The sequence below is a fragment of the Carica papaya genome, chromosome 2 (genome assembly GCF_054855325.1).
Source record: "Carica papaya isolate Zhongbai chromosome 2, ASM5485532v1, whole genome shotgun sequence".
Classification (NCBI taxonomy): Eukaryota; Viridiplantae; Streptophyta; class Magnoliopsida; order Brassicales; family Caricaceae; genus Carica; species Carica papaya.
Genome location: NC_142310.1, coordinates 14,761,051 through 14,905,229, shown reverse-complemented (window position 1 = coordinate 14,905,229; position 144,179 = coordinate 14,761,051). Strand labels below are relative to the sequence as shown.

Sequence of the window (144,179 nt, the reverse complement as noted above, 5' to 3'; positions counted from 1 at the left end):
GAGATCATAAGATCACAAACTTGATTAGTTTTTCAATTTCATTGTTTGAGTGATTGAAGGTCTCTATAGATATTTTTTCTTTTGACAATATTTCGATTGTTAATACGATATATAAGGATGGCTACTACAAATAGTACTACACCCTTGATTGTGAAATATCGATTACTTGTTAAACCTTGTGATTTGCATAAAAGTAGGATACTCCAAATTCGAGGGTCCAAGAGTTTAATAAAACGTTCTTGGGGAAAAAAATGTGAATGAAAGATCCTATTGAATTGAATTGGGTCAACGAATCTAAAAAATAATGAGAATTCTTTATCTTTTTTAATATTTCTCTTAATTCGAAAATTCAGGATTTGAATTGATGCCTTTTCATTAATTCCTACTAAATTGCATTGATTTATCCTAAAGATTTCATTTCAATTGGAATTTAGTTATTGACCATGTATATATGTATAACTTCATGTTATTTAGTAACAATAATTTTCTCTTATTCTTAGTGTTTTTTTTCCTCTAAACTTGAGATTCGTTTGTTGTAAAAGCCGAACCTAGGATCCCTTAAATTATTTATTAAATTTGAAAAAAAATTAAAATTTAAAATAAATTAGGAAGGAATTTAAAATGTTAAAATATGTTGAATAAAATTAAAATTATTTAGGAAGTAATAGAATTCGTAAAATAATAAAACTAGACTATTAGTTAAATTATAAAATTATTCATGAATTAATAAGAATTAAATTATTAAGAAAATTAGGAAATTGGAAAATTAATTTTAAAAGAAAAGGGAATTAAATAAAATATTGTAAAATTAATTTGAAAACAAAATAAAAATAATTTTTAAAACCATAAATAAATTAAATTGGTGTTTAGGGACTTAAACACAAAAAATCAGAATTTTTAGGGGACTTTTTAGGCTTAAAAACAGGCCTAGGGACCTAATTGTAGAGAAATTCAGGAACCAGGGGCTTTATGTAAATTCAAAAAAAATTTCCATGTCACCATGTGACATGGCCATATGCTACGTGGCAGACACACAAGCCACGCTTGTGTGTGTGGTGATCCACATGTGAGGAGGATCGGATGGTATGCATGCAATGATGCAGAACGTATAGTCGTGTGGTATTATCGCGTGAATTGCGATCCAACAATGGGAAATCCTTCCCGCCTCAAATTTAAACGGATGACCAAGATCACATCTGGCCGAGCCAATCCAACGACCATCATGCATTCCCATTTCACGCGTGATCTGAAGGCCACGGGTATTTTTCACCAAGGTGTTGGTCCAATGGAGGGAAATCCTTCCCACCTCATACTCAATACGGTCAGGATCACAAGTGGTCGAGCCGATTCAATAGCCATCACGTGTTCCCACTTCATGCAAGATTCGACGGCCACGAGTGTTTCTCATCTAAGTCGATCCAACGGTTGAGAGGCCATCTCGTGCGGATCACGATCTAACGGCGTTCATGCGTATAGGCGTACAGGCGTGATGATGTTGATCTAACAATCTACGTGCAAGACGTCGATTGCACGACCATGATCATTTCCTACATGATCTAGTCAGACGGTCCAGATTTCATCTTGTTCAAACTTCCAAAAACCGATCATATTTGCATCCCACTTTCACCGATCGAACGACTTGGATCACAGATCGGGTAAAATGCCTAGATCGAGCATAGATCTAATCCAATCGTCGATATTATAGAAGAACATATTATTAAGTGCTTTAACTTAACTGTTTTCTCTAGCTACGCAAACCTAAGAAAGAAATTTGTATTAGAAAGATTCTGGTAGTCCGAGACTTTCTGGATGATTCCCAGATGAACTACTAGGACTGCTAGTGGACAGAGAAGTTGAATTCACCATAGATCTTCAACCAGGCTCCTAGCCTATTTCAGTTTTTTCTTACTGCATGAGTCGTTTTCAGATGGAGGAGTTGAGAAAATATATCAATGAATTGCAGGATAGTAGATTCATTCAACATAGTGTGTCCCCTTGGGGTGCTGGAGTCAATTTGTAAGGAAGGAGAATGAGATGTTAAAGTTATATATTGACTACAAAGGACTGAACAAGGTCACGATCAAGAACAAGTACCCCCTCCCAAGGATCAATGACCTTTTTGATCAGTTGCAAGGTGCCCAGGTCTTCTCCAAAATAGACTTGCATTTAAGTTACCATCAGTAAAGATCAAGGCAGAAGATATTCCCAAAACAGCTTTTCGAACCATGTACGGACACTATGAGTTCTTGGTCATGCCATTTGGACTAACCAACACACCAGTCATCTTCATAGATTTGATGAACAGGGTTTCAGACAATTCCTGGATCAGTTCGTCATTGTATTTATCGATGATATACCGGTCTATTCAAAAAGCAGAGAGGAACACGCTCACATTCTGACTCAGGTTTTACAGGTTCTTAGAGAAAAGAAGTTGTATACAAGTTGAGTAACTGTGGGTTCTAGCTTGAGCAGACTACTTTTCTAGGGTACATCATATCAAGGGATGGAGTGTTAGTAAACTCTGAAAAAGTTGAGGCAGTGCTCGGCTGGGAAAAATTAATCTCGATCAAGGAGATTCATAGCTTCCTGGGGATGGCAAGTTATTACCGCAGGTTTATAGAAGGATTTTCTAGTCTAGCTGCTCCTTTGACTCGACTCACATAGAAAAACGTCAAATTTGAGTGGAACGAGGACTATGAAATGAGTTTTTCAAAACTAAAGAAGCAGTTGACTACTGCACCTGTGTTGGCCTTACCAAGCAAAACAGGTGGATATATAGTTAATAGTGATGTCTCCTACCTGGAGTTGGGTTGTGTTTTGATGCAGCATGGGAAGGTCATAGCCTATGGGTCTAGGTAGTTGAAGAGTCATAAAAAAAACTACCCCACCCATGACTTAAAACTCACTGCGATTATCCATGCCTTGAAGACTTGACGCCATTACTTGTATGGGGAGACCTTTCAGGTCTATACTATTCATAAGAGCTTGAAACACATATTCACTCAAAAAGATCTCAACATGCATCAGAGAAGATGAATAAAACTCCTCAAGGACTACGACTGTAACATCTTGTATCACCCGGACAAGGGCAACGTGGTAGCCGACACACTCAGCAGAAAAAGTATAGGTATATTAGCTCACCTAATGGTTTCAGAATACAAGGCAATAGGGGCTGCACAACAGGTACAACTTCAGGACCTAAAGAGGGTCCTAGCCCGCCTGATTGTTCAGCCTAAGTTGATCCAGAGGATAAAGGAGGCCCAATCCGCCAATTCCACCCTAGCAACCCTTAAGAAAGATGCAGAACTGGGAGTTAATCTAGAATTTTGAGTCTCTGCTGATGGGCTACTTAGATTTTAGGATGTGGTGTGTATTCCATGTGACAATAAGTTGAAAAGGGACATCATGACTGAGGCCCATAGCTCAAAGTGCATCTCGGAAGCACTAAGATGTATTAAAGCATGCGACCCCAATTTTGGTGGAACGGGATAAAAAGAGTGGTCGATTTTATTTTCAAGTGTTTGGTATGTCAGCAAGACAAAGTAAAGTATCAACGCCCAAGCGGGCTACTTCAGCCATTACTAATTCTGGAGTGGAACTGGGAATACATCACAATGGATTTCGTGACATGATTGCCTAGGGCACACTCGGGACATGATGTCATTTGGGTAATTGTTGACTGGCTCACCAAATCTTCCTACTTCTTGGCCATCAAGATGACCGACCCTTTGGACAAACTAGTAAGAATATATATCCGGGAGATAGTCAAGTTAATAGAGTGTCAGTGATAGTAGTGTCCGACAGGGATCCCAGGTTCACTTCTCAATTTTGGTCTAGTTTTCAGTAAATCATGGGAACAAAACTGTCCCTTAGTACTACATTCCACCCTCATACCGACAGACAATCAGAAAGGACGATCTGCAAACTGGAGGATATGCTCCGAGCTTATGTTCTTGATTTCGGGGGCCGTTGGGACGATCATTTATTCTTAATAGAGTTCGCCTACAATAACAGCTACCAAGCAAGTATTGGCATGGCTCCGTACGAGGCGTTATATGGTCGCCCATGCAGATCGCCGATCTGTTAGAAAGAGGTGGGTCATAAAAAATTGTTCTGTCCAAATCTTGTGGAGGAGACTATAACTAAAATAGTTAAGATCAGGAAGAATATCCAGACGGCTTAGAGTAGGCAGAAGAGTTATACGGACACTCGAAAGAGAGATTTGGAATTTGAGAAAGGTGATCAGGTGTTCCTTAATGTCACTCCTTTCAAGACAATCAGTAGGTTTGGCAAGAGAGACAAACTAAATACCCAGTTTATTGGGCCATTTGAAATCTTAGACAGAATTGGCACCGCTGCCTACAAACAGGTACTACCTCCAGAACTATCCAGGAACCATAATGTGTTTCATGTGTCCATGCTATGCAAGTACAACCCAAACCCCTCTCAAGTCTTGGCCCACGAGCCCCTTTGAATCTGTCATACGAGGAGGTACCAGTGGGTATTGTGAACTGAAAGAGCAGAGTACTCCGCAATCAGAAAATTTCTTTCGTTAAAGTCATATGGCAGAATCACACAGAGAGAGATGCCACATGGGAGCTAGAATCGGACTTCAAAGCCCAATATCCCAAACTGTTTGATTGAGTGAGAAAGAGATAAATTTGAGGGACCAAATTTCTTTTAAGGGGGGAGAGTTGTAATACTTGGGCCCAAAATTTAGCCCGAGATTAATCTTAAAAAGATAAAAATAAATACATATAAATATAATTTTTATATTTATAAATTTTTATTTAATGTAAAAATTAGGAAAAAATAGATGGATGATGAAATTGAAAATAATTTTGGGAAAAAGTATGAAAATTTGGGTTCGGATGGTATTTTTGAAAGAAAAATAAAAAACTGGGGGTCAAAATATAATTTAAGAAAAATATATCACATAAGACCACCCAGTCAGTAGCCCCAACGAACTGGAGCCCACTGCGTGGCAAGGCATACTGACTCAATGCCACGTGGGAGGCCACGCTGGTAATCCACGTGACAGCGATCGGACGGTTAAGATTTGTTCTCGCATGCATGGACAAAGAGGATCCATTCCCTCTTCATGCGCAATCGGACGGTCGCGATTAAATGCAAAGAATGATCCAGATTCGTTCTCTCTTTAAATGCGATCGTACTATATAGATCAAATCGCAATGAACAGTCAATATTCATTTTCTCTTTAAACGCGATCGGACGGTCGAGATCAAACACGATAAACAGCCCAGATTAAAGGGAGACATGTATAAATATCTCACTTCACACAAACACTAACCCTAGTCGCCAAGCCCCCATCGGAGAAGAGATCTAACCGCCGCCGCACCGGAGCCACCTCCGACTGCCAAAAAATGTACAAATTTTTCCATTCGCTCGAAATTTAATTTTGAACACCCCCATGGCCAAATCAGAGTAAAAAGACAGACGGATGAGTCAGAAACTACAAGTAAAGCCCAGTGGCGCCATCGCGGGAAAAATCAAAAACTATCTCCGATGAGCTCCTTCCCGATTCTCGTTTCGTACAATTTTTTCACCATTGTATTCACCATTCTGTTTTCCATAGGTTGACCGAAGAAAAATACCTAACCACGAGGGTGAGTCGGCAGAGCCGCCGCACTGAAAAACCCCGCCGCTAGTAAGTTTCTATTTATTGACTTTTTTCGGTCAATCGAGGCCCCTTAACGTGTTTTCTCACAAGGATGAGTATGAAATTAGTCGAAGTTGGCAAAAAACTTGCTAAAAATTGCCAGTCTGGGGCAAACCGCCGTCGTGCCAGAATTCAGAAATTGGCCAGAAAAGAGTTTTAACACCAATTTTGGATTTTTGGGGTATTTTTATATACGTTAAGCATGTTTCAATTGCCGTAAGAAAATTTAGAAAACTCGAGGATCGCCAGTAGGTATAGTTGAAAGCTTAGTGTTTCAAACATCGATTCGGATAAGAATCCCTCACCTTATTCCCTGTTATGGAATTGAAGTTTAATTATAAATAATACAGCATTTTGTGTAATTTAGAAAATCTCGATAATTAATTACAGGTTACTAATGGAGCTGGAACCGGTTATTTATCACTGTGTACCCTGTTTTAACTGATTGATTAATTTTATAGTTTTAAATATATGATAATACGCTAGAGTTGGTTAGATGATTCAATTGTGTTTCCTTGATGCATGTATTGCTTGTTTTGCATGATTTACAGTTAAATTGTGAAACTGAAAATTAAAGGTAAATGAGGAATTACTTAATTAAGTGAATGAATGAATGGTAGCCTTATTAGATATCCTTGGAGATGGTGGACAGAACGGGTACATAAGAAACCCTACCGTAAACATTGCCTCATACCGGATGGGGTATCGGGATTGATATTTTGGTGCTCATACCGGATGGGATATGGGAACGGTCCGTTTCACCCTCATACCGGACGGGGTATTGAGGGATGGTATTTTTGGCACTCATACCGGACGGGGTATGGGGACGACCGGTTAGTTGACAATGTTGAATAAGGGTTCACGCATAGTTGGGACAGCCATATGCACCCCCATGAACACCAGTAGGTAAATAAAAAAGAAAAGTTATTGTTCTAGTTAATTGAATATGAGATTATGATGTTGTTTGTGTTATTACCTCTACAGGTCGGTTTTGGAAATCTCAATATAGTAAGTATGCAATAAATGATTCTATTTATGATAAATGAATTTACTTAAATTAAGAGCTCCATTAGTTATTTTTATAATTTTTACCAACCTTCATTTTTGTATCGGTGAGAAGTGTGATATTCTTACTAGGCTAGTGTAGCTCACTCTTTCATTAACCATTTCATATCAAAAGGACTAAGATCCAGATCCCGATCCACAAAAGGGTTGTGAATAGGATGCTCAGTTGTTTACTTTCTATTTGTTTCTTTGATTTTTTCATTTGTTCTTTTAGAATGATCATTCTCGTATCCCTATTGGGTATTCTATATTATTGTGTAAGGAATGTAAACCCTAACTCTATTATTTCGCTTCTGCATTTAATTTATGATTCTATTTCTTTTTAAGTTCCGGGTCGTTGCATAATGTCCCACACTTTAATGGAGTTGTGGACATCGAGACATATAATTTCATAGATAATTTGTAATTTAATTCACAATGATGCAGATGAATAATTACATCATCTCAATCCCTTGAAATTATACAAAATATTATTATACAAAATATATGAGTCCTTGACTTCACAAAATAAATTTTATAATATAATAAGGTTTTTAAGGTTCAATTAACTTTATAGTAGAGTCTCCAAATATCCAAAACAATACTTCTTCACTGCCCCTTACTAGTCCTGGGCTTGCTCTTAATTATCTTGATCTGAAATTGAGATATGAATTGGGGGTGAGTTGTGAATAGGTCACCAACGTCCAAAAAGATGATAAAGGTAACTTAATTACATTACAACAGAAATTTACATCCCATAAAAATATACTGGTAACACCCCTGAACCTATATGGATGACTATACTAAAATTTTAATTTTATTTCTGAATGATTTTTATACATAAATGATTTTTTAAAATTTTATTTTGATTCAAGGAATTTTAAAAAAATGTGAACAAAAAAGGAGTAGAAAAAAAAAGCAGGAACTAAGGCAAATGCTCACGGGCAACCTGCAAGACTGCCTCATGGGCACTTGACACGTGGCAATTGGGCAGAAGTTGCCCATCAAACCAGTCAGTCACAAGGCTGACCAACGGTTGAGGAAGCTTGCAAGTGATCTAACGGATCACATGTATCGCTCTTCGCCTATAAAATGCGATCAAATCCCCCTCTCTCTCATTTTCTTCTTATTCCTTCGTCTTCTTCATTCGCGAGAGAGAGAGAGAGAGGCTTCGATAGAGAGGGAGAGTGATACCATAAGGAAATCACCAAAGGATCGTGCACTCCATCCGTCCTCACCGTGCAAAATCGATTAAGCTTGATCGCATGGTGAGTTTGCTTCCCTTTTTCCAAGTTCTGTTCTTCTTTTCATAGTGTTAAACCACACACCTGAGATTTCTTCTTTTTCTTTTCTTATTCTCTTCCCCTGTCTCTATCATCTGTAGATTTTTTCTACAACTCAAGAGCATTTCTGCAACACGTTGCCGCAGCGAGCTCTCCTCTTTGAAGCACCGCATGTGACTTTCTTTTTTGAAATTTGAGGACTCTACACCGAAGGTAAGGGACCTAGTATTTCTTTGCATGCTTCAATTACTTATTTCTATGATTTTAAAACCACAAAAATGGATAGAATTGTATTTGCATGTGATTTTAGAATACATGGCCTTTGTTTGATGATTGTTTCAGTTTAAATGCAAATGGAGTATGAAATTAGTATGCATGATGTTTCTGTAATGATGGTTAATGATTTTGATTGAAAATGAGACAGAACACATGGTAAAATTTACAATAATGGGTTCGGATTTAGTGAAGGCAAGACTGTACCGAGGTGTGTAAGTGTTAGTATGCACACGAGGATCCATGCATCTGCATGTGCACGCATGCATAGCCCTGTAAAGCATCCCAGCATGCCAAGAGGCCCACACGCGTGCGATTGTACTACATGACCAAGTGTCCGCATGCACTGTGCGTAGGAAAGACTTGTCCCAATAAGCCGAATTACCAAGACAACTTCCCCATGGCATGTTGTGTGTGCAAGATGCCATATAACTGGGCCTGCTTGGCACACCCACGTGTGCGGCAACCTAATTGGGCTTGGGTTTGGGCCCTCAGCCTCGCCCACAAAGTGATAGCCAATAGGGTTTTCCCAATGGGCCTCGGTCCATAAAAGAAACTCGGTGGCCCGGGTGTCTAAGGACCCTAACGGTCTGGGTTTTGAGCCTTGGTGGGCTAAAAGCCTTTTAGGAATCCTAACAGATCTGTGTTTGATTTGGGTTAGGCCTCTATGGGCTGGGTTTTTTAAATGGACCTTAACCAATCTAGGTAAGTTAAATAGGCCCTCAATTTAGGCTAGGTTAGTAAACGGGTTGGGTCGGTCAATGGATCCCGAACGGGTTCGAGTCTGGTTGAGGTAAACATATCCATTTTAGATCCAGGTTCAAGTCAAAGGTTTCTCATCATACCCAATTTAGGTTAAATGATCTCTTTTAGGTTCGGGTTTTGTCAAACTGGTCCTCTCTAGATTCAGGTCGATTTAAGAGCCCTTAATGGCTGAGATAATTCGAAAGATCCCTTTCAGGTCCGATTACTTTTAATGGGCCCTTGGTGGGTTGGTTTTGTCTAAAAGGCATTTTTTAGTCTGGGTTTAGGTAAAGAGTTCCATGAAGTCTGAATTGGTTAAAAATCTAATTGTTTTGAAATCTATTATTGAACTAAAATCCTACGTTCTGTCTAAAAATAAATAAATGACTGAAATCCATTAACCGATATCACTGAAGGTTATCTGATCTAACCATTACTGAATGTTGGTGAATCACTCCCTATAAATGGTATTAGTATCCCCTTTGACAAAAGCAAATTACAATTGATTATAGGGGCCATAATGGCGCTGTAATGCCCTGGTCATAGAATATGGATCGATTGATCGTATTGTATTGCACTATTTCCAAGTATAGTGGTAGTCAGGGATCCCCTCTACCTTAGTTGATATAGGCCCTAACGGCTTCGCACGAAGATATGTAAAATTGAACAAAAAGAAACGATTGATCTATTAGGTCTAGGATTTTTGTCGATGTTTATTGCTTATTTACAGTTTTTCTTCTTGTTGACACATGTTTCTCATTGTTCTGTCATTATACCTATGATTTTGGGTATGTATTTTAAATAATCTTCGTAACTAAATCAAAAGGTTTTTATGAAATTCCTAAACAGGTGATGTCTGACGATCTCTAAATGTAAGGTTAATTTGATTATAGTGGTACGAGGTAGTTTACTTTTAAAAATAAAACCAACTCTTAAAACATTAATAATGTGGTTTAAATATTGTCTCCCTTACTGAGTTTTATGGAACTCACCCATAATCTATTTTTCCTAGATGATGTTGATAATGAATACCTGCCTCTCCATTTGCCTCTAGATGCTTGCTTGGATCCCTTTGCAGACTAGTAGACAACGAGTGCTTCTTATTTTATTGTACTATGATAGAATCGTTCTTGTATTTGTAGAATTAACTTAACCTTATTTTGTAAAGTGCATAACTAAGTCCTTAACCTCAGTGATGTACATTTGGTATATGTAAGCGATGATTTACTTCCGCTGATGTATATGTTATTTCTTGTACTCGTATATGTTCTATTATCGACACCAATGCCTTACCAAGTACTAGGACATCATAGGTGGTATAAGAGCATGATTCCCGGACATCCCTTATACTGAGATTTAGAATTTGAGCTTAAAAGTCTATACTACTATCTTAGAACAATGATCTTCCTTTAGACCTTAGTGAACTGAGTCTTTGTTAAATCATTGTCTCCCTTTTGTAGGATGATATGACCAAGGGGAGACCATCAGTAAAAAAATTCAAAACCAAGGATGCTCCAAGTAGGGCATAATATATTGAATTATTCTGAGCTATCCAGGGTTTGACCGCTACCCTGGGTCACAATAAAGCTCATAATATCGGCCACCCTCCTCCTATAAACAATCACCACCCCAAGATCATGGGATTTCCCACAACATCTTGGAGTTTTGAAAGTTGAACCCTCCCTAGTTTGATGGCAAACCAAACCCCATGGTAGCTAAGGCATGGATCATGCAGATCGAGAAGCTCTTCTTAGTTTTGGAGCTTACGAAAGTAGAAGGTCCCTTTGGCCGCTTTTCTGTTCACTGTGGAGGTCAAACACGGGTGGCATCTTAAGAAGGATACTCTACTAATATCAACCACTTAGGACCAGTTTTTGGATGCCTTTCTGAAGAATTTCTTTCCAGTATATATCTGCAAGAAAAAAGAGGAAGAATTTCAGGACTTGCATCAAGGTAACCTATCAGTGAATCATTATGCTATGACATTCGTCCAGTTGTCCAGATTTAACCCAGAGCCCATTGCCACCAAAGCCAAGAAGGCTAAAAAATTCTTAAAGGGTCTTAGGGCCGATATCTTTGACAGGGTAGCCACGATGAAGCCGACCACCTATGGAGAGGCCCTAGAGAATGTTAAGTAAGTCGAGGAACCCCTCGCTACATGCTACCGACACATGCAGATTATGAGTGCCTAGCATCAATAGAAAAGGAAGTAGATATAATAAGATCGTACTGAGAAATGGCCCAGGACAGCTCCCATTATAATTATTACATCACCTCAACCTCTAGGGAATCCCTCCCAGCCTACTCAAGTTTACTCCTATTGTGGTAAGAACCATGGCAACTGCCGTTGTTACAAGCTAGGAAATGTTTGTTACAAGTGCAAAAATACCTAGCATTTCATGAGGGACTATCCCCAGAAGCCTAGAGACGTTGCCAGACTCATTGCTAGAAGAAGGATCTTTTATCTTGATAAACTAGGTGTCGTAGTGACTCTAGTTATCATTTAGGATATACTCTTTATCCATAACTCTATTGTTTGTGCTTTGATTGATATTCATGCTACCCATTCCTTTATGTCTCATGATTTTGCAAAATAATTAGCAGTAGAATCCGAACCATTAAAACAACCCTTAACTACAGAAACACCATCTAGAGGACCTCTAGAGGCTCGTGTAGTGTACAAAGCTTGTAGGGTTGGGGTTGTTAATAAGGAAAAATGACCATAGCTCTTATACTCTTGGATTTTTCTACTTTTGATATGACTTTGGGATATGGATTGGCGGAAGCTTGTCATGCCGTTATTGATTGTCATGATAAAACTGTAACTCTTCGTTCTTCTGGTAATGAAAATATTTCTTAATTTTATATAAAATCCCATTTGTTGTTATTTAAATGTTTTGACTCTTACATATATAAAAGGTATTCAACTGAAATTTTTGCATAAATTATTTGTCTATTTCCTAACCTTTGTTGCCTAGGCAAATGATTTCTGAAAGTGAGATACAATCAATTTTGGTTGTACGTGACTACTTGAACATATTTCCTGAAAAACTCCTAGGTCTACTGGCTTGATGAGAAATTGAGTTCTCCATCGAACTAGTTCCAAGGACACAACCTATCTTGAAGGCCACCTACCGTATGGGCCATGTGGAACTACATGAATTAAATCGCTAATTGATTGCACTGCGATAGAAAATGTTTATTCAACCTAGAAATTCTCCATGGGGAGCCCCAATTTTGTAAACCAAGAAGAAGGTTGGAACCCTTCGATTGTGCATTGATTACAGGGAACGCAATGGGGTGATAATCAAGAGCAAGTACCCATGCCCCATATTGATGACTTGTTCGACCAATTATAGGATGCGTCAGTCTTCTCCAAGATTAACTACAGGTCAAGTTATCATCAATTGAGGGTTAAAATCGAAGATGTTCCTAAAACGACATTTTGTTATCGGTATGGCCATTTCGAGTTTTGAGTCATGTCGTTTGGGCTAATTAATGCCCCAACTATCTTCATGGATCTTATGAACAGGATTTTCAAGCATGTTTTAGGTGATTTTGTCATTGTTTTTATTGATGACATTCTCATGTACTCCAAAAACCGAGATGATCATGTTATCCATCTATCTTATATTTTGAGAACTCTCTGATAGCAAAAGTTGTATGTCAAATTCAATAAGTGCTATTTTGGTTGGTCCGACGATGGCGTTTTTATTGACCCCTATAAGGTTGAGGTAGTGATCAATTGGAATTAGTTGATTAATGTCACCGAGGTCCAAAGCTTCTTGGCATTGGCAAGATACTACCAACACTTTATCGAAGGCTTTTCTTACATCTCTGCTCTTTTGACCTGCCTTATTAGGAAGGGTGTTCAATTCTATTAGGATCTCAGTTGCAATGAGAGTTTTGTTGAACTCAAGCACTGGTTAACTACTACCCCGGTCTTGATTCTGCTAGATAATGCTAGTGGATTTAAGGTATATTGTGATGAATCCCACATTAGCCTAGGTTGCGTGCTCATACAACATGGTTGGGTAGTAGCCTATGGTTTCCAGCAGTTGAAACACATAAACATAACTACTCCACTCACGACCCTGAGTTGGGGGTCATTATATTTGCTCTCAAAATATGGCGACACTATTTGTACGAACAAACTTTTGATATTTGTACAGATCATAAAAGTTTGAAGTACTTTTTTTCTTAGCGAGAACTCAACATGAGATAGAGACGTTGGATTGATCGATTGAAAAATTATGACTGCAAAATCTTATACCATCAAGGTAAAGGAAATGTTGTTACAAATGCCTTGAGTAGGAATAAGGTTGCCATGTTGGCCACAATCTTGACCTCCTGTTTGAAACTGCTCGAGGTAGTTCAGGAACTTTGGTTGAGTTATCATGGTGAAGGTGTTTACTTTGCTCAAATTCTAGCCCAGCCCACTATCATCTAGAGAATTTAGAAAGCCCAGTCTATGGATCCTGATGTGCAGAAATAGAAAGAGAAGTTAAATCCTGTAGTTTAGTCCGATTTCAGAATATCTGATAATGACATCATTGCATTCCAAGAACAATTGTGTGTGCCCAACGACTCCGAGCTCAGATTGGACATTCTCAAGGAGGCTCACGCCACTAAGCTGGCTATCCATCCTCGTAGCACAAAAATGTATCAAGATCTGAAACATCACTTTTAGTACCAAGTATTAAGTGTGACATTGTTGACTTTATCTCCAGATGTCTTACATGCAAACAGCTTAAGGTGAAACATCAAAGGCCTAGTGGCTTACTTCAGGGTCTTCCTATTCCAGAATGGAAGTGGGAATACATGACTATGGACTTCGTCACTGGATTGCTAGGAACGGGATTAACACTTAATGCACTTTGGGTCATAGTCGATAGATTGATCAAATCGGCTCATTTCTTTTTCATGAAAACCACGGATTCAGTTAGTAAGCTGGTTGGATTGTATGATCAGGAGATAGTCAAACTCTGTGGTGTTCTAATTTTTATAATATCCGACAGGGACCCCCCTTTCACAACCCAATTTTATACCTATTTCCAGAAAGCTCTAAGCACCAGTGTATCCTTCAGCATAGCCTACCATCCACAAACCGAATATTAATCCAAAAGAAGCATTCAGGCACTAGAGGACATGTCACACGTTTGCAACTCGACTTTGGTGGTAGATGGGATTGCCACCTACCCTTGATCGAGTTTTCCAACAACAATAGCTACCACTCCAGTATTAGCATAACTCCTTATGAAGCACTTAATGGTCAGCCTTGTCAATCTCTTACTTGCTGGAGCGAAGTTAGAAATGGACGATGTCTGAAGACCGACCTTATCCAAAAAATAGCAAGTAAGATCATTCTCATTCGCAAGCATCTTGTTCTCTGCTCAAACTCGAAAAGAGTTATGCCAAAAACTGCATAAAGGATTCAACGTTCGAAGTGGGTCACGGTATTCTCCTCAAGGTTTACCCATACAAGGAAAGCATGCATTTTGACAAGTGAGGAAAACTAAGTCCTCGTTTTATTTTACCTTTCAAGGTTTTGGAGTGTATTGGTCCAATGGCTTAACGTATTGCCTTGCCACCGGAATTCATGGGTTTACATGATGTCTTCCATGTCTCAATGCTTATGAAGTATCACATGATCCTCCTCATGTCATTCTATAACAACGACTTCTCTTTTGCTCGAACATGTCTTATCTAGAATACCCTGTCAAAATCATCGACCGACAAGAGAAGGTCTTGAAAAAAAAGGCCATTCTTATGGTCAAGGTTGTGTGGGAGAATCACTCTTCTGATGAGGCCACTTGGGAACTAGAAGACGAGATGTGGAAGAAGCATCCTAAGATTTTTTGAATTTTCAAATTTAGAGGACCAAATTTTTTATAGAAGGGGAGGATGTAACACGCCCGAACCTATATGGATGACTAGACTAAAATTTTCATTTTGTTTTACCATTTTATTTCCGAATGATTTTTATATGTAAATTATGTTTTTGAGTTTTATTTTGTTTCATGAAATTGTAAAAAAATGTTAAGGAAAAATATGACATCCCAAGTGCTGATTAAGGCAAATGGGTGTGAGATACAGATTCAAAATAATGAATGCGTGATACTATTTATGCAGTGGAATAAAATTATTACAAATCCCTTACAAATACATATGAGTTCCAATACAGAAATATACTAAGACCAGAAGTTGCTACAAAATACAAAACAAAACATAAGGGTTACTTCTTTCACTATGCTATTGGACTCATCAGAGTGCGGAAAAAATCATGCACTAAGACTTGTGGATCCACGGGATCCTCATAGACTTCCAAGGGTATATCAGCCTGTGATTCCTCATTTTCTTCCTAATCTGCGAGGGAGGGGGCATGGAAAGAGTGAATTTCATATGCTTAGTAAGGAAAACAATATTAAATTAAAATTATAAGATTTTAAAAGTTAATTATTTTAACTTACCATTTAACCTCCTCGTTTACGTATCTCAAATTATGAAAAACCATTTATTTGTTAAGAAAATAATATGTTAATAAGGACAACCAAACATACATCATGCCAGATAATAGAAAAAATCAAATAAATCATGAAATGCTCAAATTTTTGTATCATGCTTCATGAAGTCATTACAACTTCCATCTCTGATGGCAGATATAGATTTTCAACTACCCAAGTGGAATGACCATATCAGATATAGATACGACAATTTGTTCAGCCATATTTTCAGCTAACCAAACCATGGTACAATCTATGACCGCGGTCGTACTAGTCATAGTGGCCCTAAAAGATATATGTAGTCGCGATATTACTTAACCACAGGTGACACCTACAGATAGTGCGATACCACTCTCGTCAGAGGGTACGCTGTCATTCACTGGGAGCGATCCTTTTATGTCTTTTCAGACAAGATAGGGGAGGAAAAAATAGATACCCCAAAGGCCAAGAGAAACAGATACTCCTCAGAGATAAAAAGGCTAACAAGACTCTTGATGCAATATGCATGTCAATACATATACACTTTGGACCATACAGGCTCATTCCACTTTTCTCTTTTTTTTTTATTTTATAGTTTTTACTGTTACCGATTTACATATTATATTTATTACATGCAAATTCATCAAGTGTCTGCAATTCACATAGCATACTTGAAAACAAGAATAATTCGACTTAATTGAACACAGAGACATACAAAACAAGTAAAACAACAATAATATTAATTTAGTTTATCTAAAAATACTCATTAAGACATCAAAAAAATACTAGATTCCTTACCAAAACTTTGATCTTTTTCAACTTCACCATTCTCCTTTCTTTCTCTTCTTCTCTCACTAGGCTACTATCTCTCCCTCTCTCTCTATAAATCTTTGAAAAATGGAAGAATGGAAGTGTGAAGAAGAAGGGAAGGGGAAGGGCAATTTATAGAGTTTTAAAACTGTTAGATTCACGCCAAGTGGCAAAATCTGGTGAAGAGAGAAGAGAAAAAGATGTGTGACACGAAAAATGAGGGAGGAGGGCCTCCTCCACTGGTGACCGAGGTGTGCCGCCTAAGGCAGAAGCGGTGCACTGCCCAAGGTGGCAGTGCCCCGGTCGAGGTGCTACAGGCTAGCCTGTAGACGCACAGAGTAGTGTGCACGCGTGTAGGCCCAGGCGCACAGGGCTTATCCATGCAAGCCTGCTGCGTGGATGACGCGTGCAAAGTGTGCGGCGCCTATCCATGCGCGTAGGTCTTGACCCCATACCGTACGTACGGACGTGGGCGTGTGCGTGCGGATAGGACATGCGCCCTATGCACATGTCCCGTGGCTACTATGCACGCATACGCGCGCATAAGGTGCCCAACACCCGCGCCGGTAACTTAACTCATTGTGGGATGTTTCCCAGGGATTTTCTTTTTGATTCACTATTTTCTGATTTTTTTCTCAATTTTTATATTTAATTTAAATGAGTTAGACTTAAAATTAAATAAAATAAATTAAAATAAGATTAATTAAAATAAAATTAAATAAATAAAAATAAACTAAAACTACAAAATACGATAAATATTAAGTAGTCTAAATTAATTTAGTTTAACGTGGTCAAAAACCCGAATAAATAAGATTTCCAAATTATTTAAGAACAGTGATGGGCGGGGTGTTTCATCCCCCCATTTTAAACAAAATTTTTCCCTAAATTTGTCTCGAATAAGTCTAGATACTTTTTCCTTATTTCGTCCTCCAACTACCACATCGCTTCTTCCGAGGCATGATAATGCGATCATACCTTCACCATGGGAATTGTCTTGTTACGCAAGCCCTTATCGGTCTACCCAATAATCTCTACAGGAACCTCCTCATAAGTCAAGTCAGCTTGTACCTACATCTCATCGCGATGAATAATATGAAAAGGATCAAGGTGGTAACTCTTGAGCATCAAGACATGAAATACATCATGTAGACCAGCGAACACTCGGGATAGAGTGAGGCGATATGCCATGGGTCTAATGCGCTCGATGATCGAAAAAGGTCCCACATAACGAGGGCTCAACTTTCCCCTCTTCCCAAACCGCATCTTGCCTTTGTAAGGGTAGACTTTTAGGAAAATTTGGTCTCCTACGGTAAACTCCAGGGGTCACTTACATTTGTCAGTGTAACTTTTTTGGCAGCTCTGGGCAACTGCCAAATTCTTACAAATGGTTGCGACATTCTCAATGGTCTCTTGAATGAAGTCTGGTCCTAAGTGCTGCTGGTTCTCGACTTTACTCTAGTAAGTAGGCGAATGGCATGGCCTTGCATACAAAGCTTCATACGGGGCCATACCGATACTGGAATGATAACTGTTATTATAAGTGAATTAACAAAGAGGAAGATACTCATACCAGTTATCACCAAAGTTGAGAACACAGGCACACAATATATCTTCCAATATCTAGATCGTACATTCTAACTGACCATCCATCTGGGGATGATAAGCGGTGCTGAAGTACAACCCATATCCCAGAGCTTCTTGAAAGTTGTCCCAAAATTGAGAAGTGAACCAGAGATCACGATCAGACACAATGGATGAGGGAACTTCATGAAGTCGAATAATCTCATCAACATATAGGTGGGCTAACTTACTGGTGGAGTCTGTGGTTCGAATAGGCACAAAATAGGCAATCTTGGTCAGCCTATCCACGATGGCCCAGATGGCATTTTAACTAGAACAAGTCCTGGGCAATCTGGTGACAAAGTCCATAGCCACATGCTCCTATTTCTATTCAGGAATTAGAAGAGCCTATAGCAAGCCACCAAGTCGTTGATGTTCTGCATTTATCCGTTGACAAGTAAGGCATCGGGAGACGTAGTCAACTATATCCTTCTTCATTCCTAGCCACCAATATTGTCATTTCAAGTCTCGGTACATTTTGGCACTCCCGAGATGAATTAATAACATGGAAGTATGGGCGGTCTTGAGTACATTCGTACGTATAGCAATGGGGACACAAATTATGTTCTGGAATCTGAACAGTCCATCATCAGATATCCTAGAATCCGTTGATTTGTTAGAAGTGAACTTACCTACAGTCTTGGTGAGTTCTGGGTTTATGGCTTGTGCTTCCTAGATCCTCATAAAGAGATTCAGTATGGCTCATATCTGGGCAAGATAGGTGCCCTTGTCGTGTAGCTAAGGCAGAGCAATTGTATAGTGTCCATTATCTTCCAACTGGAGGCCATGGTTTGAGCCAACACGACAAGCTCCTTTTGGCTTAGTGCATCGATGACTACATTCCCTCTCCCAGGATGATAAATGATCTGACAATCGTAATTCTTCAGAAGATCCATCCAACGCCTTTGCCTCATATTTAACTCCCATTGAGAAAAGATGTACTTGAGACTCTTATGGTCAGTGAAGATTTAAAAAGTCTGACCATACAGTTAATGTCGCCATACCTTTAGGGCAAAGATAATGGCTGCAAACTTCAGGTCGTGGGTATGGTAGTTCTGCTCATGAATTTTGAGTTGTCAAGATCAAAAGGCGACTACTCTGTCATGCTGCATCAGGACACACCCCAAACAAATATGAGATGCACTACAGTAAACTTGGAATCTCCCAACATCGTCAGGGAGGATTAACATAGGAATAGAGCTGAGATGGCGCTTCAGTTCCATGAACCTTTCACTGCACTCATAATTTCAGACGAAGGGTACCCGCTTTCGGATGAGTCAGGTCATAAGGGCAGCAATCTTGGCAAACCTATCAATGAATCGTCTGTAATAGCTTGCTAATCCAAAAAAACTACATACCTCAACTACATTAGTGGGCGGAACTCCAGCTGACCACCAATTCCACCTTGGATGGGTCTATAAAGATTCCTTCACTTGAGATTACATGACCGAGAAAAGAAACTCGATCCAACCAAAAGAAGCACTTGTTTAGTTTTGCATATAGTCAGTTTTGGTAAAGAGTCTCCAACACTTTAGCTAAATGTACAGTGTGTTCCTTACAGCTTTTGGAATACACTAGAATGTCAATAATAAAAATGATGACGTACTGATCTAGTGCATGCTAGAAAACTCAGTTCATTAGATCCATGAAGGCTATTGGTTATTGATCAATTCGAACGGCATCACCTTGAACTTGTATAAACCATACCCGCATCGGAAGGCAATTTTTGGAATATCTTCTTCTTTAACTCTCAGCTGGTAATACCCAGTCCTTAGATCGATCTTAGAGAAGACCGTAGCTCCTTGCGTTGATCGAAGAGATCGTTAATTCGGGGTAAGGGGTATTTGCTTTTAATGGTCAGTCAGTTGAGTTCCATGTAATCTATACAGAGTCAGAGGGAACCATCTTTTTTCTTTACGAACAACACCGGAGCGCCCCAAGGGAAATGGCTAGGGCAAATGAATTTCCAAGTGATAAGGTCAAAAAACTGATGTTCCAGCTCTATTAGCTCAACGTGACTCATGCGATAGCAGGCTTCGAGATCGACTGGGTTCTAAGCAATAATTCAATCAATAACTCAACCCCATGTGGGGAGGTAGACCAGGAAGTTCAATGGGAAAGACATCCGAAAAAATTACTTACAATTGGTATGGAACATAAAGCAGGATTAGCGCCCATATTTCTATTCATTCAATTATTAGGAAAATGATAACAATAACTTTTATTTCATTTTCGAGGATCGTAAGGTTACAACTTTAATTTCACAGTCTACTATAGCTCTTACTTTCCCAACCAGTCCATTCCTAATGTTACATCAAATCCTACAAAATATAATAGTATCAGGTTTATACATACCTCTATCCCTGAAGTTTTATTCTACAGTCCTTATATAAATAATGAGCCTCTAGTAGTCCTTCAGAGGAAGTTTCCTCTACTAGTGTTTTCCCTAAAGATTCTGGTCTCAACTTTATATTACAAGCAAATGCACATGAAATAAAAGAGTGAGTTGGACCTGTATCAATCAAAGCTTTGGTAGAAGTATTATGAATAAAAAGCATACCCTAAATGAGGATAGGAGCAGGAAGGGCACCAGATTTGTCTAAGTGGTACACTCGATCTTGTGCTACGGGTCAGGCTACATCCTTTGGTCGTTGGGGACAGTCTTTTATAAGGTGTTGGGTGCTTCCACACTGATAGCAGGCATTATTAATACACCGATAGGGCAAGTCACCACGCGAGCAACCACAATGCTAATAGGGTTGGTTAGCTTGGATACGTGGAGCTGTAAGTGGGGGCAAGGCAGGAGGAAGGGCAACTCAGGTTCGTTTGTGTAGAGGGTTTCTTACTAGGTCAGGCAATCTCCTTCCAAGTTGTTGGAGTTATTGTTGGGTACGGACTTGGGCAATGCATTGGTGTTTGGTCGAGATAAGGTCTTCGACCAACTGGGCATGTTCGAGCACCTCTGCATACGAGCTAGGCCTCAGCATTATGACTCCGTCATAAATGTTGACATAAAAGCCCTTGAGAAACTTTCTACCTTTTCGGCTTTTAGGGGTGACCATCAAAGGGGCAAACCTAAACAGTTGAATAAAACGAACTACATATTGGGCTACAGACAGACTTCTTTGGTGGAAGTTTTGGAATTCCTCCTCTTTCTTCTCCCGAGCATAGGCAGGGAAGAAGCTATCAAAGAAAGCATCCATGAAAACTTCCCAAGTAATAGGGGTATGCAGGACTTCTTTCTTAAGTCGCCACTAGTGTTTTGCTTCTCCATTTAACATGAAAGTTGTTAGAGTGTACGCCATCATCCACTAGAAGCGGTCCTCCTACATCTTTCGAGACAAAATAGGGGAGAGAAAAACAGATACCCCGAAGGACAAGGGGAACAGATACTCCTAAGAGATAAAAAGCCTAATGAGACACTTGATGCAATATGCATGTCAATACAGATACACTTCGGACCATACACACTACATTCCACTTTTCTCTTTTTCTTTTCTGTTATACTTTTTACTGTTATCGATTTACATATTATATTTATCACATGTAAATTCATCAAGTGTCTGTAATTCATAAAAATTACTTGAAAACAAGAACAATTCAACTTAATTGAACACAGAGCCACACAAAACAACAATCATATTAATTTAGCTTATCTAAAAATACTTCTAAAGACATTAAAAGAAATACTAGATTCTTTACTGAAACCTTAATATTTATCTCCTTCACCGTTCTCTTTTTTTCTCTTTTTCTCTCACTAGGCTACTATCTCTCTCTCTCTCTCCCTCTAGATCTTTGAAAAATAAAAGATGGAAGTGTAGAGAGGAAGGAAAGGGGAAGAGAAATTTATAGAGTTTTGAAACCATCGGATTCATGCCAAGTGGAAAAATCCAGTGAAGAGAGAGTTGAAAAAGATGCTCGGTGTAAAAAATAAGGAATGAGGGCCTCCTCCACTGGAGGCGGCAGTGCGCCGCCTGAGGCAGCGGCGGTGCATTGCTTGAGGTGGCAGTGCCCCGGCTTATACATTGCAGGCTAGCCTGCAGGTGCACAAGCCTCCTAATACGCGCGTAGGCCTATGCGCGTTGGCCCCCACGCAGAGGCCCCGGGCACACAGGGCCTATCCCTGCACGGACGGTGCGCGTAAAGTGTGCGGTGCTTATATGCGCACAAGGTGACGCGCAAACGGCCCGCCTGCACGTCACAGAACGCACGCAGGTCCTGACCCTACGCTATGCACGTGACAAGACGCATACAGGTCCTTACCCCGCACCATGCGTGCGAATGGGACATGTACGCTGTGAATATGTGCGCGCGGATGGGACATGCGTGCAAATGGGTCGAGCGAGCTGTGCGCACGTCCCATGGCTACTGTGCACGCATGCTCGCACACACAATGCTCAACACCCTTGTGGGCAACTTCACTCCACGCAGGAGTTTTCCCCCGGCAATTTCTTCCCGATTCGCCGTTTTAAAATTTTTTCTCAATTTTTACGTAACACCCAAAAATTTTTTATTTTTTATTTTTATTTTTGTTATTATTATTGGAATTATTATAATTTATTTTTATTTTAATTTTTTCTTTTATTTATTTATTTAAGTAATAATATAAATGTTTTAATTTAGTTTAATTTAATTTAATGGGAAATAAAAATAATAATAATAATAATAATGGGTAAAATTATTTTGGGGTTTATTTGAAAATAATTTTGGAAAAAATGGGTAAAAATTCAGATTCTAAGGGTATTTTTGAAAAAAAAATCAGAAACTGGGGATCAAAATATAATTTAGAAAAATTGCACCACGTCAGCAGCCCGGTCAGCAGCTCCGGTCAACCAGGACACGCCGCGTGGCAGAGACGCTGACGCGGGAAGGCCACGTGGAATGGGCCATGTGGGCGATTCGCGTGCGCGAGAACGGACGGCTGAGATTCGTTCCCGCGCGCACGGACGGCCCAGAACAAACGCGTGCATGGACAGTCCAAATTGCACGCGTGCGGATGACCCAGATTGAATCACGCACGGACAGGCCAGATCGCGTCGCGATGGACGGTCCAGATTCATTTCCAATTTAATCACGATTGAACAGCCCAGATTAAATCGTGATGGATGACTCAGATTAAAAGGGGAGGGTTATAAATAATCTCATCCACACCCAACCCCAAACCCTAGCCGCCAGAGCCCTCGCCGGAGAAGACATCCCAGCCAACGGAGGAACTGACCGCCCCCACCTGCCACCACACCGGGAAACTTTTCGGCCGCCAAACGAGGTAAAATTTCTCTTTTTGGCTCGTTTTTCGATGCTGAACCCACCTGTGGTTAAATTGGAGCCAAACCAACAGTCAATTGACCGGAAAACACCACTGAAGCCCAGCGGCACCGCCGCAGGTTTCCTCAGTTTTTGCCACCAATGAGGCCCTTCCCGATTCCCGTTCAATGTAATTTTTATACCACTGTGACCATAGTCCTCTCCTCTATAGGTTGACCGGAGCAAAACACCAAACCGCGACTCGCATTGGAGGAGTCGTCACACCCGATACCTCCGTCGCTGGTAAGTCTTGGTTTTTTAGATTTTTTTGGCCCACCAAGGGCCCTAGGGGTGTTTTATCACAGGAACCAATGCAAGTTTGGCCGAATTCGGTCGAAAATGGTCGAAAACGGTCAACCCGAGGCGAATCACTGCCGCAAGCGGCAGCACCATCGCCGAAGCACAGCGAAGCCGCCGTGCCAAAATTCTGAAATTGGCCGAATAGGCCCTAGGTCTGATTTGGGGTTTTTGAGGACATGTGCAGGTACCGGAAGTGTGTTTCAGTCTTCGGAAAAAAATTAAGGGAATCTAGGGACTGCCTATAGGCGCAGTGAGAGCCCGATTTCAGACTCCGAAACAAGTAAGGATTCCTCACCCTATTTTCTGTCACGGCATTAAAGCTTAATAAATGATAAAACGGTATTTTATGAATTAATATATATGTATAATTAATTAAGATTGCTAATGGGGCCCGAACCTGATGTATTTGTCTGTCTGTTCCTGTTTGATGTATTTTACAGTCTAAATGCACTATAGTATTTGATTGTTTATTCTGTAGTTTCGTATGCATGAATCACCGTTTAATCTATTATGATTTGAATTATTGTGAACCCGATGTTGTGTTGCCTTGTTTAGCGTGCGTTACTGGTTTACGTATTCATGTTGATTGGGTAATTGAGACTAAGAAAAATAAAAAGGGTATGTGAATTTATAAATGGATAAGTCGACAGCCTCACTAGATATCATGAGAGATGGTGAACGGACCGGGTCCATAGGGAACCCTACCAGGAACGTGGTCTCTCATATTGGAAGGGGTATGGAGACTTTAAATGTTTTGGCGCTCATACCAGACGGGGTATGCGGACGACCCTAGAATTAAGGTGAATGATTCACGTGTAGTGGGGACCCCTATGGATCCCCATGGATACTAGTAGGCTGATGAAAGAGGAAATTTGTTGCCTGATGTTTGAAATACAAAAGTATGATATGTGTTATGTTACAGAGTGTGCATGATCTTATGATGTTTATAATGTTATTGTTTTTATAAGTTGTTTTCATGAATCTCACCGAGGTAAGTGGACAGTAAAGAGTTTTATTATTGATAAATGAATTTGTTATGAATTATGCTCCATTGGTCGTTTTTATTTTCTACTAACCTTTACTACTGTGACAGTGAGATAGTGTAACATCTTTACTGGGCTAGTGTAGCTCATTCCTTACTTAACCATTTCAGATCAAGAGGACTTGGTTCCCAAGCCCGTTCCATAGGAAGACGGCGAGTAGAAGCCCAAGAATTTATTAGCTTTCCTTATAGTATTCATTCATAGTATTTTCTTTTGTTAGTTTATTCTTTCATATCTTTAATATGTTTTGATTATTGTGTAAGGGATGTTAATTATAATCTATTTTATTTCGCTTCCGCACTTAGAATAAATATATACATTTCTTTTTAATTTCTGGGGCCGTTACATTTGGTATAAAAGCTGCGTTTCTCGGACTCGTCCCTTACATACTAATATTTAGAGAAATACCAACCGATTAATCGTTAATCAACCCTTCATTGTGAAATGCAGGTGCATAGAGATGAAGAGGAAGACCCCTACTAAACCGAGTAGCCCGGGATGATTCGCTTCGGGAAGATGTGGACAGAATATTTGAGATGCTAGAAAGGATCATTGCTGCCCAGCAAGGCCGAGAGGAGAGAAGGGAGTTACTCGACCATCCCTCACTACCACAGGTTGAGCCACCGCTACAACGAGCGGATCCCGAGCCACCCCGGCACGAGTCTGCTCCTCCGCAGTACCTCCCGGCACCACCGCCGCAGTATAATCTGGTGCCCCAGCCACAGTACTGCCCGACACCGCCATAGTACAATCCAGTGCCCCCATTATATCATCAGGTGCCACCACAGGGCCCCTTAGTTTATCCTCAGCCCGGCCCAGTCCCTCTTCTACGGGACCCAGTTCCTTTCTTGATTGACCCGGGCTACGTAGAGAGGTACAGGAGACTGAACCCTTCCACTTTTGCAGGGGAGTCCTCTTTCGAAGATGCCCAGTACTGGTTGGCGGAGACAGAGAAGGCCTTCAAGACATTAGGAGTGGTTCCCGAACAGAGGGTTACCCTTGCTTCATACACGTTGGTGGGAGAAGCAGGTCGTTGGTGGGAGCTCAAGAAGACCACCCTACCTACACCAGTCACTTGGGAGCAGTTCTTAGGAGCCTTTCATGCGGAGTACCTCCCAAGCACATCCGACGTCTAAAGGAGATGGAGTTTGTCCAGCTAGTTCAGGGAAACATGACGGTATCGAAATATGCTCGTAAGTTCCTAGAGCTAGGCCGATACTCCCCTGAGACATTGATAGATGAGGGCAGGAAGGCTAGGAGGTTCCAGTGGGGCCTCTGCCCAGAGATCAAGCAGCACTTATTGGTACTAGAGCTCAAGACATATTCAGCCGTTCTAGCAAAGGCGCAGATTGTGGAGAGGAGTTTCAACACCCTTTCTCAGTCAGTAGGGAGTCACAGACCCTCAGCTCCACCCCGCAGACCAGCACCTACTGCGCTTGTTCAATAAAATAAGAGGCCCAAACCGGCGATCCAGGCTCCCCCTCAGGCTTCAGGGGCAGCACATGACAAGATCTGTCAGCACTGCGGCAGGGATCACGGGGACCGACCATGCTATCGCCTCAACAACACATGTTGCATATGTGGTAGTGCCCAGCACTATGCGAGAGAGTGCCCGAAGAACCAGAACCAAGGAATACCTCCTTTTAAGGGCAGGGTTTACAACCTCACACACCAGGATGCCGATGCCGACCCGGACGCGATACAAGGTATGTACACTATCTGTGACCATATTGCTCATGTTTTATTTGACACTAGTGCATCGCATTCATTTATTTCACATATTTTTGCATCCAAACTTAATGTATCACTTGATAAACTTGATTCAATGTTGTTTGTATCTACTGCTGGAGGTGAAACACTGTTAAGGGAAATTGTCTACAGGGCTTATGCCGTGGAGATAGCAAATAGGAAACTGAGTGTAGACCTAATAGGGTTAGACATGGGGGATTTTGATGTAATTTTAGGGATGGATTAGCTAGCGGCCTATCTCGCCACCATAGATTGCTTTAATAAGAAGGTTGTATTTAATCCTCCTAATGAGGAGCCATTTACAAATTAATAAATCATTTGGTACTTATTCCTTGATGGCAAATTTTCTTAATTTTTAAGTACTTTAACCTTACTATTTTCTCTAACTAGGCAAGCCCAAGAAGGAAATTTGTATCCAAGAGATTTCGGTAGTCCGAGACTTTCCAAATGTGTTTCCAGACGAACTACCTGGATTGCCAGTGGACGGGGAAGTTGAGTTCACTATAAACCTGCAACCAAGCACCCAGCCCATTTTGGTTGCTCCTTGCCGCATGAGCCGCGTTGAGATGGAAGAGCTAAGGAAACAGATCACTGAATTGCAAGACATTGGTTTTATTAGACACAGTGTGTCTCCTTGGGGTGCCGGAGTCACTTTTGCGAGAAAATGAGATGGAACATTGAGACTGTGTATTGATTACAGAGGATTGAACAAGGTCACAATCAAGAACAAATATCCCCTTCCCAGAATTGATGACCTCTTCGATCAGCTGCAGGGTGCGTAGGTCTTCTCCAAAATAGACCTGCGATCAGGTTATCATCATGTGAAAATAAGAACAGAAGACATCCCCAAAACGGCCTTTCGAACTAGGTACGGACACTATAAGCTCCTGGTCATGCTATTTGGGTTAACTAATGCCCCGGCCATTTTTATGGATCTGATGAATAGGGTCTTCAGAGAATTATTGGACCAATTTGTTATTGTGTTCATCGATGACATCTTGGTCTACTCAAAAAGCAGAGAAGAGCATGCTCACCATCTAGCCCAAGTTTTGCAGGTCCTCAGAAAAAAGAAGCTATATGCAAAGTTGAGTAAATGTAGATTCTGGCTTGAGCAGACCGCCTTCCTAGGACACATCATATCGAAGGAAGGAGTATCAGTGAATCCCGAAAAGGTTGAAGCGGTACTTGGTTGGGAGAAGTTGACATCAGTTAAGGAGATCCGTAGCTTCCTGATAATGGCAGGTTATTCCCGCAGGTTCGTCGAAGGATTCTCTAGTCTAATGGCTCCCCTAACCTGACTCACAAAGAAGAATGCCAAGTTTGAGTGGAATGAGGACTGTAAGAGAAGTTTTTTAGAATTAAAGGAGCGGCTAACCACTGCACCCGTACTGGATTTACCGAGTGGATCGGGAGGATATACAGTTTATAGTGATGCCTCCTATTTAGGCCTGGGTTGTGTCCTGATGCAGCATCGGAAGGTCATAGCCTATGGGTCCAGACAGTTAAAGAATCATGAGAAGAATTACCCCACCCATGGCTTGGAACTTGTCACAATCATACACGCCTTGAAAACCTGGTGCCATTATTTATACGGAGAGACCTTTCAAATCTATACTGATCATAAGAGTTTGAAACACATATTCACTCAAAAGGATCTCAACATGCGTCAGAGTAGGTGGATGGAACTCCTTAAAGACTATGATTGTGATATCTTGTATCATCCGGGTAAGGGTAACGTGGTGGCAGATGCTCTCAGCAGGAAAAGTGCAGGTATCTTAGCCCATTTGATGGTTTCAGAATACAGGCAAATTGGAGCCACACAACAGGTTCGGCTTCAAGACCTGAAAAGAGTCGCATGTTTGGGCCGTCTAACCGTCCAGCCCGAGTTAATACAAAGAATAAGGGAAGCCCAGTCAGTAGACCCCGCCCTAGTAGCCCGCAAGAATAATGCAGAATAGAGAGTGAGTTCAGAATTATGAATCTCTGCCGATGGGTTACTCCGGTTTCAGGACAGGGTGTGTATTCCAGACGACAGTGATTTAAAGAGAGACATCATGATAGAGTCCCATAGCTCGAAATTTTCCATGCATCCTAGAAACACCAAAATGTACTAAAGCATGCGACCCCAGTTTTGGTGGAATGGGATGAAGAGGGACATAGCTGACTTTGTATCTAAATGCTTAGTATGCCAGTAGGTCAAGGCATAGCATCAACGCCCAGACGGGTTACTTCAGCCTTTACCGATCCCGGAGTGGAAGTGGGAACATATCACAATTGACTTCGTAACGGGATTACCCAAGGCACATTCAGGACATGACGCCATCTGGGTAATTGTTGACCGGCTTACCAAGTCTTCCCACTTCCTAGCCATCAGGATGACCGATCCCTTGGACAAGTTGGCAAGAATGTATATCCGGGAAATAGTCAGATTACATGGAGTTCCAGTGACAGTGGTATCCGACAGGGACCCCAGGTTCACTTCTCGATTTTAGAGTAGCTTTCAACAGGCCATGGGAACAAAGTTGTCTCTCAGTACTGCCTTCTATCCTCAGACTGACAGACAATCAGAAAGGATAATCCGTACACTTGAGGATATGCTCCGAGCTTGTGTCCTTGACTCTGGGGGTCATTGGGACGACCATCTACCCCTTATAGAATTTGCCTACAACAACAGCTACCAAGCGAGCATTGGTATGGATCTGTATGAGGCGTTATATGGGCGCCCATGCAGATCGCTGATTTGTTGGGAAGAAGTGGGCGACAGAAAATTGTTCGGCCCGGAGTTGGTGGAAGAGACCACGTCTAAAATAGTTAAAATCAGAAAGAACATTCAGACGGCTCATAGCAGGTAGAAGAGTTGTGCGGACACTCGGAGGAGAGATTTAGTGTTTGAGCAAGGCGACCGGGTGTTCCTTAAGGTCACTCCTTTCAAGGGAATTAGTAGGTTCGGTAGGAGGAAAAAATTGAACCCCCAATTTATTGGACCATTTAAAGTCTTGGATAGGATTGATACTGCCGCCTATAGACTAGCACTGCTCCAGAGCTCTCCAAGGTCCACAATGTGTTCCATGTGTCCATGTTACGTAAGTACAACCCGGACCCCTCTCATGTCTTGGCTCATGAACCGCTTCCACTCCAAGAGGACTTGTCTTATGAGGAAGTCCCAGTCGGTATCACGGACTGAAAGAGCAGAATACTCCGCAACCAGGAAATATCATTTGTAAAGGTCGTGTAGCAGAACCACACGCCAAGGGAGGCTACCTGGGAGCTAGAATCAGACTTTAGAGCCCAGTATCCCCATTTGTTCGACCAGGAGTAAGAGGTAAATTTGGGGCATTAAATTTCTTTAAGGGGGGGGGAGTTGTAACACCCAAAATTTTTATTTTTTATTTTTATTTTTGTTATTATTATTGGAATTATTATAATTTATTTTTATTTTAATTTTTTCTTTTATTTATTTATTTAAGTAATAATATAAATGTTTTAATTTAGTTTAATTTAATTTAATAGGAAATAAAAATAATAATAATAATAATAATGGGTAAAATTATTTTTGGATTTTAATTGAAAACAATTTTGGAAAAAAGGGGTGAAAATTCGGATTTTGGGGGTATTTTTGAAAAGAAAATCAGAAACCGATGGTCAAAACGCAATTTAGAAAACTTGCGCCACGTTAGCAGCCACGTCAGCAGCCCGGTCAATAGCTTCGACCAACTAGGACACGCTACGTGGCAGAGACGCTGACGCAGGAAGGCCACGTGGAACAAGCCACGTGGGCGATCCGCGTGCGCACGATCGGATGGCTGAGATCCGTTCCCACGCGCACGGACGGCCCAAATCAAACATGTGCAAGGACGGCCCAGATTGCACGCATGCGGACTGCCCAGATTGAATCACGCACGGACGGCACAGATCGCATCATAATGGACGGTCCGGATTCATTCCCAATTTAATCGCGATCGGACGGTCCATATTAAATCGTGATAGACGGCTCAGATTAAAAGGGGAAGGTTATAAATAATCTCATCCCCACCCAACCCCAAACCCTAGCCGCCGAGCCCTCGCCGGAGAAGACAGCCCAGCCACCGGAGGAACCGACCGCCGCCACCAGCCGCCGCACCAGGGCACTTTCCGGCTGCCAAACGAGGTAAAATTTCTACCTTGGCTCAATTTTTGATGCTGAACCCACCTGTTAAACCACCAGCCAATTGGCCGAAAAATACCACCGAAGCCCAGCGGCGCCGCTGCAGGTTTCTTCAGTTTTTGCCTTCGATGAGGCCCTTCCCGATTCTCGTTTGATGTAATTTTTACACCACTGTGACCACCGTCCTTTCCTCTACAGGTTGACCGGAGCAAAATACCAAACCGCAACTCGCCCCGGAGGAGCCGACGCACCCGAGAGCTCCACCGCTGGTAAGTCTCAGTTTTTTAGATTTTTTTGGCCCACCAAGGGCCCTAGGGATGTTTTATCACAGAAAGCAATGCAAGTTTGACCAAATTTGGTCGAAAACGATTAAAAACGGCCAACCCGAGGTGGATTGCCGCTACAAGCGGCGACGCCGTCTTCGGAGCACGGCGGAGCTGCCGAGCTGAAATTCTGAAATTGGCCGAATAGGCCCTAGGTCTTATTTGGGGTTTTTGGGGACATGTGCAAGTACCGGAAGTGTGCTTCACTTTTTGGAGAAAAATTCAAAGAATCTATGGACTGCCCGTAGGCGCAGTGAGAGACTAATTTCAAACTCCGAAACAAGTAAGGATCCCTTACCCTATTTTCTATCACGGCATTAAAGCTTAATAAATGATAAAACGGTATTTTATAAATTAATATATATGTATAATTAATTAAGATTGCTAATGGGGCCCGAACCTGATGTATTTGTCGGTCTGTTCCTGTTTGATGTATTTTACAGTCTAAATGCACTATAGTATTTGATTGTGTATTCTGTGGTTTCGTATGCATGAATCACTGTTTAATCTATTATAGTTTGAATTATTGTGAACCCGATGTTGTGTTGTCTTGTTTGACGTACGTTACTGGTTTACGTATTCATGTTGATTGGGTAATTGAGACTAAGAAAAATAAAAAGGGTATGTGAATTTATAAATGGATAAGTTGACAGCCTCACTAGATATCCTGAGAGATGGTGGAAGGACCGGGTCCATAGGGAACCCTACCGGAAACGTGGTCTCTCATATCGGATGGGGTATGGAGACTTTAAATGTTTTGGCGCTCATACCGGACGGGGTATGGGGACGGCCCTGAAATTAAGGTGAATGATTCACGTGTAGCGGGGACCCCTATGGATCCCCATGGAAACTAGTAGGCTGATGAAAGAGGAAATTTGTTGCCTGATGATTGAAATACAAAAGTATGATATGTGTTATGTTACAGAGTGTGCATGATCTTATGATGTTTATAATGTTATTGTTTTTATAAGTTGTTTTCATGAATCTCACCGAGATAAGTGGATAGTAAAGGGTTTTCTTATTGATAAATGAATTTGTTATGAATTATGCTCCATTGGTCGTTTTTGTTTTCTACCAACCTTTACTACTGTGACAGTGAGATAGTGTGACATCTTTACTGGGATAGTGTAGCTCATTCCCTACTTAACCATTTCAGATCAGGAGGACTTGGTTCCCAAGCCCGTTCCGCAAGAAGACGTCGAGTAGAAGCCCAATAATTTATTAGTTTTCCTTATAGTATTCATTCATAGTATTTCCTTTAGTTAGTTTATTCTTTCATTTCTTTAATACGTTTTGATTATTGTGTAAGGGATGTTAATTATAATATATTTTATTTCTCTTCCGCACTTAGAATAAATATATACATTTCCTTTTAATTTCTGGGGCCGTTACATTTTATTTTTAATTTAAATGAGTTAGACTTAAAATTAAATAAAATAAATTAAAATAAGATTAATTAAAATTAAATTAAATAAATAAAAATCAACCAAAATTATGAAATACGATAAAAATTAAGTTTAACGTTGCCAAAGACCCGAATAAATAGAGTTTTCAAATCATTTAAGCACAATGATTGGCGGGGTGTTATAAAAAATGAGTAGAAAGAAAATAAAAGGAACTAGGAGAAATGTTCATGGGCAATTCGCGGGCTACCTCGCATGCATGCAATCCTCTCGTGCAAAAAAGTCCCACCTACACGATATGCCAGCATGTCTGTGCACAGGGAAACACTGTCGGATAGGACTACAAGTAGTCCAGCCTGACACGTGGTAGCTAGGCAGAAGCTACCCATCAAACTGGTTAGCCGCAAGGCTGATTAACAATCCAACGGATCACACGCATTGCTCTTCGCCTATATAAGGAAATGAAATTCGTTTCTCTCTCATTTTTTCCCTCTTCCTTAATCTTCTTCATTCGATAGAGAGAGAGAGAGAAAGACTTCGACAGAGAGAGAGGCTTTGACAGAGAGGGAGAGTGATACCGAAAGGAAATCACTGAAGGATCGTGCACTCTGTTCGTCCTCACCATCCAGAATCGATCAAGCTTGATTGCACGATGAGTTTGTTTCCTTTTTCTAAGTTCCATTCTTCCTTTCAAAGTGCAAGATGAAGTAGTTATTGAGCTGTGTCCATACTCCTTTAAGGAGGACTAGGTGAAGAGGAAACTTGGAGGTTTGAAAGGCTTTTTGTGTTAATCTATATTTTTTTGTGTTTTATATTTTGAAAAAAAAAATACTTTGTAAATATTGTTAGATTAGCCATGTGCCTCAATATTGCTGATTGTAATTTTTGGTAAGGGATATGATAATTCTACATTGTCTATTTTATTTTTTAGTTAGTGGATTAGTTGGATGTTGGTGTCATAATTGGAATCAAGATGTAACAGGTGGTATCAGAGCATAAAATTCCTAGGACACATCCCTTACACTGAGATTTAGGGTTTTAGGATGGGTTAAATTAAAATATCTTTTTCTGAGTAAGCTTGAAAACCCTAGGTCAAACTATTCGTTTCTAAGTATTGTTTTCTTGTGTATGTAGTACACCAAAAGGAAGAGATTCTGCTAAGCGTCTTGATGATGCCCCTACTCAGGTAAAGTTTACAGAGTTTTTTAGGGCTATTGAGGGCCTTACTCATGTTATGGGCCAACAAGTTCACATACAATAGAACAATGATCGCCCTTCTATAGATGATCAAACTCGCCACAATAGGGCTATAGCCAGTAATATCTTTGAGTCCTGTAAGCTAAACACTCCTAAATTTGAGGGTGATCCTGATCCAATGATCACCAAGCATTGGGTTATACAGATTGAGAAGATATTCTCTATTCTTAAGGTGATTAAGGAGCAGAAGGTTCCTCTAGCTGCTTTTCTCCTTGATGGAGAATAAGAACACTAGTGGAGATTGAAGAAGGATTTGTTGCGTACACCAACCACTAGAACATATTTCTTTGATGACTTTAATCATAATTTCTTTTCTACCTAGGTTCAAGAGAAGAAAGAGGAGGAATTTCAGGACCTTAGTTAAGGTAACCCTTAGATTAGTGACGCAAGAGGATATGGGATGATTGAATAAACTCCTATGACCCACTCAACATATGCAGTAACAAAACTTTAACCACCTAGATAAACTCCTCCCTCTAATTGAATCTACAAAGCTAAAATGAATGTAAAAACAAAGATTAGAACAAATAAACAAGAAAAAGAAATACACTACGAACTTACCGATAAGTTGATCTCCGCTCCTTGGCTCAACAATACTTCTGAAGACTCCTGCTCCTCAAAGAACTTGTAGAAGCTAAATTAGTAAAAATCCTAATAAAAGAAAAGCCTAAGCTTTCAAGAATTCTCTCAAATTGATTGTAATTGGTGTGTTTACAACTTATGGGCAAATGTCTATTTATAATCTTTTCCGGGCAAATTAGATGAGTACAAACTCTTGGAATAAATTAATAAAATAATATGCTAGATAAATTTTATCTAAATATAAGATAATTACATAATAAAGTAATTATTTCTTGCCAAAAAAATTAATTAAATATCATAGGGATAAAATTTACAATAAAATAATAATTAAAATACCCTAGAGTCCTATTCACTACCTTGGTTTGCCCATTGGTTTGGGGGTGACAGGCAGTGGAGAACCACAACTTTGTTCCTAGCTTTCCCCACAACACTCTCCAAAAATGGCTGAAGAACTTAATGTCCTTATCACTCACAATGGTTTTAGGTATACTGTGAAGTTTTACGACGTCCCTGAAGAACAGATTTGCAATATTTGTGACATCATCTATTTTGTGACATGCAATAAAATGGGTCATCTTGCTAAAACAGTCTACTACAATAAATATACTATCATGACCTCTCCTTATCCTAGGTAACTCTAGCACAAAGTCTATAGAGATATTTACCCACGGGGCGATGGGTACAGGTAGCAGGGTGTATAAACCATGAGGCATCACTCTAGATTTGACTTACCTATAAGCAATACACTGGCTACAGATACATTTGACATCCCTCTTCATATTAGGGCAATAGAAGTGTTCTTGTAATATGTCTAGGATTTTTGCTAGCCCAAAATGTCCCATGAGTCCCCCACTATGCGGTTCCTGTACTAATAGTTCTCTAATGGAACAACTTGGTATACAGAGTCTATTTTCCCTTAGGAGGAATCCATTGCTCCGATGATATTTTTTGAAAGCATAATGCTCATTAACTTGGTAAACAGCGAAAAAATCTTTATCATTGACATATATCTCCTTTATGTGCTCAAACCCTAAAAGTTTGGAGGTTAAAGTGGAGTGTAGCACATACTTTTGAGATAATGCATCCGCAATGATGTTGTCTTTCCCTTGTTTATACTTGATCACATAAGTAAACGTTTCTATGAACTCTACCCACTTACCGCATCGGTGGTTGAGCTTACTTTGACCCTTCAAGTGCTTAAGGGACTTATGATTATGTGGATCACAAATATTTTTGGTAGTAAATAGTGTTGCCACACTTCCAAGGATCGCACCAGGGTATACAGCTCCTTATCGTACGTCGAGTAATTAAGTGGTGCACCACTGAGTTTCTCACTAAAGTATGTTATTGGGTGCCCTTCTTGCATGAGCACAGTGCCTATACCTATTCCTGAAGCATCACACTCAAGTTCAAAATTTTTATTAAAGTTAGGTAAAGCAAGTATAAGGGCAAAGAACAATTTATTCTTTAACAAGGAAAAGGCAAACTCTTGCAACAATCCATATGAATTTGACATCCTTTTTGACTAACTCGTTTAAGGGTGTCGTGATGGAACTAAAGACTTTGACAAACCTATGGTAAAAACAAGCAAACCCGTGAAAGCTTCGCACCTCACTCGTAGTTGTCGATGTGGGCCACTCCTTAATGGCTTTTATTTTCTCTTCGTCAACCTTGATACCACAGGCACTTACCATGAATCCTAAGAAGATCATCTTATCACTATAAAAGGTACATTTCTTTGCATTAGCATATAAACATTCCTCCGTAGAACCTCAAGAACAGAACGAATATGTTGGATGTGGTCATCTAGATTCCTACTATAGATTAGAATATCATCCGAAATGCATAACTATAATTTTTTCTAGAAAAGGTCATAAGACATGGTTCATAAGTCTCATGAAAATATTGGCGGCGCTTGAAAGGACGAAAGGCATTACGAGCCATTCATAAAGGTCGTACTTATTTTTGAAAGCTATTTTCCACTGGTCTCCAAGGTTCATCCTAATTCAGTGGTACCCACTTTTGAGATCGATTTTGGTGAAGATAGTTGCCCCACTAAGTTCATCTAGCATGTTGTCTAACTGAAGAATAAGGTGTCTACACTTTACGGTAATTTTGTTGACAACCAAGCAGTCGACATAAATTCTCCAAGAACCGTCCTTTTTGGGTACTAACAGAACAGGTATAGCACACAGGCTCAAACTTTCCCTAACATGTCCCTTGGCCAACAGTTCTTCCACTTGGCACTAGAGTTTTTTAGCCTCTTCTAGAGGTACGGTGATTGACAATGGTGGCTCTGGGGATAAAATCAATTTGATGTTCAATTCCCTATAATGGTGGAAGTCCGTTCAAAATTTCCTCTAGCAGAACATCCTCGAATTCTTCGAGGAGGGAAATAATACCTCGAGGTAGGGCTGGGCTTAGATCATATAAATTTAGGTAGACCTCCTTATACTGTAACACTACGAGGCTTTTTCTTGTAAAAAAAGCTTGCCTCATCTGTTGCCCCCTCACAAAAAGACTTACTTTTTCTTTCTCTCCCTCAAGCCTTCACTGAACTAGGTTTACTCCTTTCTGGGGACTACTATCTGTTTCTCTCCCTTTCTCTCTCCAACTGTTTGTCGAAGGCCTTTTTGACCTTCGCATGATCTTTGCGCACCTCTTAGGGTGAAAGGGATGTGAGGACATGGATAACTCCTCTGCAAAGAATAACAATTGGCCCAACCATAGTGTTGGACTCGTCTTTTAAATTGCCAAGGCTGGCCAAGTATCACATGGCTGGCGTATATAGGAACAACATCACAACATACCTTATATTTGTATTTATTGATGGAGAAGGGTACCATGACCTACTGAGTTACCTTTACTTCGTCGCTCTCATTCAACCACTACAACCGTTAGGGGTTGGGATAAGCGGTACAAGCTAATCCCAATCTTTCCATAAGTAAGGTGTTTGCCACATTCATGCAGCTTCCTCCATCAATGATCATACTATACACCTAGCCGTTGACTAGGCAGCAGGTGTCAAATATGTTCTCCTATTTTTCAAGGTCTTCGTCCTTGACGTGCAAGTTGAGGGCCCTTCACAATACAAGGATACTGCTTCAGTTGGGAGTTTCTCTGATGACCTGAAACATACCGAAGTACCTATAAGAAGACATTAATGAAGATAAGAGCTCTCAATTACCTTCGCTCGTATTTACCTCACAATCCCTCAATTGACAGCTTCATCTGTTGAGTTGAGCATTTGAAATCGGAATCACTTGAATTGGGTCTGCATGTAAGTCCTTACAACACAACAAGGAACCCTAAAAGGATTTAATTTCTACAGAAGCTCAAAAATAAGCACATAGAAAAAAGAATGGTGTGCCTCTCGTGTGTTAAGAAACTAGTATCAATTAGTCACTTAATTTTATAATGGAATAAACATAAAATAAAAGAAAGAAACATAGATGACAAAGATTGAAAAGATGAACTAATGCGTAGGGATGCGATCAATCCCGATGGATATAATCAGCAGGTGTATCTACTTATACTACCACTAATTTGTCGGCTACGCTCTACAACCGGTAAAGTTTCTTCGTGTAATGTTGATGAAAGATTATAGAAATACAATTTAAAAATTAAACGTGGATAATGTGCAGAATGAAAACAAAATTTTTCGCTCGCACCCATTAGGTGAGGTACTTTGTAACACCACCCTCTCCACTGTACTAAAATGATTTGGAAACTCTACTTATTCGGGCATTTAGCCGCTTTAAACTTAATTAATTTACGCTGTTTAATATTTATTATAATTCATGATTTTGGTTTATTTTCATTTATTTATTTTAGCTTAATTTTATTTTAATTAATTTTATTTTATTTTATTTTATTTTATTTTATTTTAAATAATCTTAATTTAACTAAATTGAATTGAAAATGAAAATTTTGAATAAAAATCAAAAAAGGGCGAAACAGGAGCTGAGACTGTGTGCGCGCGATTGCTGCGTGCACACTCCCCATCCTCACACACAAACGTACGGGACGTACACACAGCGCGTACGTCCCCTCTACAGACATGGCGCAAGGTCAGGACTTGCATGTGCGTCCTGTCGCATGCAGGAGGGTCGTCCGCGCGTCACCTCGCGCACAGACATGCGTTGCTCACTATGCATACACTGTCCGCACAGTAGGCTTGTGCGGATAGGCCCTGTGTGCCTGGAGCCTGCGCGCAGCAGGCGCCCAACGCGCCTAGTCCCTTCGCGCGCACAAGCTAGCCCCTATGCATGCGGCAAGAGACCTGTGCGCCTGCTGGCTAGCCTGTAGTACATCGGCCAAAGCACTGCCACCTTGGGCAGAGCACTGTTGTTGCCTTGGGCTGTGCGCCACCACCACTAGTGGAAGAGGCCCTCCTCTCTCTTTTCCGTACAAAACATCTTTTTCTCCTCTCTTTTCACCGAATTTCGCCACTTGAAGCAAATCCCACGATTTTAAAATTTTATAAATTGCCTTCCCCCTTCCGTTCCTCTTCACACTTCCATTCCTCCATTTTATAAAGGTTTAGAGAGAGAGAAAGAGAGAGAAAAAATAGTAGTCTAGTGAAAGAATAAGAGAAAGAAAGGAGAACGGTAAGGGAGAAAATATCAAGGTTTTGGTAAGAAATCTAGTATTTCTTTCGACTTCTTAAGGAGTATTTTTAGATAACCTAATTTAATATGATTGTGATTTTGTCTGTTTTGTATGCCTTTGTGTTCAGATGAGTCAAATTGTTCTTGTTTTTAAGTATGCTATGTGAATTCCTGACACTTGATGAATTTGCATGTAATAAATATAATATGTAATTGGTAAAAATAAAAAGCAAAAAAGAAAAAAAAAAGAGAAAAGTAGAATGAAGTCTATATGGTACAAAGTGTATCTATATTGACATGCATAATGCATCAAGTGTCTCGTTAGACTTTTTATCTCTAAGGGGTATCTGTTCTCCTTACCTTTCGGGGTATCTATTTTCCCCTCTCCTATCTGGTTTGGAAAGACGTAAGAGGACAACTCCCAGTGGATGACGGCGTGCCCTCTTACGAGAGTGGTGTCACACTATCTGTAGGTGTCACTCGTGGCTAAGTAATGTTATCACTATAGATATTTGTTAGGGCCACAATGGCTCGTACGGCCGTAGTCATAGATCGTACCATAGTTTCGCCAGCCGAAAATGGGGCTGAGCAAATTGCTGTATCTGTATATGATCTGATCATTTTATTTGGGTAATTAAAAATCTGTATCTGCCCTTAGAGATTAAAGTTGTAATGACTTCACGAAGCATGACACGAAAATTTGAGCATTTTATGATTTATTTGATTTTCTCTATTATTTGGCATTATGCATGTTTAATTGTCTGTATTAACGTATCATTTTCTTATGAAATAAATAGCTTTTCATAATGTGAGATAGGTAAGTGAGGAATTTAAATGGTAAGATGAAATAACTAACTTTTGAAATCTTACGATGTTAATTTAATACTGTTTTTCTTACTGAGCATATGGAACTCACTCTTTCTATATCCCTCTCCAGATGAGGAAGAAGGTGAGAAACTGCAGGCTAACCTACCCTTGGAAGTCTATGAGGATCCCGTTGATCCACAAGTCTGAGTGAATGACTATTCCCGCACTTTGATGAGTCTAATAGCATAGTGAAAGAAGTAGCTCTTATATTTGTGTTGTATTTTACAACCACTTATCGCCTCAGTAAATGTATATATTGGAACTCATATGTATTTGTAAAGGATTTGTAATGATTTTATTCCACTACGTAAATTTTATCATGTACTCATTATTTTGAATCTATATCTGATACTCATTTACCTTAATTAGCACTTGGGATATCACACAATTTGCCATTGACTTCTCAAAGGATTTTCAGTTACTAATTAGACAGCTATTATACTTTTGTCATGCAATATACAAACAATGTGCTAATTGCAATTGGGATATTTTTGTTATTTTTTATATATATAATTTTTTTTATTAATAAATATGAACCACTTGAATTGGATAGATATATATGCATTCAAGCTGAATGCAATACGAATTAATGATCAAATAAATTTAAAGATCAATTAAAGAACAAAAATGCTGAAAGCGATAAAGATAGATTTGGGTCTTAGGAGTTTAAGCTCTGATACCGGATGACGCGGGAGGGTATGGGGCTGATCGAATCAACTCCTATAACCCACTCAATGTATGCAATAATAAAATTTTAACCGCCTAGATAAACCCCTCGCTCTAATTAAAACTAAAATTCTAAAAAGAATGCAAAAATAAATATTAGAAAAAATAAACAAGGAAAAAAAATATACCACGGACTTACTGATAAGTTGATCTCCATGCATTGGCTCAACAAGACTTTTAACAACTCATACTCCTCGAAAAACTTGAAGAAGCTAAATTAGCAAAAATGTTAATAGAAGAAAAGACTAAACTTTCAAGAATTCTCTCAAATCGATTATAATTGGTGTATTTACAACTTACAAGCAAAGGTCTATTTATAGCCTTTCCTGGCACTCTAGATAAGTACAAACTCTTAGAATAAATTAATAAAATAATATCTTAGAGAAAATTCTATCTAAATCTAGGATAGTTACATAATAAAATAATTATTTTATGCCAAAGAAATTAATTAAACAATCATAGGGATAGAATTTATAATAAAATAATAACTAAAACACTCTAATACTTAGCCCATGTGATTTTCATGTAAAACACATGGGAACTGTAATTTAGGCATGTGGAAATTTAATTTAAAATATGGGTAGTTAAAAAGTGGGTTCCAATGCCATTTTAAATACAAAAATTAATAAAAATATTAAATAATTAAAAATTGGGTAGGGCTGGTTTTGGGGCAACCTGATCGGGTTGGGCTGACTGGCCCGCTCGGGTCGCGCAGGAAAGGCCCACAGGGATTGCAGGCTTGCATGATTAGGCCGACCAGGTGGAGCCTGTCGACCACGGGATTCTCGGCCTACGAGACGCACCCGCATAGACGACAATGGGTGTGACCCCAGGCTGCACACATGCACAATGCCACGCTTAGGTCATCCGTGTGGGGTGTGCAAATTGTTCGGGCCGCTCCCTTACAAGCTACTTCATGCGTGCGAGTTATCCACCTGCATTGGCGTATCTCCATGTTCGTTACTCATGTGCCAAAGGTAATTTGCACATACAGCACGCGTCTTCCACCTTTGTGCTAGACTTTGGGCCTTCCTTTGTTCTTCATCAGTGATCATGTTGCTTACCCAATTCTGGACTAGCAGATTGATAATTCCTTGAAGCTTGCAGGCTCGACTTCGGGTGATTGGTCCTACAGGCAACTGAACTTGTTTTCCCATTGGTCCTAGTTTGTCATGAATTTCAAAGTCCTATGCGTTTTTTTCTTTTATCAATATATCCTTCTTGATGGCTCTCATGTAAGTTAGTCACTATGCTGCCAGGTTCGTTTAGTTATCTCGCTTTCCCCTAAGTTGGTCTCTACTAAGGCCAAAAGAGCCTAACGGTTTCTCAAGGGATTGAGGCCTAATATTTATGATCAAGTGGCCATGTTCAGACCTACCACTTATGCCTAAATCCCTGAGAACTCCTACCTTGTAGAGGAGTTGATCTCTTTTAGGTTCAGACAAGCAGGCAATTTTAGGTTTCCTACTAATCAGAAGAGGAGACAACCAATTGTTCAAGGTCCTATTGACAAACGACCTCGCTATACTCCTGCTACTCAGCCACAGTCTCAGACAGCACCAATCCTATCCTCAATTACTGTTTCTAACACTAGTCCTGTATGTAAGCATTATGGAGGATGACAAGGCAACTGTTTGTGCCGCAAGTTAACTTATGTCTACTACAACTGTGGGAAGACTGGACATTATACGTGTGGCTATTCACAGAAGACTTGTCGACTTGCCACCAGAGGTTGAGTTTACCAATTAGTAGAGCCGAATACAGAGGTTACATCGGTAGTCATCTAGGGTAAGCTTTCTATTTTAGATTCTTTTGCACGTGGTCTTATTGATTCTGGTACTATACATTTCTTTATATCTGTTAATTTTGCTAAACATTTAAATGCTAGACCAATACCTTTAGATAAAAAATTAGTAGTAGAGACACTAGTTAGGGACTTACTTGTATCTGGTTTGATTTATAAATCCTGTAGAGTTAAGGATGCAAGTAGCTAATTAGTTGTAGTTCCTCTCCTCATGCATTTCTAAAGGTTTGATGTAATCTTAGGTATGGACTAGTTAGTTATTTATCATGGTACCCTTGATTGCTTCAACAAGACTGTTGTATTTCATCCTCCTAACAGTTAACCCTATTCCTTTTAAGAAATTTTAAATAATTAATAAAACAATTATATTTTGTATTTTATGTTTCTAATAAAATTGTGTTTAAATTATAACTAATGAAATAAAATTTTATAAAATGAAATCCTTTTCCTAATCTCAGTTTTTTGGGACTTATAGAAAATAAACTCTAAAGTTAATGTTCATAACATTCCTGTTGTGAGGGATTTTCTTGACATCTTCCCTGATGATTTGCCAAGCATGCCTTAGGAGAGAGAAATTGAATTCTCCATCGACCTATTGCAAGGTACCCTGCCTATCTCTAAAACTCGGTACCGAATGGGTCGTGTTAAATTGCAAGAATTAGGTAGTCAATTACAAGAACTCCAATATAAGGTACTTATTCGACCGGGTACTTCACCTTGGCGTACTTTAATTCTCCTTGCAAAGAAAAAGGATAGCTCAATATACATGTATATTGACTACCGTGACTTGAATTGAGTAACTGTTAAGAATAAATACTTGTTACCTAGGATTGATGATTTGTTCAATCAATTTCAGTGTTTATCTGTATTTTCTAAGATTGACCTATAATCAGGTTATAATAAGGTATTGGTTAAAGCCAATGACAATCTTAAAACAGTTTTTTGATCCCGGTATAGACACTATGAGTTCCTAGTCATGTCATTTGAATTAACAAATGCTCTTGCAGTCTTTATGGATCTTATGAACTGGATATTTAAGCCAGCTTTAGATAAGTATGCTATTGCTTTCATTGATGACATCACTATTTATTCCTAGAGTTTGGCTGATCATTCTGCACATTTGACACATGTCTTAGAAACTCTGTGATAGATAAGTTATATGTCAAACTCAGTAAGTGCGAGTTCTAGTTGAACAGAGTAGCATTTTTAAGACACATTGTTTTTTATGAGAGTATTTCCGTTGATCCCTCTAAGATAAAGGCAATCTTTGGTTGGAAACAACTGACCAATCTGTCAGATATTCAGAGTTTTCTAGGTCTCGCTAGTTATTATCAACGTTTTGTGGAGGGGTTCTCTAAAATTGTTTTTCCACAAGCTCAATTGACCCAAAAACAATCCAAGTTTGAATGGAACTCCGATTGTGAAGAGAGTTTCTTATAGTTAAACCATTGATTGACCACATCTCCTGTCTTGACCATTCCTAATGGCTCTGATGGTTTCACAGTTTACTGTGATGCATCTCGTCTAGGCTTAGGTTATGTACTTATGCAACATGGTAGAGTGATTACTTACAGCTCTAGATAGTTAAAATCACATGAGTTCAACTACCCTACACATGACCTTGAGCTTGTAGCCATTGTCTTTCATTTGAAGATTTGATGATACTACCTTTATGGTGAAACCTTTGAGATATTCACATATTACAAGAGTCTAAAGTATCTCTTCATATAGAAAAAGCTAAATATAAAACAGAGACGTTGGTTGGACCTATTGAAAGATTATGATTGTACTATTTTTTTTCACCCTGAAAAAGGTCATGTCATAGCTAATGCCCTCAGTAGGAACAGTTCTGGTTCATTGCCCAACTAATTGTCTCTGAGCTTCAGTTACTTACAACTATCTAGGACTTATCCATGGACACTATTGATGATGGTACTTATCTCGCTCATTTGCATAGTCAGCCTTACTTTATTGAGAGAATTAAGAATTCTCAATTCCAAGATCCCCAAGTCCTTAAAAAAAAGATTTCTCTCGGTGACAAGACTGATTTTAGGATTTCTGATATGATATCGTGTGATTTAGGAACCGTTTATGGGTACCAAAGGATTCAGATCTGAGACAGGATATTTTGAGGGAGACTCACTCCTCCAGATTATCTATTCATCCTGGTAGCACCAAGATGTATCATGACTTAAAAACTCATTTTTAGTGGCCAATGATGAAGAGAGGGTATCATGGACTTTATCTCCAGGTGTCTTACCTGTCAGCAAGTCAAGTTGAGCACCAGTAACCTAGTGATTTGCTCCAGCCTCTCCCTATTCCTGAATGGAAGTGGGAGTATGTGATCATGGATTTCATCACTAGATTACCTCAGACTAGCCATAGACATAATGCTATTTGGGTAATCATCGATAGATTGACCAAGTATGCTCCCTTCTTAGTATGAAAACTAGTAATCCTTTAAGTTAATTAGCTTAATTGTATATTAGGGAGAGTGTTTGTCTTCATTGTATCCCGGTGTCTATTGTTTTTGACTGAGACTCTCGATTTACCTCTAAATTTGAGTATAGTTTTCAAGATGCTCTTGGTTCTCGTCTTTCTTTCAATACTGCTTTTTATCCTCAAATAAAAGGGCAATCTGAGAGAACTATATAGATACTAGAGGACATGTTAAGAGCTTGCATAATTCATTTTAGAGGTAGTTGGAATAGATACTTACCTTTAGTAGAGTTTGCCTACAATAACAACTTCCACTCCAGTATAGGGGTGGCACCCTATGAGACTTTATATGGCAGACCTTGCCGCTCTCCCTCCTGTTGAGGTGAGGTTGGGAAGAGACATATGTCAGGACCCGACTTAGTCTAAAAACCCATTGATAAGATTTCAATCATCAAATAGAATATTCTTTCTGCTCAGAGCTGACAGAAAAACTATGCTGATAACAAAAGGAAAAATTTATAGTTTGTAGTTGGGGATTATATATTCCTCAAGGTTTCTTCGGTCAGGGGAATCATGAGATTTAGGAGACAAGAAAAACTGAGTCCTAGGTTCATTGGACTTTTTCATATTTTAGAATGGGTTGGTAACATAGCTTATTGTCTGGCCTTTCCATCTTAGCTTTCTGGCATCCATGATGTCTTCCATATCTCATGCTTAGAAAATACCATCGTGATCCGACTCATATCATTTCTTATGATCCACTAGCACTACAACCGGACTTGTCTTATAAGGAATATCTAGTTTGTATCCTCAATAGGTATGTGAGAGTATTATGATCCCATAAAATCCCTATGGTCAAAGTATTCTGGTGTAACCATACCCTTGAAGAAGCAACTTGAGAAGTAGTGAGTGTTGTGAGGGACATGTATTCTAGGTTATTTGAATAGTTTATTTTCTTAAAATTTGAGGAAAACTTTTCTTTTTAGTGGGGTGAAATGTAATATTTGGATCTTGTAACTTGCAAATTATTAACAAAATATTATTTTCATATATTTGTCAATTTAAATGAATTTCGTTGCATTTTAAATTACTTATTTTACCTAAATTCAAAATTTCACACAACTAGAGGTTATTTTAAAATTTAGACAATCTTATGGGAGTAGCAAAATTCACACCAATGAGATTGTCAAGCCACGGACACACCAGCCCATGGATACGCATAAACCCCCATCTGCCAAGCACATCAATCTAGTAGCCCGCAGATATGCAGATGAATATGTGTGCAACTCTGCATACAGACTTACACGAGCACACGCAAAGACTTCATGTGCCCTACCAATAAACACGTGTAAAACACAACTTGCTTGCTCGTGGATAGCTCTCTCGCAGAAGGCAGAACCCACGTATCAGTGCTTTAGTCAAGGTTCCAATTAGACACCACTAAGCAAATCTTGTGGTGGTGTTCCAGTCACTTGGCAAAGGAGCATATTTGCCCAGCCAACCGTCGAAGCTTCAGTCTTCTTCTCCACTTGTTGTCAGCCACTCTTGGACAAGAACGACTAAGATTACTTGCAAGCAATATAACAGCCAGCATCTACCCTAAAATCCCAATTAAAAGCTTCAATTAGGTTTCCTTCTTCCTCATTCAATCAGAAGGACTAGAAATCAAAATAGAGAGAAAAACTAGATAGCTTAGAGAGGAGTTAGAAGAGAGAAGTTGAGTGAGAAAGAGAGGCAAATAGGGAGTGTGAGTTTATGAGTAGGGAGTCTATTTTCGAGTGAGGTAAACTTTTCTCCTCTTCTAGTACATCTTTCCTTCTTTTCTTAGCATCTAAATGTCGTGTATAACAGCCCCAAGAACCATGAAAAATTGTAGCAAAGCTTCAATTTGAAGCCTTTCTATTACTGCACCCAAACCCGAAAACAGAGTAAGTAAGCTTGTTATTTTCTGCTATTTTTCTGCTTCTGTCTTCAAATTCTTTTCAATTCTAAGTAGTTAATAGTTAGACTAAAATGTTAGGAGTTTTAGGAAACAATTTCTAGAAGTAGGATTACTCTTAAGCTCAAAATTTAACCCAAACTCTTCAATCAATTCAGCAAACATTACAAAGGTGAGTTTCAGAGAACATTTCTCAAATTTCAGATGATTCCTTTGTGCATTTAATCTTCTATTTTGTGTGTTCATCATGTAAAAAGGATAGTAATTTAATTCACACAATTATTGTTGTTTATACATGCATTTAGTTGGTAAATTTTAAAAGAAAATTCAGAAAATATGTGGTTTTAATGAAAACAAAGGTGTGAGTGTGTTCATGAATTTTTCTCTGATTAATTAAATGTTTTTGTGATTGATATTGGATCTGGATGTTCGTAGATAATGAATGACATGTTATGTATGATCATAATTGATTATAGAAGTGGAAATCATCAAAAATTACGGAGAAACATCAGTAAAAAGCCAATTGTTTTCTATTGTGCAGCCTAGACACCAAAGTGTTTGCTTAGATGCACAACACGGCTTTGTTGTGCGGGTATGCATGCACAGGACTCTGTCCAGGCACCCAAAAGTGTCGAACTAGTCCCCTGGCTCGCCGCATACACAACACGCCATGCAGGGGACATGGGTTTTGCCAAGCACCCCTGTTGTGAGCAAGCCCTATGCACAGGCACGGGCTTGCCATGCACTAGGCGTGCATGCTGTGCTCGCAGAGTCACATGCCTAGGCGCCCCTGCATCAGGGCATCTGCCCCATGGGTGTTCTGCTATGCACAGCATGTCGCACATTGTGCAGGGCGATAGGCATACACACGTCGAGGACCTGTGCAAGCTAACACGCAGACACGCCTTTTGGTCGCGAGTATGGAATTGGGGAAAATCCCCCTACTCACAAGTTTAAGGGAGAATTTCTCACGTAAAGTGATTTTGGAAATACTAACAAAATAAAATAAATAAATAAAACTTAATTTTAAGAAAGAAATGGATAAAATGAAGAAAAGGAATATTAACAAAATTAAAAGAAGAAAAAAAATAAAGAAAGTAGATTAACTGAGATAATTGATTTTAAGAAGGAATTGGATTAAAGTTTAAGAAGAAAATTTGATAAAAACTTTAAAAGAAGAAAAATAAAGGAATTTGGAAATTTTGGAAACTAAGGTTATTTAGAAAGTTTGGTAAATTTTTGAATTTAAATAAAATTAGGAGCAAATGAACACTAGGAATTAACTAAATAAATTAATAAAATAAGTTAATATAGGATAAATGGACAATTTAAGGGACTTAAATTCAAAAGGCAAATTTAATGATGAATAAAATATAATCATAAAGTTGAGTCTAAATCTGATTTCCTAATTTTCTTTATAGGGTAGTGGCAGTTGTAGTAGCTGGCCAGAGCCACTATATTGTGTTTTGGGGGATTGGCTTCATTAGGTCGAACATTACTGTCCGGACAATTGTTGCCACTACTGTTTGGGACAGCTGACACTATTGCTACTTAGGGAAACCATGGCAACCTGAGTGACCTAATGTGTATGGACCGGAGTGTTGAGTGATTTTTCTGTATTTCTTTACTCATGTATGTATTTAATTGTTAACGACTTATGTAATGCGTTGTTACCCATTTCATGGATAGTGGTGTCCTTTGTTGCCATCCTTAAAAATAGGGTTAGCGGCTACGCACATAGGTTCATAATCACTTAAACTAACTAAAAGATAATTAATTTTAATCTCTAAACTATCAAATTTGAGTGTGTGTGTGTGTGTGTGTGTTATAGACTTGAGTTTTGTTGATAATGTTTGGTAGTAGTACTATTGAGTTATGAGAAGAAAAGAATGACACTATCTGAGTGGAAGAAATAAAGGAAATTGTATGTTTAAAATTTGACTATTTTTATTAAATTGCATTAATTAATGTTTTCAAACATAATTGTGTAGTTTAAGTACTTTCCTTCCTACTGAGTTTTATAGAATTCACCCTTAATCCATTTTTTCATATGAGATAGATGAAGAAGTAGGCGTGTCTAGACTCCTTTCAGGAGGATTAGGTGAAGCGGAGACCTGGAGTTTTGGGAAGCTTTTTAGGTTAATCTATATTTTGTTGTATTTTGTATTTTGAAAATAAAAGATTACTTTGTAAATACTTTTACATTAGCCATGTGTCTCAGTATTACTGATTATAATTTTTTTGTACGGGATATGATAATTTTGTACTGTCTATTTTATTATTTAGTTAATGGCTCACTTGGACATTGATGCCCTAATTGACATCAAGACACTGATGCCCTAATTGACATCAGGATGTCACAAAAATAAGCTGTATAATTAGCTTGGAAATTTTTTTTACGAAATACCCTTATAAATTTAGTAATACTATTTTTTTATATGACATCATAAATACTGATGTGATCCAAGGAGGTCATTCTAGTTACTCAGGAGAACACCATCAGATTTCGCGCCAATTCAAAAACAAAGCCCGAAAGAAGCCTAAACCAAGGAAACAGAGTCGAGATTCGACAATAAAGCCCAATCCCATAAAGCCCAAGGATCCACTTTGTTTAAGCTTAGATTGGGTAAGATAGATCATCGATGCCATCAAGATTGGGAAGCCTTATGGACCACCGAGACAATCGGCCTAAAGAAGCATCGACGATGACGAGTTGTGGGCTTTCGGATTGATCTTAAAAGATGACAGTAGTGTGTTTGAGATGACGCACGGAGGGAAGATACTCATATGTGGGTGACCTAAGTCTCCCGGCCCGCTAGGCCCAACACGCGGCCTAGCAAGCCACGCGCTCAAGAAGAACGTGCGGCCCATGTTGTACGCCCTTGTAGGTGGGCCGACTGAGGTCCATTGGGAAGGCTCGAAGACCAACTCATATCCTGAGGCCTAATCTGATGGATCTACAACTGAGGGAGGAGAAATTGAGCCGAATGGCCGGTCCAGCAGCTACTACAGGGCCAGCTAAGGAGGAATCCGCATGGGCCGCAGACCATGGACCCGTAAGGCCCAATAGCTGCGCGCATAGGGGCCCAGCCCAAAGTCGCGTGCGCGCTTCCCTAGCCCGTATGGTTGAGATGTGTGTGGTGGTAAGCTTTTGGACTTTTTTTTATATGGCCCATGTGATTTTTTTTAAGCCCAAAATTTTTAAAATTTACATGGTAATTATCAGCTTAATATTTTATTATTATTATTTGAATTAAGGATTAATTATATAATATGTTAATCTTAGGGTTATCCTAAACTATTATTTTATTATATTTTTAATTTTAATTATTTATCCTATTATTTTAATGTGATTTCGCATGTGTTTAAAATGGATTTCACATGGGAAAAACATGGGTTTATTTTAATTAATATTTTATTATAATTCTATCCTTTAAGATTATTTAATTAATTTATTTAGGATAGAATAATTATTTTATTATGTATTTATCCTAGATTAAGATATAATTTTGTCTAGGTTATTGCCTTATTAATTATCTCAAGATTTTTATACTCATCTAAATTGTCCAGAAAAGACTATAAATAGGCCTTTATCCTTAATATGTAAACACAACCTTTGATAATAAATTTGAGAGTATTCTTGAGAGCTTCACCTTTTCTTCTTTTAGTATTTTTGCTAAAATTAGTTTTTTCAAGTTTTTTGAGAAGTAGGAGTCTTCAGAAGTCTTGTTGAGCCAATGAGCTGGGATCAACTTATTGATAAATCTGTGGCATTTTTTCTTTCCTTGTTTATTTTTTTTAGTCTTTGTTTTTGCTTTCCTTTTAAGATTGTAGATTCAATTAGAGGGAATAATTTAATTCTAGGTGGTTATTATTTCGGTATTGCATACGTTGAGTGCGTTTTAAGAATGGATTCGATCCTCCCCATACCCTCACGCGTCATCTGGTATTAGAGTTTTGGCTCCTAGAAACCCAAATCTATCTTTATTTGCTTTAGTATTTTATTCATTAACAATTCAAATTAATTTTTGATTTGTTCGTATTGCATTCTGCTAGAATTTGTATATATCCGTTCAATTCAAATAGTTTGTGTTATTATTCAAAAAAAAAATTCGTATATATCAAAATACCAAAAATATCTCAATTGCACACCATAAGGTAATTGGCACGTTGTATGCATCTTGCATCATAAAAGTTGAGTTACCACCTAGTAGATTGTCAGAAAACTATTGAGAGGAAAAGTAAGTCATCTCGTAGGTGCAAGTGAAAACTTTTGTTTTTCATTCTGCCTGCATCATTCATACCGCATTGCACACTCCACTCGTGCTTGCACAGTTTGAGAATCTAAAATTTGTTAAGAACTTTTCTTTGTGTCCATTTTTCCTAACTTGCAGGGACTCAACTAAAGGGATCCCAACTCCAACGCTCAACTTGACCAAAAGAGTGAGTGTGGTCACAGAGACAACTATAGTAGGACAACATAAATTTTGGCACCGAGACATTAACGCAATTCCACATGTGCATGTGTTCCACCAGACCCTGATACTGTCCTAACACCTTCCACTACTTTTTAGCTTCCTTGTTGTATCCAGGATTGCTATGCAGGAGTGAGATGGATTCGAGGACGAATCCTTTTGAAGAAGGGAGAAATTATGTGACCCCGGGAAGGCGTTCCATTTACTCAGGAGGCAACCATTAGATTTTGTGCCAATTCAGAAAGAAGGCTCAGGAGAAGCATGGACCAAGGAAACGGAGTCGAGATTCGATGACAAAACCCAATCCCATGAAGCCCAAGGATCCAGTTCATGCAAGCTTAGATTGACTAAGATGGATCATCGATGCCATCAACACCGGGAAGCCTTATGGGCCGCTGAGACAATCGACCCTAAGAAGCATCAATGATGACGAGTTATGGGCTTCCAGATTAATCCTAGAAAACAACAGTGGTGTGTCCGAGACGACGCATGGAGGGGAGATACTGGGGGGCAGGTGACCTGAGTCACTCGACGTGCCACCCGTCCTACTAGGCCCAACCCACAACCGAGCAAACTGCATGCCTGAGAAGAACGTGCTGCCCATGTCGCATGTGTAACACCCAATTTATTATTTTTATTTTTATTTTTTCTTATTTATTTTAATATATATTAGAATTTTAGTTTAATTTTTTTTATATTTAATTTATAAGCTTTTAATTTAATTTAATTTAATTTAATGAAAATAAATATAATAATAATGATAAAATAGGGTAAAAGTATTTTAGGAATTTAATTTAAATTGATTTTGGGAAAAAGAGGTGAAAATTTTGATTATGGGGGTGTTTTTGAAAATAAAATCAGAAACCGGGGGTCAAAATGCAATTTAAAAAAGTTGTGCCACGTCAGCAGCCACGTTAGTAGCCTAGTCAGCGGTCCCAGCCAACCAGAACACGCCGCGTGGCAAGAAAGCTGGCGCGGGAGACCACGCGGACAGAGCCACGTGAGCGATCCGCGTGCACGCGATCGAACAGTCCAGATCTCACGCGTGCGGACGGCCTAGATCTCACGCGCACGGATGGCCCAGATCTCACGCGTGCGGACGGTCTAGATTGACTCACGCACGGACGGTCCAGATTTATTCCCATTTTAATCGCGATCGGACGGTCTAGATTAAATCGTGATAGACGGCTGAGATTAAAAGGAGAAGGTTATAAATAACCTCACCCACACCCGACCCCAAACCCTAGCCGCCAGTGCCCTCGCCGGAGAAGAAGAACCAGTCGCCGGAGGAGCTGCATACCGCCACCCGCCACCGCACCGGAGGGTTTTCCGACCACCAAACGAGGTAAATTTCTCTCATTGGCTCGTTTTTTGAAGCTGAATCTGCCTATGGCCAAATCGGAGCCAAACCACCGCCCAATCGGCCGAAAAATACCGTCGAAGTCCAGTGGCACCACCGCGGCTTCCTTCGGTTTTTACCTCCGATGAGGCCCTTTTCGGTTCCCGTTTGATGCAATTTTTACACCACTATGATCACCGTCCTTTTCTCTACAGGTTGACCAGAGCAAAACATCAAACCACGACTCTCGCCGGAGAAGCCGCCGCACCCGAGAGCTCCGCCACCGGTAAGTCTCAGTTTTTCGTGATTTTTTGGCCCACCGAGGGCCCTAGGGTTGTTTTATCGCAGGAATCAATGCAAGTTTGGCAGAATTCGGTCGAAAACGGCCAACCCGAGGCGGATCGCCGTCGCGGGCGGTGGTGCCGTCGCCAAATGATATTGGGCAAAAAGGGGCCTTGGATCTGATTTGGGGTTTTTGGAACATGTGCAGGTACCGGTAGTGCATTTCAGTTTCCCGAAGAAAATTCAGAAAATTTAGGGACAGCCCGTAGGCGCACTGTAGAGCCGATTTCAGACCCCGAAATAAGTAAGGATCTCTCACCCTATTTCCTATCACGACATTAAAGCCTAATAAATGATAAAACGGTATTTTATGACTTTATAGATATGTATAATTGATTGAAGTTGTCAATGGAGTCCGAATCTGATATATTATCGGTCAGTTGTTGTTTGATCTATTTTTCAGTATTAAATGCAGTATGGTATTTGATGTATTTATTTTATAGTTTCGTATGCATGAATCATGTTTTCTTTTATTATGGTTTGAATTATGGTGAACCCGATGTTGTGTTATTTTGTTTGGAGTTATTATTGGTTTACGTGTTTGTGTATGACTGAAAAATTGAGACCAAGGAAAATGGGAAAAAGGATATGTGAAGTGATAAATGGATAATGTGGACAGCCTGATTAGATATCCTGAGAGATGGTGGATGGACCGGATCCGTAGGGAACCCTACCGGGAACGTGGTCTCTCATATCGGATGGGGTATGGAGACCCTATGTGTTTTAGCGCCCATACCGGACAGGGTATGGGGATGGCTCGTTTCACCCTTATACCGGATGGGGTATTGAGGTTTATGGTTTTGGCGCCCATATCAGACGGGGTATGGGGACAGCCCTGGAATCAGCTTATTAATGTTAATGGTTCACGTGTAGCGGGGACCCCCTATGGATCCCCATGGATACTAATAGGTTGATAAAAGAGAAAATTTGTTGCCTGATTATTGAAGTGCAAAAGTATGACATGTGCTATGTTACTAAGTGTATATAATTTTATGATGGTTATAATGCTATTGTCTTCATATGTTATTTTCACAAATCTCACCGAGGTAAGCGGACAGTAAAAGTTTTTATTATTAATAAATGAGTTTGTTATAAATTATGTAGCAGCCCCGGAAATTCATAATGAAATGTATATTATAAATATCAAATGCGGAAGTGAAGTCAAAATTTGAATAACATCTCTTACACTAAAACCAAAAATGTGCTCACAAAATATAAAAGATCAAACTACCTAAAGGAGAAATTTGAAAGTAAAAGCTACGAATGTGACTATGGAGTCTTTAGGCGTCCCCTTCGTCGTCCTCCTGCGGAACCGGCTCGGGAACGATGTCCTCTTGATCTGAAATGATTAAATAAGGAATGAGCTACACTAGCCCAATAAAGACATCACGATATCTCACCGTCACGGAGGTAAAGGTGGGTAGAAAACACAAAAAGACCAATGGAGCATAATTTACAACAAATTCTTTTATCAATAATAAAACCTTTACCATTCACTTACCACGGTGAAATTCATAAAACAATATACGAAAGCAATAACATCATCATCATCATGAAACCATATATATAAACTGTATAACATAATACCTATCAAGCTTTTCGTAATTCAATCGTTACACAACATATTTTCCTCATTTACCAGCCCACTAGTATCCATGGGGATCCATAGGGGTCCCGCTACCCGTTAACCCTTAACACCTGAAATCATATTCCAGGGCCGTCCCTATACCCCGTCCGGTATGGGCGCCAAAACATAGACCTCATTACCCCGTCCGGTATGAGGGTGAAACGGGCCGTCCCCATACCTCGTCCGGTATGGGCGCCAAAACACATAAGATCTCCATACCCCATCCGATATGGGAGACCACAATCCCGGTAGGGTTCCCTACGGACCCGGTCCGTCCACCATCTCCCAGGATATCTAGTCAGGCTGACCACATTATACCATTACCCATTTACATAATTTTTAATTCTCTTTTTCCTCAGTCAGCATCATTAATCCACATACAAACAAGCAAAACGGTAATTTATGCCAAACAGATAACATATAGCATCAATATCCCAGTCATTCAATCCATAATCAATAAAACAGTAAAATATGCACACGAAACTATAAAATGAAAACATCAAATCTCATACTGCATTTAAAACTGTAAACAGGCCAAATAACAGTCAACCGACAAACACACTAGACTCGGGCTCCATTAGCTACCTTAAGCAATTTCACACATACGTTGATTCATGAAATACCGTTTTATCATTTATTGAACTTTAAGACCGTGATAGGAAATAGGGTGAGGGGTCCTTACACGTTTCGGGGTCCGAACACAGCTTCACAGTGCGCCTACAGGCTGTCCCTAATTTTCCCTGAATTTTTTCTCGGGGAACTGAAACGCACTACTGGTACCTGCACGTGTTCCAAAAAATCCCAGATTAGGCCCAGGGCCCCTTTCGGCCAATATCACAACTCCAGCACGGCGGCTCCGCCGTGCTCCGGCGGCGGTTCGCCTTGGGTTGGCCGTTTTCGACCGTTTCCGGCCGAATTCGGCCACACTCGCATTGGTTCCTGCGATAAAACAACACTACGGCCCTCAGGGGACCGAAAATTTACGGAAAACTAAAGCTTACCGGCGGCGGTGCTCTCGGGTGCGGCGGCTCTCCGGTGAAGTTCGTGTTTTGGTGATTCGGTTCTGATCAACCTGTAGAGAAAAGAATGGTGATCACAGTGATATAAAAATTGCATTAAGCGGAGGCCGGGAAAGGCCTCATCGGAGGCAAAAATTAAGAAGGGGCGCGGCGGCGCCGCTGGCTTTCGGTCGTGTTTTCCGTTCGTTTGGCCGGGATTTTGGCTCCGATTTGGCCACTGGGGAAATCAGCGTGGAAAAACGAGTCGGGGGTATGAAATTTACCTCGATTGGCGGTTGGAAATTCCTCCGGTGCGGCGGCGGGTGGCGGCGGCCGGCTTCTGGTTCGTCTTCTCCGGCGAGGGCAGGCGGCTAGGGTTTGGGGTCTGGTGTGGGGGTCTTATTTATACCCTTTTGCCTTTTGATCTCAGCCGTCCATTTTGTTTTAATCTGGGCCGTCCGTTTTTTATTAAATATGGGCCGTCCGTGCGATTAAATCTGGGCCGTCCGTGCGCGCGATTGATCTGGACCGTCCGATCGCGCGCACGCGGATCGCCAACGTAGCCCGTCCCCGGTCGACGTGGTTTTGCCACGTGGCAGGTCCTGATTGGCCAGGCCTGCTGACTGGGCCTGCTGACGTGGCTACTGACGTGGCACGCACGTTTTTTTTTTTTTCCCTTCAATTTCTCCGGGCGCTACAAATTATGCTCCATTGATTGTTTTTGTTTTCTACCAACCTTTATTTCTGTGGCAGTGAGATAGTGTGATGTCTTTACTAGGCTAGTGTAGTTCATTCCTTACTTAACCATTTCAGATCAGGAAGATGTGGTTCCCGAGCCCGTTCCACAAGAAGACAGCGAGTTAGACGTCTAGAGACTTTATAGTTCTATTTATAGTTTTTATTTTAGTATTTCTTTTAATCAGCTTATTCTTTCATATGTTGAATACGTTTTTGGGTTATTGTGTAAGGGATGTTAATCAAATTTTTTATTTCGCTTCCGTATTTAAGATTTTTTATACATATATCTTCATTTAAATTTCCGGAGCCGTTACAGCATGCCCCTGCAGGTGGGCCGACCGAGACCCATCAGGAAGGCATGAAGACCAACCCACATCCCGAGGCTCGATCCAATGGATCCGCAACTGAGGGAGGAGAAATCGAGTCGAATGCCTGGCCCACCAGTTATCATGATAACAAAACTCATAATAAGTACATCAACAATATATAGACACCACAATTATGCCAATTGAAAGAAGTCATAAGTCGCGCTTTAGAAGAAAACTCGTAATGCACTTTGTTGATGTTAAATGTACTTTATTAATGGGAATAAATATTTTATTAACGAGTTTGAAAATAAATTACTTTTTTTATGAAAATTAGTGAAAGAATAATATCATAGAAAAATGTAATAGTAAAATTTCATTATTTTTACCATATGTTAGTAAAATAATCAACTTTTTTCAAAAAAAAAAAAAAGAATAGTAATCTTCTTAAAAAAAGACGTATGTTATTTTTTGAGGATTTTATCATCTTTTTTGCTAGCTTTCATTAGGTAATATGAATTGCATGGCTTTATTTTTGTTATACATGTTCATCACTTTATATTATATTTTTATGTAATAATGTACAACACAAATTTTTAACTTGTATAAATAATATTAAAAACAATATTGAATGAGATATATCCTAAAAGGAAAAAAACAAATAATTTGAGAAGGTTAAATTACAACACAAAAAATAAATAATATATATCTAGATATAATCAAGAGGTATTCAATTGATCTTACATTGCTATATATATGATATTCAAATAATTTTTCATTTTTATTACTAATATCTATCCAAAGTTACAAAAAAAAAATTGATCCAAAATTTTCACACTATTTGAATTATATAATCCTATTTTCAGTCGGATTAGAAATTAAAGACCTATATAAAAGCTAAGAATCTTAGGAGTAAATTACAACATCAAGAAATTAATAAAGTTTAAGTTTTGATTTTTTTTTTAATTAGCTTTATTAATTTTGTGAGAGTTCTTCAAGTTAGGGAACTTTCAAATTCTTGTTGAGTTGGGGAATCAATGATCGCCTTATCGAGTAAGTCGTGGCGTCCCTCTTTTTTATTTTTTATTTTCTTGATTATCTCGTTTTTACATTCTCTTTTGGGTGGGTGTAGAACCAAGTGAGAAAGGTAAATTAAGCAATAAATATTTCTAATTTTATGTGGTGTGAGGTTTTGGGAGTATTACGATCATTGCAAGTTCCTTCTGTGTCAAAATGTAAATAGAAAAAAGTTAAAAAAAAGTCTTGCTAACTTTGAAATTTGCAAATACCATAACTTTTCCTTATTTTCTATTTACCACCCCAACTTTCAAGATCATCTTCAGTTTTGCCCATATTTATTTTAATTGAAATATCCCATTAATAATGAAGCATTCATTTATCAAAAGTCTTCTAATTTTTTTATATTTCATTTATATTTTTTAACCGTAAGAATATTTTTTAAAATTATTTATGTGTATAAAAAATATTTTTAAAAAGTTAATGTTAACTTTTTAGTAAAGTGATTGCAGTTAATTGAGTTACTATTTAAATAATTATATATATATTTTTTTAGATTTTGAATTAATCATTTGAAAGTTTTTCTATCTTAATATCCTTATCTTTTAATTATTTCAAAAAACTAACTTGAAAATTTTGGGATTAAGAATTAATAATGATGAGGAGCACAAAATAGTTTGTAGAAATGAGTTAGTGGCTTTTTCCTAATATTAATAAACTTAAGGGTCTATATTTTAAATATATATATATTTATATAAATGAGCTGTGATAGAAAAGTATTTTGGATAGTAAATATGATACTATTAAATACTAAGTTACTAATCATTTTAATAGAAAATATTATAATATATAAAATATTACCTGAAAAAAAAGTTTAGATTTAAGAAAAGTATTTTTAATAGTGAATTTAATATTATTAAATACCAAGTTATTAACCATTTTAATACAAAATATTGTATTATATATAAATATTATCTGCAAAAAATTTTTAAATTTAGGATTATATATTTATTATATTGAGATAGGATAATATCTATGCACACACACATACACACATATATATAGAATTGAGGATAAGATTTGAAATAGAACCATCACTTTGCCATTCAAGTGCCAAACGATTTTTCGTTTGAGTTAAATGTTCTTATCAATATATATTTACTATTCTAATAATGTTATACATACACAAAATTATATAAAAATTTACTAAAAAAATTATGTAATATTATAAAGAGACAGTATGTATCAAGTAAAATATTTATTTATTTTTAACTAAAATAAGTTGTCTAATTATCTTAATTTTTTTTTTTACAAAATAACGTTGTAAATTTAGTATTGCTATCTTTTTTTTCTTCTTAATGTCATAAATATTAATATTAGACAAAAGATAAGATAAGTTAATCAAAAAAATTATCTTTCACATATAATCTCTATTTTATAATAATTTCTATTTTCTAACGAGTCTTAAGAATTTTATTTAACTAAACTTAAGATGTAATATATATATTTTAATGGAGATTTTCTACTTTTGTTAATTAAAGAGTTTTTTGTCATTAAATTTTATTTTATTAAATTTTAATTACTATTTTATAATTAAAACTCCTCAAGATATTATTTATAAAATATGCATCACTATTTTCACATATATTTATATATTAAATACAAGTAAAATTAAAATATATATAAAAAAATGAATTGAGAAAGTACCTTTTGTACTATCACATAACCATTAGTAAAGCCTACTAAGTGAAATAAGTACAATGTAGTCTTGGGTCTGGCAAGATTTTTCCAACATAGGTCTTCTCCAAAATTTTCTCTTTTGAATCTCATGATAGTAAAATAGAGCTTTAAAAATATTAACACAAACATTTAGATTTTGTGTTTGTAACTAAAGATAAAAAAGAATGAGAAAGAATTAGTTTTTTTTTTCTTCTAATTAATAGTTATTTATTGCCCATCTTTTATTTTATAGTAAAAATTAAAAAAATTTTAACTTAAATAAAGATACCAGTTCATGATTCGGTATGTTTACACTAAATAAAAATAAAGTCAATTATCAAATAATTTCAAGTTTTACGTAATTTCTAAATTATGTTTGTATCTATTTTGGTTGACAATTTGTGTTCATTTGTCAGCGTTCTAAATTCAATTCCTATTTTGTATTAAATCAATAAATCATTGGCCTTTTAAAAAAATCTAATGTTTTATCACATGGGAAGAAAATAAATACATAAAGGTTAATTTTAAAAGGATAGGAAAATATTGCATCCTACGTGCCGAGAAAATAAATGAGTTATGGGCCCAAACAAGAACTAGTTCCGTTTGATTGTCCGGCCCATTCTCTGTTTACCTTTCTACATTACTTTCTTTTTCTTTTTACAAGTACAAATAAATGCCTCTCCATTCTCCTTCCCTCTCACGTACTTCTTCCAATTTTCTTTCCCAAGACAAAACCCAAACCCTTCCATTTCTCAAAGTTTCTTCTTAGAGTGGTGAAATCTGTATAAAAACCATCGACAGCAGCCATTAAACCAGTTGCTGTTCTCCTTTGATTGGGGAAATTAGGGCTTCGTTTTCGACACAGACCAAATATGCCGCTTTTCATGTCCGACGATGAGTTGGCCACTGATGCCGCCTCCATAGTCGCGGAGAAGGCTGACGCCTACATAAAGGAGTTGCGTATCGAGCTCGAGACCGTAAAGGCCAAGGCGGACGCTGCTGCCATCACGGCCGAGCAGACATGCTCGCTTCTCGAGCAGAAGTACCTTTCTCTCTCTCAAGAGTTTTCCGCCCTCGAGTCCCAAAACACTCAGCTTCAGTTGTCCCTCGACGATCGCCTCGCCGAGCTCGCACAAGCACAGGCCCAAAAGCACCAACTCCACCTCCAATTCGTATATTTCTCTTGCTCTCTTTTTTCAGATTGGATACATGCATATGTTGATGCCTGTTTGTAGAATGCATATGTATTTTTCTTTTGAGAATATATATGTCATTCAAGTTTAAGAGATGGTGTTAATTCCGGCTCATGTTCAGTTACCTACTCATTTACATTGGTTTTACTTGAGGGCTCTTGAGGGTTTTCTTTTTTTTCTCCTATCCCTTTATGTCTTTTATTTGCAAAAATACATGCATATATGCCTTTTACTATTTACTATGTGCATCTTATGAGAGCACTAGACTCGGTTGTGAACAGTTGTTGGTCTTTCTGCATCTTCCTTTTTCTTTCGTTTAGCTTTCGTTATCTATGATCAGATTGCTGGTTCCAGGATTTTATTTCATTTTGTTCCGAGTCTGTTTTACATATAGAGCAATCTATGATGCATTTAACTTGCAATATCTATTTCGTGCAAAATTATTCTTCAGTGCATATGTCCAGCATGACTTGGGGCTCTCTGTTGTTCCGACTTTCAGTTTGGGGGTTAAAATTATTCAAAACTGTGGCTCCTGATCAGTATGCATGAGATAAAATTTCACTTCCGTGCACCCATGTGTATAATGTTTCTAGTTGTTTGTTTCTCTATTTTTTTTGAAAGGAAAAAATAATGTTACTAGAAAGGCACCGGGTTTTCATAGTGTAGCCCCAAGTAAAATATCAGATGAGGAGGTACCTTTATTCGATAATTGCTTTGAAGGAAAATCATCCATAACCTGATCTGATGTTCTGGTATGGAGATAAGATGGTTTCAGAAAGAGCAACTCATTTTTTAAAGCTTTGACTTTGATTTATCCTGAGCATTCTGGTTCTTTGGAAGAAGCTACAACAAAGAGGTCATGTCCTTTGCTTCCCGATAGTTCCAGTTGCATCTTAAGCATCCGTTTGGGTTGAGAATCTCATTGCTCTCCGCAAAAGAATCACACACCTTAGCATCTTTTAATTTAGCATCAAGCACTATAATCCTCATCCTTCAAAAAACTATTTCTTGATCACGTCCATGGGGAGAGTCATAGAGCTCCTTGCTGGTGGCTGACATTCACCAATTTACAGGTGATCATAATTACCATGGATAAGTTTCCACTATTGGGAATTCCAACAAGTCAGGACTCTCCATGCCTAAAAGCAAGTAATGCTTTGCTGAAGTATCTCAATGTTCTACCACACAGCCCACCAAAGAAACGTGGTTGCTTTACATGATTCCTTGTAACCAAATAGTATTTATTTGCTCTTAAGAAAAGCCCCATAAAAATGTGCATTTGGTGGTTTCCAATCTCTTAGAAATATTGCTTGCAATGTTTGGAAGAGAGAAGAGTGAATAGGCAAGTTAAAAAAAGTACTTTGATGAGGGTGATCCAACCTCTAAAAGAGATACTTCCTCCAACTTCCCATCCTCGTTTTCATTTGGGTGACTATTGAATCCCAACTCTTAGTTGTTTGGATTTTTCTTCCAAAGGAAGTTGCAAATACTTGATGGGGAAAGAGGCAATCCTAGATTCCTTAGCATCCCCAATGGATACATTTTTTGCTTCCTTGAGATTGATCCTCAACTTTGAGGTTGCTTGAAAACAAACCAACGTCATTAGATGTCCATAAAAGATGTCTTAGTTGCCTTGTAGCACAAAAGAGAATGCAAGTAATTAAATAGTGAGTTTTGTAGTTTGTTCCCTATCACTAGCATTTAATCCTTGAAACAAATTTATAGTTCTTGCATGAAACAATGTTTTCTGCGGCCTTCCATATTCCATAACTAGAATGCAAAACATTTTTTTTGAAATAAAAAGTATAAAATGTATACTAACACATTGGCATCAAGGGGCTGCTACCCATGTACAAAAATATTTATAGTTCACTCAATATATTGATAAAATTTCCAAAATCCACAACCTTATTAATATAATGACCTAAACATAGAGTTCCCATATAATGCAGCCATCCATATTCCGTAACTAGAATGCAAAACATTTTTTTTGAAATAAAAAGTATAAAATGTATACTAACACATTGGCATCAAGGGGTTGCTACCCATGTACAAAAATATTTATAGTTCAGTCAATATATTGATAAAATTCCAAAATCCACAACCCTATTAATATAATGACCTAAACATAGAGATCTCGTATAATGCAGCTATATATCCCTAATCTTAGTTATCTCTCCTTCAATCCCTTCAAAAAACTCTCTAATTTCTTTCTTTCTTTCCAAACAACCAAAGAAATACTAAGTGGTATGAGATTTACAATTTTCCTCCCATTTCTAACTCTTTCGTAAGCCCATAATTCATCTTGCATAGTGCCTGCAATGACCCAATTAATATCGAATAAGGCATAAACCATAGTCCATTAACTGTAGACCACATCATAAAAGAATATGATTACATGACTCTGTTTCCCTTTTGCACATAAAGCATCAATTCACTAGAATTTTACCCCTCATTAGTTTGCGATGGTCGAGATACATTCTCTTCCTGCTTCGCATGCAAAAAAAGCTACTCTAGGTGGGGCATTCACCCTCCAAATCTACTTGGGAAGAAAGTTGATATCCTCATCTCATTATGTTTAACTAGGTAAGTATGGTAAGATTTGACTGTGAAGACACCTTTCTTCTTTAATTTCCATAGTGGTTAATCCCTGTTCTCATTCATAGATACTGTAGCCAGTAGTCTAGCAAATTATCGTACTCTTCAATTTCTCAATCATTGAGATTTCTTATTACATTGATGGTCCATTTCCTGTTACTCTTTGCAACTCTGTACACTTCCTCAACAGTGATGTTTCTAGACTAAGCAATGGCATGGATATGGGGAAATTGTTTATTGAGTCTTCCCCCTTCAACCCACTCATCTCTTAAAAACAAAATGTTATTCCCTCTCCCAACCTTTCACTGAATACACTCTTGAAAATTGTCTCCCAATACTTATTTCCCTCCACATCCCAACCCCACAAGGTCTAGTATACTCTTCGTTGACCCCGTAACCATTTCCCTGGTGAGGCCTATTCAACTCAACAATAGATCTTAACCCTAACCCTTTTGAGGTCAAAGGTTTTTTCACCTCCTCCCATCTCACCAAGTGGTATTTTCTCATTTCCTCTTCATTGCCTTACAGGAATTTACACTGAATTGCCTTCAATCTTTTCTGCCACTTCCATGGAATTGTCAACATTGATAAATAGTAAATAGGGAGATTTTGCAATATGCTCTTAACAAGTGTTAATCTTCCCCCTTTAGGAAAAAGCTTCCTCTTCCACCTTGCCGGTCTCCTCTCAAACATCTCGATTGTCGATTCTCATATTCTCTTGCTATATTTTGAATCTACAGTTTTATAACCCAAAACACTTGCTAACCTCCAATTGTCCCTCCTACTCCCCAACCTCATGATTTCTAACTTATTCAAATTAATATTCAGGTTCGAGACCGCTTGAAAGCACACAAGAGCACACTTGAGGTTGAGTAGCATCTTTTCATTCAACTGGCAAAATATGAGAGTTTCATCTGAAAAAAATGAGATGGGTTATTTCCGCATATTATCATTCCTTCCCACCGTCTTGATTAAATCAATATTTCTAGCTTTAAGCAACCGCCTATTCAAGGCTCCCATTACCACAATGAACAATAGTGGTGATAGTGGATCATACTATCGCAGCCCTCTAGTTACCTTGAAGAAAGATGAGCATCCCCATTCACTAACACTGCAAGTGAAGTAGAATTCATACATGTATGAATCCATTTTCTCCATTTCTCCCTGAAACCCAGCCTCCTCAACATATAATCAATGAATTCCCAACATACATGATTATAAGTTTTCTCCATGTCTTACTTACACAAAACCTAGTCTCTCTTCCTATGCACTAGCTCATCCACCACTTCATTCGCCATTGATACAACATCCATAATTTGCTTGCCTTTCGCAAATGCATGTTGACTCTCCCCAATCACTTACCCCAACACCTTGGGCATTCTCCTAGCCAAGAGTTTCGATATAAGCTTATAAATACACGTAACCAAGCTGATTGGCATGAAGTCTCTCATATTTTCTGCCCTTTCCACTTTGGGTATGAAAACCATAAATGAAAATTTCGATGATTTCAAAAATGTCCCATTCTCATGCAACTCCTTGAACGCCTCCGTGATATCACCTGTAATGATGTGCCATAATTCTTGAATGAAACCCATGTTAAACCTGTTTGGTCCCTGTGCTTTATCCTTGTCACACTGCTTCAGACCTTCCCAAATTTCCTTTTTTGAAAACTCTCTCTCGTAGTGTTCTCGACTCATCTCACCTAATTCACTAAATTGTAGCCCATTGAGTCTAGGCGCCTTTTGTTGATCTCCTCTTCATATAATTGATGGAAGAACATCTTAGCCTCCTCTCTCAGACTCTCATTCCTCTATACCAATCTGTTCCCTATCATCATCTCCTCAACCTAAGTAATTCTTCTTTGTGGTTTGCCAAATAGTGAAAATATCTGGTATTCCTATTCCCCTCTTTTAACCATCTCTCTCTACACTTTTGTTGCCACAAAATCTTCTCCATCTGTAGCCTACTTGCCAACTCAATTCTCGAAGATTCTTTGAGTGCTAGATCTTTTTGTAACAACCCCCTTCTCCTTCTTTCTTATCAAAACTCTCAATTTCCTACAATAGCAAATGAATCTTCCCTCTTCCATGGCCCACTTCTTGATCTCACCTTTTATTGTCTTGAGTTTTTGCGCAAATCTGAAGCTTGCCTTACCAGTCACTTTAATGTTGTTCCACCACTTCTCTATAGTACTTCTACAATTCTCAACTTTTAACCCCTTATTATCAAACCGAGATGTGGTATTGGTCCCTATTGTATCTCATTTGAAACTAGACTGATAAGAAAGTGATCAGATATGGGTCTTTGTAGTACCTTTTGACACAATGAAATGTAAGCAAGGCAACTTCTAGACACAAAGAACCTATCTATCCTTGAATATGACAGTGGACTTCTTTGATTCGTCCAGGTTCATTTTCCCCACATGGGCGGTATATTCATTAAGTCTAGCCTGTCCATGTTTTCTTTAAATTGATTGGCACAACATCTTAAATGTTGCTCCCACGATCTTTCATGTCTAAATAAAACTATATTGAAATTCACCGCCCACCATCAGTAATCCACTCCATTTCTGCCTATGCTCTTTAGTCTTTTCGCACAATCTCCATTTCACTATTCACTCCCTTGCAATACACCCTAGTAAACACCCACTCCCCCTCCCTCTGACAATTCTTGAACAGGCAAGATATTGTATCCTCCCCAATCAACACCTCTTTGCACCTTAATTTTTCATCTTTCCATATAACTATAACTCTTCCTGCAGTTCCCCTTGTAGGCAAGACCTGCCACTCAATCTTCTTAACCCTCCACAAGCTTCTGATCAAAACCTATCAGATAAATTCTCCATTTTTGTTTCTTGGAGATACTAGACATTAGGATGCCGCCTATTCATGCAACCTTTATGACTTTGTCTTTTCTTTCGGTCGTTGATTTTCGAACATTCTAAGATATAATTTTCTCAGTCATCAATTATTCTTCTACTGAACACCCCCTATTCTCTCGCCCCCTATCTTCGGTCGTCATAGTTAAATGAAGAGTGCAACCTTCTCAATTCCCGTGGGCCTCCCTCCCCTCATTTTCTTTTCCCTTCTCCTTCTTTCTATCTCTTAAAACAACTCCATCACTTGTGTCTCTATGCCTTCAAAAGTGACACCCACCAGACTGCTTATTCTTTGAATATTTCGTAATACTCACGCTGATGCCCTTTCATCTTTGTCAACTCCCTCCTCCAGCTCCCCTAGGTTTTCTCCTCCTTGTTCTTCCCTCTCAACATCCTCCCCCCTTGAAAACTTCATCATCTTTCTCCTCCACTACCACTATTGCCATGATCTCCTCTTTTTTCCTATGTTCTTCATCACCCTTACTCTCCTTCAGCACGATTGTTTCCCTCTCCTTTTTTCCTTCTTCTCTTGATTCCTCCATCTCAATACTCTCTTTAGTTGTTTATGCATTTCCAATCTCATTTGCCACTTCTTTTTCCTCTCTACCTTCTCTGTCGTCCGATATTTTCTCCACTTTGACTTCGCCTTCCTTCTCTCCGTCTTCCTCTACCTGCATTCCTATCAGGTTAGACGAGACGGAGCCCTTTCTCATAAGTCTCGAAACCCATTTGACCTGTGGGTTTAATTTCTGCCCCATTCTTTTGCTCGGCCAACCCACTCAATCCACTTTCAGTTCTTTGTCCAACTCCATTTTCTAGGCTTCCCAAACCCCTCTGGCCACTTTGGGCTTCCAGGCCTATGGAGCTTTCTTTTCATTTCCTTGAAACGGCGCCCATTATGACCATTTTGAAGTGATCCAACTCAGCGGGCTTTATTTCCATTTTGAACTTCAAAAGCTGCCTAGCTTGCTTCATTCACGGGTTTCATCTGCCCTACCCAATTTTCCTCAAGCCCTCTATTCGTCACAGCATCTGCGAACGACATAGTGCTTGCCTCTTCAACGGATCTCGTTTCTGCAATGCAGACATTGGATCAAATCTTGTCCTTGAATAACTTAACTTCATCCCTTCTCATATTCTCCCTAGATCGCCACCTTCTTCCGTCTTTTATTTGGGTTTTCTATGGGTTTATCAGCCAACTCAAACACTGCCCTCATCAATTTCCACTATCCCCTTGCTTGCTCTCCATCTGGAATGAAGATCATCTTTATCACCTTTATCCTTTCCCAAAAGCACTAGAAATCTTCCATTCTTGTTTCTTCTAAGTGCCACCCAAAGCTTATGATTTCTCCCCATCTTTTTTTTTTGAAATAATGATTTCTCCCCATCTTATTTTTCTTCCAATATCTACCACCATTCCTCCAATAAAAGATTCCTAGGGCCTCACTATCCATGCAACATCCTCCTCCTCAGTAAAAAGACCCTAAAACCCTTTTCATTCTCACTAATTCTCAACCCCTCCATGTTCTTCCTCTCACATACCACACTAAAGGATTTGCTTTCAATCGCAAAAAACTTCCGCCTTTGATGTGCCATCCTTTCCTCTCACTTCAGGCCGACCTTTCCTTCCTCCTTCCGTACATTCTCTTCGTCTCTCTTTTGCTACTCACTGAATCCCCTCCTCCCATCTTCTGTCTTCCTCGCTTCACTCTTAGTCTCTCTCTTAGAGTCTTTCAGTCCTTAATGCACTTCACTCCATGTCCATTAATTAGAATGTAAGGCAATAAAGAGAGAGGATCATATTGATATCCCTAGATGACCTAAAGACTAGTAGGGCCCCTATTTATTAAGGCATCAAAGGAGGTAGTGGAGATGCATTGGAAGATTCACTTACTAATTTGTTGATAACCATAAGCTTTCTTGTTTATCTAGCTTATGTAAGAGACCTTGGCCTCTTTCTTCAACTATCTCATTAGCCATTAAGGTTGCATCAAAGTGATCTCCTCCATAAAAGCTTGTTGAGCTTTGCAAACACCTTTGGTTACAATTTGATTCAATTTCATTATAAGATCTTTGACAAGCTGTGTTTAGCGCATTTCAGTAGACTAATAGGCTGGAGATCTTTAACATAGTGGCCCCTTGAATTTTGGGAATCAAAACAAAGAAGGCAACTTTCAAGATCGAACACAAACTCATCAATTTGAAGAATTCCTCGAACATCTTTAGATATTGTCTTTGATAATATGCCAACTTTTGTAGGATAGGAGTGGGGATAGATTTGCTTAGTTCCGTTCATGCTTATGATGGTGCTTTGGTAACACCCAAGCTACACCGAATCAGCTAGAATCCACTAGATTTTCATTGGAATGCACGAGGAAGATAAAAATTCTTCAAATCCACTAAGAAAGAAGTTATTCATTGTAGAATGGTATAGAATTATTAGAAGTTGAATTACTACTTCACAAACCATAGGGCTTGCATATTTATAGTGTTTTTCAACTAATTTTAAAAGAATAATGACTATAGAAAAGGAAATGTAATGCTAAACTAGTTAATGTAATTCTTTGTTAAATAGGAAGATGGATAATAAACAATCTAGAATATAAATTTTAACTTCTTAGGAATATAATTAAAGTAACAGTAATCTACTGATCTACTTAGGAATATAAATCCAAAATATTAACATTTTAAGTAATTAATATTTTTTAATCGAAAAGAAGTATTATTAAGATATGAGAAAAAAAATACATATATGAAGAATAAGTCCGCCAAAAAGAATTATGCATAAGAAGACATCATTTAAAGTAGAATGTGGGGCCAAAAACCATCTAGAGAACAAAATAATCACCTCCCAACTAAGGTGAAGCTCAGTGGAAATTTCTTGGCTAATGGTTGCTCCGCAATCAAAATATCTTACTAGAAAGGCACTCCAGAACCATTTTTCACTAGGCAGGTTAAAGGTACAAACAACCGGTGAACTTGGGAAATGATTTTCCAGCCTTTAGGGACTTCTGTGAGAAACAGACCAACCAGCTAAGGCATTCCATCTGTCCCACAATTTCCGTGAATGTTTTTGATCACTTTGTCTTACAAAGAGTATAGTTATCAGAGAAAGCACCAAAGCTATTAAGTTATAAAGATGTATTTTTTTATATAAGATTCTCAATGCCCAAAGCCCTGAACCCCTGGACTGACAACAAGTCGCCCCATCTCATTAGGTGGTCTCAATTCTTCTCCTCTGCTCCCGCCCATGAAAGTGACACATATATCCCTTAATTCATTTCATTCTGGTAGCTTTAGTGGAGAGCCATTGTGAATACATTTTGAGCCTAGGGCCTTTTCTCTTTACAGAGATTGAGCAATGTAGTTTCTCCCTCATTAAAGTCTTTTTTAATGCGATCCTTATCCACACCATCTGGAGGCAAAATCTAAACCATCTAGTTTAGGACAACAAAACTTAGGCTTAATATAAAGGGCCTCAAAATGCTCTTTTGACGAAATATAAACAATCTAGTTTAGAGCACCACAAACAGAAGCTTGATATAAAGGGCCTCAAAGTACTTAATGATGACATCTTTTAAGCCATTTTCAAACCCATAAACTTGTGCGGATATCACAAACTGAGTGGTAAAATTTTAGTTGCAATGATAACTTGCAGTGCTATAGAAAAAGTTAATGTCTCTATCACATTCCTTGATCTATTAAACTCACAATTTTTTCCTTCGATTAGTCTCCTCTTAGGTTATATTTTTTTAAATCTGTTCTATGTTAACATAAAGTGCGCACAAATTTTTTGGCTTTGTTATTGAAATATGTTCATGTGCTTTGTTTTGGAGTTCCAACGTTCTATTTGTTGTTTTACCTCGGGGCAGGATGTATAAATATGCATTTATCCTTGTGTATTTATGTGTTTTTGGGATCTTTTGCTAATCTTATCATTTATTGATTATCTATGTCTATTGATCATAATATTGTTTTTGATTGGATGTTATGAAGATTGGAAAGGATGGGGAGATAGAAAGGTTGACAACAGGGGCGTCAGAGCTGCATAAGTCAAAACGGAACTTAATTGAATTGTTGGAGCAGAAAGATTTAGAGAAAAGTGAAAAGAATGCTACTATCAAGAGCTACTTAGATAAAATTGTAAGTTTACTTACTTTGGTCCCAAATTTGAGTTAACCAATGTTTTATGTCAATCTAATGGGGTTTCTCGCTTGGAAATGATGGTTATAAAGGTCCGCTTGACAGAAAATTGCGCACAGAAGGAAGCTCGATTGGGTGAAGCGGAGACAGAGGTGGCACGTGTCCGGGCTACATGCACTCGTCTTTCTCAGGTATACTTTCAAATTTCTCTTTCTGTTTCTCAAAATTAGTTATAGAGGTTGAATTTTATTCTGTTGGTTATGACATAGTAGTTTTTGGGTGCTGAAATCGAGCATTAACACCTACTTTGGGCCAGAGTGATCCTTTTGGCTTCTGTGTCCAAGGACATGGTCTTTGGTGACAAAATTTGTCGAGGGTGCAAATGATGCTTTTGTCTTGCTATTTGCTTTCTCTTGGAAAAAAGAATAGTTCTCCTCATTCTTTTGTTTTAGAAATCTTTTATTTTCTTATCATTTTCTTTTGGTTTTAGTATGAGAAAATGGTACAATTTTCTACTAACCACTTTTTGTATGTGATGTTGCTATTTTAATGGCATTAGTCCTAATTTCTTTTGATAAAACTCAAGTTGGTAATTTTGAAAGGATAAAAGCTTTCTGTATATTTAAGTATGACTTTGTTGAAATTGTTGATTCATCGGCAAGACTCGGACATCTTTAACCACTGTGATTGGACTGAATTACATTAGTGCCCTGACACGGAGTAGAGCAGTATGGAGTTAGGGGATTTACTATCAGGTTTAGAGGTTTATTTCGAAAAAAAAAACTATCAGGTTTAGAGGTGTTCCATTTTTTATACTTCTTGCCTTCTGTTAGTGCTGGTTCATTTTTAATTGAGAAAATGTTTTGCTTTTGAAGGTTGGAGCTTTGCAAAACTGTTAACCTGGAGTGTCCCTCCCATCTTTCTGTTCTTGAGTCCTTTAATGATGACGAACTTTCTGGCTCTAGCTTCAAATATGCTTTATGTTTATTTTCTTTTTGTATTCTTTTGAGCTTGGATCTATTTGGGGCAACACTTAATAATTTGTCAAATCCTGATGAGATACTAGGAGAAAGAGCTGCTTGAGAAGCATAATGCTTGGCTTAATGAAGAGTTGACTGCTAAGGTTGATAATCTTATTGAGCTGCGAAGAACGCATACTGATCTTGAGGCTGATATGTCAGCAAAGCTCACAGAAGTGAGATACTATTTTTCCCCATTCTCAAGAGTTCTTTTGAGTTTCCAAGTCTTTAATTTTTCTTTTCAAATTAACTTTTTTTTTTATTCTGTACGTTGTGCTAAACAATTTCCTCCAGGTTGAGAAAAAGTTTAATGAGTCCTCTAACTCTCTAAATTGGCATAAGGAGAGATTGAGAGAACTCGAGACAAAGCTGATGTCTTTACAAGAGGTGCAATATTTGTTGGTTTATAATTCGTCTTGCATATCATTTACTATCAATTGGTTCATTGATGGCTTTTTATCACTTGTTTAGGAATTGTGCTCTTGTAAAAATGCTGCTGCAGCTACAGAGGAACAATACTCTACTGAGCTTTCAACAGTGAGTACTGGAGCTACCTGCATTTGATGTTTTCTTTTGCTCTACAGCTTTTGTTGTTGGCTTAGATTTTTGTTCCATCATAAGTTTGAATTTTTTTGGAAATAAAAGTGATTCCATCATAAGTTTGAATTACTTTGAGGTGTTTGATTACATATTATGTAAGTCTCTTGATTTAAGATGGATGGTGCATTGAGAACTATTTTTGTGTTTAGTTCATTTTTCATTTAATATGTTCCTAGAACTTAGGAGATAAAACTAGGGGGCTACAGGAGGCTGTTAACTTTGAAGGAACCGAAGCAAATGGGTGGTGTAGGTCTTGTAGCGGTCAATCTAGTTTGTCGCGTGAATCTAGCAAAATGAAACTGGATGTTTTTGCAGACCTTTTATCGTTAGAAGATTAGGAAGAATTCTAGCCACATAGGATGTCAGGTAGAGATAGCTGTTGCAGATTTGAAGGATAGGTTGGCTTAGAGCTCCTAGTGGCCCGCTACTCCCTTGGTGGTGTGGAAGGTGTTGGGTCCTTGCCTTTTGCTTGTGTTGCAAGCGAAATTGGTGGTTAGCTTGTCTGTGAAGTAGTCAAAGGTAGGAATTGCTACTTTCACTTGATGGTTTCTTAAACTCTTCCTGTTGAACAATTAGAGAATTTTGAAATTCAAGCAGGAAAAGGTAACCTTAAGTGTGTTGCTTTAGGGTTAAATATAGGTCGGGCTAGTGAGTGTTCTTATGCCCATGTTGAAAGCTTTCATTGAGAAGGGCAAGTGACCTGCTTCTAAAGCCTATCACAAGGTCTCTTTCTTTAAGCTCAGGTCATTGGGGGCATGTGTTTTAAAGAAACTGATGTTGGTCTCTATTGTCTTATGGGACTTTGTTGTCTACTCGGGGTGAGAGGTTTCTTACAAAGAGGTTGCTATAGTGAAGGGGAACCAAGTCGTTTGTTTGCTTACCATGTGATTTTTGAACCCCATGCAATCAATCTCACTAGGTATTGGCACAGATGCATATGATTAGTCTCCTCTTCTTATTCTTTCTTGGTCGAGTATGGTGATGATGTATAGTAGTTGTTATGCCAGCAACGTGTGGTGATTCTTCTTTGATTGTTTCTTCATGGATTGGGCTTGGAGGGGTGATGTTGATTCTGTGTCCATGAGCCTTCTTTCGATGACATGCTGATTGGATGAATTGTGTTAGTATGAATGAGTAACCATGTCCATTTCAGGTTGTTAAGGTCGACTATCTTCCTGCTTTTTATTAAGTCATATTGTTCGTGGTTGAGGTGTTGATGGAGTTTGACAGAGGGGAATTATTGGATTAGGTGAGGTTTGAAGATGGATAAAAAGGTTGAGTGGAGTTTAATGGGTTCAAAGAGAAGGGCGTTTGTTGAACTCTCTAGAGCCATTAAGGCTACGAGAAAATAGAGGATTTTTTAAGTGATACCCTAGAAAATTACTCATGTAAGGGAAGGAATACTCAAATGAGGAAGCTGAGAAGACTAGAATTTTCTCCCAATTATGATACGAGGGTTGTTGTTGCTTAGACTACTGAAGGAGGACAATCTTTATTGCTTACTATTGTCGATGATTACTTGCATTCTTTCTTGGATTGCAAAGGGTCTTAACGACAAAATTAAGAGAACAATGATTAGAGGCTTGTTGAAAGTGTGGAAATGGGAGCTGGTGTGCCTTTAAGAGGCAAAGATTGGTGATATGAGTATTAACTTTGTTAGAGGTTTGTGGACTTGTAGGGAGGTTATTGGGTGTGCCTTTAAGAGGATTTATGTGGAAGTTGGACATTGAAAAGACTTATGACCATTTTTCCTGATGTTACCTACTATACTTGATGAGGGGAATAGGGTTTGATCTTAAGTGGTGCAAGTGGAATGAAAGATGTATTTCTACCCCGTCACTTTTTTTCATCATGAATGAGGGTCCTTATTACTTCTTCCACTAATGTACAAGCCTTAGGCTAGAGTATCTCTTGCCTCTTTTTCTCTTCTTACTCGTCATGGAAGCTTTTCATAGGTTATGTATTCAAGCCAAGGCATTGAAAGGTTACATGTTGGTTCAGGGGACTCAAATGAAGGAGTTCACTCACTTTAGTTTTTCTACAATACTCCACTATTTTACAGGCCTGGTATTGAATGCTTGATGAACATGAGATGCATTCTTACTTTTTTTGGTGTAGGTTATCTATTATTTTGCTGGTATGTTACTTAATCTTAATGACCAATAGATGCATTCTCACTTGCTTTGAAGCTGTTTCGAGCCTTCAAGTCAACTTAGATGAATCAAAATTAGTCTCTTTTGATGCAGGTGATAGGATGGATGTTATATTGTCTGTCTTCTTAAGTATCTTGACCTATTACTGGTGCTAAAGATTAAGGATATTATTTGTGATCCTTTTGTGGCCAAGATGGAAAGAGATCTTCTAGTTGGAATATCTACCTTTTTTTTTTGAAATAAGAAAGATCTACCTTTTTAAATGAGGAATGCTCACTTTTGTTAAAAGTAGCTTTTCTAAGTTGTCCCATCTATTATCTATCTTTGTTAGTGTTCCAAGGGGTTGGAGTCATTGCAATGCCAATTCCTTCAAAGAGTCTTTGATGTGATGAGGCGTTATCATCTTCTTGCTTACCATGTGGTGAAAGGACCTTTTGCTTTGGGGGGCCTTGGCATAAAATCTTTGACTACCATGAACGAGGCTTTATTTGCTAAATGACTATGGAAATTCATATTTTGTAGCAATGGCTTGTTAAAGAGGTGATTATTGCAAAATATGAATTGGATAGCAAGGGTTGAGGACAACTAAGGTTCTCAAAGTTATGATACTAGCCTTTGCGAGTGGAATAATAAGGGTTGGAGCTCTTTCTTTTACTTTTTTCTTTGAAATAAAAGTATTTACATCTAAGGGGAATGTCGTCTATGTACAAAATTTACAAATTAATTAAAGTATCAAAAAGCTTCTGTAAATGCTCCCTAAAATATAGAGGAGACCCCTTAACAAAAAATCAAGGGTATGGAACTATCTGTTTTTAAGAATATTAAAACCATTAACATCCTCAACTACATCAAAAACCCCTTTACTCTTTTGCTTCCTCAACCCAATCCTCACCCCCACTCTTAAACCTCTGAATAACCCACACTCCCTGGTTTTAATGATCATGGTATTTAAGCCTTCCATAACCACAAGAAACAGACGTGGAGATAGAGAATAACCCTGCCTTAATCCATGAGATGCTTGGAAAAAAGATGGACCACCATTTACAATAACTGCAAAGGAAGTAGTAGTGATACAAGCCTTCATCTAATGCCTCAATTTCTCCCCAAAACCCATCCTCCTAAGAATATAGATTATCAAAACCCCAATTCACGTGATCATATGCCTTCTTCATGTCAAGCTTACAATGCACTCCCTCCCTTCTTCTATATATCAGATCATCTACTAGCTTCTTAGTAATCATAGTTGTATCCAAGATTTGTCTACCCCCAAAAAAGTTGTTGATATTCACCAATCACCTTATCCATAACCTTCGCCATCCTTCACACAATTACGTTGGTAACTAACTTGTAGAGCACCCAATAAGGCTGTTGGGTTTAAAATCCTTGATATTACAAGCTCCCCCAAACTTGGCAAGCTCTTTCTTTGACTTATTTATGTTTAGGCTTAGCAAAGGTTAGACCTTGAGCATTTGGGTGGATTACTGGTGTGGCAAAGGATTGGTAGTTCTACGTTTTCCTTTCACTCGTAGTATGAGGAAGAAGTTGACTCTAGAGGTACTACTGGTTGAGTTAAGAAATCAAACTGTATTAATTGTTTTTTTTTAATTGTCCTGCAAAGCTCCTTTTTACTATTTAAGTTAATTAAATTAAAAAAGAAAATGACTTGATTTTCTTTCTTTTTTTTCCTTAAAATATGTAAGATCTTTGCTATTGATTTGATTCTTTTGATGGATGCCAGGATTCCTAGTGAAAAGAATCAAGAATTTAGGAATTAGAAAATCTCAAGAGTACGACTTGCCTTCTGATTGTTTCAGATTGATTGGAATCAAACCCAAATAAATCAAATAGATCAAGCAAAAAAATGAAATTGAGATACTATGTGCACTACATATAATATTTAATTGATATCAACATTTATCAAAGTTAAATTGTAAGATTTCCTAGGATCTTTGCTATTGGTAGTGGTGGAGATGCTTTTGTTAAGGATATTGTAATCAACAATGGAACTTTTATTAACAATATTGTTATCTTATCCTTATCTTTGTAAAGGATCTTTACTATTGCTATGGGTTGATGTTTGTTATCTTTGTAAAAGGGCAGAGGAGACTTGCAATCATGTTTTGCTTTGCTTTCTTACGGTTTATAAGTTTTGGACTATGGTTTATAGCTTGCTTGACATCAATTGGGTGTTTGAGCGTGGAAGGGCATTAACGGCCGAAGGAAACAAGTGAATCTTATTCCGCTCTATCTTTTGAGTGGTGCAGAAGGAGAGGAGTAAAGGAGTTTTTGACGAGGTTGAGGATGTAAATGGTTTTGATGTCCTTAAGAATAGATGGTTTCAGATTCTTGGTTTTGTGTTTCGGGGTCATCCTCTTTGTTTTATGAGATCTGGCGAACCTTGTTGATATATTGATTGACTTATAAGTTTGTACATGGGCGGCATCTCTTTGATACCTATATTAATATACTTTTCACACTTTATATTTCAAAAAAAAAAAAGAAAAAAACAATGGACCTTTTGCTCTTTTATGGGATATCAATATGTTGTAGAACCTTAATGATTAGGAGATTGAAGAAATATTCTCTCTCTTGAGTCTTCTTGCTTCTTGCCAGTTTGACCTTGTATCTTGTGATTATGCTATTTGGTCTCACTCAAAGATGATTTCTTCTTCATATGATCCTTTTATTTTAACCTTTTTTTTTTCTCAAAATGACATTGTCTCAAGATTCCCATGAAAGCAAATTTGGAAGAAAAAGCCTTCTCATGCGGCTTTCTTTCCTTGGGTTGTGTTTGGGGCAAAATTTGTATGATGAATCACTTGAGGAACTGGGGAAGGCTCATTGTCGATGGGTGTCGATGTGTTTGCGAGAAAGTGGATTCTTCTTTTGTGTGTTCAGGCTAGATGGCTACAGGATTTGTCTTTGTTACTTAGTGTTTTTCACTCCAGCAAGGACCTTTCAATATTCAGAGTTTGAGTAAATCAATAACAATTTGGGTGAAGTCCTCTTATCTTAACCTTTCTAATTGCAAGTTTGCTTGTAAATTTGGAAGAGAATTTGGAAAAGCAAGGCTTTCACTCATGTAACCTTCTTTAGTCTTGAAGGTTGTTGCAAAAAGCTTTTCCAATTGTGACTTAAGGGACTGCAGGAAGGTGTTTGTTATGGGGCCTTTGTTTTTGAATGCAACAAAGGTTCATAGTTTGGTGTGGGCTATGGGAGTTTGGTGTTGTGGGCTTGGCAAGGTATTTGGTTTGGTGGGAAGTGAACGAATTTCTTGTGATGATTTTGTATCTATTTTTGGGTTATCTACACATAAAGGAATATGAGGGTTTTGAGGGTGTGTTCCTGTCCCTAAAACTGGATACCATTGGATATGATTTATGTTTTTTGTCCTTTTTTAGCTAGGATTGATGGGACTTGGTGCATCTTGCAATAACATATCTAGCTACACATTTTAATGTAATCCCAGCTTTGGAACTTCAATTTCATGAATATTGCAAGAAAGTTATGTCATAAATCAAGAGGACTTAAGTTTTTATAACCAAATGGAAAGCTTGATGATGTATCTCACTTTGTTAAATGCTATTGTATATAGGTTTTTATTTGTGGAACACCAACTTTGTCCCTTTATTGTTTGCTGAAAATTGTACTTGCTTTTGGAAATTTATTTTGTTATGTTTTCAATTCTATTTTCAATAATTATCAGTTATATACATTAATTTTGAACATTAACCTACTACTCAGGCGAATAGGCTTGTTGATTTATACAAAGAAAGTTCTGAAGAGTTTTCCAGGAAGGCTGGAGAGCTTGAGGGTGTTATCAAAGCTCTCGAAGTGAGTTCTCTCGTCCTGGTGAAATTTGAGTCTGAATTTGTTTTATGCTATTCTCATTCTTCCTTGACTGATTTTGAGCTGGTTGTGAGCAGGCCCATTTGAGTCAGGTTGAAAATGACTATAAAGAAAGGCTTGAAAATGAAGCTGCAGCTCGAGAACAAGTTGAAAAGGTGTGTTCTTTTCCATTGCTACTATCCCATCAATTTCTTTGGTAATCCCTTTTCTCTCCTAAGTTAAGTTATATTCTTATGTTGTAGAAATGATCTTACTGTTCTGTATTTCTTTTGAAATAAATATCAATGTTCTATATTTAGTAGTCATTCTTATGATATCTTTGGATGCTACTTGGATATGTGGATACTAAGTGGAATTTGAATCAATCATTTTGAAACATCATGCTATGCTGACTATTGCTTGGAAATTAGTCACGTCAGGACTAGCTGATATCTAAGTATATGATGTGCACAAGCTTTTGCAGTCATTTGCAATGAAATCCTAATTAGTGATAATAAAATCTGTTAGGTTAATTATATTGCACCAATAAATATGAGCCTCAATGAAAGTGAATAAGTAGTTTATATAGTTCTTATCGGTATTATGGGGAATTAACATAAACAAAGTTCGATTTAGGAAACAAGATTTCTATAAAGAAAAAAGGTAATACTTGTCTTTGTTTTCTCTAATTTGCAGGCAAAACAACTCACCCTTCAATTTCAGAGAGCCCCAGTACAAGCCATCCTTTTTTTAACGCATCTACTTGTCTAACATCTTCAAGAGATAATTTTCCTTAGGGTTAAAAACCTGGTTCATTGTTGCTCCAAGTAACACCTTGGCTTTGCTTTCATAGTTTGGCAAGCTTAGAAGTCCCTCGAGTCTCTTGGATCCCTCTTCTTATCTTTTTCTTATAGATCCAGCATCCTTTTCAAATTGTAGCTATGTTAATTTTTTTTCGGAACAGTTGATTATCTCAAAGTCATGAGAAAGAATCCCTATGACCTGGTAGCTCTTTACCCTCTCTGAAGCTTCTTAAAACTTGATTAACACATTTTGGTCCTCGTTGTGAATTTTAAAGCTGGGAGCTACTTAACGGCCTTGACTTCGATAACCTGGCATTAGTTAAGCTCACAATTTTTGGAAACCCTTGCCTATGCCCCTATTCCTGAAAGTGAAGCCTTAGTATGCTCAAAATGACTATGTAGATTAGGTCAGAGTGACTGTCTACGCATGACTTTCTAGAGAATTGATATGATAGGCTCTCCCATTAACTGTCTCGCCACAGCATTGACTCATTTACTTTTTTTGGCTTGTGTTTAAGGGCTAACCAATTTTCTAGTGCTAATCAAACTCCAAAATTCAGTCCCAAATGAAGATCAGTAAAAGCTAGAGGTGGTATTGGTGGTCCTAGTAGATTTTTGACAACACTCCTCTGATTGGGTCTTGGTTTGTGTTTGCCTTCTGGCAAACAATTGTTTTCTTTTAACTGCAACCCATTTTCTTTTCTCTAAATTAAAGGTTTTGAGCTTAGAGAATATTATACTTTCAAGGGGAACTTTCTTTATTTGTTTATGGTTCTATGATGCTTACTGCTTAACCTTTCTTTTCAGGACATAGTTCTAAGATGCTTACTGCTTAACCTTTCTTTTTAGGAAATAAGTCTTACTTGCTTTGAAAAATATTCTCCATTGTTGCTCTTTTGTCGAAGTTTTCATTCTCTTTTTATTTTTGTTAATTATAGGAGGCTGCAGATGTGAAGAAGAAGCTTGAAAAGTGTGAAGCAGAAATTGAGAATAGTAGGAAATTAAATGAGATGAATCTTCTTCCCTTTGGCAGCTTCTCAAAACAAAAGTATGTTTATTATCTAAAGGAAAAATATTGTAGATGCTATTTTTAAATAGATGTGAAATTCTCGATTTCATTCTTGAACTTGTTTGCATTATAATTACCTGATACGTGGTAGTTTATATTGCGGTTTTTGGTACGGATGAAAGATATGGATATGCTAATTTTTGGTTTGAAGGAATGCACAGACTTTGATATAGTTATCTAGTTGGATCACATGTAGTAGTTTAGTAGTATGCTTTTTTGATGAGGTAGTTTAGTAATATATAATTGGTCTACTATGTTGGTCGGAACCGGGTGCAACTATCATGTATAGGATATGGATCTAAGTATCTAACTCAGTTGTTTTCTCAAATATATGAGGATGCAGTCAATAAGAGTCCACAAATTGGACATTAGTTCTTGGATTTGTTTCACATGGAAAATAAATTTTTTTGAATAAATGTATGTAAAATAATATAGCTGATATAACCTTTAGGAAGCTATTTGCATTGTCATATGCATAACAAAATGCAGTTCTTAGCACAAAAAAGATAGCAAATTGATAATGGAAAAACTAGTTAGTTATATCTTAATGGTTCAACACTATAATAGTAATGTCCAAAATTATACATTCAATGAATGATTTTCCATTTGCAGAGTGTGCTTTATTGTCTTATTGTCATATATCATAACCTCTAGGTCTATGTCATCTAGTGTCTAGCATGCACATCAAGTGCTGGACACAAATTTCATACCCATACCAATACCTTATCGTGATTGATGCAAGTGTGGCACCAAAACTAAAAGAGTTTGAACAACATAGTTGGTCTAGTGCTTCTTGTTCCTTTTCTATGTGAAGGGATTAAGTCCCATTTATATTGAAAACAAAGAATCAATATGTTTCAAATTGTAAAAGGATAGCCTTTTATATATTATATGTATCTTTGAGGAAGAATTGCAAAAGAAGGAACACAAGGGTGTCAACCCTAATTGCATAGAGGTAAATAAATAAATGAAGCCCCAAGGAGCTCTTTGAATGACCTTTAAATAAAGAACAAAGGGTTTGAACCAATGGTCTGATTCTTATAAAAAAGCAGCAAAATGCCCTCCAAAGCAACTCCTTCTTTTCCACTTGAGCCAAAATGTGGGATAAGAGGCTCAAGCTTCCTCTTTCTCACTCAAATACTTTTGTGGGCCCTAAGCTCAACACTTAGAGGCTTAACCACCAAGCTAGGTGTTAAGCAAAATGAGAGACAAAGTCCATAGTCTTTTAAACTAAAGATACTAGAAGATGATCCCAATATTCAATCTGTTGTGGCACAAAGAGCATCTGTTTGCCAAAGCTCTAGCAGGCTTCATCAGGGTATCTAATGTAAGTGTTCTTCCACATGTGCCATCCTAGGCCAAGAAATCAATATAAGGCGGCGTTCTTGCTCCAAATCTATTTTAAGAAAAAAAAATCTTATTTAATAAGAAGCTATAGGATTATAACACGAAGATCTTGTTGGGAACCTGCCATTCTTGTGGTGTGTTTCTAAAGGGAAAGGTTCTGTTTAGAAAGATTGAGTTAGTAGGCTTCAAGAGTGGCCAACAGATGAATATCTTGCCACTTCCTAATCTATAAGGCTTCGAAGATGAGGAATATCCCAACGAATCCTACCATAGTACATATCGAAACAATTCAGAACGTTCACCTACGTTAGCTTAACAAAATTGTAGGAATCTAGGAATTAAACTTGGGGTGTTCAATCCTTGTACCAATAATCATCCCAAAATTTGACCAAGCAACAATAATCATCCCAAAATTTGACCAAGCAGCTATTGCAAACAATAATGTATATAATATCAAAAGTATTATTTCTGGTGTTTGTGTACATTTTTTCAAGGATTGGAACCATTAATATAAGTAATGATAGAAGCACACAACAAACGCCACATATTGGCTTAAATGATTTTTTCTCTCCAACGTAAAAACTTCTGAAGCCACATAGGTACACTTATTTTCTTTAAGGGTTAGTTCTTTGAATGAAATAAAATTGGATAGGATTGCTAGTACATTACAATATCTGGTTCTAGAGACAGAGAGAGACCGAGATACTGAGAGCAAGGTGAAGAAGAGAAAAGATTGAGGAAGGGGATTTGGGGAGTAGAGAAGGAGAGAAGATAGGGAAGGTGGAAGGAAAGGTCAGCCATGTTGGGTCGACTAGAAAGGAGAGGAACACATCAAAGGGGGAAGTTTTTTATGATTGAAAACAAATCCTTCGATGTGTTGTGCGGGGGAAGGAATTTGGAGGGTTTGAGAGTTAGTGAGACAAGAGGGGTTTTAGAGTTTCTATATCACTAGAGGAGGACAATTTTGGATAGTTAGTGGAGGCATTGGGAGATTTTTATTGGAGGAAGGGTGACCAATAATGGGGAAAGAATAAGAACGGGAGAAATCACAAGCTTTGGGTGGCACTTAGAAGAAATTGGAATGTAAGATTTTTGGTGCTCTCAATGGAAATGGGAAAGGTGTTAAAAAGGATTTTCATTTTTGACAGAGAGCAAGTAGGGGGGTGGTGGAAGCTGATGAGGATGGCTTTTGAGTTGGCAGATAAACCGATCGAAAACCCAGACATGAGGGGGATGAAAGTGTCTGTTCGGGGGAGAATATGTAAAGTGTGAAGTAAATGAAGCTACTAAGAGGGAAAAATTGTTCCGATGCCCGCATTACAGGAATGAGATTCGCAAGTCAGTTGAAGGGGCAAGGGAGAAGTCCTTTGAAGATGCAATTAAGACTAGAGGGTGTGAGATGAATCGGGTATGGCAGGAGAAACTCGGGAACAAAACAGGTTGTATTGCTTTTGAAGTTCCAAATTGGAAAAAAGCCCTCCCATTATGGACTCTTTCAAAAAGAAAGGTCCGTTGGCCAGGGATTTCGAGGGCCAGATGGGTTTTTGAAGCCGAAAAGATGAAGATGGGTGAAGAAAGGAAAATAGATTGAGCAGATTAGACCAAGTAGAAGATCGGTTTGGAAATTAAACCCATGAGTCAAATGGGTTTGGAGACTCCTGAGAAAGGGCATCAGCTCGTCTGACCCAACAGGATCGAAGGTTGAGGGAGGAGGAGAGAAGGAAGGCAAGGAAAAGGTAGAGGGGAGGTCAGGCGGACGAGAAGGGGGATATGAAGAAGAAGAAGAGGAGAATCAAAACGAAAATGGAGAAACAAGGGGGAAATAATTAAGCTGGGGGAGAGAGAAGGCGACGAACAGAGGGACAAAGAGGAGGAGAACATAGAGATAGTGATATTGGAGGATTAAGATGGTGAAACTTTCACGATGGAGGCTGCCGAAGGGGGAGTACAAGGAGAAGAAATTTTGGAGAGCTAGAGGAGGAAGTTGATAGAGAGGAATGTGTGTGTTGTACAAAATATTCAAAGAATAAGCAAGCTGGTGAGGATCACTTTTGAAGGCATCGAGATGCAAGTGTTCGAGTTGTTTGAGTAAATAGAAAGAAAGAGAAGGGAGAAAAAGATGAGGAAGGAAACTGGGGGAAAGAGAGAAGAAACTATGGAGAAGGGGGCTCGCGGGAGTTGAGAAGACTTCAATCTTCAGTCAACTATGATGGCCAGATGAAGGGGAGCAAGAGAATATGGGGGTCTACAGAGGAAGACTAACTAATGATTGGGGAAATCATATCTTTAAATGTTCGGGGAGTCAACGATCAAAGAAAAAGAGAAGTCATAAGGGGTTCTATCTTGTGTCTCCAAGAAAAAATAATGGAGACATTATCTAATAGGGAGAAGCTTGTGGTGGGTTAGGGAGATTGGGTGGAAGGTCTTGCCCGCAAATAGAACCACAGGAGGTGTTATTGTTTTATGGAGGGAGGAAAATTAAGGTGTAAGGAGTTGTTGATTGGGGAGTTTTTGGTATCTTGTGTGTTTGAGATTTGCCACAGGGATGAGGAGTGGGTGTTCACTAGTGTGTATTGCAGGGGAGTGAGTAGTGAGAGGGAGATGTTGTGGAAAACTTAGGAGGAGTGTAGGTAGAAGTGGAATGGGCTATGCATGGTGATGGAGACTTTGATATAGTTCTGTCCAGAAATGAAAGATCAAGGGAGCAATATTCAAGATGTTGTGCTGATGAATTTAAAGAAAATATGGGTAGGTTAGACTTGCTTGATCTGCTGCTCACGGGGGAAATCAAAGAAGCCCACCGTTTTGTTCGAGGATTGATAGGTTCTTGGTGACTGCAAGTTGCCTTACTCAGTTTTCAAGTTTGTGTCAAAGGTTCTACAAAGACCCATATCTGACCACTTTTTATCAGCTCGGTTTCAGATGGGACATGTGCTGTTCAAGTCTGATAACAAATGGCTAAAAATGGGGAATTTCATATGCAATATAGAGAAGTAGTTGAATGCAATTGAAGTGGTTGGTAAGACAAGATTTAGAGTAGTGCAAAAATTCAATGCAGTGAGAGGTAAGATCAAGAATTGGGCCGAGGATGAGGGAAGAAGGGAGGAGGAGAAGATTCATTCTCTAATGCAGGGGACTGATAAGAACAAGGGAGATGGCGAATTATCGGAGGAAGAACTGACACTCAGAGAGTCTTTGAGGATAGGGTTGGCAGGCAGGTTATAGATGGAGAAGATTTTGTGGCACTAGAAGTCTAGAGAGAGATGGTCAAAAGAGGGAGATAGGAATACTTAGTGTTTTTACTGTCTGGAAAACCAGGAAAGAAGAATCAATTATGTTGACGAGATGAAGATAGGCAATTGCATGGTACAGGGCAACGAGTCTCTGAGAAGAATCTAAGTTTTTATATCATTTGTATGAAGAAGAGATTAGTAAAAGGTCTAGACTTAATTAGTGGCAGTTTAGTGAACTAGACGAGGTGAGTCAAGGTCATTTGGAGAGAGTTTCCAGAGGAGGAATATTGGAAGTACTAAAGCAGTATGATAAGGATAAAGCACCCGGGGACTAAACGGCTTCAACATGGGTTTCATCGAAGAATTTTGGCGCATCATTAAGGGAGATATCATGGAGGTGTTCAAGTAGTTGCATGACAATGGGACATCTGGGAAAGTCTTGAATTCTTCATTTCTAGTTCTCATAGTTAAAGTGGAAGGGGCATAAAATATGAGAGACTTTCAATCAGCTCGCTAAGGTGTATCTATAAGCTTAAATTGAAAGTCTTGGCAAAAGAATCTCCAAGGTGTTGGGATTAGTGATTGTGGGGGAGTCAGCATGCACTTATGGAAGGTAGGCAAATCATAGATGTTGTGTTGATGACGAAGGAAGTGGTGGATGAAGTGATGTGTAGGAAGAGCGGGTGTTGTGTAACCTAGCCATAAAGAAGGCTTATGATCATGTATGTCGGGAGTTTGTTGATTACATGTTGGAGAGGTTGGGTTTCGGGGAAAAGTGGAGAAAATGAATGCATACCTGCATGACTTCTACCTCTTTTGTATTACTAGGGAATGGGGTGCTTCGTCGTTTTTTCAAGGCATCTAGAGGGTTGAGGCAAGGTGATCCACTATCACCACTTTTGTTCATTGTGGTGATGGAAGCCTTAAAGAGGTTGTTGCTAAGAGCAAGAGAAATGGAGTTGCTTAGGGGGTGATAGTTGTAGGAATGAAAATTTGGTGGGAATTACTCTTTTTTTTTTTTGGCAGATGGCACTCCTATTTTTTGCCAGCTAGATGAGAAGATGATACTTAATCTCAGGTGTTTTCTTTTGTGCTTTCAAGCAGTTTCGGGCCTGAATATTAATTTCAATAAGTCAGAGCTGGTGAGGTTGGGAGATAGGGGAGGTGATGGGAGGTTGGCAAGTGTTTTGGGGTGTCGAGTTATGGAGTCAACCCTGCCATCTTGATAGGTTGGAAACACAAAGAGGAGAAGATTTGGGAGCACGTGATCGAGCTATTTGAGAGATCGGCAGGGTGAAAGAAGAAGTTTTTGTGTAAAGGGGGAAAGATCAACACTTGTTAGAAGTGCACTAAATGATATTCCTATTAACTACATATCAGTATTAACAATTCTTGTGAAAATGGCGAAGAAATTGGAGGCAATTCAAAGTATACTCCTATGGGGTGATGAGGAGGATAGGAGAAAATACCACTTAGTGAAGTGGGAGGAGTTAAAAAATGATTAGGGAGGTTTAGGGTTGAGATCACTTTTTTTTTATAAATAAAAATTAGGGTTGAGATCACTTGTTGAGTTGAATTTGGCTTTAGAAGGGAAATGGTTATGGAGGTATTCATGGGAATGTGATAGATTGTGGACAAGAGTGATTGATGGTAAATGGCAGACTTGGGATGTGGGTTGAGATCACTTGTTGAGTTGAATTTGGCTTTAGAAGGGAAATGGTTATGGAGGTATTCATGGGAATGTGATAGGTTGTGGACAAGAGTGATTGATGGTAAATGGCTAGACTCTATGGGGTGGGGTTGTGGAGGAAATAAGTATGGGGAGTCAGCAGTTCAAGATCGCACCCGTTGGAAGGTTGGGAGAGAGGATAACATTTTGTTTTGGAGAGATGATTGGGTTGAAGGGTGAAGATTCAATATTCAATTTGCTCAGATTTATGCCATTGCACATTCCAAGAATATCACTGTCGAAGATGTGTATAGAGGTGGGGAGATTAGCAGGGAAGGGACTATCATGTATTCAGAAATCTCAATGATTGGGAAATTGAAGAGTAGTATGAGACACTGCTAAGACTTCTGGCTATAGTGAATCTGAATGAGCACAGGAATCAACCACTATGGGAATTCAAGAAGAAAGGTGTATTCACGTTTAAATCCTACTATAATTACCTGGTTAAACATAATAAAGAAGGGGATATCAAATTTCTGGCTAAGCAGATTTAGAGAGTGAATGCTTTGCCTTGAGTAGCTTTTTTCGTATGAGAAGCAGGAATAGAATGCATCTTGACCATTACTAAAGTAGTAGGGAAGGAAAAATTCTAGTGAATGCATGCTTTATGTGCAAAAGGAAAGCGGAGTCTTGTAATGATATTCTTTTATGGTGTCTGATGATCTACAGCTTATGGACTATGGTTTATGGCTTGTTAGGCATCAACTGGGTCATTGCAGGCTCCATGAGAGATGAATTATGGACTCAGGAAGGAATCAGCAAGGGGAGAAAAGTTGTAATATCATACCAGTAATCATATCTTGGGTTGTTTGGCAAGAAAGAAACCAGAAAGCTTTTGAGGGGATTGAAGGAGAGATAGTTAGGGTTAGGGATAGGTGGTTACACTTAATGGGCTCTTTGAGCTTAGGACATGACATAATTAGGGTGGTGGATTTTGGGAATTTTATAGATACATTCACTGACTTGTAAATATCTTTATATATGGGTGACGTCCCCTTGGTGCCAATGTTAACAATATACACTTTATATCTTTTATTTAAAAAAATATCGGGTTCTTAATCCATTATAGCTCACTATAACTTTATCGTTGTGTTTAATCCAGTAGTATTAGAATTTGTAATCAAATGTAATAAGTTGTAAATGACTTTAATACCCCTCATTGTTAGGACCATAGATACAAAGAATCCACTAGTTTACTCTACTTCAATACTGAGCAACAATGAATTGGAAAATTGGCCCATAACATAATTGAGTCTGTTGGAAGTCTAGTATCCCAAATCATCTTTAAACCCCAGAAGCCTCGTAATAGGGAATTCTAGGGCAAGTTAATGTTAATTTACTTAAGGATTTGGAGTTAAAAATTTAGACATCACACCTAAGGTTTCTTAGACATCAGTTCCAAGAATTGTTAAACATCGTACTTAATAATACCTATGGTTCTTTAGACATTAATCCCAAGAGTAAGCCAATCTTCCATTAGGCTTGGTAGTAAAGAGTAGTAAATCTAGGGACTAGAATCAGGAAAAGAAGATAAGGGAAAACAAAGAACTTACTTGAACTAGGAACAGGTTTTAACATGGTTCCTAGACCATTATTACCTTCTCTTAAAAACCCTGGTTGGTTCTCTCCCCTTGAAACAACTTTTCATGCCAGTCAGACCTATAAAAGAGCTTTTTGGGATCTGTCACTAATCATGACTTAAGATATCAAAACATCTCTCCAACCATTAAGTTTGTTGATTTTGTTGCCTTGTTTTAAGAACTCACAGTTGAAGGTTTTTGTTTAAGGAGTTTGTCAAATATTGGTGGGACAATTGCTAGCTCTGAAAATTGCTTGAATGTTTAAGCGCTATTAATAATTTGAGAGGTTGGATGAGTGGAAATTTGGAGCAACCAGAAGGAAGTTTCAATATGGGACATCAAAAACTATATGATAAGACAAATATTAACATTTGGTTTCCAATGTTGTGTTTAATGGCTACTAAAATGATTTTATACTTTTTTCCTTCATAAGTATTTGGTTTAGAAGTCCGAGATTATATCAAGATTGGGTTAGTGGTGGCTATTAAGGTTTTTCCTTGATTTTTTAAGTGACTAATTATTAGGCTCTTCAAACTGAAATTTATTGGGTTAGCTGCAATTTGTTTGGTAATTAGAACTGCAGATTTTTCTTCCTTTGACTTATCTATGTTCTGACTAACTTAACTGCAACTTTGTCGGGATGAACGGATCCTTGTATGTTTCTTTTAGCACTTGGTTATGGTCCTTACCAGGTTGTTGTGCTCTAGGTTGGTCGATTCATTTGATGCTGATTCCGGGTTTGAGGAAAGTTGCATGCTTGTTCCCAAAGTTCCAGTCAATGTCTCGGGAACAGCACTAGCTGCTTCTCTCCTGCGGGATGGCTGGAGTGTAAGTTATAATTTTGCTTATTTATCCAGCATCGCATATGCTTGTGAACTTCATATGATGTTTATGTTTTCTGTTTTTAGCTTGCTAAAATGTATGAGAAATACCAAGAGGCTGTGGATGCTCTGCGGCATGAGCAGTTAGGAAGAAAGGAATCCGAGTCAATATTGCAGCGGGTATGGTCTGTACCTCACTGGTTGATATGCAGACATTTGTTATGTAATGTGTATGTTAGTTTTTTTAAGAGTATTGGTTTTCCCCAAGGACTCTTGAGATGTGGCTATGCCAAATTTCTCTTTTCCTGGTTTATTTTATGGCTTGCGTATTTAAAATTATCATTTAGCTGTTAAACGAAAAGAGTCTTTATTTTTCTCTTTGGATTTGATTTTGCAATTTTTGGAGAACCCATATCTCAAGGAAGTCGTATTTCCTAGTTGTGAGACAATTATAGATGAAATCAATGTTGAAGACATCCTTGTTTTGTGAGTTAATAGTAGAACCTGTGTGACCATGGAACATTGAAGCTTTTGTTTGTTTTAATTTTCTTCCACATTTTACACTTTTTTCTTTTTCTTTGCTTACTATTGGTTCTTTCTCTTGATCCTTGCAAATTTTTGAATTCGTGCCTTTTGATTTTCTTTTAATTTTTTTTGGATCTAGAAAATCTTCTTTTTTGTTATGAGATTGACCTACCTGCTAAAATTAAAATCCTTTTAACTCGAGGTTTTCTATCTCATTGTGTCTCTCTGCCTCTCTTTGTACCGATCAATTTATTTTAAATATGAAGGACACACTAGAAGAAGGAAACACTTTTTGTTAGTGGAAAGTGAATCATGTTTGGTGGCTCAAATGACACAAGTTATCACAATATACTCCTTGGAGATTATTTCAAAAACAATATTGTCCTTAGAGAGAGATACAAGATTTGAAGGCCTAACAAAGAGGTATATAGTGTTTGCTTAGTTCCATGGTTCTTGGTTGTGATTGCTTTGCCCATTAATTTGTAGTCTTTAGGTGAGAAGATACATACTAAAGCCTGCTGTACTCCTGATTCATAGCTTCTAACTCTATTTTTCTTCACCCATCTCAACTCCTCAAGGACTTTTTTTTTTTCTTAAAATAAAAATAGTAAGGTTCATTCGGAAACACTAAAGGGTGTAAATAGTGTGTAAAAGCATTTATACATGAATCAACATGTCAATAAGGCGCTCAAAATCCTCTACGAAATAAAGAGGATGATCCATAATGAAAAAATTCAGTATCCAGAACCACCTAGTTTTAACCTTTTCAAAAGAAATCTTCCACCTCCTCAAATGCTTTCATGTTTCTCTCTTTCAACACCCCTAAAAAATTGCAAGGGGAATGAGACTAAAATATTTCTTCACTCTGTTAATATCCTTCCACTCTAAAGATCTCTCACCAAACCAGCCATCATCCAATTGATGTCTAGTAGCCCATAAGCAAGGGTCCTCAATTTGTACACAAACGGGCACCATATGAGGACGTGATTATATGACTCTGCCTCTCTTTTAGATAAAAAAATACCAATTTTCACCCATGTTTTTTCTCTCTTGATTAGCTTGTCAAGACTAAGAGTGCACCCTCAACCTACCTTGCGTGCAAAGAAAGCTACTCTAGGTGGAACATTAACTTTAAAGATTTGCTAACTGGGAAAACTGTTGTGTGGTATCAATTTTAATAAAATATTTATAAAAAGACTTGACCGAGAAGGACTCTTTAGCATTGAGAGTCTCTAGATTGGTTGATCATTACTCTTGTTGATTGTATCTGTAGTAAGGGTATGGAGGAGAGTCTTGTGGTGGAGGTAGGGAGTAGTATGTGGAGGTATCGGGAAACCTCAACGGCTGAGAAATAAATGAGTATGACATTCTCTTGGGCTCACTGTTTTCTGCATCTCTGGACGAGAATTACGATCAGCCGGTTGGATCTTTTGCTCAACAGGGACATGCACAGTTGGGCATTTCTATAAAAATTTGGTTTAGAATGAACCCATCGAGAACAATTTTCTTTTCCGGCAAATCTACTAGGTGAATGCTCCTCCTTGGGTCGTTTTCTTTGCTTGGGAAGCAAGTGTAGATGTATTCTTACCATTGATAAGTTGATGAGAAAGGCGAAGATTGTGGTGAAATGTTGCTCTCTGTGTAAGAGGCTGAGGAGATTTATTGTCATATTTTATGGTCTATGGCATATGGATTGCTGAGGTTTAGTTGAGTAATGGTTGGTTGTATAAGGGATCTTAATTGGGCATCAAAGGATATTAGTGATTGGAAAAAATAATTGGGATCTCATTCCACTTGCAATTTTCAAAAAAGAAATGAAATAACAGTTGAAGGGGTGGAAGAGCATCTCAGTGGGATCAAAGTTTAAATGGTTCCAGACCCTGGGTTTTTGGGTCAAAATTTGTATTCCATGGAGGATTTAGGAGGTCTTATTGATATTCTAATTGATATATAAATATTTTTGTACATGGACTGACATCCTATTAGTGATTGTATTTAATAATATATATTGTATTTTTTATTTCAAAAAAAGGAATGGAGGGGTCTTCCCCCCCCTCCTAACTAGGCATCATGCTAGAGCTAATCTTTATCCTTTGATTCTTTTCCTGATACAATCTTGGAATTTATTCTTGCACATGAAAATTCTCTTCCTCATCCCTTTGCCATGGGTCTAGACGAGAGATTGGTATACCACCATCTATTCGCGGTCCTACACTTTGTCTCTATCACCCTCCAGAAGAGACTACTATTTTCATTCATGAATCTCTAAAGCTGACCCTCTGGTAGAACCATATTCATTTCCACCATAGATCTCAAATCTAACCCTCCTTGATACATGGGCTTTTTAATAACATCTCATGCCACCAAATGATGCTTTTTCCCATCCTCTATATCACCCCATAAGAATCTATATTAGATTGATTCCAGTCTCTTTGCTACACTAACAAGGATTGTCAATAGGGATATATGATGAACAAGATATTGGCAATTGTGCTTTTTGTAAGTATGGGTCTCCCCCTTTTAGATAGGAGGTTTCTTTTTCATCCTACCATTCTCTTCTCAAATTTTGTGTCTAGAGGGTATTAAGTCGCCACATCTTTATATTTATCTCCTAATGGTATTCCGAAGTATTTGATTGACAAATCTACGCTTCTACATCCCAAAATCCTTGCGAGTATGGTACCATTCCACCCATCATCTAGTCTCACCAATTCAGACTTGTTTAGGTTGATATTGAGTTTAGAGACCACTTGGAAACTCATCAAAATGCATCTCAAGTTAAGTAGAGCCCTCTCATTCGGTTCACAAAATAACAAAATATTATCAGTATAAAAAAGTTGAGTTACCTCCTTATGCGCACATTCACCCACTTTGATCCCTTAAACATTTTATTGAGAGCTTCTATAACAACAATGAATTGTAGAGGGGGCAAGTAATCACCTTATCTAAGACTAATGATGACCCCTGTTCACTATAACTGCAAAAGAAGTTGTAGGAATACATGGGTTGATCCATTGCACCATCTGTCCTCGAAGCCTAATCACCTCAACATACAATCAAGAAAGCCTCAATTTACATGATCATAAGTTTTCTCCATGTCCTGCTTGCATAGAACACTCTTCCTACTCTTGTGAAGTAGATCATTTACAACTTTTTTAACAACAAGAGTTGCATCCCAAATCTGCCTTACACAAAAGTATGCTGACACTCTCCCACCATCCTACCCGTCACTTTCACTATTCTCCTAGTCAACACTTTCGCAATGAATTTACAATCAAATTCTACTAAACTGATAGAGCTGAAATCTTTGATGTTTGTCGCTCCTCCAACTTAAGGATAAGAAGCATAAATGAAGTGTTTAAATATTTAACAAAAACCTCATATTCATAAAGTCCTTAAAAAGCCCAATAATGTCTTCTTTTATCAGTTTAAAATATGTGAAGAAAACTCATGTTAAAACCAACAGGTCTAGGGGCTTTATCATTCCTACATTGCATGAGCCCCTCTTGAATCTTCTCCTCGATGAAGTCTCTCTCAAGTGATTTCTGGCTATGCTCATCTAAGGACATAAAATTCAGACCATCCAGCTTAGCCCTTTAGCTAAATTCGTCATGGTATAATCCGTTGAAGAATTCCGTAATTCCTTTCCTTAGTTTGTCATTACTCTTCATCAAACGGCCATGTATATCAATCTTCTCCACATAATTTATTTTCCTGTGATGATTTGCTATGCAATGAAAGAATTTTATGTTTCTATCTTCCTCCTTTATCCATCTAATTCTCAATTTTTGTTTCCACATGACTTCATTTGCATTATATTTGCCCACTGAAATTTTGTGGATTTCTTGCAAGCCAAATCTTTAATAGACAAACATCCCTCCCCCTCCATCTTGTCCAGGGCCTTGAAGTTCTATAGTAAAGATTGAGTAATCGTAGCTTCTCTATCCCACTCTTTACAACACTTATTTATTTCAGCCTTAACCTTCTTCATCTCTGAGTCACTTTAAGACTAGCATTACCATTCACCCTCATCCATCTCCACCATTTACTGATTTTGTCACAAAACCTATTAATTCTTAGTTACTTATCCTCGAATCTAAAGGGATAAGGACCTCATTTAAATCCCATTGGAGGCTAGGCAAATGGGGAAGTGTTTAGAGATGTGCGTTACAGAAATTTTTGGCATAGACTTGACAATTGAGATTGGCACGAAACCAAAAACTTATTAATTTTGGAGCATGTCGAATTTAATCTCTGATTAGACCATGTTTATTTACATCCAATGAGGGGTAAGTCTAATAAGTCAAGTTTGTCTAGAGTCTTCCAGAATTCATCAACGCAAATCCTCAAAAGTGTGCTACTAATTTCTCTTGTCTACTCAAAACTATTTTGAAGTCTCCTTCCAAGATTCAAGGGAGGTTCATTTATGTTTACATTCATCTGATTGTTCAACAACATACCCTTTTTCTCCCCTCACCTCTACCGCATACTTTAGTGAACACCTATCTCCCCATTTCTTCTATCTTCATATAGGCATGAGATACTTATTCTCTAGACATCTTCTCATAAGTGAGTAAACAATCGTTCCATAGAACTGAAGTTTTATCAATTCCCATATGGACTAGTTGTTTCTATTTTCATTTGGAGTTGTATTGATTTGATGTAGGACAAGTACAGTTTATTTGTCTAACTAGGGATTTGAGAATAAAATCTAAATGTTATGCCTTTTTGGACATGATATTTAAAAAGTCTTAAACATCATACTTACGGGGTTAATTGCATCATACAGCTAGAAAATTGAAAAACTCTCAAAATATATTATTAAATACTTGAACATCAATAAGTGAAATTAAAAAGTTATTTATAATAATTTCTAAGTAGTTTTTTTTAAATATAATTAAATTAGGAAATAGTAAACTAGTAGAATCATGAAATACTAATTTTAATACAAGTAAGAAATACTAATAAGAATAAAATTTTAAGTTACTCAAAATACTACGCTATAGTAGTATAGACTTCTAAACAACAAGTAGTTTTATATTTAATATAGTTACAATTTCTAAATTGTTTTAGGAGATCTAATGCTAGCTCATTTTATATCATTGTCCTTGGTTGGAGAAAACTCGTCCATAAGTTATGAAGTAGTAAATGATATAAAATCTTGATACTTGGGCTTTCCTGTTAAAATTTAGCAAACTTTTTGCTCGACCATTCACTCAGCAACAAATATGATGGAAACACATAGCTATTTTATGCATTTGAACTCGTGATAGAAGGATGAAATCAATACATGCGCCAATTTGCGCTTCAATTTTATCCTTGAGTTCAACATCATTAGTCTATATTATTGGCTTAGGTTCCTCTTTGCTTTGAACTTCTATAGAATTCTCTATAGGTGGTAAAAGATCTTGAAAAGCTTCAATGTTTTATTCTTAGAAAGACATAACATTTCTTCTTGTCTCTTAACTTCGATGGGCTCATTCTCTTTACCTTCTTTATCGATTGCGGTTGCTTTTAGATATTTATATTTATTCATCTCTTCTGTAGTCAAATGTTTTAAAAATGCATCTTTTATGTTGCATGTAGAATGATAAGTGTTAGTAGTCTTATCATGTCGAGTATTTCAATTATAAAACCAAGGTTGACCTAGAAGAATACGTGTGAACATCACAAGAACTAGATCACACAAGATTGGATAACTATAGGTACCATGATGAATAGAAACAAGACTTTGTTGGGTTACCGAAATGCTTAAATTATCCCTCCAATCTAGTCTTTATGGTTGAGAATGATAGTGTCCAAAGCTTGAGTCGTTCAACCATAGATATTGAAACAAGACTTTTACGGCAACCTTCGTGAGTAACAAGCTTCTTTTATTTATTTCCAAAACGTGTTACGGTTTTTAAAATTGAAAAATACTTTTGATCCCTTTTCACTTGAACTATATAGTTGTGCATAACTGTTGTCTAGAAAAACTTGTCAATTCTATCATGCACAAGTGGTGACTTATCTCTTTCTTACTATTCCACATGTTTAAACATTTTTCGTTGCTCTAACTTGCATAGAGAGATTGCAAATTAGGGAGGGCCGATAGAATACCTAGGATCTTGCTGAACACTGGTTTGGGAGGGGATAAAGCGGTCTAGGCAAACCAGTTTGGTCAAACCTAATTCAGAAAGCCAAAAAAACATGATTTTGCAATGCTCACTCGCAGGTGTGCGCGCGCGGGTTTCACGCGCTAGCTTACGGTCATTGGACGGAGGTGATATTTGGTGAGTGGTCCTAAATGGAGCTGAAGATTGCAGGTTGGAGGTCATTGTGAGACACGGTTGTCTAGAAATATAGGATCAGGAGAGGCAGCAGCGAGGACGACTTGCATTGGCTAGTGGGATGTCCTTCACTAGAGTTTTCTCACAAGACTTTGGGGGTCTGCCGATCGGGACCTTCTGAGGCTGATGATAGAGGCTGTGTCGACCACCTCCAGGCAGTGGATGGTGAATAGAACTAGCAGCTGTTTTAGGGTTTACATGTTTCTTTCTTTGCGATTTTGTTTTTTAAAATTTCTTTTCAGCTAGTGTTGGGGGCCGTTTAGTGCAAGGTTTAGAGATTTGAGTGTACGATTACTTTAGCTCTGACATGTTGATGTAAGACAACTATGGTTTGTTCGTACAATTAGGGATTTGAGGACAAATACCTAAACATTGCACGTAGAATTTTTGGACATCACATCTAAAAAGTCTTAAGTATCACATTTTAGAGTTTTAAGAGTTTAATTACATCACGCGATCAGAAAATTAAAAACTTCTCAGAATATATTATTGAATACTTTTCTTGAGTAGGAAGTAAGAATTAGTAGAATCGGGAATAGTAATCCTATACATAAGAAATTACTAATAAGAATGATGATTCTAACTTACTAAAATTATAATAATACTCAACAATAGTATAGACTCTTTAATAGTAGTTTTATATTTAATATAATTATAATATCTAAACTATTTTGGAAATCTAGTGCTAGCCCATTCTTCATCATGATTAAATTTGACATAGCATCACCACAATTTTGTTGTGTGCGCATGTATTCATGCATTATTTATCACATTCGAGATACAAATATTATCATAATTCTTGCATCCCGCCAACGATGCTGTTCTGAATTGTGTCTATGCTTCATGTCAAATAATTATTTTCCATCTGGTTCAAATTTTGGCTTGTTTTATTTGCAGTTTTACTGTTGATGGAGATCTGTTATTTTATATTTCTTTTATTTAGAGATGTTTATTCTCAATGTGTGCTTTATGCTAAACGCTTGATACATCATCTAAGCATCACACCCATTTCTGGCCTTGTAATGTTCTAAGACATTGGGATCAAAATCTTGAGCCTAATTTTGTTTTTGTAGGTACTATGTGAATTAGAAGAAAAAGCAGGGGTCATTCAGGATGAAAGAGGTATACTACTAATTTCAGATATTTTCTTTATTACAAAATATTGTATTCTTCACATGGTATGTTCATTCAAAAATCAAATATCTTTAAGTCAAGATGCCGTTGCTAGTGTCTAGTCCCCTGGATCTAGTTAGGGGTTACAATCAGACAATAAGGACTAGAAAACACCTGGTTTTTTCTTTCTTTCTTGCCTATCTTGATTGCATGCTTTGGCTTGTTGGAGTTTACCCAAGCTCTACTAGAGTTCTAGCACGCAAGCAATTTTTCGAATATATTACAGTATAATACGTTTCACTGGACAGATGGTCTTTCCTAAGGCCTAGGAACTGCAATGTAGGATCATCACTACCCCATTGGAATAGCAGATCTAAAAATATTAGTTGAAATGGTTATCTTGCAACGAACTTATAAGACAAGTACTTACATACAATAAAGACACATTAAAGAAAAAAAAAAAAAAGAAAACGTGATAAGGCACTCAAATAAAACTTAGGTAAGAGTGACTAGTGATGCTGCATTCTAGATCAGACAACCTTCTTGTACTATGCAAGTCAATTCGTTGTCTGCTCCAGAAATGAGATTATGAAAATGATATATGCAAACATTGTCTGATGCTGTGTCCTCTTGCTTATGCAACATTTGACAGTTGGCATATGCCAGGTCAAGAAATGGCTAAATTTATGATAATGTGCTCTAATAAATTTGTCAAAGGTAAGGTAGATCTGCATATCTTATCATAATAACAGGCGTAAACCTTTGAGGATATTTAATGATTTATTTATATTTCCCCGTTCTGCAAAGATTCCTGTTTGGGAAAAATATTCGGTCTGCTAATGCTATTATTTTCTTTGCAGCGGAATATGAGAGAATGGTTGAAGCATACTCTCTTATCAACCAAAAATTACAAAACTCTATTTCAGAGCGGTCAAGTTTGGATAAAATCATTTTGGAATTGAAGGTCTTTTTTGACAATTTGGGATGAATTAGATCTTTTCTTTGTGTTACTCATCTTCTATATCTTCTTCTCATTTAATTCCTAGGCTGACTTGAGGAGACATGAACGTGAAAATGTTTTGGCTAGAAAGGAGATCATTGACCTTCAGAAACAGGTAACAAGGGAGAACTCTTAGATCAAGTTTATTTTAGGACTTATTCTATTTGCTTTTTGGTGTAATATCAAATTGACCTTCAGAAACAGGTAAGAATTGAGAGCTCTTAGGTCAAGTTTTTTTTATGTACTTATCCTATTTGCTTTTTGATGTAATATCAAATCGACACAAATGATATGTGAGACAGTGATCTAATTTTGGCATTTCATTCCTGAGAGAGATATCAAGATATCATTGTGGCTGTACCTGATAACATGTCTTCCACGAAATTATTCCTAGACATCTTTCATTCCACAGATAAACATGGTCTTGAATGTATAGTGGCACTTCCCCTCCTCATCTGTGCATAATCTATTTACTTCTAGGTTGTGTACATTTTGGGTTTGCTCTTCTATCTCCTCTTCTTTTCTCCTATTCATATTTTGAAAATGGCCTAATTAATTGTTTGTCTTCTAGACTTTTTGTCAGCTTTCACTATCAAAATTATGTGATCTTATCTTTCTCTGTTTGCCGATATGTTGGTTTTCCCAATAAGGTTTATTCAGAGGAGAGGGAGAGAGGGGTAAGTAAAGGAATGGAATGGGATGGAGCAAAAATATTCTTTTGTTGTTTGGTTGAATAGTAATGGAAATGAGTAGAAAATGTTTCCTCTTGTTTGGATAGGAGGGGAAAGAAGAAGAAACATAAAATTATTACTCTGCAAAAGAGAATAATAACCCTGTTATTTGTAAACATAATAACAGAATGGACGTAATTCAGTCAATCACTCAAATTAAAATTTTCATTTATTTCCGTTCCATCCATTCTCCTCCAATTTGGGGTAGAAATATATATTAATGAATATTCTTCAAGCAAGGGAAAATATTTCTCTCCCTAAATTTTCAATTCCATTCCATCCCTTTTCCCTCTCCCAAACAAACTCTTAGTCTTTGTCTTCCATCACTATACACAGTGAACAATCCTTCACCCCTAGGTTCCTTGCATCTAGCAACATGTAAAGTATGGGTAAAAGTATCCTTTAACAGTCGGCCAAAACACCAATGACCAAACTAAAACCTTGAAGCTGCAATTATGTCACTTTAATTCTTGCCAATCCATCTGCAAGTTCTAACCATGAGCTCCTTTACCCATCTTTGAGCGTCAATCGTTTGAATTAAAACCATGTTTGCCTCTAATCAAGTTCTGTAGGAACCTCTAGAAAGAAATTTTCAATGGCCACTTGGCCAAGATACTTTTTTGGCAGACACTAGGGATCTAATTCCTAATCCATCCTCAGGAAAAGGTTGTTCAACAGTGTGCCAGCTGCTAAATGATAGTTTCTCTGCTCCCTGAAATCGTCCTGGAAGGAGCTGCAAGAAATGGTTCCAAGTCTCTTATCCACGTTCTCTGGTATGGAAAGATGGGCAAAAATATCTATATAGGAAAATTGGAAAAGGAAATTTTGATGAGTCAGCGTACCTCCTTGTTTATAGTACTGGTTCTCAACTATCACGTGTAGCCCATATGTGGCTTTTACTGTTCCTGCTTTACCTATAAGCGTGTCTATTTTTTTTTTCCATGCTGTTATTTCTTTTCTAACATTTTGGGTTGTGGATGTTCTAGGTTACAGTTCTACTGAAGGAGTGTCGCAATATTCAACTTCGTTGTGGATCTATAGGACCCAACAACACAAATGAGTCTGTGGCTGTTGCTGATGTTGAGATGAGCTTGGATGGGGATGAGATCATTTCGGAGCACCTCGTAATTTTCACTTAATTTCACCAACAACTCTTTAGGAAGCTATCTCATATTCCAAATTTCAAGTCATTTCTTGAAATCTGTTTCTGGAATGGTGTTTACAGTTGACCTTTAAGGATCTAAATGGACTAGTTGAGCAGAATGTGAAGCTGAGAAGCCTGGTACGCAGTCTTACCAACCAGATTGAAAATAGTGAAATGGAGTTCAAGGTACTGCAGATGAATCCTTTTTTTTTCTCTATTTAAGGATTGCTTGACTAAGTTGAAATCATAGTTCTGATCGTCAAAATCCTTGTTGACAAACAACTCTGGAATTACAGGAGAAATTCGAAATGGAGGTGAAGAAAAAGACTGATGAAGCTGCATCTAAAGTTGCTGCAGTCTTGGAGAGGGCTGAAGAGCAAGCACAGATGATTGAATCACTACATACATCTGTAAGCATTTTTAAGTCCAATTGTTTCTCGTAAAATAATTCTCTATGCCCTTACAAGTTAGGGACTAAATTTAAATAAAATATTGGGTATTTACATTTTATTTACTTTTATTTTCTTGTTTTGTCTTGAAAGGTTGGCATGTACAAAAGGTTGTATGAAGAGGAGCATAAAATTAATTCATCATGTTCTCGTCCTGCTGAGCCCGCTAGAGGTTGTAAATTTTTTACTTCTATCTCTGGAGATGATTTATCATATATCAGAGAAACATTAGTTTAATTGGTAAACTGAATATTTAGTGACTTAGAGGAAACTAATATGCTGCTGCTGGAGATGATATTAAGAAAATAAAACAGAAACCTGAATTGGAAGATCTTGATTTTCCCTTAAATTTTATATTTAATTGACGGATATCTTGCTGTTTTTGGGTTCGTTTGGGGAAATAGAAGTAGGATTTTCTTGCAGAATGGCTTGTGGTTTACTAGGTTTTCGAGGCCCCTTGTTTTGGAACAGACATGATAACGTGAGGGTTTTCCAGACAAGTCATGCTCATAGATCTCTCTCTTCCCATCTCTGTGGTTTTGGGAGGAATAGATAGAGTTGGGCTGTTTTGGTAGGGTTGATATTGGAGATGAATGTATTCTCTTTCAAGTCCACATAGGACAATTTTTGTTGGACGTTCTTTAACCTAAGTCTCATGGTCATGTTTTCATCTGAAAAAATTGCATGGTCATTCTAGGGATATCTCTTTGTCTATTTTGCAAAGAGATTCTGCTATTCTTTGTCTGTTTTTATTTTTTATTTTTTCCTTTCTTTCTCTTCCTTTTCTTTTCTAGGAGGATCTCTTATCCTCCATTATACACTTTTTCCTATTCTATCACCAAGAATACTTCTTTTTCTAGAAAGACATGAACTTCAGAGTAATAAGTTTGCATTTGTGTTAGAATTCTGATAGTTAATCTTCCAAGTTTGATTCCAATTTTAAGGTCCATAGTTCTTTGTGAGTAACAAGTGAATTTTTCTTCCATTTTCCATTGCTTTGTAATTGTTAAAGCACTGCCATAAAATGTTAAGAACTCCTTACATGTTTTGCTCTAGGTAGCTTTATGCAAAGTCTTATAAGTGGAAGATAAATGGGTGCTTATACATCAAAGAATCTTTGGGCAGTTAAATGTCACCTAACTTTGTGCCTTGGGAGTCCTTGTTTGGTTTACTTATTCTACCATAAAGGTGATTCTTGGGAAAATATGTTACAACTTTCCCTCCAAGTTTTTGAAGAGAGAGCATTTTCCTCAGATTGTGCTTTGTGGTTTCTAACTGCACGAAAGATATAACATCATAATTATTTTCTGCATTTATTATTCACCAAAACCTGTCACCTAATTTTGTGACTTGGGAATTTTTGTTTCATTTAATTAGTCTACCATAAAGGTGATTCTAGGGAAAATATATAGGACAGCATTTTGCTCAAATTTATACTTTGGAACTGCCCAGAGAATATGATACCCTATTTATTTTCTGTGTTTAATGTTCAATATTTTAGTGGTGTTGTGTTAATGTTCAAAACTGATACCCAATGCTCCTGTGTTGCAGAGAATGGGAGGAAGGACCTCTTACAGCTTCTTGAGAGTTCTCAGGTATAAGTCACAGCTATGATTCTCTTTCTCCTCTCTGTGGTTTGAAGGCTGGAGGTGGTGAGTCATCATCTTTTGTTGTGTTCCCTTGATGCACAGTAATTTTTCTGCTGAATTATATGATTCAGGAATCTACCAGAAAATCGCAAGAAAAATCAGCTGAAAGGATCAGGTGTCTCGAAGATGATTTGGCAAAATCAAGGTAAAGTTTCCAGGGATGCTGTACTCAATGTTAGTGCATATAGTTTTTGACTTTGGTTTGAGGTTGTGATGTGTTTTTGAAGCAGACAGTAGATTGTTGCTAATCTTTATATTTAGGGATTAGGGGTCAAACATTGATAATGTATGTACAGTTCTTTATATATCACTTTTAAGAAAAGATTCCTTCAGTATCCTATGTGAGGTTTGATTTGATCTTACAATCTAAGTTATTTAGAACAATTCCTTGAGTAATTGTTTTGATAACTATGTCTCATAGATGATTACAAGAGGGTTTATTACCTTGACTCATAATTCTACCCAGTAGGACAAGAAATCTTAAATGAACTTAACTCAAAGAGGATACTAGGATATTTACACCGCCCAGTATTAATCCAATAATTTAGGGACTTTCAACAGTAATAACTTGTTTTCCATGGTGTGTCAAAAAAAAAAACTTGTTTTTCATGCTCATGGAACTAGTTTGTGGCAATACATGGGATTTATATTCTCATAGCATCACGTCTAGTGATGTTCTATATTAGCGGCTACCCTACATGTGTTTCTCTTCTGTTTCCAGGAATGAGATAATCACGTTACGTTCAGAATGCAATAAGTTGGCAATGGAAGCAAATTTTTCAAGAGAGAAACTTGAGAGCATTATGAAGGAGAATGAACATCAGGTAACCTATTTTTCTTGCTACTATTACGTTAGTTCATCCTGCCCCTGTATTAAATAGATTTGCTCTCAAATCTTTGACATGTCTGTAATCTATAAACTTTGTGGTTTGGGAGGAATAAGGAGCATAAAGTATTAGGAAGGGGGAGTATTTTTTGCACAGTTATGTATTTTTATGGTTGGAATGAGACGCAAGAATTTTCAAAGATAGTTTTCAACCAGTCAAATTAATTTTGTTGAGAACAGAATGTTATCTTTTGCATCCTTAGGGGCTACTGCTCATGGTTTCTTTCAGGGGATTCCTTTGTCTATGTTGCAAAGGGATGGTTCTCCTGCATTTAAAGGACCCTCATTATCTCTATGTTCTTTTATTCTCTCATAGAAGCATGTTTGTCATTCCTTTCTGAACTTGGTTTGTCAGTTTGTCTGATAATATTTTCTTTCTCCGTTAGATACTTTACCACATTAACTGCTTTTATGTTTTTTCTTCTCTTATTGCGACATAACAGAGAGAAGAAACTAACGGAATTTTAGCAAGAAATGTGGAGTTTTCCCAGTTGATAGTTGAGTATCAACGAAAGCTGCGTGAAAGTTCAGAGTCTTTGAATGCTTCTGAGGAGCTGTCTCGAAAGCTATCTATGGAGGTGAAAAGTTGTGCTAGGTAGAGCTAACAATTTTATTAATTTCGTAATGATACTGATAACATTTTATTTGACTGCAGGTGTCAGTTTTGAAGCATGAAAATGAGATGCTATCAAATGCTGAAAGGAGAGCATGTGATGAAGTTCGTAGTTTGTCAGAGAGACTTTACCGTGTCCAGGTTGGAGACATAAAAGAGATTTCCTTTTTGTTTCCCTTCTCTGAGTGTGGTTCCTAACCCTAGTTTGATAAGATCTGCAGGCTAGCTTGGAGAACATTCAGAGTATGGAAGAAATTCGAGAGGTAGCTAGTGCTGAATGGTATTTCTTTATTATTATTTATTATTTTCAGTTCTGTTTCTCCCAATTCAATATTTTTGTAGGAAGCAAGAGCTGCTGAGAGGAGAAAGCAAGAGGAGTACATTAAGCAAATTGAGGTTTGTTTCTATGATTGAATGATAAATTCTCCCAGATCGAGTCTGAAAATTTTTACTTTTATCTTGATTTGTTTAATTGCTATTATCTTTGTTATATAAATAATTTATGTTTTTATTATTTTTACTAATTTCCCTTGAGTAGATTCATGTGTATGCATGTTTTTCATTTTATCCATCGTCTGGTCTGCTTTGGGTTGTTTATCTTAATTAGGTATGTGTTGAGGATGATGTTTGTTACATTTAATTTTTTTCTCTTAAGTTTACTGTGATGAATTACATTTAGTATTGATCAACTCATTAAAGCCTTTTCTTTCCCCTGGTTATTTAGTGATGGATGTTGTGACTATCTAGCAATTATCTTTCTTAGTTTCATTAAATGTTATACAAATTTTAAAATTCCAATTTTCTGTCCATTTTGCAGAAGGAATGGGCTGAAGCTAAGAAGGAGTTACAGGAAGAGAGGGACAACGTTCGGAACCTCACTTCTGACCGTGAACAGACATTGAAAAATGCCATGAAGCAGGTTGAAGAAATGGGGAAAGAATTGACTAACGCCTTTCAAGCTGTTGCAGCTGCTGAATCTAAGGCTGCTGTAGCTGAGGTCACCACTTGTCTCTTATTCCGATGCTTTCTGGAGCGGCCTCTATAATTCCTTTGAGCTCCTTTTTTTCCCCAAAGAATAGAACATATAAATATTCTTCTGATGGAACTTTTTGTTTGGTTATCTATTTCCTCCTGAAATTAGGCAAGACTTTCTGATTTGGAGAAGAAGATTAAATCTTCAGATGCTAAGGTACATGTTGTGATTATTTTCTGTACTTATGGCATCTTTGCTATTATTTACTTTGTAGTCTACGTATGCCATTGAAGAATTATATTTTTCTTGTGAATGGTATTTCTTTAACTGATCTTTTTTTCCCCTTTACTTCGCACTTCTTTTGTGGTACAGGTCATTGATATGGGTGGTAGCGATGGGCGCAATTCTCTTCCAACTAATGATGTTAGTGTTTCTTATATAACATCTACTTCCTCTTTAGATATATATGTTTCTTCATGTTCTTTAATGATGTTAGTGTTCTTTTGTATAGGGGCGACCCCCTTGGTGTCATATACGTAATATATATGCCTTTTTTATCTCAAAAAAAAAATAATAATAATTATGCCCCTCTCATTATTTTGGAAGTTACGTTGACTAGTGGTGATAGGGAGTATCTCTAGATCAGAGTGGGACAGGGTGCTGAACAAAACAATTTTACACTTCCTTAAAATATGCTCCTTCCAAATTCTTTATAGGAATGGTCCTCTGCCAAAAGTTAAATCATGAAAAGAATTTTAAAGTGAACCTTTCGGTATGATAGCTCCATTTTTAAATACTCAATGGGGTATTTGGTTCTTTAGTGGTTGTGCTAAAATTTTCTGAAGTGTCTTTCAGTCGACATATCCTTTTCTAGACAATCATTATATCATCTCATTCCACAATTTTTCTGCATTCATTGACGTTTATGCCTCTTAATTGCCAGTGTTGTTAGAACTGTAAATCATGTTACTGTTAGGGAATAACTTCTATTTCAATATAGTCTTCTCCTATATAGTTTCCTCCTCATTTGTCTATTTTTTGAAGTTTAGTCTTCCTATTTTTGGTACAAGTATGTCTATAAATACCATGGCCTATTTCTATCGTATAATTTCATATTTTTCAGTTCTTTCATTTCACAAATTGCTATCAGTCGAAATTTTTATAAATTGAAGTATAAAAACCAAAGCAGTATAATTCTTGGAACACTTTCAGATTGCCTTTAATAACATGTAAACGTGGGCAGAACATTTCCATCCTATATCTCCTACATATAACCATGTCACTACAAACCGATAACTTGTGTAGGAGCAGCATCACTCAAATTGTCTTCAGTCAAAAGCCCAACCGTCTCCAATTATCTCAAGTCAGTTTGTGGACCACACACACTAGCCATCCATGAGTAGTCATCACATGAATCTGGCCTATACCTAATTTTAAGTAAATTCTAGTTTATCTTAGAAGAACAAGGAAAAATGACCAAATTTGTGTTAATTTTGGCTGGAGGAAGGGACTAGTTGTCTCTCAAAATTTGTGAACCTTGTTTTTGTTCAAGTGGAATTAGGGCTAGTTGTCTAAAAGTTGTGGTCAATGGAGTTTGTCGCCAAGGCGTAGGTTATTTATCACATGAAGTTGTGAATCATTAGAGATTGACATTCAGGAGGAGAAAAGACTAGTTGTTTTGTGAAGTAAACTCATTAATAAGTTTGTTGAAGCTTGAAAATGGTAATAATTTGTTACAGGTTTGCATTGTTATTCAGCAACATTCATTGTTAGTGACTAATTCCTCAATGTTCATAAGTTAGTGACAAGTCGTTTGTCAAAATTTTTCCCTATGCAAGTGATAGTTGCCAACGTCATCATTGTTGGATCAGGTTTGGTTGTGTTCATCAAAAAGTTGTTCATCATTCTTTGATTGAGCTGTTCTTCAAGTCTTTGATTAGGCTTGCTACAAGAGGTGGTCGATGAATTGTTCAGTTTCTGTTTTGCTGGAAAGTTACAGGCTCTGTCACCCCCTTCACCCCTGATGTAGCAGTAATAAGACTTAGCAGAAAACACACCATTTTGATTTAGCCTCCATTTCAAACAGTCAGCAGAATTGTTCAGTTTCTGCACTTCCAGAATACATAACAAATTCTGGTAATTCTAGATTTCCCAATCATTCAAATTTCCGCAAACATTCACTTCCCAACACCTGATGCCATTGTGCTCCCTGTACGCCTCCTTGACCACCATATTTCTAGATTGGGCTATCTCAAATAGTTTTTTAGTGCATTTCTGTTAATCCGTTGGTAGTTTTGAAGTGAATCTCTTCATTTAGGATAGAGCTTGTTTGAATAGTATTTCCAGTATCTTTATAGCCTTCAAGTGTCAAATTCTCAAGATGAGGAATCTCAAACAGGATTTTAGTCATCAATTCTATAGTAGGCAGTCAATCAACTTTTTCCGGTCTGAATAGGGACAGTCATCTCATTCACCACAATCTATTTGGTTAAGTCAGCGATTGAAATCAAAGCAAGGTCCATGAAGTTAATAAAGTTGTGTGGTCAGCAGGTCAATCCTTCGGTCTAGGGATAGGTTCTCAAGGAGTTAATTGATATCTGGAACGAGTTCCCCTTCCTTTATATTTAAGCGAATGTGTCCCGAACCTTGAAAAAGGATCTCAAACAGTATTTCTTTTGTATTTAGGATATTAGTTGCTCGTACTGCTCCTCTATGTTATCTTCTTAGCTGTTGTTTGTTATATAACTTGTTACTGAATTACATCTTATTTACTATTTATTTCTTGATTTTATTTTTGAGTTATTAGACATGATAAACTAAGTTTACCTCAATGATGCATCCTTGCTGGGTGGATGCCACACGATGATCTAGTACTGATTTTCCCTCAATAAAATTTAATTTAGTTTTGGAAATTACATCTTAATTACTATTTATTTCTTTAATTTGTTTTTTGAGTTATTAAACATAATGAGCTAAGTTTACCTAAATGCTTCATCCTTGCTAGGCGGGTGCCTCCGTGCTCTAGTACTAGTCTGCCTCGATAAAATGTTATTGACTTTTTGATATCTAAGCATGATTGTGCATAGCTTCTCACTAGGCCCATGATTGTATTGATCTTTCTCATTCTTTTTTTGTTCCTTAAGAAAAAGAAGAGTCCTCTCAAGACTATTGACGTCATTATGCGGATAACTCTAGGTACTTTAACCTTATACTGTGATTTGTTATTTTCATAATTGTGTTAGGTCGTTATGGAATTTCATATTGCAAAGAAAGAAATTATAAAATTAAAGGAAGAAGCTGAAGCTAACAGGAATCACATGCTGCAGGTGATTGTCATGAAACCTATGTTGCTTATCATTTCAATTATTTTTAGCAAAATTTGTTAACTGAATTGGGATTTGCAGTATAAAAGCATTGCACAGGTGAATGAAACAGCGTTGAAGCAGATGGAATCTGCACATGGAAACTTCAAAATTGAGGTATTATTGATGGCATCTGTGTGAAATGAGATCCAGAAATATGTCAACTTCTCCCCTTTATTCTACTTTCTTGTTTGCAGACTGAAAAGTTACAGAAATCATTGGAGGCAGAGCTTCTTTCATTAAAGGAGAGAGTTTCTGAACTTGAAAATGATTGTAGTCTGAAGTCTGAGCAGCTAGCCTCTGCTGCTGCAGAAAAGGAAGAGGCTATTGCTTCTGCTTTAGCTGAAATTACACATTTGAAGCAAGAAACCTTAACTAAAATGTGAGATATGAGATTGATATGTGGATTTTGATCTTATAGTTATTTTGGTTGCTAATTTTCTTTTCTGTGCAAGTAGTTCCCAGATTGCAACTATGGAAATTCAGATTTCAGCTCTAAAGGATGACTTGGAGAAGGAGCATGGGAGATGGCGAACTGCTCAGGCAAATTATGAGAGACAGGTTACTTTCTTTTCTTCAAATGAGTTTCACGCATACACATGATACAATAGTTGCATTTAAAGGGAGTTGATTAAATGAATTCATTTTTTGTTTAAACATTTTCATTATTGCTTAATATTCTCGTGATCTTTGACTTCAACTTATCTGTGTAGTTTCATTAACTTTGTCACGTAGGTCCTCATGGGTGAATTTTCATTATTGGGAGCATATGCATTTATATACTTAACCAAATTTTAGGTTCATTTTTCCATCTAACCTATGCCTACCGAAGCTTTAGTGACAACTAAGAAATTTTCAAATACACAGTTGTTTTATTTGCACTTCTTTTGGAAACATTTCCATAGAGATTTCTTACATGGGAAATATTGTGGGTATAAATAACTTCATAATGGTAAAAGAACATGGTACCTTTCTAGATGTCCCTATTTGTTTATGTAGTATTCTATAGCCTACTTGTAAGTACATATTTTCAACGCTATGCATGAACTGACTTATTACATTCACTGTATGGGCAGTATACAATGTTGCGTGTGACAACTATATTAATTTTTCAATTATTCTCTAATACATTTTCTTATTTACTAGTATATCCGCTTCTGCTAGTTCGAATTTATGATTGGGATAGATAGAAATACTAGTTGGTTTATATATTAACTTGCCAGTATCCCTTAATAAGTCATGGATGTGTTTCTGTTATAAGATGAAGATTCCTTATTTTGAGCGAACAATTTTAATTATATGGAAATACTTTAACTTTCCTAACTTGTTGATCTCAAACTTTTTGGCAAGCATCGTATGAGTATCAGTTTTTCTTTTTGATTGTCCCTTATAACAATCATATCAACATATATTGAGAGATCTGTAACTTCTTGGAATCTGAGTGCTTGATAAATAGGGTGTGTTTTTCTTTGCCTTGCTTATATCCCAAACATATCATGAACTTTACAAATTTGTAAAACCATGCTCTAGGGGATTACTTGAGTTTGTGTGGTGCCTTCTTCAATTTACATACTTTATTTATTTTTGCCTCTTTTATAAATTTTGGTGGAATTTCCATATAAACTTCTTTTAGATTTATGTGCAAGAAAACATTCTTTACACCAAGTGGTTGTAGTTTTCAATCTAAGTTAGCAGTTAAGAACAACAAGTTTCAAACTGTATTCATCTTAGCAACTAGTATGAATGTTTTTTGATAGTCTATTTCATAGATGTGGATATGGGTTTTGGCTACTAGTCTCACTTTCTACCTTTAGATTGTCCTATTTGTTTTGTATTTTATTTTGAACAACCACTTGCACCCCACATGTTTCTTTTCTTTGGGCAAGTCCACCATTTCCCATGTCTTTTTTTTTTTTTTGAAAGAAATGTATAGAGATTGTATTAATGATAGGTGCCAAGGGGGCACCACCCATGTACAAAGTTTGCATATCGATAAGTATATCTACAATAGAAGCAAAATCAACATTACTATCAATATCATGCTCAAGTATGATAGAGCCAAAATAGTGAAACCAATTGTCTTTTCAAATGTTGAATTCTATTTCTTTCCCGTCAAAAGCATGCTTGTTTCTTTCCTTCCAAATGACCCAAAATATTGTGAGTGCGATGAGTTTAAAGAGCTTGTTTCTTTTACTAAGACCTTCCCAAGCAAGTAGTTCCCCAGAAACTGTGTTTGCCATGACCCAAGAAAGTCCCTATAGGCCAAGAACCATCACCCAAAGTTTGTGAGAGAAAGGGCACCAAAGAAGAAGATGATTACACGATTCCAATCCCATTTTACAGAGGTAGTATTTGTTTGTGATGGGAATTCCTCTTTTCATAAGATTATTCGGGGTGAGAATTTTCTCTTTGGCAGCTTCCCATGCGAAAAAAAAGATTCTGGGCAGGGCTCCAGATTTCCAAATGATTTTAGTTGGGAATTTCAATTGATTACTGTTAATCTGACCCTCCAGGAAATCATAGAAAGAGCTGACAGTGAAATTGCCACTATTTTTGTGTTTCCAGCGCAGCTTGTCTTCATGATTATTAATTTGAACGTGCAATAAACCTAGAAGTAAGGCTTCATATTCTTCAATTTTTCAGTCCTGTAGATTTCTCATTGCTGTAATGTTCCATGTGTTAAGATTACCTGGAGTGACAACATCACCAATGAGAGCATTTTTGAAGCTAGAGATGGCATAAATCTGTGGGAATCTGTCTTTTAGAGTCGTTGTTCCGCACCAGGTGTCATTCCAAAATTGAATTTTGTTGCCTTTGCCAATAATCCATTCAGTGCAGTCAAGGAACACCGAACTGATGCTCATGATGTTCCTTCATAGACTTCTACCATAGTTGTGTTTTTTAATGTGTGAAAGGTTCCTTTAATCATCAGCGAACCATTGACAATCAATAATCTTTTTCCAGAGGCTTTCTTTGTCATTCTAATATCTCCATATCCATTTTCCAAGGAGTGCTTTGTTTAAGTTAACGAGGGATCTCAAGCCCAAACCGCCATCACTAACTGGTTTTTTGACTTCATCCAGCTAACAAGGGGATATTTTTTCCATTCGTTATCCACATCTCCCCATAAGAAATTGCATTGAATTGTTTCTAGCTTTTTTGCCACATTGGATGGGATATTGAGCACCAAAAGATTGTAGATAGACAAGTTGGAGAGAGTGCTTTTGATGAGAGTAAGCCGACCCCCTTTAGATAAAAATTTGTTTTTCCAAGTGGCCAATCTGTTTTGAATCATGTCTACAACAGGGTCCCAAATCTTACTGTCATTATATTTTGCACCCTGCGGTACTTCGAGATAGGTGATAGGCAGATGTGAGAATTTGCAGCCAAGAGTAGTACTAAGGGAACTAACATCATCATCCTGAGCACCCAAAATAACCAATTTAGACTTATGTAGGTTTATTTTTAATCCAGATACAGCTTGAAAACAAGATAAAATGCATCTCAGAAAAATAAGTGACCAAACTCTGGCTGACAAAAGATAATGTTTCTGTCAGTGAAAAATAAGTGAGATATCTCAGTTGTTTTGTTTCTGTTGCCGATGGTAATACCTTTAAGCATATGCAGGTCCTTTGCTTTCTCAATAAGTTTGTGTAAGGCCTCTATAACAATGATGAAGAGAAGCGGGGAGAGTGGCTCCCCCTGCCTCAAACCTCTGGAAGTAGTAAAAAATGAGGAAGGTCCGCCATTAACCAAAACCGCGAAACTGGAGGTTGTGATGCAAAATCTGATCCAGTTTCTCCATTTCTGTCCAAAACCCATTCTTTGAAACATGTAGTCAATAAAATCCCAGTTAACATGATCAAATGTTTTTTCCATATTAAGCTTGCAAAGAACACCTTTCTTGTTGTGTCTTGTGGCCTCATCAACAGTCTTATTAGCAATCAAAATGGCATTGGATATTTGTTGCCCATAAACAAAAGCATGTTGGTAGTTACTAATGATTTTGTTAAGCACTATAGAGAGCCTTTTTGCAAGAACTTTAGATAACAGTTTGTAGATATACCCAATGAGACTAATAGGCTGGAAGTCATTAATGTTCTCCGGGTTGACTCTTTTCGAAATCATAATGAGAAATGTGGAATTGAGAGATCTCACAAAGGTGCTATGATTGTGTGAGTCATTGAAAAATTCAATAATGTCACATTTTATTGTATCCCAAAAAGTTTGGAGGAATTTGAAGTTGAAACCATCCGGACCGGGGGCTTTATCCTCGTCACATTCCCGAAGGCAATCCAAAATTTCTCTCAGTAAATTTTTTCTCTAAGTGCTCCTTGTCTTGATCAGAAACGATGTTAAAAGATAGATTGTCCAATTTAGTCTGTGATCATGCTGTTCAGTGTATAAATTCTGGAAATAGATTTTTGCTCCTTCCCTGAGGGCCTCATTACCTTTAATTCTGTTGTTTCCAATGGTGAGCTCCTCCACCATTTCGCATGTCTTGTTCTTCTCTAGTGTTTGCATTTCAACATTAATGCATTTTTGTTTCCTCACTAGTTAAAGCTCCATATAGTATATTAGGTATAGATAATGCACTTAGAACTATTTCTTTGTGAGACGGGGAACATTTTTGAAATTATACAAAACACGAGATCGGATAGTGGATGCTTAGTGCATTCTCTCGTTCCTTTTCTGAATGCAATATTAGAGAGTAAAGATTTCTCAAAGCTTACTTCATTCCAAAGCATCCGATTTGGATTCAGGAACTTTCTTTGGATCAGAATCCAAGTTTTTCCTTCTTAAGTACACTTGAGAAAACTGTGGGTCCTATATGGTTGAGGATTCTAGTTCATTTTTCTGGTTTTGGTTTTCTAGTGGTATGTATTCATGTGTATCTTGTGTTGCTATGTGTTCAGGTATATCTTCTGGTCTCTGGTTTTGTGATGTGGTGGTTAGTATTTGATAGGCTGTAGTATTTAAGGATAGGGGAATATCAAATAGGAAGTGGTCCTTCTTATCTTGCAATATCCTCTTTTGCTGAAGATAAGGTTTATTAGAAGACTTAGTTTTTACAAATGTAACATCAGTGCATACATAGAATTTTTATTGGAAGAATGGTAACATTAATTTTTGGAAGAATGGTAACATTAATTTCCTCTTTGTATATGTGAGTACTCCACAAACACATAGTTAATGGTCCTACTGTCAAGTTTCCTTCATTAAGATTGATGCATATGAACAGAGGCAACACAATCGAAGCTTGAGGAATAAAGTTATTGGTGATTTGGACTTCAGGAGAAAAAGGTAGCTAAAACTTCCATAAGACTGCGAAAGTCTATTAATGAGATGGTAACATGCTGATAAGATTGGCTGCAATCAAAACAGCTTCCCCCAGATTGTGTTCAGGCACATGGTTTTAAGACAAGAAAGCAGAGGAGGCCAATCAGGTTGTTTTTCCTTTTTGTCTCTTCATTTTGTTGTGGAGTATAGACACAGAAAGACTCATGAATGACCCATTCATTTTGAAAAGAAGAAAGATACTATTTGATTAAAGTAGTCGCAGGCATTATCAGTTAGAAAACATTTGATTTTTATTCTAAACTGGGTTTTGATCACGTTGTAAATTGAAGAATAATGTGACTAATCTTAGATTTGGATTTTAGCAAGAAAACCAGGCTAGTCTAGTGCAGTCATCGATAAAAGAAATGAACCTTCAAGCCCTAGAAATATCATTGTGGGCCAAATTAAAAGGAACATTTGCTTCTGTTATCACTCGAGGAAAAATTTACACGTTTGTATTATGTTAATTCACATACATCACAGTAATTGGAATCCGAAAATAAAGAGGGAAGCACAACATTAAGGGTGGAGAATGAGGGGTAACTTAACCTTATGCTATAAAGTCATATCTTATCGAGTGCTGGTAGAAAAGGTAGTCCGTGGTATTTTAGGTACATCCAGGAAGTGTGACCCGTTTCGAGTCTTAGTCCGTTCAATCATCTTCCTCAAATTACTATCTTAGATTCACAAAAGGAAGAAGAAAAAATCACTTTACAATTGAGGTTTTAGGACAACTTAGTTACTGATAGTAGCTTGGTGCATAATTTAGGGAAATGAAATATATCGGTAAGTAGAAAGTGAATGCTAAGTTTTATAGTTCCAATTCCCGTTATTGTGGTTAATGAAACCATCATCAGCAACAACTTTCATACTGGGGGAGTAGGTGTCAAAAGATGGAGTGGAATTGGTCATGTGATCTGTAACATCTGAGTCTACAATCCATGATAATATAATGACGTATTTAAGGTACTTAAATCATGTTGCATAAAAAACATACCTGAGTGGGCCAAATATCAGTACCTTGCATTGTAACTTGCAATTAAGACTGATTAAATAGAGCGAAATAAGAGCAAAATTAGGAATTACCATGCTAGAACATAACTTGTTTGGACAAGCTGTTCATGGAGGAGCAGGTGCAGCTGTGGGTTGTGCGCAGAAGATAGATGCACATAGAAGGGTTGCGCAGCTCTCTACTCGTAGTTGAACTTCAGGTGGCTGCTGGAGTTGATGGTGCAGTAACGGGGCAAAAGCAGGGGCTCCACGCACGAAACAAAGCACACGAAACAGGGCTGTGTGCAAAAAACAGAGCATGGAAGACGGGGCTGAAACAAAAGAAAACAGGAGCTGTGCATGCGAAGCAGAGCATGTGAAACAGGACAGACAGCACGCATCTGAGCAGAGCAAAAATAGAGTGTGCGGCTGACGAGAGCAAAAAGCAGAGCACCGCTGGAGGGATCACGCAGCTGGGTGGAGCAGAAGCGTCCCCGGTTGTGGCTGTGCTTGGCTGCAGCTGAACAGGGGCTGCGCTTTGCTGGTGCAGAGTTGAACAGAAGTGGAACTGAGGTTGTGGCGCAGCTATGAATGCTGGCCTTTTTTAGGAACTTTTTTGTTATTTTGGCAATGAAAGCAGACTAAGAATTGTTTAAGAGGTTTGCTGTTTTCTTCATAAAGCTGTAGTGCCATATTAGATAGTTGAATGTGTATCTTATTGAATATTATGACTTTATATATACAGGTTTTTTAAGAATGGAAAAAAAAGACAATAATTAAATTTTTACCTTAATGCCCGTTAACCCAATTAGATGTAGTACACTCTTTAACATTGTAATTACTTGGTATATTTTACTCTAATGCCCTTTAACCTAATTACATATAGTACACTCTTTAATACTTTTCTCTTTGAGACAGTTGTAGAAATTTTGTACATGTGATGCACCATGTTTTCTTGAAATGTTTCTTTGTCTCTCCAACAGAAAAGATTAGTTGTTGACATTTTCTCTCTCCAAAACAAAAGGAAGATAATGTCATTCACATCATCAGTTTAGTGATGACAGCTATTGCTTGTTGGAGACACTGATCTAATTTTTCTTTAAATTGGCACAGGTTATTCTACAGTCTGAGACCATTCAGGAGTTGACGAAAACATCACAAGCTTTGGCTTCTCTGCAGGACGAAGCATCCGAGCTGCGTAAATTAGCTGATATGCTCAGAAATGAAAATGTAACTTCTTTTTCTTTTTTTGTGAAATATCATTTTGCTACTTCTGTTTCTTATTCTGTATTTTCTTCTATTCAATACTTCCTCTTATTGATTACTCAGAAATGAATAATTATACAAAGTTGCAGCATTCATGAATATCTACATAATTTCTTATATTCTCGATAACCTTTTGCAAGTCGGTTTATTTTTGCTTGATTTTTTCAGATCTAATATGTATATTTTGTGCTTTACAGAGTGAACTTAAGGCCAAATGGGAAACAGAAAAATCAATCCTAGAGGAAGCAAAGAATGAAGCTGAGAAGAAGTATGATGAAATTAATGAACAGGTAAATACTGGTGATGCTTCCACAAGAAATCGGATTCAGTCTTCATGACAACATTGATTGACAGAGAAAATGAAGGGGAGTTGACTTCAAAAATTCATTTCATAGACTTAAGTGAAAACTTATTATGTGGTAGAAAATAACTTCAAACATTTGTTAAGATATAAAAAAGAAATATTTGAATGGTGCAGTAAGTTAATTTATTTTACACAAGTAATAGGGGTAAAAAGATTTTAGTCCCGGAAAGTAATGATATCTTGTTATACAGCTTTAACGAATTCTAATGAAACAAGCCTATGAAGAAACAGCAACGAAATAATGCCTCGAAATTAACTATGATCTTTTTCGCTTCTAGTTATATTTTTCTTGTTGTTTCTCATTCTGTGGATGATAATTTTAAAACACAAACTTATATCGAGGTAGGTCATCATGTAAAAAATTATAAAGCAATGTCTCCTTGCATGATATGGATTCCAAACATTCATGATCTGGATGTGAATGAGTCGAATTACTTATCTCTCGGTCTATTAGTGAACTCTCTCTCCAGAGATTGTGAAAGATGTTCCACTAGAAATATTCTTGTTATTGCTTCGACTCATATTCCCAAAAAAGTGGATCCCGCTCTAATAGCCCCGAATAAATTAAATACATGCATTAAGATATGAAGGCTTCTTATTCCACAACAACGAAAGCACTTTTACACTCTTTCATATACTAGGGGATTTCACTTGGAAAAGAAAATGTTCCATACTAATAGATTCGAATCTATAACCATGGGTTCCAATGCCCGAGATCTTGTAGCACTTACCAATGAGGCCCTATCGATTAGTATTACACAGAAGAAATCAATTATAGACACTAATACAATTAGATCTGCTCTTCATAGACAAACTTGGGATTTGCGATCCCAGATAAGATCGGTTCAGGATCATGGGATCCTTTTCTATCAGATAGGAAGGGTTATTGCACAAAATGTACTTCTAAGTAATTGCCCCATAGATCCTATATCTATCTATATGAAGAAGAAATAAGTTTGTATTCCCTTCAATGAAATCCATTGAGTATCATATGTATTGATGAAAAGGTATTGAAATATCTGAATCCCTTTTTCGTCCGCCGGATTCATTCAATTCTCCTTAATTTTTAACCCAATAATATAAGAAAATATAGTATCAGTAATAAGAAAATTTTCTATTAAAATCTGAAAAATGCTTTTGCTCTATAGCAGATTAAGCCCAAAAGAATAAAGTGTAGTCATGTATCTTCATAAGTTTTTTGTAAGCGGCTGACTGTGGGATTAACAAGAAGTATGAAAACATTTTGGGATTCTGCCTTTTTGCTTTCCTATTACTTGTTAATACATCTTAAACATTTTTACTTTAGCCTTTTGCCTTTTGTATTGCTTGTTAATATATTCTAAACATGTTTATTTAGACTACTTGATTCATTCACTTACATGTTATCAATCCTTTTCTCATTAAAACATTGTTTTATTTATCTCTCAGAACAAAATACTGCATGGTCGACTTGAGGCTTTGCATCTTCAGTTGGCAGAGAAGGATATTTTCTCTTCTGGAATATCTGTTGGTGGAAGCATTGCTTCAGACCCACTTGGTGATTCTGGTCTACAGAAAGTTATTAGTCACCTCCGAAGGAGAAAAGAAATAGTAAATATATATCTTGAATTACTGCTCTTTCCCCCTTCCCTACCACTTCCCCCGACCCCCCCAATTAACTGTCTGACAGTAACTTAAATTTGACAGGCAGAAACAGAGATATCTTTGTTGAAACAAGAAAAGTTACGACTGCAATCACAGGTAAGTCATTAGTTTTTTTTTCTTTTTTTGCATGTCACATGAAATAGTGAGAAATGCGTATCTTTTTTAGATTTATGTTGTTGGAAGCATCCTCAGAATTTTCTGAGAGATTATTTTTGTTTACAAATATACTTTTTCTCAAATTTTGGATTTTTACATTTTCACTTGTAGCTTTCTTCCTGAATTTTTTCTGATATTGTTAGATGCTGCATAAATTTGTTATAGTTAACATAATTTCTTAAACTTCTTGGCAATCGAGAGCATTAAGTTGTTGATTAAGATGTCTCAATCGGATGACTTTGTTTTTTGTTTAACTTAAATCATTGCTGCATAAATATGTTATAGGATGCCACGATGAGGTTAGCTTTTCTGCATTTTTCATTTTTCCTAACATGCTAGTGTAGCTCTTTGGAATGCTTTGTTTTAGTACTTGAGTGATTGAGGAACTAATAAAGGAAATTTGCTTCTTTAAAAAAGGAAGAAAAAGAAAATAGCTCCTATAATTGTATTATTTGGAGTTGTTTTCCCAGAAAAACTGTTGTTATTGTCTTTACTAGTTGTACATTGACCTTTTTTATATGTTTTTAATCACGATATTCAACCCTTTCTACTTCCAAGTCCAGTCAGATAATTTCACTTGTCCTATATTTATACCACAAACCAGAAGCTTACGGTTTTGGTAACTTCACCGGAGGGAAGACTTACTTGTTTTAAACAAACTGTAGACTGTACAAGATATCTTATTCAGGTTTGTGGTAACCTATATGATATGCTAAGCCATAAATGTTCACGTCCTACTAGGTTGATCGAGAGTACTTGAAACTTGATATTCTCTAAACCATTACGGTCTGATACTTCTAATTGGGTGCATCTATTTCAATTTCCTGGAAACAGTTCAACTCTGTGTTATACTGGATGAAGTCTAGTTTCACTTGTCATTAGTTTTAATTATCTGCTTTTGCTTAGATATCTTGAGAATCTTCATAAGCATGTGATGTTCTTTTCTTATATAGATTTGTGAATACTCCATTCAAAGGTGGCATGAGGAGTACAGAAGTTAATTGCAAAAAAACATTTGTACAAATGCATGGAACATATTGAAGTTTTTCCTTAAAAAACATTAAGATTTGGAAGACACATACACATGCTTTATTGCTTGCTTCAAAAATGTGTTCCATATCTTGACGATATAGAAACATATGGTGCACTGCAGATGATGGTGCCGATTCATTCATATTTTCATTCTCTTCTGAGAGCCGAAAAAAAAAAGCAAAACTTGGTGATGGCAGTTTACAAGTTATGGTGTACATGCTTTTAGGGTCTAGTTAACCGAGATCCATGGATGTTCTGAGAGATTATTTTGATTTACAATTGTATCAAAATAAAACATTTTTTGTGAATTGAATCTGAAACTTTGGATTTTACACTTTTTCTTGTAGTTTTTTCCTTGATTTCTCTCTGAGTATTATTGGTTAAATAAATAAATCTGTTGTTGATCATCGAATATCTTATCCTGGTTAATAGAACAATTAAGTTATTGCATTGGATGTACATGTCTAAAAATGATGGGTTCTGCATGTTTGATGCGCTGATGAAAGAATTATTTATTTACCATGTAGCTTGAGAATGCTCTTAAGGCAGCAGATACTGTAAAAGCATCACTAAATGCTGAGCGTGCCAACTCAAGGGTGTCATTGTTGACAGAGGAAGAGATCAAGTCTCTACAACTTCAGGTTACATTTTTTGTCTTTTCTCAGTTACAATCTTGGCAGCGTTAATGGCTTCTGTAATTTACGCTTCCGTTGTTTGCTCATATGATTTGTTGTTTTTTTTTATATATTTTTACAAAGGACCTGAATTTGTTGTTTTCATGTAGACTTGTAGTGTTGGTTTTATTTTATATTTATCTTCTTTAGAACTAACCTTTTTTGGTTTATTTTGGTGATATAGAGCATGTTTCAACCTTCTGGCAGTTTTTCTTCACTAGTCTATGTTTAGAATTATCCATTGTTTGTTTGTTATGGTGACATAAAGCCCATTTCAACTTTCTGGATGTTTTTCTTCACCTGCTAACAGAATGAAGTGCTGCTGCAGGTTAGAGAAATGAATTTGCTTCGTGAAAGCAACATGCAACTTAGAGAGGAGAACAGGCACAATTTTGAAGAATGCCAGGTACGCTATGTTGAAATCCACATGCAAGTAATTTTGTCACTCACGCTAATATTGGTTATGGCCTAGTTCCCTAAGGGAGAAATTTCTGATAAAAACTTGTTATTAGAGAAAAAAGTAAATATTACATTAATGAAAAAGAATTAACCATTATTTATTGCAGAAATTGCGCAATGTAGCTCAGAAGGCTCAAATGGAATTTGAGACTTTGGAGAATCTTGTGAGGGAGAAGCAAATTGAGATTGAATCTTGTAAAAAGGAAATTGAAATGCAAAGGATTGAGAAAGAGCAATTGGAAAAGAGGGTCAGTGAGGTAATTCATTTTAGAATAAATCTTATATTAAAGGTATATTTGTTTGTTCAATTTTGTAATGTTTGTTACTTTGGCGTAGTTACTTGAGAGGTGGAAGAACATTGATGTGGAGGACTATGAGCGCCTAAAGGAAGATCTTCGACTGTCGGAGGTGGGTTAACTGATAAATTTAAAGGAAGTGTTTTGGTTTTAATCTCTTTGCTATTTTTTTTTTCATAATTGTTCAAAGATATGACTGAAGTAGGATTTTTTTAGCTTCTGGCACCTATGCAGGAGACCTTTAATGCATGGCTTCCTAACCTGGTGGTGTTATTCCCTTTAGTAATCGTTTACTTGTTTATTTGTGTACATGATTCTGTTCCAGTTAAATATTGGAGATCATTTTCTTGAGCAAGTTAACTGCTTCTCAATTAACATAAGAACCACAGTTTTTATCCTGTCCTCCTCCAGTCCACCAGTTGGATTTAAGTATGCTAAAACATTTCATTTAAGTTTATTAAATCCCCCAACTGTACTTGAAACAATAAGAAAAATGGTATCGGGAAGGTCCTTTTCTTACTATAAGTAGATTCTATTTAGCTCATAAAGAGAAATTAACATTCAGCTCTCTCTAAAAGCTATACTTCAAAATCAGCCTTCACAAATTTAATGGAGGAAAGTTCATCCATCCACCATCATTTGCACAATTTTTGGTCTCTTTCATATTTTAAGATTGATTGCCACTGTTATAATTGAATGCTACTATGCTGGAGCATCACTTGATATGATAGCCTATTAAAGTTAGCTACCTACATCTGCATCTTCTAGATATTTGGTTTTGCACTTACCCACCCTTTTCGTATGCCACAAACATCTGTCTTATTATGATGTAACCATTTAATATTTCTGCCAGGATAAAATGAAAGAGAAGGATGCTCAGATAGAAGAAATCAAGATCCTTCTTTCCAAGAAGCAGGACACAATATCACAGTTGGAGCAAGAAGTTGCAAATACCAAAATGGAACTTAGTGAGAAGGAGAGTAGGTTAAATGATGCACAACAAGTACAGGTACTGGAGATCTTTATTAAAAGGAACAAAGTTTCACTGCCAACTTCAGTATCTGCCTGTTTACATCCTTGTTTATGAGGCTGTTTGAATTGGTCTTTTTTTTGGTACGTTAAGCTTATGTAGCTTTTGGTCCTACTGGGCTTTAAGCTCAGAGTGCATAAGCGCAAAGAGTGTTTGAATTAGTTCTTTTTCTGGCTTTTAGATTAATGCTTATTTGGGTGAGCTGCATTTTCTTTCCCTTTCAAAAAACAATGGTCTGACTGAACACAGAAAACATAAAAACCCACAAGTATTCTTTCTTTGTTTGTGCCTTATGATAAAGGTGAAATCAAAAGTTGAAACTAGATACTTTTGATAAAGGACTTGTATTTTAGGAGTGAATAATAATTTAATGAGTGTATTTATTTATATTTCACTATTTTTGTGTTTTAGAAATAATATTATTATTGTAATACACTATTAAAAACTTATGTTCATTATGAATTATTTAAGCGATTTTTATTTTAAAATTAGATACTGATGATTTGAAATTAATATTTATATTGGACAAACAAATATAATAATTCTACTACAATAAATAATTTAAGATTATTTAAATTATTAGAACATATTAAGAGAATTATTTGAAATTATTTGAATAGTTATAATAATTCTTATATTTTCATTGTGTGCAGTTTCTATTACTTAAATATTTATCACTAATCACTTAGCTACTTTTACTTTACAGCTATTTTTTAGAAGTCATCTTTAGAGCACTTTCAACAGATGAAAACCAAAGAACTAGTTGAGCTAAATGGACCACTAAAAACTGAATTCTTTTATAAATTATGAGACTTAAGCTGAAGTTTTAGTTAAACGACCAAAAAAAGATAATTTGTTGCTCCTTTTTAAAAAAATTATTTGAGTGGAAGTTATTATTAACCTGAGGAGGATATTGGTCAGAAATATGGTTGAATAGGTGAAAGCTACCTGCTAAAAGTTCCCGAAAAGAAAAATCTGGTCCTAGGAGCTTCTTTTTTGGGGTAGAAGCTTCTTCGAGCTTTGAACACGCTTTGTATATCACTTCTTTTTAAGTCAAATTATGCTTTAAGCAAGTTTGATTATAAAAAAATGAATCCAAACATTTCAATGTGATTTTACATGCAGGCTAGTTTGAAGTCAGACTTGGAGAGGCAGAAGAAAGCCACAGCTCTTTTCAAGGTTTTCTACATATCCTTCCTTTTTCAAAGAATTTATTTTAAAAAAATTTATTGTGGTTTTTTTTCTTATCCCAATGTTTTACATTTCAAGATAAAATGATACTACCTATTTGGTTCAATCTCCATTTGTCACCTGATTACCATTATGCAGAGGAAATTTGAGCTTCTGTCCAAGGAAAAGGAGGAACTGGGCAAAGAAAATCAAATTCTTTCCAGGCAGTTGGATGACTTGAAACAAGGTAATTTTTTTTCTATGTTTTTTGAGAGAGCAATGGATCTACTGTGCTTAATTATACTTTTAAATTCTCCATTATAGGTAAAAGATCCACAGGTGATGTTGCTGGTGAGCAGATCATGAAGGAAAAAGAAGAAAAGGAGCATAGGATACAGGTTTATAAATTTTCAAATTAGTTTACTTTTTTGCATTACATAAAAAATGGAATTTTCCTATTTCAATTTTCTGTATTAACTACATGCACTTTATGTTATCTTTGCTAGATTTTGGAGAAAACTGTTGAGAAGCAGAGAGATGAGTTGAGGAGGAGGGAGGATGAGCTGAAGAAGAGAGAGGAAGATTATAACAAAGAGAAAGCAGCTTGGCACTCGACTGAGAAGGCAATCATGGACTCTCTTACTAAAGTTGACCAGGTTATTAGCCTGTTTAATTCCAATCTAATAATTGTGTTCCATGTCAGGCCTTGGTAAAGTCAGAATAATTAGTTCATTAGCAAGTGTACATAACAGTGATAAAATTGTTCTAAGTCGATTTCCTGAATTTCAGGAGAAGACAAGTCTTTTAGGTGAGATTGAGAAGCATAGGCCTGCAGTGCAGTCCCTATCTAACGAGCTAGATAGGCTTAAGCATGCCGAAGGCAGTCTTCCAGAGGTAATTCACTTTTTAAGTTGTAAAAAAAGAAGAATATTTGTTCTGAATACAAGATTGTCAGATTCCTTTTTTTAAAAAAAATACCTTAGCTTTTTCCCTACTTTTTGTTTCTCTGCATATCTTTCTTGTCTTTTTCTCCAGCAAAGAGTTCTCTCTCTCTCTCTCTCTCTCTCTCTCTCTCTCTCTGAGTATCTTAATGTAACTGTGCTCCTTCAACTATTGTTGTTTTCCCCCTACTGCAAAGAATGTTTTGTTTGTCCTTTTTTTTCCCAGTCTCTTATGCAATTGTCACAGAGAAGATACACCTTGAAAGGTGGATACTAGTTCCTGTATACTTTTAGTAACACATTCTGTATTTGGAGAACTTCACATGTGGTTCATTCTTTATTGTTACTTTCGTGTACTCCCCTTCTTTCCTAGCAATACATCTTAGCCTTTTTTTCTTTCTTTTTGCTTCACTGAATTATCTTTCTTATCCGTTTCTCCTTTGACGTTGTTCTCTCTCTCTCTCTCTCATTATCTTCTGTTATTATTCTTGGAAAAGTATGCACTTTCAATTGTGTGCTTTCTTTTTTCCTACAGAAAAGACCTTTTTTTCATCTCAGTATCTTCTGTAATTGTTCACAGAGATTATGCACCTTCAGTTTGTTGATTTCTCCCGGGAAATTCTCTCAAAAGTGGAGTAGTTTGTTAGACATTTTTAGTAACAACTTTTCTGTATTTGGAAAGACTTAAGATATGATTCTTTCTTTGTTATTACTTTCATATACTTCCCTTCCTGTTTGTATACTGTTTTGGAGGACTATGTTTATGTAAGTTTTTGTACAACATCACTCTTGGTTAATTCGATTCTTACTTTTGTATACTCTTTCCTGCTCGTATTATGTCCTCCAAACCCTCAGGTAAAGGTTTAACATGTCAAGTTGTAGAAAGCTGTATTTGGTTTTATTTTTTATATTTTATGCTTATGCATACAAAATGAGTAGTAAATATAGCACTGAGAACAACATTTTAATCTTTTCAAACTCATTCGATCTCTTTACTGCATTTTTTAAATTTTGTTTTCAGTTTCCTGAACTACAAATGCTTATATACGAATTTTTTTTTCTAGATGCAAATATTATATAATTTTTTTAAAAAAAAAAACTCATTCATCTCATTAAGTTGACACCTTCTATCATCAAAGTATTAGTTGTCAGTTTTCTCACAGTCACCATCGTTTTAGGGTACTCTAGCTGTCCAGATCCTTGCTGGGACCATTCTGGATGATCGTGCTGCTGCCTACATGTCAGCTGTTGAAACTTTCGAGAGAGTAGCACAATCCATTCACACTGATCTTGGGAGTGGTTCTCATCCTTCTGACTGTGTTTCTGTTGCAGACACTTCTGTATCTACGATCAGAGGTTACTTGGTTCTATCTTCTCTTTTCCACTTGTTGCCACAGTACAATTGGCTGGTTCTGTTTTATCAAGTCTCAACAGTCTATCTTTTCATTTTATACTTACAGAAATTCCTGCTCAGGCTCCTCTCGTAACCTCTTTAACAGCTCCGATTGGTAGTCAGCCAACTAAAGTGGCAGAAGAGAAAGAAAGAAGATTAATTTTGGCCAAAACAAATGCTGAAACTCGCAGAACGGGGAGAAAGTTGGTGCGTCCCCGTCTTGTCCAACATGAAGAACCGCAGCTTGATGTAGAAATGTCAGAGGCGGATGGAACTAACAATGAAGGAAAGCATGCTATATCACATGATTTTGAAAGTCAGGGAAATGCTGTCTTACCAGGAAAGTCACCCCTTCGCAAACGTCTGGCTCCACCTGCTTCTGAGTTGAGCCAGGAATCATTGAATCTAGGGGAGATTGCTTCTGAAGTTGCTCCACCTGTACTGAAGAAGTCCAAGGGCTCTGAGTTGAGCCAGGAATCATTGATTCAAGGGGAGATTGCTTCTGAAGTTGCTCCACCTGTACTAAAGAAGTCCAAGGGCTCAGATTTCCAACCAGGGGTTGCTGAAGGACCATCTGCTGTTCTAGGGGAAAGCATGGTAACTCAACCTGCAGTAGATGAAACTTTAGATGCTACTGGTGATCTATCTCAAGGTTCCAATGATGATGCAGTTGATGCTGAGAAGGAGGAGTTTGAAGAACCAAAGGAATCTCAGGATGTGGATGGAATGAATGAAGTGGACTTGCAGGAAAATAAGAATGATATATTGGAGGAAGGTTTAGATAAGCCAACTGAAATAGAGGTGTTGTTTGATGAAGGGTCAAAAGAACAGGAGGTGGAGTGTGACAGGGAAGAAGGAGAGCTGGTCCCAGATGTAGAAGCAGATCTTGAAGTTGGTATACCGTCTAACACAACTGGGAGTCCAGCAACTGGGGAAGGTCAGTCTGAGCCCGTTGGGACCCCTGTTGCTTCACCTCCTAGGGGTGATGAAAGTAATCTAGTTGCTGCAGCGGCAGAAGGTGACACTACGGAGGTTCAAAATAAGGAGAAAAATGATGGTGACAGTGCAGAAAAAGTTATTGCTGAAGGCTTTGATAAGTCAAATAATGGTAACGGACAGACTTCAGTGGAAAATATTCAGTTGCCTGAAGCTGCCTTGGTTGCTGTTGAGACAACTTCATCTGTTGCCGGTGCCACTATTGAACCTGAGGTCTCAAAACATGCGGGTCCAAGTGTAACTGCAGAATCCTCTGAAGAGGTAAAACAGGTATCACCTGCAAGCAACACCTCAACTATGGTAAACCTATCGGAACGAGCTAGAGAGAGGTCTGCCATACGACAAGCAGGAGCTCGAGCCCTTAGTACAACGAGTAGAGGACGTGTAAGAGCAACCCCAGTACGTGGTCGCGTACTGCGTGGGGGACGAATTGGGCGAGGAGGACTTGGACAGAACCCTGGTCAACAATAATATCCTTAGTGAGAACAGAAGCATATTATTTCTTGTTAGGCCTTTCTTTTCTACTGCCTTCTAGAAAGACCATGTATATGAAATAGACTTAGATTTTGTTATGTTATATTGTAACGTTTTTCCTTACGTGATTGCTCAAACTCGGAGCTTGAAGATAACTCAAAAGAAGGAACATAAATCTTGCTCTTTGAAGGTTGTCTTTTCTTGATTGCTATGGAGATCATAATCATGAAACAGAATGGTAATTTACATGTCAGTAACCATGGAGCAAGAACAGATTGATGTCTTGCTTACATTTTGCACTTGCAAGTATCTGGAAGATAAATGTATAGTGAAATTGAATCTGAGGATCTATGCATCTCTTACTATGTTCGAGCCTTTCCTACTTAAAGGAAATAAGATTTTGTTTTTTGTTCTATTTTGAAAGAAGTTATGGTTTACATAGCTTCTGTTTTGAAATCATACCGCAGAAGTTTGAACATACAATCAAGAAAAGTCTAAGACGGAACGAAGAACCAAAGTTTTATTTTCAAGCACCAAACAGTTAATGATATATGACAAAAAATGATTGGCTCAAATAGCTTTTCATTTCTGTAGCATTCAAACACAAATATGAAAATTCTCTCTAAAGAGTCAAATAATTCTTTTCTCATCTCATACAAAGAAGAATCTTATAACATGACAGTAGTTGTCCCTAGGGTAGGCTGCTTCCATTTCTCGGGAACTGACTCCCTAATCTTCGTAGCCAATCAGGTGGTATCTGTGCATGTTAGCAGTGATTTTACCAATCCAAACAACCAAACTGTTTCTCCATATGCTATTCACTTGTTCCTACTTTGAGGAAGTAGATCCGACTGCTTGAGAACCAATTGTTAGAGTCATCCATTTTCTGCTGCCAAATAAACAAGCAGCAAAACAACACATTAAAGCAACCATCTCAGCGTCTCAAAATTAAAAATAAAAAATGAAAGAAAGACAACCATACCCGGTAAATAAACTGTAGAACCATCTCAAAATTAGTCACCCATCAATTCAATGAAAATACAAAAAAACAAAAGAGATGGGAGTTAGAATTTCAGACCTTTGTCTGAGGGGAATGAGGGAATAGAAGGCATCATCTTCATCTCCAGCATCACTATCTCCCGGCCTTCATAAAAATCAAAGTCGTCCAATATTGATGTTTTCAACACAGTCCTGAAAATTGTTTGGCATTTCAATTCCTTAGAAATCATCAAATACTTAATTATAAACCATGTAGGAAAAGAATAAATTCAGAAAGTAAGTAAAAAGGAAAATCAGGTGTTCTGCTTTGATTACCCAAACAACCTCCTGTGTATCTCTGTTATTAGCTACAGACTTGTTATCATTATATTCAAGCATTATATATCATAGCATTATTCAGAATATCTTTAATAATGTGTTGGGAAATATCCATTCCATTCCACTTATCTTGTTGCCAGAAATCCATTTTCTTACCAAAATCAACTTAGCCAACTATCTCACCTACCCTGTATAATATAACTAACCACTTATGTTCACCTAAATCACACAAAAATCAACAAAGAAAAAAAACAAAAAATGAATGTGTATACTGTAAATTTAAAAATATTGTTCAAATAATTTTTCATTAAAAGCAACTTTAGTCAAAAATAATTTAATATTTATAAAAAATAACTGTAAAAAATATTACCACTTTAAAAAAGTAGAAATTTTTGAAAATTATTTTTGATATTTTAAGTGTAAATTTTTTAAAAAATTTATAATTGTAACTTTTGTGTTTAAGTTTATCAAATATATAGTTTTGGTTTTTTAAAAAACAATTTTCATTTATCCTTTGTTATAAAGTGTTTTTAAAATGGAAAAAACAAAATAGAAAGTCAATAATGGCCTAAATCAAGGTCTTAGAAGTGCTGGCCCAATCATATAGGTAAATTGGAAACTGATAAAATATGTACTGAAAAGAAGAAAACATGGCACTTGCTTCCTGTTTCTGCCATCCTTCCCTCAGCATCTTTGGTATGCATTATCCAACCTCTTATTTCCATTAGGAGTGTTAGCCCAAACATTGTACTTGATGCTCTTAGGAATGTCATCTTCACTGGAAGATTTGATAACAAAGAAACATATTTGGTAAGAAAGTCAACAAGGATAAAGTGACCCCTCCTTACTACAGAAATTATGTTGTTACCTTTTCCATTCCTATCTGTAACCAAATTTGCAGCACCATTACCACCAGTGATGTGGTATTGGATAGCTCAAATTTAGTGTCAAAGATACCAACCTACATCAATGAGAAATTCAGCAAATCTCCACTCAAACAGGAAAGTAAGTTTTACTTACTCAAAGGGGAACCTTCAAAAAAGAAAAGTAATTTTATTTTTGACTACTTTCATAATTTGGATAATTCTAAGAGATGGATCAAGTTTGTCAAAACCAAAAGGCTTAAGACCTAAGTCAAATTAATGGGTTTGAAGAATAGAAAGGAAACCCAAGCTTTGGCCCTAACTTGAGAAGGCCTCAAGGCCTGATGGCCAAGATAGGCCACGGCCCAAGGATACCGCACCCATGGGTAGCCTACGCCCTAGGAAGATGGCCCACATGCGCACACCATGCACATATGTGCTACAAGGCCGCACGCATATGGGTTCAGGCCGGGCAGCAGCCCCACCTGCGCAGCCCAAGAGACCCGTGGGCCCCACACGTGGAATCAGTTGCGTGTGTGCAGGCCCAAGAGGCCGAACGCGTGCACCCCATGTGGACAGGCTCGGAACCAAGCCAGTCAGCCCAGCGCGCGACCCGCGGTTTGTGCAAACCGATCGGCCCAATCTCCACCTTTTAATTAACTAATATTTTAAATTTTTATTTTTTTAATTTTATTTTTTAAAAGATTTTGAGACTCACTTTTTAATTGCTCATGTTTTAAATTAAAATCTTACGTGATTAAATTAAATTTTCTATGTGTTTTAAATGAAAATCACATTTGATAAGTTTTATCTTATTTTTATTATTATTTTATTATAAATTATATTCGCAGGATTATTTAATTAATTTATTTTTATTTAGATGGAATAGAATAAATATTTTATTATGTAATTATTTTAGAAGTAGATAGAATTTTATATAAGATATTATTTTATTATTTTATGCAAGAGTTTGTACTCATGTAAATTGTCCCAAAAAAGACTATAAAAATGTTTTTACTCATAAGTTGTAAATACACTAATTCCAATCAATTTGATTGAATTCTTGAAAATTTAGATTTTCTTTCTATTAGCATTTTTGCTAATTTAATTTCTTTAAGTTCTTCGAGTAGTATGAGTCTTCAAAAATTTTATTGAACCAAGGAGCGAGAATCAACTTATCGGTAAGTCCGTAACTTTTTTTTCTTTCTTTCTTTTATTTTTTCTAAATTTTATTTTTGCATTCCTTTTAAAATTATAGATTCAATTAAAATGAAAGGTTTATATAAGCGGTTAAAGTTTTGGTATTGTATAACATTGAGTGGGTTATAGGAGTTGATTTGATTCTCTCTATACCCTCCCACATCAACCAATCATTAAGTTACCTTGCCATTAGATGTCCTACTACCATCATTCTCTTCATTAAGTGAGCAACAATCACTAAAAGTTTTGCCTTTACTTCTTGCAGTCAACTTTTCAATTCCACCCCATCCCCTAGTTTTTGCCTTTATATTGTTTGAACATAAGACTCCACTATTGCCTTGATTATGGAATTGAATCTTTATGAATGGAGATTACGTTTTACTTGGTGCATCGTTGAGCCATGATGTAAGGCCTGCAATTCATTTTGATATATTGTCAAAATTTCCCATCAAAGAGAGACGAAAAATCGAAGTACAAAGAGTAAAATTACATTGCTTGAAGATTTTAATTGATTGTGTATACCATGACCTGACAAGACATCTATGGAAGGTAAATAATTCTTTGTTAGTAATTAATTACTGAAGTCAAATTGCAGAAAATTCTTAGTAGAATGGGTAAAAATACAACTATGTGAAAAATATATTAGGTTTAAAGCTTGAAAACTCTACAATTCTATTGTAGCCATTTGCATACGCTCCATTGCCAACAAAAAGAGATGGATCCCATATGTAAGGTAATGGTATTTTGTAACACCTCGAAAATTTTTGTGCTTAATTTATAATACAAACTTTTATTTATTCAAATACTAAGGCCGCTTAAACTCCTTAAATATTTTATAATTTTAATTTTCAAATAAATATCGTATTTCATATTTTTATTTAATTAAATAATTCTTAAAATTATTATTTTATTTCGTCATAGAAAATTATATTTTGTTGTTATTGAAAAATAATTTTCAAGAAAAATAGAGAAAATATGGAAAATCTCGCGGGAAGGTTCCGCACACGCGGATACTGCGTTGCGCGTGCGCATGACCAGAACTAGACGTGCGCACTGTGCGAATGTTCCATCTGCATGAGGCTCGAGGTCCAGTCTGCGTGCACATCCCATCGCAAATAGACAGGTGCAATCTGCACACTTCTCATTGCCCGCAGACGAGCCAGCTCCGTGTGCCCTGCGCGTATGGGCCTACGCATTGTTCGTGCAGTAGGCTTGTGTGCTGTCCATGCGGTAGGTCTCAATTATATATGTAATTGGAACTCATATATTTTGTAAGGGATTTATAATAAATTACTCTGCTACATACAATTAACTACTATGTACTCGTAATCTGTTTCTATATATAGCACCCTTATATCTTAATTAACATTTGAGATGTTATTAGCTCCCTTTAAGGAAAAACATTTGAAACATATCCAGGAGAAAAAAAAACTAGGTTTGGTGAATTTGGTTGTTGACTAATATACTGCCATAATATTCATGGTATTTAGAGATAAGCAAGAACTATAAGAACTATAGGTTAGCCTAAATCCTAACATGAAATAAAACAAGAGAAAACAATTATTTTACGAGAAGAACAATAGAATAATACCAAAAACAAGCTCTAGTATGCACAAAAAAAAAAGGATGCACTAGGATGTAAAAAAAGCAAGAAAGAAAGAAAACTTCAAATGTAGCGTATGACAAATAATTAAAGGACATTATAGAGACATGTATTAGCTAGGCATCTGATTGAGCAAGAAACGTACAGGATATTGACATTCCAAGCCATCCCCAGCACATAACATCATTGATCATTTAAGTTTCTAAAAGTACCACTATAACCTGTCAACATACTAGTATAAGATGTGAGAAGTATAGATGATATCAGTACGAATGTAAAGATTATATCCTGGATTTGTCATAGCATACCATATAACAAGTCTATAAAAAAAATTAATGTGCATGATTTATCATAGCAAACCTGGATAGTAATATCATGGATATCCACTAGTGAAATATGAAACGACATGATGCACTGAGAATGGTTCATAATTGACATCAGTTTTTTTGACACTATCTATTGTATATCCCATAGAGGAAATAAACGATAGTGCACGAGAAGGGCTTCTATCCTTTGGATGAATCCTGAATTTGAACACTGGACTTTAGGAACTGATTGACATTTGTAGTTGTGTTGATAGTGTTTGAAAGCATTTTGAGAAGTTTACTCCAATTCAATATCTTTCTTAAAAAAATTATTCATGAAAAAAGATATATCATTTCATGGAAAGCAAAACAAGCTAAATTAATTAGTGGAGGATGCAATAACGAGTGATTTACAGGGTCTGAATTGTTGAGCCTTATACGAGGATCAACCTTGAGGTTCTTCATCATTTTTTCATAAGTTGCAAATATAAAAGTCAATGATCGAATACAAATTACTATAACCAACTTAACATTAGTAATTGAAAATTGGTAACTAATAATTAGAAAGAAGAAAATCATTTCATCTTCTCGATAAATGAAAGTTGGATATATTCTAAAAGAAGAAAAAAACAAGAAAATTGTCACATGTATCATCAAAAAGTTTTTGGAAATATGTTTATTCGATTAATTTTTTAAAAATTATCTATTCTTTGGTCGAGATATTTTTTTTAAAAAAAATAAAAGTGAAATATATTATAAAAGACTAAAAGTTTACAAACTAATACAGCCTAAAATATCTAATGGAATGGCCCAGCAGCCAAAAAGAGATTGAGCTAAATGACTGAAAGACTTCTGCACCCAAACCAAAATTAAACGGTGTCGTTTAGGGTTATTCAACCCATTACAGGATGACCATTATAGTGCCAAAACGATGTCGTTCTGTTTAGGGTCTCCATACACATGCGACGAAACCCAGGCTGCTGTAGACACTTGATGAGGAACTCGAGCGCTTCATGAGGCATTGCAAAAGATGGAGGCATTTAGATGGTCGTTCGCTTGGAGGACTATACAGAAAACATGTTGATACTGGTCTATAACGTCTGCAAAGGCAATACTCGGAAAAAAACATTCAATATGGTTAGCAAACATTCAAGGGAAACATTCAAGTTTGATGTTCGCCAAACCACATAACCTGCTTAGGGAAACAAGAGAAATATTATTAGTATGAGGCGAACCTGGGAGTGTGTTGTGAAGTATCCTCCATCGGAGGATTTTGTGTCTTAGTAGAATGTTTGCTCTTCCATAACAATTTCCAGTCGGTAAAGTCATTATTCTTAAAATGGAGACTGGACTTAGCCAGCTGATATGAATTGACTTGGCGGTGTGCTCTTCAGAGGCTGAATACTTCCAGTGCCATTTGTCCGGGGCATTACGATCAGGGGGTAAAAGGATTTACGATATACTCTCAGCATAAGACACAGGAAGCCGAGTAGCTAGAAGTTGGGTATTCCATGTATGTTAATGTGGATTAATAAAATAACTAGCCCTAGTGAGTGAAAGATTCTGAGGGAGGGGGAGTGAACCCCCCAACCTATAATTTTATAAGCACCAAGCTTGAGGACCACTCCACTCTCTAGGCTAGGATACCTTTCCATAATAGAGTCTTTAGCTTTTAAGGAAGAATCAAGAAAAGAAGAAGTGTGTAGATACTGTACATATAAAAAGTTTGTTTAAAGCTGGGTAGGGTTTTTGAAGGAGAGTCTAAGAGAAATGTTTTACGAAGATAGATCTTTAAATCCTAAACCCCCTTTTTTCTTGGCTTGGGTAATGATTAACAACTTTATAGGATAAAACTCATGTTGAGTATAATCTGAAATACTGCACCAAAATTTCCTAAATGTTTGAGTGAGTTTGTGAATGTTAAGTTTTGGTAGATGTAAAATTGACATGATATAGGTCGGTTGGGCGAGTAAAACTGCTTGAACTAAAATGGTACGATCAACATAGTATGGGGTGGATCTTTTCTAGGTCTTTAACTTATATTTAAGTTTCTCTATGAAGAAGGTAAATGGTTGAGTCAATTTCCTATTAAGTAGCGGCAGTCGTAGATATCTACTGTGTATTAGGAGCCCGGTCATCTGAGATAGACCCTTAAGAAATTGTCGAGTTGATTTAAAGTCCTCTAACGTAAGAATGGTGCTCAGCAGCACCAAGTAACCTAAAAAGTGCATCTGTACACAACATAAAGAGGTAGGCAGAGAGAGAGTTCCCCTGCCTCAAGCTATGGTAGATCTCCTTGGATAGGTACCCACCCCATAAATGATCAATTAATAGGAAACTGGGGATAGGACTTGGATGACTTGTTTGAGGAAATCCTATACATTGTATAGCCTGAGTGAGAAAACACAATTCAATCCTATCATATGCCTGCTCATATCACATTTAATCGCATACCATGCTTTTTTTCCTTGTTTCTGTTTCATGGAATGAATAAGTTTCTGAGCCATGATGGATCATGAATACTATAGTTGGGTAAAAAGGCAGCCTGAAATAGGAGATAATAGAATCTAAAGGTGGCTTTAACCTAGGAAAGTTTAGGACACCTTGGAGGCTAGGTGTCCACCTTTGCATGGAAATTGGTACACATCACAGCTTGGTAGCCACCTTGAAGTGGACTGAGAACGGGACACAAGCTTGCGAGGTCTAAATCAAAAAGAGGAAGAAGGCCAGTTCGGTGGCCATAAAGGAATGAAGAGGATGAGTAGACAGTTGAGATGAGAGAAAATGGAAGGAGGGGAAAATAGATGTAAGGTGGACATATGATCAACCAAGAGAGGGAGAGAGACCAACCTTAGTCGGCCACTAGAGGAAGAGAAAGAGGAAAAGGACCTTCTTGGTCGGCCACAAGAGAGATGAAGGGAAAGGGAGCCATGCCTGGTCAGCCAACAAGTGAAGGGCCAGGATGGAATGCATGTAATCCAATGGCTGGGGATGAATGCTGAGTTGTCCAGCCCTCATAGCTCCTCCTCCACTATAAATAGGGGGAGTTGGAACTGAAGAAGAAGAAAACTCGAAAGGAGCAGAGGAGAGGAGAGAAAACAGAGAGTGAGACCGAGAGAGAGTGAGACACAGGAAATAGAGGCCGAGAGTCTGGAGAAGAAAGAAGAAAAAGCTGAGGAAAGGAGAGAAAATTTTAAGAGAAAAAAAAAAGAAAAAGCTGAGTGAAGAAGTGAGGAAATTAGGAAAGAAAGAAAAGCCGAAGGAAGGAAGAGAAAGCCAGAAACCCAAGAGGTTTCTGCTGAGAAACTGAAAGCAAGCAGGCTGAGCTGTAGAACTTTTCTTTAGGTAAATAGTACGAATTTGTTTTTGAGGTTGAAAGTAGAATTTCATAACATAAGGTAAGAACTTGTGATGATTTTAGGAGAAAGAAGCAGGCCAAAAGCTATCGCAAACTGAGAGAAAAACCAACCAAACCGAGAGGCTCTGCTTGGAAGCCAAGAACAAGCAGAATTGAGTCTTGAACTTTTCTTGAGGTAAATGAGCTGAATTTGTTTATGATTTCGGAAGTAGGATTTCATAGCATAATAGGCAAGGAATCGTGATGATTTTAGGAGAAAGAAATTGACCAAAAGCCGTCTTAAGCTAGGTGAAATCTAACCAAACCCGAGAGCAGGGCTGGCCAAGCCAAGAGGGAAAAATTTATGGAACTTTGAGGGCAGAATTCTTCAGATTTTAGTTGCTAATTTTTGAGTGTTAAAGCTTGGGATAGAAGTAAGTAATTTGTGGTCATTTAATGTGCAAATATTTCAATGATTTTGTAAGTATTTTGGAAGTTAGGATTCTGTTTTGGTGATACTTTTTAGCCCTTCATTTCCATGTTTTTGCTTCTGTTTTTTGGGCATCTTGTTCCCATAATTTTGTAAGTATTCATTTTGTTTTGGTGATGAAAAGGTGGCTATTTTCGATGATGAAATGTGGTTGTTTTGGCGATGAAAAGGTGACTGTTTTGTGTGATGAATTGGTTTTGATTTTGGTGACATTTTCCAGCCAACAACCCTCATAATTTTATTATGTTTTTAGGGCATTTACCATTTAAAAATCTTAGTGAATTTGATGGTTTCATAGGCCAAAAGAAAAGGGTTGAATCGGTTACTTATATGAAAAGAACAGTGAATAATTTGATGATGCCTTTTGAAGTGATGCAAACTTAATGATCAAATGGTTTTGATGTTTTTGTAATTTCGATTTTTATGGCAAAATGCTTTCATTGAGTTTTATTAGAACAAATTTAGCATACTAGGAGAAGTTGCATTGGTTTTTAAATTAAAATACACAAACGAGAAATGACATAAAACTTTTAGAAGTGATAAGTCAAAACTTTGAAAAGTGAAATTTGTTTTTGCCACTTATCATGGAGGGGTTTGTTAAAGTGTGTGGCCAAAATTTGGCTCGATACCCTCTATATTATGATTAGGAAAATAAGTGTGCCTGCCCATCTTTATGGAGGGAAAGTGGCCACTCTTGGTGAAGTATTGGTTAAGTGTGCCTATTCATAGTGTAGTTGAGGACCCATAGTGCCCTCCCTGATAATGGTGTAAAAGGGCATCGTCTGATGAATTAAAATGTGGTACGATAAAATGCAATAAGGGGTGATATAACAAAATAAGATGTGATAAATCATGGCTCTAGCAAAATAAGATGTGATAAATTATGGCCAATTTTGATAGTGAATTGATTTTAGAAAAATGCATTAGTGTTTGAAAATTTTAAGCTTTGTAAATTCGTATTTACTACAAGTGTTTTAAATTGTTGAATAAAGTATAGATATGTATATATTATGTTTATTTTCATACTCCAATTTTTTTATTATTGTTATATTACTGCTTGCTACTTACTGAGAAATGTAACTCGCTCAAATTCACATCCACTTTAGATCAAGAACGGTGAGGGGTAGGACAAGAAAACTCTTTTGGAACCTAGGCTTTTGAAGGAAAGAATGTCAAGGTTATTTTGATACTCTTAAGTGATGTAAATATTTGAACACTTAGAGCATCATGATATTTTGTGTCTGTAAAGGGATGATTTAACCACACAATGTAAATAAAAAATGTTGCACACATTAAATACTATAACTGATGTAATTATTATTAAGGATATTGTGCTTCAGTCATGCCCTTGCATAAGGAGGGGTGCGACAACAATTGGAATAAGAGCAGAAGGTTCTAGAACATCTCTTTACATGAGGCTTTAGGCTACAAAAAGACTTGTACTAGATAGAATGTTTTGAAATTCTTTCCTAAACTTGAAATTTTGTGGATATAGGAAACTACAATGAGACCAGGGAAACCTCCAGCTCTTGATGGTCTTAGTCAAAACAACTTTGACAAACTTTTCAGAGCCGTATAGTGTTTGGCTTCTATGGTAAGCCAGTCGGTGGCTAACAACAACAACAACAATAATAACAACAACAACAGTAACAACAACAACAACAATAACAATAGCAACAATAATAATAACAAGAACAACAACAATATTAACAATAACAACAATGATTAAGGCCAAACTATAATCAACACCAACAATGTAGAGAGATTTAAAAGACTTAACCCACCAATTTTCATGGGAGGAGCCCATCCAGTGGTAGTAAGGCAATGGATAATGTAGATTGAGAAGATCTTTGAAGTCATCAGCTCCACCTTCGAACAAAAGGTGCAACTAGCCACATTTATGCTTGAAGGAGAGGCGGAGCATTGGTGGAGGTTAAAGAGGGAGTCTTTAGCCACACCCATCACCTGGGACAAATTCTTTGAAGCATTTTATAAAGAGTACTTCCCTGAATTTGTTCGGGACCACAAGGAGATCACGTTTCTGGAGTTAAAGTAGGGTAGCATGGACGTGGTAGATTATGCCAAGAGATTTACTGAATTGGTCCATTTCGCGCCCGACATTGTGGTGAATGAAGGTAGAAAGGCCCGAAAGTTCCAGAGAGGACTCCAGGAAGATATTCAAGAAACGGTGGCAATACTAGAGCTGTCTAGATATCAAGAAATTCTTCAAAAGGCCTAGTTTATAGAGAAGATGATAGAAGCAGCACCCCAGCAAGCTGGAAATTCTAGGGTATTTAGATTGAATAAGAGGAAGCAATAAGAACTAAAAGAACAGGACAAGAGATCGAGAACAAGACAAAAGATCGAGAACAATACCTAGTGCGCCCCCAAGATATCCAGAACCAGGTATAATTCAACTTTGCCCCCATCGTGGAAGAAATCAAGGCAACAGGGCTTGCTACTGTATCACCAAGAGTTATTTCAAATGTAGAAGCACACAACATTTGATCAAAGACTACCCCTTTGCCAATGAACAAACAAGCCCATAGTACATGGAAGGGTATATGTAATGACAAAGAAGGATGTTGAGGCTTCTACATCCATCATCTAAGGTATGCTTTCTATCTCCAAAAATCTTCTTAAAGTTTTAATTAATCTTGGTTTCACACACTCATTTGTGCCACGTAAATTTATAAATTATTTGAATGTTAATTTAATCCCATTAGATTGTATCACGTAAATTTTGTAAATTGTTTGAATGTCAAAGATTGCTCCCTCGCCAAGGAACTGAACAAGTTCAGTGTGACATCCCTAATACTAATTATATAGAATAAGGGTATCAGATATCAATACAGAATATGAGTGCACTTAAATAGAATATATGTAGTGAAAATTTTCAATGTCAAAATTTCTTACAAAATATGAGTTTCCAATTACACATACAACTGAGGGTAGAAGTGGCAACAAAATACAAAATATAAAAAGATACAAAAGAGGGTCACTTCTTTCACTATGTAACTATACTCATCAGAGTGCGGAATAAAGCATGCACTCGTCAATGATCAAGGATCCACAGGATCCAAGCAGGCTTCAAGGGGTAACTCGACGGACAATTCATTGCAAACATCTTCATCGATGTCCTGGGAGGGCCCAGCATAGAAAGGGGTGAGTTTTATGAAACTAAATAAGGCATACAATATTAAATTGACATAACTAAGAAATTTTCTAAAATTAAAAGCGTTTAAAAAAATACCTTTTACTGGTTACCATTTTTTAACGATCCATTTATGTAAGAAAAATATTTAATATCAAGATCATCAAATAACATAAAGATAATTCATCAAGCGAGAAATCAAACAAATCAGACAATAATTGTTATTAAGTCTTTTACCGTATTTTGCGCGAAGCCTGTTACGACTTTTTATCTACTGGCTAATATGGACTCCCAACTACCACTGCTATGACACTAACAACAACTTACAACTTGCTCAACCACAACAGATTTGCAGCTCGCTACACCATAGTTGATTTGTGGTTCGCTACACCGTAGTTGATTTGTAGCTTGTCACACCATAGCTGGTTTGCGACTCGCCACACTATAACTGGTTTGTGACTCATCACACTATAGCTGGTTTACGACTCACCACACCATAGTTGATTTACGGCTTGCCACATCATAATACGATTTATGATCACGATCGTGCCAACCACTGTGTTCCTAAAGACTATGACCACGGCTGTACTTTGCCACAGTGGTCTTAAGAAATCCTATGCGTTTTCGTGCTGTCATCCAGAGAGAGTGGTCATCTCACGTCTTTATAGACAGGATGGGAACAACAAAAGTAGATAAAATAGTCTAAAGGATTAATTCATCTTTTATGTATTCATTCATGTTTTTCATGCCATGTCAAAATTTCATGTAATTTCTTCTCATATCAAATGCATTTCAATTTGTTCATGAAATCACCATTAAACCTTTACACAATGCATGTATAATTTAAACAATCATCATAATCAATAACTCATCACACTCTCAAAATCATGATACAAACATGTAATAAGATCAACATTATTTTCTTTAAAAGTCATGCCACAATCAAGCAATAAAATCAACATTCATTTCTTTATTTTCTAAAATACATCTTATAATGTACAAGAAAATATTGAATTCCTTATCGATACCGACGACTCTTTGTAAGATAGTCCCCCTTCTTTCAAACTTTCTGTAGAATGTATATGTATTTACATATATAGATATATAAGGGGTAACTTAGTCTTTTCCAATTTTTGGTTGTTATGACAGCTAGGTATGCCCTCCACCTTAACAATCAATTTTTCTCCTGTTCCACTTGTTAGAATTTTTTTTGTAATCTCTTTTTTCTAGGTTGGTGCCTATATAATTGTACTTTTGTGCCCCTAAAAGTTAAAGAAAACAGTGAAAGGAATTCTCCTCTTCACTTTGTTCAAATTCTTCTTCCTTCATTTCTTCACTTTCCTTCTCTCTCTAACTCTCTCTCTCTCACTATAATTTAGTCTTTATAGGTGAAAATGGGTGAGGAAGAGTGGGGGAGGTCTTATTTATATAGGGAGAGAACCGTCAGAATTGCGACATGTGTTGCGAATCCGTGAGGAGAGAGAAAATAATAATGTCATCATGACGTCATTAGTGTCAATCGGTCAATTGAGGCACGACTCCTAAGGCAGTGGCGGCTATGGCGGTAGGGCAATGGTAGGCGACGGTAGGGCGGCAGTAGGTGGCGGTAGGCGATGGCACGGGGCCCAATGGGCCGCACACGATCCAAGTTTGCCGCGTGCACGTAGTTAGTCTGTGCACTAACATGTGCATAGGGCTAGGCCCTCGTGCGGGCCTCGCACAACAACACTACCCGCGGGATCTGCGGGCGAGATGCACGTGGGATCCGCGGGCGAGATGCACGCAGTACAGTGCCTAGGCAGATTGGTTGTGCGCTCGCCCAACCAGCCTTGCACGCATGCACAACACGCGAGGCACTCCCACGAAGACGTGGGGGCATGCCCGCATGGGCTGGCGGATTTTTCCCCTGCGACATTTTATAATTTTTTTCTCTTTTTTCTCTTTTAATTGAAAATTTTAAAAATCTTTAACAAAGTTAAAATAAAATAAAATAACACAATAAAATCAAAATAATTTTGATAATTTTAAGAAAAAACAGTAGAAATTTAAAATAAAATAAAATAAAAAAATATTGTATCACAGAAATTTAATAGCCAAAGACCCGAATAAAATGGAGTTTTAATACCACATGAAGCACAAAGGTGCTGGACGTCACACTCAGAATATAAGGAAGGGTATATGTAGTGACAAAGAACGATGTTGCGGCTTCTCCATCCGCCTTCATGGTACGCTTCCCATCTCCAAAAAATCTGGCTAAAGTTTTTAATTAACCCTAGTTCCACACACTCGTTTGTATCATGTAAATTTACAAATTGTTTAAATGTTAGGTCAATCCCATTAGATTGTATTTCAGTAGTGTCTATACCTGCCAATGATGAATTAATTTCTAATTCTAGTTTATCCATCATGCATAGTAAAAATTGTTGGTAGGGAACTATTAATAAATCTTGTACTCTTAGATGTTATGGATTTTGATGCAATATTAAGGATGGACTGATTAGATTCCTACCATACTAATGTAGACTATTACAAAAAGGTGGTGACTTTTACTATTACTAGTGAAGAATCCTTTTCATTTTAAAAGCGTCTAGAAACCACAATGTTGTTGCTTAGTTTAAGTATAAAAGTTAAACAATTATTAGAAAAAGGTGTGAGAAATATTTGACTTATATAGTAGGGGATAAGAATTAAGGGGTTAAGCTGCATGAGATACTAGTGGTGAAAGATTTTTTGAATGTATTTCCTAAAGAACTCCCAAGATTGCCTTCTGATAGAGAAATCAAATTCTCCATTGGTTTAGTGTTTGGGACCTAGCCAAGTCCTACGGCTCCCTACATAATGGAACATGTTGAATTGAAGGAGTTGAAGAAATAATTGCAGGAATTACTGGATAAGGGGTTTATAAGCCAATCATGTTTCCATGGGGAGCTCTAGTTCTGCTTGTGAAGAAAAATACTGGAGCGATGAGGTTTTGCATCGATTATAAGCAACTGAACTAGGTAACAATAAAGAACAAATATTTGTTGCCAAGGATTGATGATTTGTTTGATCAGTTGTAAGGTATGTAAGTATTTTCAAAGATCGATCTTCAATCAAGATATCATTATTTGAAGATTAAAAATGAAGATATTCCCAAGATAGCTTTCGAACGAAGTATAGCCGCTATGAGTCCTTAGTAATGATGTTTTGTTTGATTAATGCCTTGACAGTTTTTATGGATCTCATGAACTGTGTGTTTAAATTTCAATAGGACTAGTATGCCATATTGTTTATAGAAGACATATTAGTTTATTCACGAAGCATGGTTGAGCACGCCAAACACTTGTCAAATGTTGTCAGGATCCTTTTATTTCAAAAAAAAAAGTTGTTGGGATCCTTAGGAAAGAGAATATGTATGATAAGCTGAATAAATATGCGTTATGGCTGAACCAGATAGTGTTTTTGGGGCATGTGGTTTCTAAAGATGGTGTATTGATTGACCAATCGAAGATTGAGGTCGTGGTGAAATAGAAATGACCAACAAATGTCACTGAAATCAGAAGCTTTCTTAGATTGATAGATTACTATCGCCGATTTGTAAAAGAATTTTCTTGAATTGTAGCTCATTTGACTCAACTTATAAAATAAATACCAAGTTTGAGTGGAATTAAAAGTGTGGAAGGAGCTTCAATGAACTCAAGAATCGGTTCACAATTACTCTAATTTTGGTAGTTCCAAGCAGTATCGGTAGATTTGCCATTTACATTGATGCTTTCCATCAAGGATTAGGTTGTATTCTAATGCAACATGGAAAAATGATAGCATATAGTTTAAAATAGTTGAAGAACTACAACTAGAACTATGTTACTCATGATTTGGAATTATCAGCCATCATATTTGTCATAAAGATTTGATGCTATTGTCTGCATGATGAAACTTTTGAGATTTATACAGATCAAAAGAGGTTAAAGTACTTGTTCTCACAAAAAAGAGCTCAATATGTGTCAGAGAAGATGGATGGATCTTCTTAAAAATTATGACCATGAAATCCTTTATCATCCAGGAAAGGGCAACGTTATAGCAGATGTCCTTAGCAGAAAGAGTACTGGTGTACTTGTTCACTTAACGACTTTAAAATGGAAATTGTTCGAAGAAGTACGAGATTTGAATATGAAGTTTCAAAGGAAAGGGGTATTTTTGGCAAATTTGAGAATCCAACATGCTCTAATATAGAAGATTAAAGACACCCAATAATCTGATTCTGTGTTGAAGTCAATAATTAAAGATGTTAGAAAAGGGCGGAAACTAAACTTCCAGATGCATGATGATGGTATTATAAGATTCAAAAATAGATTTTATGTTCTGATGATAGTAATTTGAAAAAGGAAATACTAGAGGAAGCACATGGTTCTAGATATGCGATGCACCTAGAAAGTACAAAGATATATCAGAATATACCAGGTGTTGGTGGAATGAGATGAAGAGGGACTTTGCTAAATTTGTCTCAAAATGTCTCACTTGTCAATAAGTTAAGGAGAGTATTAACAATCCGCCAAGTTACTACAACCTTTGCCTATCCCAGAATGAAAGTAGGAATACATAACCATGGACTTTGTAATGGGACTGCCAAAGACAAAATCGAACCACGATACAGTCTGGCTAGTTGTGGACAGATTGACAAAGTCTTCCCATTCCCTAGCTATAAAGATGAATGACCAACTGGACAAGCAGACAAGACTGTACATTAAACTAATAGTAAGGCTATATGGAATCGCAGTCTCTGTTGTGTTAGATAAGGATCTTCGATTCACTTCGAGATTTTGGAATTACTTCTAAAATGCATTGGGACAAGGTTATCTTTCAGTATGGCCTTTCAGACACAAACTGATGGCTAGTCAGAAGAACCATCAAGACAGTAGAAGGTATGCTGAGAGCCTGTGTTATCGAAATTAGGAAGAAATTGGGACTATCATTTTGCACTAATTGAATTTGCATATAGTAATAGTGATCATACCAGCATTAAAATGGCTCCCTATGAAGCTCTATATGGGAGAACCTGTAAATCATCAATTTGTTGGGAAGAGGTTGGAGAAAAGAAATTGATTGGGTCGAAATTAGTGGAAGAAATTATGAAAAAGATTAGGTTAATCAGGAAACATCTTCAGACAGCTCAAAGTAGACAGAAGAGCTATGTAGATAACCGAAGGAGAGACCTTGAATTTGAAGTGGTTACCATGTAGTTTTTAGGATATCTCTAGTAAAGGGTATTATCAGGTTCGAGAAGAAAAGAAAACTGAGTCTCCGTTTTGTTGGACCCTTTGAGATTCTAGAGAGAACTAGTGTGGTTGCCTACTGGCTAGTATTGCCACTTGAGTTGTCGAACATCTACAATGTGTTCCATGTGTCAGTGCTCTCACATTCTCCGGTATGAAACTCTTCCACTTCAAGATAATTGGTTTTACATTGAAATGCACGTACAGATACTCGATTGAAGAGAGAATCTGTTGCAATTGAAAGTGATCCCATTAGTGAAGGTTTTATGGCAACATTACACACAGGAAGAAGCCACCTGGGACCATGAAGAAGAAATGAAAGTCAAGTACCCACAATTATTCACAACTTCTGGTAGGTAAATTTGGGGGACCACATTTCTTAAAAGGGGGAGGGGGGAGAAAATATAATAACCCCAAATCCTCATTTGCATGATTTTGGTAATTTAAGCATAATTTGCATGGTTTTAATTTAATGGTAATTGAGATAATTTTGACACTAAATTTTGAGGCATATTAGTACTTGAAAGTGATGATTTTAATGCTTTGATTTGCATAACTTGAGAAAAATAGAAACTTACACTTGGTTGATAGAGGAAGAGAAAATTTACCCTAGTGTGAGAGAGAAAAGTGAAAGAATTAGATTATCCCCTGGATAAGAGAAATTTTCTCCCAAGTGGGAAAAAATCCCCCGAATTGGAGAAAATTCCTCAAGTGAGAGAAATATTCTCCAAGTGGGATAAAATCTCTCCAGTGGGAGAAAAATCCCCCAAGTGGAAGAAAAATTGATGCAAACCCCCAAGACCCTTGCTTGAACCTTAAAACTTTTCAATCGGTTTAAAACAGAATTTAGATCACAAGTAAAAAGGAATCAAATTTGTTCAATCACCCAAATGGTAGAAGTTAAATAGAACCCAAGAAAGATAAATGATATTCCTTGAACCTAATCCAAACAAGCACCAAGAACAATTGAAATAGGAAATCAAAATTGAATACAAGTGATAACAATTGTATTTCAAATCAACACCTTGTGCATAAAGTGAAAAGAACGTCAAAACGCTCTCAATTCTAAAATATGTGATTACAACTCTTGATGTCCACAAAAAAGAGTTCCTTTGATATTTATAGCCAAAAAAATCAATGATAAGTTACAATATAATAACTACAATTGTAACTCCCACAATAACTAGGTTAATTATGTGATAATTACAATTATAACTCCAACAATAACTAGGCTAATTATAGGCATGTAATTATTATGTAACTCCAATCTTCTTAACCAACACCACTAATTATTTGTGGCACCATATAATTATGGGCTCATTCTTGTAATAACACTAAGACATGACTTAATCCCAAATGAGTTACACTTTGACTATATGAGCTTAATTAACTCAAACTAAAATAAAACAATTCAAAGTACTTAAAACAACTCAACTAATGCAGCCCATACACAAGACTTATTCATCCATTATTAATAAGACTCAAACAAGTCTAAATTATTCAAATCATTTAAACCCAATTAAAGTTACGAATTTGGGCTGTTTAAAAAGCTCATATTTGAATTTTCCACAATTGGTCAGCCCATCATCCACATGTTTTTGAGTGAAAACTTGGAGCAATTCTTTAAACTTCTTTGCCTTTGATCTTGTTACTGGTCCGCTGAAAGTTTCCAAGTTTGG

At 37.3% G+C, this 144,179-nt stretch overlaps 2 protein-coding genes and 1 long non-coding RNA gene across 4 annotated transcripts; all 3 read left to right on the top strand.

Annotated features, from left to right (window-relative positions):
- The first annotated feature begins 11,740 nt into the window (after nucleotides 1-11,740).
- Nucleotides 11,741-14,453, top strand: LOC148268795 (uncharacterized). Its single transcript, XM_088212108.1, has 5 exons — nucleotides 11,741-11,864; nucleotides 12,577-12,638; nucleotides 12,909-13,001; nucleotides 13,774-13,977; nucleotides 14,043-14,453. The coding sequence occupies exons 1-5, from the start codon at nucleotides 11,741-11,743 to the stop codon at nucleotides 14,451-14,453; spliced, it is 894 nt and encodes a 297-aa protein (XP_088068234.1).
- A 45,214-nt stretch (nucleotides 14,454-59,667) lies between these two features.
- On the top strand, nucleotides 59,668-125,278 carry NUA (nuclear pore anchor). Of its 2 annotated transcripts, none has more exons than XM_088213388.1 (48): nucleotides 59,668-60,158; nucleotides 69,652-69,798; nucleotides 69,891-69,989; nucleotides 70,865-70,993; nucleotides 71,112-71,204; nucleotides 71,289-71,354; nucleotides 77,315-77,404; nucleotides 77,497-77,574; nucleotides 79,140-79,249; nucleotides 87,867-87,987; nucleotides 88,068-88,160; nucleotides 95,908-95,956; nucleotides 96,808-96,911; nucleotides 96,994-97,062; nucleotides 98,665-98,802; nucleotides 98,904-99,008; nucleotides 99,119-99,232; nucleotides 99,365-99,443; nucleotides 100,823-100,866; nucleotides 100,992-101,065; nucleotides 101,642-101,744; nucleotides 102,250-102,384; nucleotides 102,462-102,560; nucleotides 102,641-102,682; nucleotides 102,762-102,815; nucleotides 103,237-103,416; nucleotides 103,561-103,608; nucleotides 103,765-103,815; nucleotides 106,635-106,718; nucleotides 106,797-106,871; nucleotides 106,952-107,136; nucleotides 107,213-107,315; nucleotides 114,198-114,314; nucleotides 114,548-114,640; nucleotides 116,143-116,304; nucleotides 116,401-116,454; nucleotides 118,074-118,187; nucleotides 118,549-118,626; nucleotides 118,787-118,927; nucleotides 119,016-119,087; nucleotides 119,829-119,984; nucleotides 121,131-121,184; nucleotides 121,335-121,422; nucleotides 121,500-121,573; nucleotides 121,682-121,831; nucleotides 121,965-122,069; nucleotides 123,295-123,472; nucleotides 123,577-125,278. In XM_088213388.1, the coding sequence occupies exons 1-48, from the start codon at nucleotides 59,859-59,861 to the stop codon at nucleotides 124,974-124,976; spliced, it is 6,297 nt and encodes a 2,098-aa protein (XP_088069514.1). In that variant the 5' UTR covers nucleotides 59,668-59,858; the 3' UTR covers nucleotides 124,977-125,278. The 2 variants fall into 2 exon arrangements, with proteins under 2 accessions (XP_088069514.1, XP_088069513.1); XM_088213387.1 differs by having other exon boundaries at nucleotides 118,787-118,936.
- Nucleotides 125,279-133,506: 8,228 nt separating this feature from the next.
- Nucleotides 133,507-134,240, top strand: LOC148268794 (uncharacterized). Its single transcript, XR_015817030.1, has 2 exons — nucleotides 133,507-133,612; nucleotides 133,689-134,240. It is a non-coding gene; the product is annotated as an uncharacterized LOC148268794 (long non-coding RNA).
- The last annotated feature ends 9,939 nt before the right edge of the window (nucleotides 134,241-144,179 follow it).

Coding starts and splice junctions, on each gene's coding strand:
- LOC148268795 (XM_088212108.1), top strand. CDS start 11,741: ATGACCATAGCTCTTATACTCTTGGATTTTTCTACTTTTGATATGACT. Junction 13,002..13,773: donor ATAATGCTAGTGGATTTAAG/GTATATTGTGAT, acceptor ACATGCAAACAG/CTTAAGGTGAAACATCAAAG. Junction 13,978..14,042: donor CGGATTCAGTTAGTAAGCTG/GTTGGATTGTAT, acceptor AATATCCGACAG/GGACCCCCCTTTCACAACCC.
- NUA (XM_088213387.1), top strand. CDS start 59,859: ATGCCGCTTTTCATGTCCGACGATGAGTTGGCCACTGATGCCGCCTCC. Junction 97,063..98,664: donor TCATTGACCTTCAGAAACAG/GTAACAAGGGAG, acceptor TGGATGTTCTAG/GTTACAGTTCTACTGAAGGA. Junction 103,816..106,634: donor ATTCTCTTCCAACTAATGAT/GTTAGTGTTTCT, acceptor TAATTGTGTTAG/GTCGTTATGGAATTTCATAT.